The 140068-nt window shown below is 55.8% G+C and overlaps 4 protein-coding genes across 6 annotated transcripts; 2 read left to right on the top strand and 2 right to left on the bottom strand.

Moving 5' to 3' along the window:
* The first annotated feature begins 1324 nt into the window (after positions 1 to 1324).
* SLC6A19 (solute carrier family 6 member 19) lies at positions 1325 to 21022 on the top strand. The gene is made up of 12 exons (XM_032135870.2): positions 1325 to 1526; positions 8368 to 8508; positions 10190 to 10327; positions 11111 to 11292; positions 12157 to 12267; positions 12647 to 12759; positions 15211 to 15339; positions 15429 to 15585; positions 17864 to 18068; positions 18564 to 18723; positions 20228 to 20390; positions 20778 to 21022. Exons 1-12 carry the CDS (start codon positions 1325 to 1327, stop codon positions 20979 to 20981), a joined length of 1905 nt encoding a protein of 634 aa, XP_031991761.1. The 3' UTR covers positions 20982 to 21022.
* Positions 21023 to 24578: 3556 nt separating this feature from the next.
* On the top strand, positions 24579 to 42730 carry SLC6A18 (solute carrier family 6 member 18). The gene is made up of 12 exons (XM_032135890.2): positions 24579 to 24738; positions 30809 to 30949; positions 31340 to 31477; positions 32778 to 32959; positions 35213 to 35323; positions 36305 to 36417; positions 37388 to 37516; positions 39384 to 39540; positions 40229 to 40433; positions 40888 to 41047; positions 41282 to 41444; positions 42515 to 42730. Exons 1-12 carry the CDS (start codon positions 24579 to 24581, stop codon positions 42707 to 42709), a joined length of 1854 nt encoding a protein of 617 aa, XP_031991781.1. The 3' UTR covers positions 42710 to 42730.
* A 7043-nt stretch (positions 42731 to 49773) lies between these two features.
* On the bottom strand, positions 49774 to 84405 carry TERT (telomerase reverse transcriptase). Its single transcript, XM_032135213.2, has 16 exons — positions 84187 to 84405; positions 82732 to 84082; positions 76528 to 76723; positions 74227 to 74407; positions 73360 to 73539; positions 72713 to 72868; positions 67924 to 68019; positions 66985 to 67070; positions 64366 to 64479; positions 62306 to 62377; positions 60035 to 60223; positions 56146 to 56272; positions 55014 to 55075; positions 51839 to 51963; positions 50921 to 51058; positions 49774 to 50369 (listed from the first exon to the last, which is right to left on the bottom strand). Exons 1-16 carry the CDS (start codon positions 84403 to 84405, stop codon positions 50266 to 50268), a joined length of 3396 nt encoding a protein of 1131 aa, XP_031991104.1. The 3' UTR covers positions 49774 to 50265.
* A 27065-nt stretch (positions 84406 to 111470) lies between these two features.
* Positions 111471 to 134709, bottom strand: CLPTM1L (CLPTM1 like). Of its 3 annotated transcripts, none has more exons than XM_032135214.2 (17): positions 134280 to 134709; positions 133950 to 134050; positions 131300 to 131489; positions 128946 to 129091; positions 128035 to 128113; positions 125200 to 125317; positions 124444 to 124538; positions 122065 to 122149; positions 120485 to 120588; positions 119259 to 119324; positions 118281 to 118331; positions 117332 to 117414; positions 116714 to 116748; positions 115604 to 115659; positions 115476 to 115520; positions 114496 to 114611; positions 111471 to 112170 (listed from the first exon to the last, which is right to left on the bottom strand). In XM_032135214.2, exons 1-17 carry the CDS (start codon positions 134439 to 134441, stop codon positions 112086 to 112088), a joined length of 1617 nt encoding a protein of 538 aa, XP_031991105.1. In that variant the 5' UTR covers positions 134442 to 134709; the 3' UTR covers positions 111471 to 112085. The 3 variants fall into 3 exon arrangements, with proteins under 3 accessions (XP_031991105.1, XP_031991106.1, XP_031991107.1); XM_032135215.2 differs by having other exon boundaries at positions 128946 to 129088; positions 134280 to 134485; XM_032135216.2 differs by lacking the exon at positions 118281 to 118331 and having other exon boundaries at positions 134280 to 134484.
* Between the last annotated feature and the right edge of the window lie 5359 nt (positions 134710 to 140068).

The raw sequence follows: 140068 nt of genomic DNA on the forward strand, positions 1-140068 counted from the left end.
TGAGGTCTCCTGGATGGGAGAGACTTGACGGGAGGCCCAAGTGGGGGCCCAAACGGGCAGCGCCCGACAGAGGAGGGCCCCCCAACTCCCTGTGTGGAAAACCAGGAGAGAACCCTGCTCTGGCTTTGGAGACACAACCCGCGGGGAAGGATCCTCTCCCGAACTCCCTGCAAACATTCCTTCGGCCCCTCCTGGACCCTGAGGTCAGCCCTGTGGCTTCCCCACAAACATTCCTCCGGCCCCTCCTGGACCCCGTGGTCAGCCCTGCGGCTTCCCCGCATGGCCTCTCTGCTGGGGAGCAGGGACTCCCATCTCCCTCGCCGTCCCGTGCCCGGCACAGGACTGCCCCCCACAAAGTGCTCCACAGAAGGACAGAAACCCTGCAGTCACCGGGAAGGCGGGGATCTGGGGAGGCTGCAGGTTCCATGACGTGGGACCTCAGTGACCCCAGAGGGCCCTTGGGGACGAGGCTGCCCCAGAGGGTGGCTCTGGGTCCTGAATCTATGGCCGGGAGCTGGACTCTTCCTGCTCGATGTTCTCCAGCTCAGCCAGGGATGGGATCTGGGCGTCCAGGCTGGGGTTGGGCGGTGTGAACTGTTGATTATGAAGTTCATTACGAACCCCAGAATGAAACTGTGGCCCAGGGGGCACAGCCACGGGAACCCCGCTCTCAGGTCGATTCAGGCCACATCCCAAGCAGACATGGTTCCGTGGGGACTGGTGGGAAGCCGGACCCCCGAGCAGCCGTCTAGAGCCCAGAGCCCGGCTGGAGGGGCCCAGGGCCTCGATGTGCTTGGTGTGAGCAGACCAAGAGCTGCCCAGGGCCCCTGCTCCCGCTGAGCTCCCTCTCCCTGGACTGGGGTGAGGGCCGGGGGATGCCTGTGCTCCAGGGAGCTGTGGAGAGGCCCACCGGGCTTCCTGCAGATGGAGGTGTGCGGCAGCGGGGGGTGTTCCAAGACTGCGGCAGAGCCAGCGTCCTGTTTGTTTGCCTTGGTTCTTCCTCCCCGGGGGCGCTGGCGTTTGTGCACATTTGTGTGTGCGTTTGTGCAGGGGGAGGGGTGGCCAGCGCCCACGGAGCAGCCTCCGGTTGCCCGACGGCAGTGGGTGGCTCTGCTGGCCCCGGGGCCGGGCGTCTCTGCAGATAAGGCATTAACAGTCCCTCCGCGGACGCGCCCTGCAGATCTGCTGACGACTGGCTCCGTCCTGCCAGGTGCGTGGGGTGAGGTGCCAAAGGTTCTCTATAAAGTGCCCAGCTCCCGGCCCACGGCCACTCGCCCTCCAGCTTCTGCCCTGCCTGCTGTGTGCAGACCGTCCAGTGACCAGCATGGTGAGGCTCGTGCTGCCCAACCCCGGCCTGGACTCCCGGATCCCGTCCCTGGCTGAGCTGGAGACCATCGAGCAGGAGGAGGCCAGCTCTCGGCCCCAGTGGGATAACAAGGCGCAGTACATGCTCACCTGCGTGGGCTTCTGCGTGGGCCTTGGCAACGTGTGGCGCTTCCCCTACCTGTGTCAGAGCCATGGAGGAGGTAGGCTGGCCGGGCGGGGCTGCGGGCCAGGCTGTGGCCAGGGAAACACAGACACACGCAGAGGCCCCGGGCAGACGTCCTCCCTGGACCCTCCGCTCCCCAAGCACGGAGGGGAGAGGAGAAGCCACAGGGTGTGGGGGGAGCTGGGGCCCCCACGGGCCCCTGTGCCCGGTTCCTAGGCTGCTGGTGAGGAGATGGGCCTGGCCGGCACGGCCCCAGGACTTCGTGTGGGGCTCCAGGGGGGGCCCTGTGTTCCAGATTGGCAGTCCTAGAACGTTCTGGCCTGAGGGTGGGGCTGGGGGAAGGGTGCTTCTCCCGGTATAGCCCCTCCTTGGAGGACGCGGGGCCGAGCCCTCCTGGGCATCACATCTCATCCCAGCCCCACAGGCGGACACACCTGCCAGTGCAGGGAGCAGAGGAGGTAGCTGGGTTGGGGGCGGGTGACCCTAGAGGAGCAGAGTGGGTGGCCGGAGCCTGTGAACTCGGGCCTGGCTCTTGAGCCAGGTGCCTTCAGGCCTGGAGGCCGGGAGCCGCTGTGCCCACCCGACACACAAGCCTGACTGCTCCTCGTTCCTCTGGCTCCTGGGGCCCAGGTGGGCATGGCCGCTGCTGGCATGGAGGTGACATTTGTGTTCCTGTCCAGTGGCCCTGAGCATCTGCGAAGTGGCTCCCAGGCCTGGCAGGGGGCTGCACCTAGGACCCCACACTTGAGGTCAGCCTTGGGCTTGGTGAACCCCAAAGCTGCTGCCCTCATAAACCTGCTGCTTTCTCAGTGGAAGGTCCAGAAGGGCCGGGCACTCTCGGGAAACAGGCTTCCTGCTGCCCTGGGGCAGTTCACGGGGGGGGGCCGTGAGGGTCTCAGCCTCCGTTTAGAGGAGCCCACCCTCGGTGGGCCCTGTTCTTTCTCACCATGGAGAGCTGCTGTCTCACGCGGGCTTTGTGATGTGAAGGTTTTTAAAGAAAAACAGAAATGGGCTTTTCCTGAATCAGTTTCGCCTCCAGCGTTGTCAAGGAGTTGATCATTGCCTTGGGGGGGCGGGCGCTTCAGGAGCCTCCGGTCCAGCCTGCACTTTCCACTGGAGGCAGGGCGGGGGACCTCGGCCACTCCAATACTATAGTCCCTGACAGTCCCCAAGTCTCAGCTCACCAAAGCCTCAGGGACTTCCTGGCCACTGCCCTCACCCCCTCCCCCAGGGCCCTATCATGTGGAGAAGATCCCTGCGCTCACCCACACCTTGAGTTTGTTTAGCTTGGAGGAGAAACTGAGCCACAGGCACTGGGGACGGAGGGGCAGACACATGCCTCCTGGGAATAGGAGGGGTTGGGACTGCCTGAGCCTGCCTGGGAAGTTATTTGTCTTTGCACAGAAGGGCAAGTTCTAAGACGCGGGCTTGGGTGGGAATCTGATGGGGCTGCCAGCACCTCAGATAGTCCCGGCTCTGACACCAAGAGACCAGCCGCTGTGCATGGTGGAGCCTGGGAGCGAGCAGCTTTCAAGCAGCAGGTGCTGGCGCTGCACCCTGGGCCATGCTGGGGTGGGCAGGTGCGGGCAGCGGGCAGCGGGCAGCGGGCTCCGGGCAGGCAGGCCCAGGTGAGGAGGGCCGATCAGGGCTCTGGGATGTGCTGGGTCTCAGACGGTCCCACTCCTGGGGTGGACACCAGCAGGTCCTTCTCCCCAGACCCCAGACAAGCTGCCCCTGATCTGGCCCTTCGGCTGGGCCACCAGGTCACCTGCTAGACTCTGAGGGCCACTGTCACCTGGGCCCCCATCACCTGCGGCATCGCAGATGGCTCCACAGGGTTCTGGCAGTCCCTCCGGCCTGGAGGAACCCTGTGCCTTTTGGTCACGCTGTGGGGGCTGACTAGGACCCCCGCATACCAGACCACCAGCCTGAAAGCTGAAGCCCACATTGCAGCCAGAGGGACTCAGGCCAGGCGGGCAGGGCCCCGAGAATGGGAGACGGCTCTGCAGGCCCCCGGGTTTCCCAGCAGGGCACCCGTCTCCTGGTGAATCTAATCTGGGCTGTAGCTTTGCCACGAGGGAGCTTTCAGGGAGGCAGCTGAAAGGACCCGGGGACACAGGGTCCCCTCCTCTGGCTCCTGGGGGCCTCATGGGTACCAAAACAGTGGAGCAGGCAGCGTCCCGGGGAGGCTGCACCCACAGACAGCACACTCTCTCTCTATACATCTTAGTGAGGGCTCCAGCATGCATGCTGTGTCAGTGACACCAGATTTCCTAATGATGCGGGTCATCAAGACCAAATCGAGGGGAAGCAGGCAGCCGGGTCTTCCTGGTTCCCTCCTGGAAGCCTCCTGAGTGTTTGGGATCGTCCTTTGAGGTTAAAAACCATTTATGCGTGCCTCCGAGTCTCCTGTGTCTTAACACATTTTTCCCTCCTTGGAGAGCCTGTGCCAGGTGGGCAGGCTCAAGGGACCCTTTCCTGAGGAAGAGCATTTCCAAACTCAGCCGCCCCACTCACCTGAGCCACCTCAAGGGCGTGCTGCGCCTGGGCGTTCTCACCTGGGAAATGTGTGATGGCAGAGCCCCCCCAAGGGTGGTGTTAGGGGCAGGCGGCAGGTGTGCAGGAACAGCAACCGAAAGCCGTGAGGCGTGGTCAGCCAGGGCTCACCCCACTCACCCCCACCTGGGAGCACCACATCCTCACAGCGGGGCCCCACAGTGCCAGTGGCGCAGGCGGAGATGCATTCATGCCCACCTGTGTCTGTCCAGACACCTCGGTTGCCCCGTGTGTCCCCATCAGTGGCTGCTGACAGAGCCCACCCCACAGCTGGCCCCTCAGGGGCTGCCCCCCAGCTCCTCCGCATATGTCAGTGACGTGCACGTGAGCGAGGCGGTGTGCGGGAGCCTGAGGAGCCTCCCCTTCAAAGACCATGTGGCCCCAGCACAGCTGTTTCCAGCTGTTTCTTCTTTGCTGCTCAGTGCCTGGCCCTGGGGTCAGCTTTCCCCTTAGTCCATCTACAGCTAATTCTTAGCAAAAATCCATGCAACATTTACTTGGTGCCACAAACACCACCTGCCGGAGAGAGAAAAAAGGGGAAGCTTAGTCCCTGCGTGAGAACTGCAGCTCCCTCCTCCCACTCCTCCCTCTCCTGGTTTCCCACTTTTTCAAGGACAGACAGGAGGAACTGTTTCTGTGCCCAGTGTCTCTTTCCCTCTGGGTGCTTTCCATTTGGCCACGTCACCACTCCATTCTCTCGGTTACCTGCTTCCACCTGAGAGAGCCAACGTCTGCAGCGCCGCAGAGGGGCCTGGTTTCCAGGGACCTTCGCAACCATGTCCAGGCGCCCTGCACGGCCCCACCAAGCAGAACCACGCAGTGTCCCCTGGGCGCTGGCCGCCCCTTTCCTTCTCTCCTTCCTCTGCACCTCACCCCACACTAGGAAGAAGTCGCTGGGTTTAAAAGACAAATATTCATATTCTGGTGGCTTTAATTGTCAAGAATGCTTGGCTTTCCTTGAGTTTCTTGGGGCAGGGCAGCCTCCTTCGTTGGGAGCAAGGGAGGGCCTGGCTGCCTCCGGGCTGCGTTTGGGGTGGAGTGAGTGTGTGCCCCCCCACCCCGAATCCTCTCTGTTCACTGCTCGATGCTGAGCTTGAGCCCCAGGGATCGGGGATTTGAGGGTCTCCTGCCCTGAGGAACTTCCAGAAAGGAGAGCCACAAGGAGCAAGGGCAACAACTGAGACTCTCTGAAGAGGGGACACCCTGGTGGGGTTTTCAAGGATGAGTAGGAGTTTCTCAATGGAGATGGAGCGACAGGAAGACCCAAGAATTTAGGGTTAGGGCGTAGTGGAGGGAAGGGAGGGGTGGAGGGCACAGGGGATCATGCACTTGCTTTTTCCTGGTAGTTTTGTCTGGAAGAGTTTCAAATCAAGCTCTTGGGGAAAAAAATCGGAGGAGCAAATCTTTTCTTATTTTAACCTAATGAGCAGACCCCGCTGGGGTCTTGGGTGTCCCTGCAGGTGAGCCTGCAGCCCCCACCCCCTCCCGTGGGGACCCACTGGTGGGCGTCTCCTGCACCTGGCTACCATTCCCCTCTGCCTTTCATCTCACGATGAATCCAGCATCCCGCCAGCCCGCCCCACACACCTGGCTCTGCTTCTGCCACCTGCAGCTCCTGCTTCTGAAGGAATCTGTCCCTGGAGCCCCAGCTCAGAGAGAGGGGCCTGTGTGGGGATAGAGGCACTGGGCACCAGAGGGCCCTGTTCCACTCAACAGGCAGGCACCAAGTGGACGCAGAGGGAGGAGGAGAGAGAAGAGGCTTGGTGTTAAACTGGGAGAGGGAGGAGTGAGAAAGGCTGGCAGGGGCCAAGTGAGGAAGTCACAGCCGCCGGTACCCGGCTCCTCCCTCCCACCTCCACCTCTACCCACCCTCCCTCCTTCTCTCTCTCTTTCTCTCTCTCTCCATCACCCTGTCTCTATTTCTCTCCTTCTCTGTCCCTCTCTGTCTCTGTCTGTGTGTCTCTCTGTCTCGTTCTCTGTGTGTCCCCGTCTCCCTCTCTGTGTCATTGTCTCTGTGTGTGTCTCTGTCTCTCACACACGTGCAGTGCCATCCCCTGAGGACAGTAGTTTGGGGTCTGACATGGCCCTGCTGGCTGGGGAGACAGTGGCCGGGTCGGGGAAGGGAGGCACTGGGGATGGAATGGGGGAGCTCAGGGTTTAAGAGATTTGGTGGGAGAAGAACAAATGGAACATGTGTGTGCGGAAGGAGGGTGAGGGTGCCCGGCCTGGGGGGCGGGAGGATGATGGGGGCTTGGCTCTGCCGGTCGGGAGGGTGCAGGCGGGTGGGTCACCCATCCCTCCTGAGAGGCCCCAGGGACACGCAGCGTGAGGAGGGGCTGTCGCTGGGACCCCAGTGTCATGTGAGCATTCCCACAGCCCTCCCTCTCAGGGTCAGTCACCACGGGACAGAAAGGTGGCCCCCAGGAGACAGGACCCAGGTCGGGATCAGGCTCACAAGGGTTTGGGACCTGCACACCCCCAGGCCCTTCAGCCACAGCTGTGTTTGGAATTCTTGCGCTGTTGCAGCTGCTGACCTTGGTCCCAATGGCTGTCGGCTTCGCTGTGCTCACCCCGGCTGCAGCGTGGCCCTTCCGTCCAGCCTGGGGCAGGTGCGACGGGAGCTGCTTCCGCGTCCCCATAGCAGGGTGCTCGGGTTCAGGTAGGAGACGCACTGCGCGGTGTCAGGCCAGCCTCGGAAGCCGGGCTGAGTCGCCTGCACTCGTCTCTGCTGTTCCCTGACCCTCGTCCTTCTCCACCTTTGAGCGAAGGACCCACCGGTGTCCACGCTGCCCTGGCTGGATGGGAGCCCTGCCAAGGCTGTGTCCCTCCTCACCCTCTGCCGAGCACCTTGGGCACCATCATGATGCCCAGGAGTGGCTGCAGCTCATCCTGTGTGTAGCCTTGGGGCCTTGTGGCTGGGCTGGGAGGCCGTACGTCCACCCGCAGAAGGAGCGGTCAGGGCAGCCCGCTTGGCCGGGCGAGTAGAGTTCATGGGCACGGCCAGGCCCCTTCTCTGGGTGCTGGCTGTTGCTGAGCCCTGAGAGGAAGCTGACCTATGCTTTTCAGCTTTGGTTTTTTGAAAGAGACAGAATTTAAAGATGCGAGGAAATGTGAGTGTGAAATCCTTCTAAGCATCTGCGATTTTTCCTGAATCTCTCCTCCCGGTCCCAGGCTGACTCTGAGCCTCTGTGCCTGATGATCGCAGGAGCCACACGGCTTCCTCTCAGGATCAGCACATCCCTATCTTTTATCTATTTCAAACCAATTTTCAAACAAACAACTCTCCAGTCAGTGAAACACTAAAAGTGGCCCTCGGTTTAGACCATGAGCAAATCACCTGTCTCCTGGCTGTCAGCGCCTGGATAGTCCCACTTTGCTGCTATGGTTCTAGCCCAGACTGAATGACTACAATTTCACACAGATTAAATAGCATCATATTTCAAAGGTGATCTTACACTGTCCCACATTAGAGAATTAGCCCCAGGATGATGGCTGAAGGTGTCCTTTTAGGGCAAAGAGGTAGCAGTGCAGAGGTGGGTAGATCCTCCATAAGACAAAACCGTTGTCACAGCAGAAGCAGAAATGTCTCAACGTGGTTCTCATTTTTGCAATTTTTTATTGTTATTGAATACATATATGTAAAATTTGCCATTTTAATCATTTTTACATGTACAGTTCAGTGGTATTAAAGACCGCCATGTAACTAGCACCTGGGCTCACGTCCATCTTTAGAACTCTGTCTTAAGAACCAAAACGGTCCCCATTAAACCCTAACTCCCCACTGAGGCCACACACAATTGCCAGGAAACAGCCTCTCCCCACAGGCATGCCAAATCCACAGAACGTTCATTAAGCCAAGGAAGGACGCGGCAGGTGCAGCTGGCACAGGTGGGGCAGGGGTGGGCACGCTGCTGTTGGAAGCCCCTGGCTGGACAGGCAAAAGCAGCTCCTCCGTGGGACTCCTGGACTGCCAGGGGTGGTGGGGAGGTCGATTCCCAGGCAGCGGCTGTGGTTGCATGTTGGTCAGTGCTCGAGGGGCATGGACCACACCTCCCTTAACGACCGCAATGTCCCGAGGTCCCATAGGCGACTTCGGCCTGTGTGATGGTCAGGAACGTCCAGCTGCCCAGCAGTGCTTCTAGAACGTGGAGTCAGCTCTGGCCCTGATCCCATGGACTGGCTGCTCCATCTCAGCTCTGTTCCTACGTGGTGGGCCGGCCATATGGGGCTGCAAGGCTTGCTGTGAATGCCTGCTCCCGAGGGAGGCCTTCCTGCTCCCCCTGGAGCCGGCTGTCAGGCATGGCGGACTCCTCCCATTGCAGGAGCCTTCATGATCCCGTTCCTCATCCTGCTGGTCCTGGAGGGCATCCCCCTGCTGTACCTGGAGTTCGCCATCGGGCAGAGGCTGCGGCGGGGCAGCCTGGGCGTGTGGAGCTCCATCCACCCGGCCCTGAAGGGCATAGGTGAGTTCCTCGGAGCCACTCCACCCAGGCCCAGCGGTCACCTCTGCCGCGGAGCTGTTCCACCCGGGCCCAGGGTTCACCTTGCCGGCCTCAGTGCCCCTGCTCCTTCTTCCCTGTCTGTTTCTGGCGCAACAAAGGTCCCAGCTTCATCTCCTCCTGGAGGCCTTTGGAAACTCCCGGCCGCTCCTGGTCACCAGGAACCAGACAGGCCAGCAGAGGCCGCCGGAGTCCCTGGCAGCCCAGGGCCCAGGAGGGTCCAGACGCTGGACAGCAGAGTGACCACTCAAGCCCTGCCCACAGTGGCGCTCAGCGAGAGCCCAGGGCCCAGGAGGGGGCACCAGCCTCCTGTGTCCACTCCCCCACACCTAGTGAGGAGGTACCCCAGCACTGACATCCTGAGACATAGTCACTCATTTATAAGCTCTGGGGCCGAGGAGCAGACCCAGTGCAGCCTCACCAAGAGGACACGGCTCATTAAGGCCTCAGAATATGGGCAGACAGTGAAAGACGGAGGAGGAAAGGGCAGGGTCCACTCCAGAGAGGGGTCTGAGTCCAGGAGGCACCTGCCCTTCGGAAGCCTGCAGGCCTGGAGCAGAGCCCACACCCTCACCCCGGCCTCTCCCTGAGTCTCCAAGGCCTCCCTCCAGGCTCAGGGCAGTGCCCACGCCCTCTCGCTGAGTCTCCAAGGCCTCCCTCCTCCCTCTCTCTTCCTCTCTCTGTCTCTCCCTCTCTCTTCCTCTCTCTCTCTGTCTCTGTCACTCTCTCTTTCCCCTCCTATTCTCTCCCTTCCCCACTCTCTCTTCCTCCCCCCCCAGTCTCTGTCTTTTTTCTTTCCCCCTCCTATTCTCTCTGTCTCTTCCCCCTTCTCTCTCTTCCCCTATCTCCGTCTCTCCCTCTGTCTCTCTTCCCCATCTCACACTCACATATTCACAACACACATTTGGTTTTGAGTTTGAAACTTCAATAAAGCATGTACTACACAGCACACTTTCCATCCTGCCTAGCTGTCCCCAAATAATTGAGAACATTCCCCTCTGCAGTTTCTGTTGTCTCCCCTCTCATGAGTCCTCCACAGGGAAGGCTTTCCTGAAGCCCCCCCACCTGTCCTGGGCCATGGGGGCTTCCCGCTTTGGGGCAGGGCCAAGTGGGCAGTCCCCCCAGCCTGCAGGCAGCAACCAGGCTATTGGTACTTCAAAAGTTCTCTGCCAAGGCTGTGGCCTGGATGCACTTGCTGGAGGCTGCACTGGGCAGATGAGACCCATGCCTGGGGTGAGCCAGGCAGGCGTGTGCCAGGAAGGTGTGAGCCGGGAAGGCGTGTGCAGGGCAGGCGTGTGCAGGGCAGGCGTGAGCCAGGCAGGCGTGTGCCGGGAAGGCGTGTGCCGGGAAGGCGTGAGCTGGGAAGGCGTGTGCAAGGCAGGCGTGTGCCAGGCAGGCGTGTGCCAGGAAGGCGTGTGCCGGGAAGGTGTGAGCCGGGAAGGCGTGTGGAGGGCAGGCGTGTACAGGCTGCACCACGGCATCAGCTGCACGATCCCGGCCTGCACTGGGTCTGCCCCTCAGATTCTGGAGTAGCCCGTCCCGGCCATACCCTGTGCCAGCCCTGGGACCTCCTGCTCAGAGTGGGGACGGGCGGCCAGTGGAGGGCGTGCCTCGGCCCCAAGCCTCAGCAGCAGCCTCCCTACAGGCCTGGCCGCCATGCTCGTGTCCTTCGTGGTGGGACTGTATTACAACACCATCATCGCCTGGATCATGTGGTACTTCTTCAACTCCTTCCAGGAGCCTCTGCCCTGGAGCGAGTGCCCGCTCAACGAGAACCAGACAGGTGAGTCCTTGCAAGCAGTCCCGTCCGTCTCAGCTGTGGGGCTGCCGCGCCTCTCACAGCAGGCACGTGGCTTCACGAAACTCAGGTCAGGCGTGGCAGAAACCAGAGCCCCAAGGCAACAGTGTGTCAAAAAATGACAGCACGAGAGAAAAGGCCTTAGAAGTGGTGGCTCTCGTGTCGGGGGTGTGGTGGAGGATGAGGCCCTTGGGAGGAAAGTGTGGGAGCCCGGGGGGGCTGTGCCTGCTCTGAGGGCCCCCAGTCACCAGCCTGGAGCCTGGGGCTGCTGGGAGGCTGCTCCCTATTCTCCAGGAAGGGACGTGGTGTCAGGACTGCCGCCTCCCGCCCCATGCATCCCTGCGTTGCTCCACACAGGTGGGTCTGTCCTGCCCATGTGGGCCCTGCGCGCATTGCCCTCCCACCCCGGCCCTTCCAGAACCCTCTTGCCCAGGGAGGGAGCATAGGGGGCAGACCCTCTACGTGTGACATGCAGTCAGCTCACTGCGATTCACACGTGGCCCTGGGGCCTGAACGGCTTGGTCATCACTGGCTTCTGGTCCGACTAGCACAGCAGGGCCAGCGGGGCTTCCCTGCAAGCTACTGCTCTGTCAAGGCCGGCAAGATGGCCCCCGGGGTCATGTGTGCCTGTGTTCACATGCACGTGTGGGTATGTCACTGGTGTCAAGGCCTCTGGAGTGTGGCTGGCATTTCTTCCAGCTCAGGGCCTTCCATTCTCCTCCCTTGGGGGACCCGTACCGTGAGGTGTGTGAATGGCCCTCTCCCCAGGGTATGTGGACGAGTGTGCCAGGAGCTCCCCTGTGGACTACTTCTGGTACCGAGAGACGCTCAACACCTCCACGTCCATCAGCGACTCGGGCTCCATCCAGTGGTGGATGCTGCTGTGCCTGGCCTGCGCGTGGAGCGTCCTGTACATGTGCACCATCCGCGGCATTGAGACCACCGGGAAGGTACTGCCTGGGCCCGGCCAGGCTGCAGAGGGCGGGTGCGGGCAGCCCTGCCTCCGGCCGGCTGCACTCTAAAACCCAGCTCTGGGGGTCCCGGGCTCCGCCTTTCCTCAGACCCCACCAAGAGAGCTGCCTTTGCCCTTAGGCCCACTGGCCTGGGCGGGAGGGGCCCTGCCTGCCCCAGGTTTCCTGAAATGACCAGACTTGGGGCCCCAGGAACTTGGCGTTGGCCCACACGACACTTAGCGTTCTGTAGGAGTAATACAAACTGCCAGAAAGAGTTAGACGATGATGATGATAATGATGACAAAACAGGAAGGTGGAAATGGAAGAGTGAGGCTTGATCTTCCCCTACGTGGGAATCTTTGGTACGAGGTCCAGAGCGGCCAGCCCTTTCTCCTGGTGGGCCGGCAGCCTGGGAGGCCCTGCCCCGCTCCCCACTCGTCCCACATGCCCCACCCCCCGCAAGCCTGGCCCCCCTCCGCACCATCCCACATACCCGGCCGCCCACAGGCCCTGCCTCCCATCCCCACTGGTCCCACATGCCCGGCCCCCCGTCGTCCTGGGCCCTCTTCCCCAGATGCCCCAACCCCCGTAGGCCAGGCCCCCCTCCGCACCGTCCCACATACCCGGACTTTGCAGGCCTGGCCCCCCATCCCCATCCATTCCACATGCTCCGCCCCCCGCAGGCCCCGCCCCCCACGGCCCCTGCCCCCATCCCCACCCCTCCCACATGCCCTGTCCCCTCAACAGGCCTGGCCCCCTCCCCACCCTTCTGGCGGCCCCGCTTCCCCCATGCCCCGCCCCCACGTGCCCCGCCCCCCTGCCCGCCCGGCCCCCCCCATCCACGTGTCCCGCACCCCGCAGGCCGTGTACATCACCTCCACGCTGCCCTATGTCGTCCTGACCATCTTCCTCATCCGAGGCCTGACACTGAAGGGCGCCACCAAAGGCATCGTCTTCCTCTTCACGCCCAACGTGAGTCCCCGAGGCTGCCCTGGGCCCAGACCCCGGGAGAGGCCTGGCTGCCCTGTGCCCCCGCCAGCTTCAATACCAGCTCTCACCCACGGGGACAGGCAGCCTGCTGCTCGACCAGTCCCAGGCCTGAGGAGGTCAACGGGGCCAGCGAGGGCAAGGCCTGTCCCTGGGGCCTGGGACAGCTTCTGGGAGGGTGGCTTTGCCCTGTGAGCCAACGGAGCCCCCACAGGGAAGGCATAGCTGCCACCCCAGGGGGCCCTGGCTTGTCCTGACCACCCCGATAGCCTCAACCCTCCCCAGCCTCCCTGGGAGCACACCCCCCCAGGTCCCCATGGCCCCATCTGCACCGCGAGTGGCTGAGGGTCTCCATATGGCACAGGTCACGGAGCTGGCCAACCCGGTCACCTGGCTGGACGCGGGCGCACAGGTCTTCTTCTCCTTCTCCCTGGCCTTCGGGGGCCTCATCTCCTTCTCCAGCTACAATTCTGTGCAGTGAGTGCGGGCGTGGAGGGCCTCAGTTTCCCTCTCAGTCCTGGGGGGGATCTTGCTGGGAGGATAAAAGACAAGGTGGAAAGCGCTCTGTGGCTGTGTGGCCGGGGCCTTGCTGCCCCGATGGGCCCGTTCCCTCCTGCTATGGGTCCATGCGAGCTGAGTCTAGAGTGCAGCGTGTGGAGGAGGGGCAAGTCTCCCTGCGAGGAGGGCCAGGAGCCGGGCGCCTGCAGCTTTCCCCACACCAGTCCCTCCACGAGTCTGGTGCAGACCCCTCCTGTGCTCTCCCCAGTTCCCTGCTCCACACCCACATCACTCCCAGCCCACCCCTGGGCATCCCAGGCCCCCAGACATGTGGCGCCCCCGACGCCCTCCACGTCCCCTACCAAGGTCTGATCCTTCCACTGCCCCTTCCCCGCATACCCACTGTGCTTCTCAATGCCCGGGGAAGGGTGCATACCTTGGAGTCCCCAGCAGCGTCTGGGAGGAGCACAGCTGGTGTCAGTTAATTTCCACTCGCATTTATGAAGCACCTACTGTGTGCCCGACCTGGTGCATCAGGACCTGCCCTCAGTGACCTGTGGCTCTGCAGATTGACAAGAAAGTGCAGAAATTGTCCTCTGTGTGGTGACCAGAATTTCAGAGCAGAAGGGGCTGGGGGTGAGGGAGGACTCCTAGGGGTCAGGGTGGCCCTCCAGGCTGGGAAGGTGCGATTGGAGTCAGACACAGGGGACCCTCAGTGCAAGGGGGCAGGGCCTGGGTAGGGAGGGCGGGCCCTGGGTGTGAGGGGCGGGGCTGGGCAGGGAGGGCATAGCTGGGGCGTGGCTGGGGCTTGGCAGGTGTAGAGTCTCCAGGCAAGGAGGGCTGGGGTGCAGAGGGAGATGCACTTGGAGGCACCTGCAGGATGGGGTTGGGGGCAGAGAGGGGGTTGGAGGGACAGAAAGGACCCTGGAGTCATTGTGCGAGCACTGGGTGGAGCAGTGAAGCCCCACGAAGGCCTCAGAAGCTCCCCTGGGTGCTGAAGGCAGGTGCTAGGAGGACCTCTGGGCACTGCAGGCAGCTGGGGCAGGGCCGAAGCAGGATTGAGGACTCTGACTTTTTTGTGGAGTGGCTGAGGTGGAACTGAGGGTGAATTATTTTTATAAAGCTTTATTCAGATAACTTGAATACCACACAACTCCCCCATTTGGAGTGCCCAGTTCAATGGTCTTAAGTACATTCACAGAGTTGTGAAGCCAGCCATCAGCACTGTCCAGTTCTAGAAGGTTCCAATCAGCAAAAGCTCCAAGTATGTTAGCAGCCGCTCCCCAGTGCCCTGTCCTCCTGCCCCAGGCGAGCACTGATGCGCTCTCTGCCTCTGTGGCTGTGCCTGGTCCGGACATTTCCCGTGAATGGGGTGGCCACATTGCTACAGCCCTATGTCTGATCCTTGCATGGGGACACAACATCCTCAAGGCTCATCCCATCACAGCCAGCATCAGAGTGCCATTCCTGTTTAGGGCTGAGCAATATTTCATGGTGTGCGTGGGCTATGGTTTGTGCATCATCCATCTATGGCCACGTTTTGGCTATTGTGAGTCATGCTGACATGAGCCTGCGTGTACGCGTTTTTGTGAACGCATGCTTTCGTTCTTCTGGGTGTGCACCTAGGAGTGGAGTTGCCACGTCATGCGGGCCTCTGTGTGCAGTCCTTTGAAGAGCTGTCAGGCTGTTTTCCACAGTGGCTGCACCACTCATGTTCCCACCAGCGTGTAGGAAGCTCCAGTTTCCCCATGTCCTCACCAACACTTGTTATTGTCTGACTTTTGTTTCTGGCCATCCCAGCAGGGGTGTGGTGAGGTCTCACTGCAGTTTAACTGGCATTTCCCTGAGACTAACAGATTTGGCTTTTGATGGAAGCATCTGGAAGGATGGTGTCAGCATCAACCGAAATGGGAAGGGTGGAGTGAGCTGGCTGGGTTGGGTCAGGGAGGTCAGGGCTTGAGTTCAAGACACGCTGAACACAGGGTACCTGTAGGAGATGATGAGGTCTCAGCTGCCGAGCAGCTGGACAGGACGCCTAGGGTGGGGACTGGGGGAGAATGGATGTGATGTCTTTGGCCTGGAGCTGTCCCTAGAGGCTTGATGGAAGTTACTGCAGGCACAAGATGGGGAGGGAAGAGACCTGAGCTCTATAAACAGAGTGGTCTGGGGAGTCAGGAGCAGTCATAGCCCTGGGCAGCCCCTAAGCTGAGGCCAGGTCAGCAGGGGACCAGGCACTGCCCTGGGGGCACCTCTGCATCCCCTGAGCCTGCTCGGAGTGGGGCAGGGGCTCCGACTGCCTCCCTATGTCACTCAGTGGCTCAGCCTCTTACTCCTGGGGCTGGCGCTCTGGGCAGGACGCAGATGCTGCCCTGTGCTGTGTCCTGACCAGGACCTCATCGCCAGCCACCATGACACTGGTCTCGTCTGCAGCAACAACTGCGAGATGGACGCGGTGATCGTATCCATCATCAACGGCTTCACGTCGGTGTACGTGGCCATTGTGATCTACTCCATCATTGGGTTCCGCGCCACGCAGCGCTACGACGACTGCTTCAGCACGTGAGTGGCCGTCCCGCAATCCTGGTGCCTTGGGCTGCGCCTCCAGGAAGCCTCCCAGCCTCCCTGGACGGTCTCGATCTGACCTGCAGGAACATCCTGACCCTCATCAACGGGTTCGACCTGCCTGAAGGCAACGTGACCCAGGAGAACTTTGTGGAGATGCAGCGGCAGTGCAACGCCTCCAACCCTGCGGCCTACGCGCAGCTGGTGTTCCAGACCTGCGACATCAACTCCTTCCTCTCAGAGGTAGGTCTGTTCTGGAGCTCGAGGCAGGGAGAGGACACCCCTTGCTGGCACCTCAGAGTCCGGCCTCCCCTGGGCCCCTGGCCTGTGGAGGACGCAGATGCTGAGCTTCAGCCGGGAGGCCCAGCTCCCACTGTCTGCTCTGCCTGGTGTCCAGGGCTCTTCGGTCTGGGGCGCTGGTGTCTGCCAGTCCACGAGATTTCACTTCCGAGGTTCCTGTTACACTCAGAGGCATAGGCTCAGAGGCAGGAGCCGGGGAACACCATGGGCTGCCCCTCCATTCTCTCCCATCAGACACACAGAACACCCCCTGGGGCCATCTGTAATATGATGACTTCTATCAACATTGAAAGAGTTTTTGTAGCTGTTTTTGAACTTGTGAGGCCACCAGGACAGGTTTTATTTTGGACCGGTCGGCGAGGCTCAGCCACGCTGATACTGAGGATACTCCATGTAACAAGTGTTTTTGAATACTATTTCTATAGTTAACGAAGTTTAGATGCTGTTATAATTAAAGGTCAACATTTGCCGATTTTAATTATGCAGTGTTCTTTTGGGGAGCCACCCCATATTTTGTGGGCATGAGGCACTTCAGGGCCCAGTGCTGCTTCTCCAGTGGCCGCTGAGAGAAGAGCTGGGCAGAGCGAGTCATTTCCGCACCAGCTGGAGCCAGGCAGAGGGCTCCGCGGCCTCTCCCGACCCTGTTCCACCAACTGCAGGAGGCCTCCAAGTGCAGGATGTGCAGGCAGGAAGGACCCAACGGGGCCGTCTGGTTTCAATGTCTTTTTTATTTTATTATTTAATTAAAAAAAAATTTTTTTTTTGAGACAGAGTCTTGCTCTGTCGCCCAGGCTGGAGTGCAGTGGCACGATCTCAGCTCACTGCAAGCTCCGCCTCCTGGGTGCACGCCATTCTCCTGCCTCAGCCTCTCTACTAGCTGGGACTACAGGCGACCACCACCACGCCCGGATAATTTTTGTACTTTTAGTAGAGACAGGGTTTCACCATGCTGGCCAGGATGGTCTCGGTCTCCTGACGTCGTGATCCGCCCGCCTCGGCCTCCCAAAGTGCTGTGATTACAGGTGTGAGCCACTGCGCCCGGCCTAAATGTCTTTTTTAAAAGCAACTTTAGTGATGTATAATTATGCACCGTGAAATTCACCCATTTTCAGTGCCTTGCACAGCCACGTGCAGCACCCCCGTCCGTGCCCACAAGGTTTCCGTTTGCTGTTGCTCCCCACCCCTGGCATCCCCAGGCACCCCCTCTGCTGCTCTGCCCACCTGCCTTTTCTAGAAACGCCACAGAAAGAAATCCCATGTGCGTGATCTCATGGCAGGGCTGCCCTCGGCAGTGCCATTCCGAGAAGCACCAGAGTTGCTTCAGGTTGGCGCCTCCATCCTGGCGCCTCCTCCTGCCTCCTCCCACTTCCCACTCTGCACTAAAGAGCAGCATGCCTTGTATGCATGTGCTGCCACCTCCTTCTGACAATTTCCTTTTAAACTCTTCAGAGCCCTCCACAAGCCATGTCCTGCTGTGTAAGGGGTTCCACTCTTGCCTCTGGAACTCACATAGATGTGTTAAGCGGCCGTGGAGGACCCTGTCTTCGGATGGGTCCTTGAGTCCTGCCGTATCCAATCCCTGAGCCAGTTCCCTGCAGGGAGCCCCAGGGAGCTGGGCAGGTCCCTCGGCCTCATGGGTGGAGGTTTTTCTCCAGAGATTTCGCAGCTAGGACCGCTGATCACCAGGACCGTGATGGGCCAAGTCCTGGTTCTCGGTGATGGTCTGGGACCAGACACAGGAGCACGAGGTCAGCCCTGGGGCCTCCGGGTGGCGGCGCCTTGGTGGTTCTTACCCAAGAGGCTGTCTGTGGGCACAGCCTGCTCTAACCCGGCCATCGGCCACCTGACTTCCCAGAACGTCCAGGGCATGCGTTTATTAACAGGCGACTCGCGTAACACCTCGGGTACGTGGCTCAGCGCACCGGATCAGGGCTGTGCAGGCTGTGAGATCTCAGAAGCTCCCTGTGTTGGGAGAGCCCGTCTGTGGGCAGAATGGGGCTCTGAGTGCCGCTTGGTGATGGGATCCACGTGCTGGTCCTGATGCATAGTTCAGCTTTTGAAAATACACTTTGGGCCTAAAACACAAGATCTAGCTATTTCATGACAGCTCAGACCTGCCCGCCCCATGCTGCGTGGCTTGGTGATGCACGAGACCTCGGGCGGGGAGGAGAGGGAGCCCATGGAGGGCAGAGGCCCTGGTGACTGTGTGTCATCCGTGCAGGGCGTGGAGGGCACAGGCCTGGCCTTCATCATGTTCACCGAGGCCATCACCAAGATGCCGGTGTCCCCACTGTGGTCCGTGCTCTTCTTCATTATGCTCTTCTGCCTGGGGCTGTCATCTATGTTTGGGAACATGGAGGGCGTCGTTGTACCCCTGCAGGAACTCAAAATCATCCCCCCGAAGTGGCCCAAGGAGCTGCTCACAGGTACATGTGCAGTCGGGTGCAGTCCCCATGGCAATGGTGCCACCTGTGGAATGGCAGCCCCCAGGTGTGTGAGCAGCTCTCTCCCCGGCCGTGTGTGCAGCCCCCGGGTATGTGGGCAGCTCTGTCCCTGGCCGTGTGTGCAGCCCCCGGGTGTGTGAGCAGCTCTGTCCCCAGCCGTGTGTGCAGCCCCCGGGTGTGTGAGCAGCTCTGTCCCCAGCCGTGTGTGCAGCCCCCGGGTGTGTGAGCAGCTCTGTCCCCAGCCGTGTGTGCAGCCCCAGGGCGTGTGGGCAGCTCTGTCCCCTGGCCGTGTGTGTAGCTCCTGGATGTGTGAACAGCTCTGTCTCCCAGCTGTGCGTGCAGCCCCCAGGTATGTGGGCAGCTCTGTCCCCAGCCGTGTGTGCAACCCCCGGGTGTGTGAACAGCTCTGTCCCCCAGCCGTTCATGCAGCCCCCGGGTGTGTGGGTGTGTGAGCAGCTCTGTCCACCCGGCCTGCAGGCCTCATCTGCCTGGGGACATTCCTCATTGGCTTCATCTTCACACTGAACTCCGGCCAGTACTGGCTCTCCCTGCTGGACAGCTATGCCGGCTCCATTCCCCTGCTCATCATCGCCTTCTGCGAGATGTTCTCTGTGGTCTACGTGTACGGTGTGGACAGGTAGGGGCCACGGTGGGGACAGACGCCTCTAATGCAGAAAAGCCAGGTCACAGGGCATTCCTGTGAGTGAGGACCCGGGCCGTGTTCAGGGTACGGAGGGAGAGTCTATGACGCGGGGCCTCGGCCGGCCACAGAGGCTGGTGTAGGCCTGTCCTGGCAGGAGCGGAGGGCATCAGCAGGGCCCTGGCATGCCGCTAATGGGAGCTTTGTGTTGCTGAAAGCCGGGAAGCCTGGTGGAGCCCAGACCTTGGCAATGCCCACCCAGAGAGTCAGAGCTGCATGCTCGAGGCCACTGCAGGGCCCACCGCCGGGGATGCTCCTTGTGTGTGTGTGCAGGGGGAGGGGTGGAGGGTGGGGGGAGAGCTTTATTTCCCTGATGCTCCAGGCCTCTTTAGGGCAGAGAAGCTCCAGCAGTGTGGTAGAGCCTCAGACAGGGACTCTTGGTTGGAGCCACCACAACTTTAGAAATAATCAGACAAGGCCAGGCACGGTGGCTCACGCCTGTCATCCCAGCACTTTGGGAGGCCAAGGTGGGCAAATCACTTGAAGTCAGCAGTTTGAGACCAGCCTGGCCAAACGTGATGAAACCCTGTCTCTACTAATAATACAAAAATTAGCCAGGCATGGTGGTCCATGCCTGTAATCCCAGCTACTCGGGAGGCTGAGGCAGGAGAATCACTTGAACCTGGGAGGTGTAGGTTGCAGTGAGGGGAGATCGCACCACTGCACTCCAGCCTGGGTGACAAAGCGAGGCTCCATCTCAAAAAAGAAAAAAAAAAGAAGAGGAAGAAAAGAAATAATTGGACAGACTCAGTTAACATCGAGCAGGCACAGCCCTGCAGGCTCCTGGCTTGGGAAAACCCCAGCAGTGGGGTTTGCAGGACGCAAGGGCGGTAAGCCCTTGCCGGGTGTGAGGTGCATGCCTAACCATCTAAACGTGGAGCACGTGGGACCAGCTCCTCCTCACACGCTTCTGCGGGGACCACGGGTCCCCACCTGGACACTGCAGGCCTGGGACCGGCTTGGGTGTAACCCTCTCCCTGCCCCATCCTGATTTCTGCAGACGATAAACTCCTTTGTGCAGAAGAGGGATCAGCAGAGGATGGGAATTGAGCCATAGGGTGGGGAAGGTGTGGGGTTTTCCAACTTCAGGGTGCTGCTAAGGAAGGAGAGGCTGGGGGTGTCTGGTGGCGTTCCCTCCTCCAACACCGCATTCTGCACCGGTGACCACCTCAGATGTGGTGAGAGCGAGGCACCTCTGACCATGGGCAAGCTGTCAAGCACCGGCTGGTGGCATCATAGGGCAGAGACAGCTGCTGGCCGTGCCCACAGAGGGGTCTGCTTGAGGAGGCACCCATGGCCAGGAGGGAGGGATCAGGCCCTGGCGAGGGGAGGCCGGACACCTCGCAGCACGCCATCTGTTCGGGTAGCAGAACGCACAGAAAGCTTGGCGAGTTGAAGCCCAGCTGGTGGCAGCAGTGACAGCTGTCTCTGGCCTTGGCAGGTTCAATAAGGACATCGAGTTCATGATCGGCCACAAGCCCAACATCTTCTGGCAAGTCACGTGGCGCGTGGTCAGCCCCCTGCTCATGCTGTTCATCTTCGTCTTCTTCTTTGTGGTCCAGGTCAGCAAGGAGCTGACCTACAGCATCTGGGACCCTGGCTACGTAAGTGCCCCGGCAGTCGCCTGGGGTGGGGAGAGGAAGGGGGAAGGGGAAAGGGGGACACTCATCCACACACATGGCGCATGCACACACAATACACACACCCACATACGTGGGCACACACACTCACACTCAGGTGCAGTCCAGCCACCACCCCACGCATCGTGCTGGTTCCCCCCTCCCTGACACCAATGTGTCACGCCATCCCAGGAGGGGGGTGGGTGGGCTGGGAGTTGGGAGGTAGGGGAAAGGGAAAGCTGGAGGAGCCCCAGGCCACCCTGTCCGCCCCACAGGACGGGAGGTGAGAGTCATGGGGTGAGGGGCCTTTGCCCCAAAGTGAACCCCGCTGGCTCCCGAGATGCCTACTCACCCATGGGGCTCTCTCCCCAGGAGGAATTTCCCAAATCCCAGAAGATCTCCTACCCGAACTGGGTGTATGCGGTGGTGGTGATTGTGGCCGGAGTGCCCTGCCTCACCATCCCCGGTTATGCCATCTACAAGCTCATCAGGAACTGCTGCCAGAAGCCAGGGGACCGTCAGGGGCTGGTGAGCACACTGTCCACAGCCTCCATGAACGGGGACCTGAACTACTGAGAAGGCCCATCCCACGGCGTGCCACGCACTGGTGTCAGGGAAGGAGGAACCGGCAAGACCTGTGGGGTGGGGGCCGGGCTGCACCTGCATGTGTGTGAGCGTGAGTGTATGCTCATGTGTGTGAGTGTGTTTATTGTACACGCATGTGCCATGTATGCAGATATGTATTGTGTGTGCATGTACATGCATGGGCACTGTGTGAATGTGCACGTGTGCGCACACATATACGTGTGTGGGTGTGTGTATTGTATATGCATGTGCCATGTGTGCAGATGTGTGTCATGTTGTGCGTGTGCATGTACATGTATGGACATTGAGTGTGCAAGTGTGCATGCATATACATGTGTGTGCAATACTTGCTGCCCATGTGTGCATGCATGTATATATGGACATACATGCCTGTGTTGTGTGTGGTGTGCATATGTGTGAACACACATGTGTATACGTGCACATGTGCTCGTACAATGGTGTCCACATGCATGCATGCATGTATACCTGTGAGTGTATCTACATGCATGCAATTGCGTGTATGTGTGTTCTGTGTGTGTGTGCTTGCATGTATATATGCACATGTGTATATGTGCATGTATGCCTATGTGAGTGTGTATATGTGAGCATGTGTACATGTGTGTATACATGTGTGTTGTGTATATGTGTGTGTCTATACCTGTTTGTGTATATGTGTGTGGCGTGTGCTCGTGTATGTGCATATTCAGGCAGGTGTGCATTTGTGCATGCCTGTGTGTGTGTATGTGCGCATATGGACACGTGTGGATATGCGTGCGTACACATCAATGGGATGCATGCCTGCCACTCAGGGCCCAGCTACCCTCTGTGTTTGTTCTTGCCACAGTCACGGGGTGCATGTGCAGAGGGGAGCAGACCACTGGGGACGTGCTGCGCCCTGCACATGCCCAGGGGAAGCAGAAGCTGCAGCTGGGGTGGGGGGCAGCACCTCTATGCTTCATCTCTGTGGATGGCAGGAGACAAAAACACAGGTTACTATCTTGGCTCCTGGGAACGACACATGCTGCCCACCTCCACCCATCCCCTTCCCTTTGGTGTTGACCTTTGACCTGGGGGTTCCCAGGGCCCTGTAGCCCTCGACCGGGAGCAGCCTCTTGGAAGCCGGAGTGGGCAGTTGCTGGTGATTCTGAGAAAACTTGGCCACGTCTTCCGGGGCCCTGCCTCCAGTCGGCCCCTGCGGAGTCTCTGCGTTCTGGCCATCTCCCGGCTTAATGAATGCCAGCCATTTAATCATTGCCTCTGCCGCCACAAATAGATGAGCAGTTAAATAAAACTCAACTTGGCATAATTCAAGGCAAATACCACTCTGTGCATTTTCTTAAGAGGACATGAGCTGTGTGAATTTTTAGCCAGCCTTTGGAAAAGATGGGTTACAGGGTAACTCAACCCTGGCTGCCATCCTTGGGCACTCTGTGTGTCCAGGGCACCTTGGAGGACCATGCAGCCCCCAGAAGCCTCCAGCCCCTGCACCACTCAGTGAAGCCCAGCCTGGCGCCTGCCCTGCCCCCATCACGGGATGGGCCCCCATTGGGATTCGATGTTCCATCTCAGCCAAAGGCAGTCGGCACTTGGGACATCTGCTTCAACGGACAGGTCACCTCTGCTTTGCACGAAGAATCTGAACGCTTACATTAAACTGATGTTCTGAGAATTCCTATGGACAGGTCACCTCTGCTTTCCATGGAAGATTCTGGATGCTTACATTAAACTGATGTTCTGAGAATTCCTATGGACAGGTCACCTCTGCTTTCCATGGAAGATTCTGGATGCTTACATTAAACTGATGTTCTGAGAATTCCTACGGACAGGTCACCTCTGCTTTCCATGGAAGAATCTGGACACTTAACATTAAACTGATGTTCTGAGAATTCCTACAGGCAGGACTGAAAGCCTGGTGTGTGCCAGTGTGATGTTCCACCCACAGAAACCTGGTCACAATCTTCCCTTCCAGCACCCCATCCAGCAGTGACTGCACACACTGAGTCCTCCTACCAGCATCTTCCACCCCTGCTGACTGTCACTGGGCCCTGGGATGTACAAGACTCCACAGCAGCAGAAGTGGGAGGAAATATCACAGCCTCTGCCCTCGGCTGTGATGCCACCGAGGGGCTCGCTTGCTGATGGCTTCAACAGGGTCTCACCTCATCTTTTCCTGCTCTTGGACCCTCAATCGAGAAAATTCCCATCAGTGCCCCATTAATATGCTGCCCTGTGGCGTCCGCCCAGGAGGCCCTGCCAGGCGTGCACAGGTGTGCATTGGTGTACCCTGGCATGCATAGGTGTGCACTGGTGTGCCCTGGCATCCATTGGTGTACCCTGGTGTGCCTGCCATAGGACCCTGTGCGGGAGCTCCCATCCCATCTACATCTCCTGATTCATGCGTTGTTTCGTAGGTTTCAATGTCTCCGTAAATGTGGTAGAAATGCAGGTTCTATGGGCATATAGTGTACGTTTCTAAATAAATCCCTTCTATTTAATATTCTCACCCTGAAAGTTACTGTTGTCCAGACGTAGAGGGATGAGTGAGCCAGTGACCTCAGAGGGGATTGTGGGGATGGCAGGTCCAGCTCCTGCCTCCTCCTGGGGGTCTGGCTTTGGGGGCTTGCTCTGAAGAGACCATGGCCCAGGCCTGTGGCCTCGTGACGGGGACCAACCAGCTCTTCTCATCTTTCCTGACACTTCCTCTCACTCAAATAAGAACCTTCCAAAAATGTGTCCACCTGGGCCCCTGCCCTGGGACTCATGGATCTGGAGTTGTGGCCACATGGTTGAGGGGTGCAGTGTCCAGTGGAATGGGGCAATTGCGGGCCTGGGGGCCCTTGGCCTGTCCCTGGCGGGAGCATCTGCAAGGAGGAGCCCCAGAGTCCAGGGAGCACTGTGGGGAGCTCCTTAGAGCTGAACTCACCCGGTGTCAGCTCATCAACTCTCCACCCACGGACAGGGGTGCCCTGAGCACAGGAGAGGACTCAGCCCTCTGCCCCCACACACGGTGGGTGCCTGTCACCCTGTCCTGCCCAGCGGCCTGAGGGCAGCAGTGGGTGTGAGGGCAGCCCCCGGCCTCCCAAGAGCAGCCGAGAGGATCCCTGCGGGCATCCGGGCTTCGGGTGCAATCTGATCTGAGTTGTGTCTGACAGTGACAGAGTGACAATCTACAATTATCTCAAGATCAAAAGGTTAAATAAAACATAAGAAATTTAAAACAATTAAAATATGCCTCAGTCTTGGGACTCCTGGTGTCCGCAACAAACAAACTTCAGGCTGTCCTTGCAAACGGTCCTCATGGTGCTGGGGGTGGTGCCAGGCCCGGCGTTTGCCCGGAACACAGAGCGTGAGAGAAGGAGCAGAGGACGTGGGTGCCAGGGAAGGACCCCGGTGTCAGAGCCAGGGCCTGGGCCTGAGTTACCCATTAACGGCACTCCACTGGTTTTCCTTTAAAGAAATGAATAAATACAACTGCAGGGGGTGCTGCTTGTGGTTTCCAAATGCTGGCAGAGGCTGGAGACGGCTCTCTAGTGCTGGGTGTGGAGTGAGGCACCACCCTCGCCCTGAAGCCTGGGGCACTCAGTCACCATGGCTCATGCCCCAGAACCAGACCTGGCCGCCAGTGACCTCGGGGATGAGAGGCCCAAGTGGGACAACAAGGCCCAGTACCTCCTGAGCTGCATCGGGTTTGCCGTGGGGCTGGGGAACATTTGGCGGTTCCCGTACCTGTGCCAGACCTATGGAGGAGGTAAGCACCCGCCTGCGTCCCGGGGCAGACTCCTAAGCAGCGGAGGCCATCTGCACCCTGACCCACCAGGCGCCTGCCACGCATCCCCAGTGCTTGGGCAGAGTCACTCCTTCTGGAAACCAGGGTGCACCATTGCCCACGGCAGAGCCAGTCCCCTCAGGGCCCACCTGCGGTCTTCCGGGACCTCAGGGCAGCTTCACCACTGCCCACAGCAGGGAGGGTCCAGTCCCCTCGGGGTCCGCTGTGGTCTTCCAGGACCTCAGGGCAGCTTCCTGCCAGGCGTCAGGTTGAATGGGCCACCCTGCCTGACCCACACACTACAAGCAGTGAGCGCTCTTCCATTTGAATGTTGTCTGTTCTTTGAAGAACACGCAATCCGCTCTGGGTTTCCTCGCCACAGCCTTGGTGTGTCCAGACATGTGCTCAGGTGCCCTTCCCCGAGGTTCTTTGAAGGAATTTGGGGGCCCACCCCTCGCCTCCCTGGCTTTGGTTGTCTGGGAGAGCCCTGTAGGGGGTGCCGGGATGCTCAGAACTGTCTGGGTGACTTTACTGACCCTTGGACTCGCCACCCCCAGAAGTGCATTGGTGACTGAATAGGCTCCCACGCACCCCGAGCCTCCCCTCACCCTGTGCCTGCTTCTCTTCATGCAGGGGTCACACTCTGCTCACCATGTGGGGACATAGGAGACAGGGACAGGCATGAACCACCGCTCTCAGGGAGCCAACGTACAACATCACCCATCACCCAAGGACACCCAGGTCTTCCCCAGGCGCCACGGGCAGGGGCTTCCCAGGCCGCAGAGTCCTCCTCAGGCCAGGCCGGGCTGCTTGGTCAGCCTGTTCCCCGGGCCCTCAGCTCCTTCTCTGAGACCCCCGCACAACTATCCCTTGTTATAAGGTTACTCCTTTAAAGGGTTTTTCCTCCTGCTTAAGAAAAGATTCTCAACATGCAGAAAATGCTGGCAATGTGCACGAACGGAAAAAACAAAAAGAAACACCCATCACCGCCACTCTCACGGCACTGGGGTCTGTTTGAGGGTTTGGGGCTGGAGAGGGCGCGTTGGGCCTTGGATCTTCTCCTCATGAAAGAGTCCCCTTGAAGGCATTTCTGAAAGCACCAAAGCCCTAAAGCAGAGGGCAGAGGCGTCCCTAGCTCCCAGGGCCCTGGCTGTCCGCGCTGCGGCGTCCCTGGCTCCCGGGGCCCTCACTGCCTGTGCTGTGGCTCGGTCTGCTAAGAGTCACCAGAGCGTGCAAGGTTGTGGGGGCAGCAGGCTTCACGCAGAGCTGGAAATGCCGGCCAGTGCTTTACCCACCGACGCCTCGTTCGCCAACGCCTTGCCCACTGATGCCGTGCCCGCCGATGCCTTGCCCACCAAAACCCAGTTACCATTGCTAAGCGCCTGCAGTGTGCTGGAAGTGTCTGGCACTAGCCTCCCCTAAACTCAGCTGCTCCACGCTGGGGCAAGGCTGGGGAGGCCCCCACCTGCGGTGCTGCTGAGGAGGGAGACCAGCCCTGCCCACCAGCTGCGCGGGGACTTCAGGGCTGCTCCATTCATGAACGACTCTGCCATCAGTCTCCTGATGCAAGCCACAGGGTCGCACGTCATGAAACATCCGAGTTTATTTAACTCACGTGTTTCCTAAGGGCCCTGCCGTCAGCATTCTCACCCCACCCATGTGTGAACATGCCCTTCACTTTGTCTCACTGTGAGGATCACTCATTGATGATTTTGAAAACAAGATATAATTAAGAAGCAGGTACTGTGCAGCTTTTAAAATTTGCATATACCCATGACTACCAAAGGCGAATATTATTTGCTCTCCCATTCATAAATATTTAACTACATAAGTGTTCTCTTCAAAGCTAAGACTTGTAAAGCAACATTGTAACAGAATGTAGCAAAACGTTGCGGTAAAGATTTACAGTGATTTTATCACATCTATGACATTTCATGGCAGCTGCTTTATTACATATTCAGCGCCTTTAAATCAAAGGAACGTAGACTCGTAAATGCCAAGCGACGGGTTCAGGCCAGCTGCCCGGGACACTCTAACACTTGCTGTGGTTTAAGCTTTCATCCCAGGAAGCTTTTATGACTAAGCTGGTGGCCCTGGGCTGGCTGTGTCCACACAACTGAGGTCACTCATCAAGCACGCCCCCTCTGCACTACTTCCTGCCTCCAGTGTTCAACCGACTTCTGTATCTCGTAGGTGCTGCTGAGATCTGTGGATTCTTGCACCAAAAACCACACTGTATTAATTACTATGGCTTTTTTGTAAGTCTCGACGCCTAGTAGTAGAGCAAGGCCTTTTTTTTTTATTCTTTGAAATTTTGCCAGCTGCCACTTTTCCTCTGAGCTTTGCACCAGGTTGTCAATTTCCAGAAGAGATTCTTCGGTGCTCCCTCGGCCCTGCCCTGCTTTCTACACTGCCTGGGGGGAATTTCCACCTTGACGGCCTTCACCCCTTGGAGGCAGTGCCCAGACAGTGGGGGCCGGCACTGGAGCACCGTCTGCATCCTCCGGGCTGCCGGCTCGGTCTCCTTTCTGCCTTCCTGCAGGTCTCTCCATCATGACCCGGGGCGTGTCTCTGGTCGATTCTCAGCAATCCCTGGCTTTTGCCGCTGCTCTGAGCAGAGCCTGCTTCTCCTCTGCGTTTGCTCAGTGGCTGTACTGTGGCCTCTGCATCTCTCAGCCTCGGTGCAGTGGGGTGCAGGTTTCTCTCGATCCTGCGTGGACGATTGTAACAGCAGCCAGCCGTTCACAGCCACCTTTCCCGTCTTCAGCAGACACCACTGCGTCCTCCCTGCTCATTAATGACACTGCTAAACTTCAACTAATTGTTGAAACTAGGAGCTGCAGCCTGGGCAACATAGCGAAACCCTGTCTCCATAAAAAATATAAAAATTAGCTGGGTGTGCTGGCGACTACTTGTAGCCCTGGCTACCCAGGAGGCTGAGGTGGGAGGATGGCGTGAGCCTGGGAGGTCGAGGCTGCAGTGAGCCATGACCGTGCCACTGTACTCCAGCCTGGGTGACAGAGCAAGATGCTGTCTCAAAGTAGACACCCAAAAAGGAGTTGTGTAGACATTCTTCCCATGTGGAATCAACCTTTCTTTCTTCAAATTCGGAAAAAAATGCATGGACTGACTGTCTCTTCCCGCGCGTTCAACGTAAAGGCTGCCCAGTGAGACCCGTGCCCACGGAGGCCAGGGAAAGTGCCTTTCGTGCTGGGCTTGGGTTGGCCAACAGAGCCACCACCCCCAACCACAACACTCTGGTTGGTTTTTTATTTACATTTACGCCCACATGGCAGTCTAAATATGGCTTTAAATGCATCCGGTGTACCACAGAGTGGACGCTCCTACTTTGTGAAGGTCCTAGCTGTGGCCTCAATCTCGTATTCACAGAAAACCTTCTCATCTCCTCTCCCCTAAACACAGCAGATTCAGCTTCCCCAAATCAGTCACAGACAGAAGCTCACTTCTCCCCAAATCTTTCCCTTCGATGATCTCGTCAGGGTGGTCTCTGCCAAACTGACCTCAGCCTGGTCACCTGAGGCCCCAGCCCAGGCTCGATGGCCCTCCCCACAGAGCAGGGACCAATGGGGCCCAGGGCACCTGCTGGCCTGGAGTCTGCAGTGCTCCAGGGATCCCATATCTGGACAGTGGATCCCATATCTGGAACCCGGAGCCTGCTCACCGCAACGTGGTGCCCACACCACCCACATCTGTCCTCCACCCGGCCACTGTGTGCCTGAGGCCTGAGTGTGGCCACGAAGCCACTACTGTGGGAGGGGTGGCTGGTCACACACCGGCTGCGAGACCTCAGGTGCAGGCTGGAGGTCGGGGGGAGGAGGGGCTCCACGGTGCAGGCTGGGGGTGCTCCACGGTGCAGGCTGGGGGTGCTCCACGGTGCAGGCTGGGGGTGGGGGGAAGTGATGTTTTCACAGTGCAGGCTGAACAGGGGAAAGGTAAGAGGGGCTCTCATGGTTCAGGCTGGAGATGGGGGAGGGAAAAGGGGCTCTCACAGCACAGGCTGGAGGTGGGGGAAGAGAGGCTGGCTTGGGGGTGTCCCCCATTCACATGGGAGCCTGGCCCTGAGCAAAGCAGGTATGGTGATTCCCTGCCATGAGCTCCCTGGGGTGTCCTGGGTTTTGTTCCCCTTTGCTCCAGGCCCTGGCCATGGCTGTCTCCACCCTAGCAGGAGGCATCTTGGGGTGTCAGGTGCCTCCACCTGAGGCTGACCCCGTAGACCTCAGCTTCCCCTCTTCAATGCTTGTCTTTCTGCCGCTGTGTAAATGGCACGGATAAGAGCCGTCCCATTCCCACATGCTGGCCCTGGAGTCCTGTGCAGAAGCCAACAGGGGTGAGGGCTCACCTCCCGCTCCAGGGCCTCCCTGTCCCCGTGGCAGTCACAGAACATTCTCATGGTGACACAAACCCAGAGCAAGGCTGTGTTGATGACCTGAAAATGAGCTTCTAGAAGCTGGACCCTGCCTGGCAAAGTGGAGCTGACAGGAGACGCCAGGCGCGGAGACGCACGGCGGGGAAGAGTGCAGGCAGCTGGCACCCATGTAGGTCAGCGTCTTAGGGCAGAAGGCCTGAGGTCGGTGCCACCCCGGAGCCTGTCCCAGCACCTATGCATGCAGGTGGGGAGGAGTCAACAGCCCTGGGCACAGAAGTGGAGCCGCACAGAGACCCAAACTCGTGCACATATGGTGACTCGCTTGGGGAACAGTGCAGCTGCCGACGCTGTGAGGCCACCAGGAGGACTGAGACGCAGTGTGCAGACCCAGGGGCCTCCTCGGCAGCGTAGAGACACCCACGGAAGAGCCCGTGGAGGAGTCCGGGAGAGCCAGCATCCTCCCAGCAGGTCTTGTAGGCAGCAGCTGAACTTAGAGGTCAAATTGCAGGAATCGATCGTGCCCAGCTCTGCCGCTGGGGCCAGGAGGGTCTGTGGACTCCACGGGAAGCCAGCCCTGCTCGCATCCTCAGCACCAGGCCCTGGCACCTTGTCTGCCCCTTCCACTGCGGGTGCCCCAGGCAGAAGGCACGGCCATTCATCTCTACTGGGTGCTTCCACTGGCTCCAGGAAGTGGAGCCGGCCTGTTCCTCCTGCCCTGGGGCCCGTAGGGCCTTCATCCTGCCGTGCCTGTGGGCACCCCCATCATGGTGCTGGATGGAGGTACAGAGGCCCGAGATGCCAGGATGTGGGGGGACAGGTCCAGCCCTGATGCAGCTCTCAGAGTCTCGGTCTGAGACACCACTCTTCTGCGACGTCCCATGAGCAAAGATGGTTCCAGTTCCCAGGAGAGCCCGCCAGCCGCCCCGGGGTCCCCGTGGGAACAGAGCAGCCCGCCAGCCGCCCCGGGGTCCCCGTGGGAACAGAGCAGCCCTCAAGCCGCCCTGGGGTCCCTATGGGAACAGAGCAGCTCACGCCATCTGTTGCATGAAGCTCCAACAAGAGCAGCATGAAGCCGGGGAGCCAACAGGCGACCTCACACAAAAGCAGCCAGACCTCCTCTGGTGACTGGGGTGTTTGAGAAACATGCTCAGTCAACACTTTATTTCTGCAGACTCATGAATTTTCAGAAAATCACATTAATGAAAGGAGCTGTTTTCCCATAGGGAGGCTGATGGTGGAGGCTTTGAGTGATTCCGCCAGGCCCCTGCATGCCTCCTTCCCACAGAGGCTGAGTCCCCACTGCCGGTCACAGCAGCCCCCAGGAAAAGGCAGGTGCCGCAAACAATGCTGGTCCCTCAGCAAATGCAATACAGGGGTCATGCTTAGACCCCAAGTCCTAGTCCAGGGCCGGCTGCCTCCTTTCGGGCCCCCTGCTCCCCTCCAGGGCCCTGCTCTCTTGATCAGAGGTCTCAGCAACTGAGCCGAAATCAGAGGCAGGATTTGGCAACCCGACAGCACCCCGAGGGTGTCTCCGCCACCCAAGTGGTGCCCCCAACATTCAGGTCCCGTCTGCCCCTTGAAGACCACAGGTGGCTCCCCCGGCCCACGCCACAATCTCCACCAGCCCCCAACCCTGGGCAGGTGCTGACCACCTCGTCCTCACAGGGGCCTTCCTCATCCCCTACGTCATCGCACTGGTCTTTGAGGGGATCCCCATCTTCCATGTCGAGCTCGCCATCGGCCAGCGGCTGCGGAAGGGCAGTGTCGGCGTGTGGACGGCCATCTCCCCATATCTCAGTGGAGTAGGTAGGCTACCGTCCTCCTGTGCCCTGACTGAGGCTGCCGGGGACAGGGCCCTCCTGGATGAGAGGTGGGGCGGGGGCGGGTCCATGCCTGTGGTACGGAAGTGGCCAGGCCAGGCCAGCGGGCGGGATGGCAGGGAGCCCTTGGGTGTGTGTGAGAAGCAGCGGTGACTTGGGGAGAATCAGAAATGGAGACCGTGTGTGCCGGGACATCCCGGAAGGACCTGGAAGCTGGTGTTGCCATTTGCGTGTGAGGTGTGAGGGAGGCCTGGCTTTCAGCCACGCCCTTCAGCATGTGTTATTTTATGTTGTTATTTTGTTTTATTCTCACTGCTTCTGGGCAGAGGGAGCTGGGAGGAGCCCTGGGGCTGCCTGACATGGTCCCTGTCCACAGGGCTGGGCTGTGTCACGCTGTCCTTCCTGATCGGCCTGTACTACAACACCATCGTGGCGTGGGTGCTGTGGTACCTCCTCAACTCCTTCCAGCACCCGCTGCCCTGGAGCTCCTGCCCACTGGACCTCAACAGAACAGGTGAGCTGGGCGCCGGCTGCTGTGTGGGTCTGCACACGGCCAAGAGAGGCATGCGCTGCAGTGTGCCCGGCATCAGAGCAGCTGCGGGTGGCGGATGCTCACCGCAGGGGGAGGGCTGGGAACCGGTTGCTCTGTGTGCACATGCACGTGCCTCGGTCTCCCCAGGAGCATACGTGCAGTCCAGTTATTGTGACCTCCACGCTGTCCTGTGCTTCCCTGCCAGGTCTGGACCACCGAGGTCCCCTTGCAGCCATGTGCATGGCATGGTCATGAGAGGGCACTGCCGTTGTTAGATTTAAGACTTTAGGCCGGGCGCGGTGGCTCACGCCTGTCAACCCAGCACTTTGGGAGGCCAAGGTGGGCAGATCACTTGAGGTCAGGAGTTCAAGACCAGCCTGACCAATATGGTAAAACCCCGTCTCTACTCAAAATGCAAAAATCAGCCAGGCATGGTGGCGGGCACCTGTAATCCCAGCTAGCTGAGAGGCTGAGACAGAAGAATTGCTTGAACCCGGGAAGTGGAGGTTGCAGATAGCCAAGATCATACCACTGCACTCCAGACGGGGTGAAAGAGTGAGACTCTGTATCAAAAAACAATTGAACAAACAAACAAAAAACAGACTTTGGGTCCAGCCCTCAGCCAGGAGCTCCATCTGGGGAGATCCTCTAGACATGAATGACAGTTATATTTTCTTTTTTTTTTTTTCTTTTTTGGGACAGGGTCTCCCTCTATCGTGCAGGCTGGAGTGCAGTGGTGCGATCATGGCTCACTGCAGCCTCCAACTCCTGACTCAAGTGACTCTCCTACCTTCACTTCCCAAGTAGCTGGGACCACAGGCAAGTGCCTCCACACCCAGCTAATTTTTTGGACAATCTGCCCGCCTGGCCACAGCCTCACTTTCTCCCCAAGCACCAGCCAGTCACACACTTGACACATGCAGCCGCTCTCCATCCAGTGCTTCTGTGCCACCCTTGGGGGTCTGGGATGGTGGGTGGCAGGAGGAAGTGAGGGGACCAGCTTTACACGGTGACAGTGATGTCCAAGGGGCTGCAGGCTGCCCCGGCTCAGCAGGGCTCATAAACCTTAGCAAAGTGGAGCTTCCCTTTGAGGTTCACTCAGCCTGTTCATTTTCACAGCCACATCTGTTTCTCCATCTCAGCCCTGGGCCCAGAAAGAAGTGAAAGGGCACCTCAGCCCAAAAGGGCAGTGTTACAAGCAGCCCAGGGAAACTGAGCTCAAGAGCCACATGGTGAGGGTGCTACACTCCGTAGCCAGCCTGTGACAGGCCCCCGGTTTCAGGGTTCATGGAGGAGTGCCAGGGCAGCAGCGCCGTGAGCTACTTCTGGTACCGGCAGACACTGAACATCACAGCCGACATCAATGACAGTGGCTCCATCCAGTGGTGGCTGCTCATCTGCTTGGCAGCTTCCTGGGCAGTCGTGTACATGTGTGTCATCAGAGGCATTGAGACTACAGGGAAGGTGAGAGCTGGCAGGGCCTGATCCCCTCTCTTGCTTCCTCCAGCCCCCAAGACCCCTCCCCATTGACCTGTGTTCGCTTTGTGTCTACAAGCTCTTACAAGGTGCATAAACATTTAGGATTGCAATGTCTTCTTAGGGAATTGATCCCATTATCACTGCGAAGCAAGCTTTTTTATCCTGGTGATATTCTTGGCTCTGAAATTGAGTTTGTTTTAAAATAGCCACTCCGGATTTCTTTGGGCTATGTTAACACAGTGTATTTTTTCCATCCTTTTTCTTTTAAACTTTTTGTATCTTTATGTTGAAAGTGTTTTTCTTGTAGACAGCATACAATTGGATCTGGCTGTTTTAACCAATCTGACAATCTCTGCCTTTTATTTGGGGTGTTTAGAGCATTTACATTTAATGTGATTATTGATATGGTTGGGTTTAGCTCTGTCCTCAGATGTGTTTCCATGTGCCCCATCTGTTTTTTTAATTCTCGTTTCCCTCTTTCTCTAGGTATTTTTCAGGATCCCGCTCTAACTCCTTGGTTGGTTTAGCTTTAACTCTCTCTTGTTATTCTAGTAACTGCTTTAGAGGTTACAGTCTACATCTCTAGCCTGTCATGGTCTATCATTAAGTGATCTTGGGGCATTCTATGGTCATTTAAGAATGTCATTGCATTTGATCCCATTTCCCTTCCCAGGCTTTGCGCTATTGTTGTCATACATTTTACTTATAACATGTTATATAAACAGCAAATGCACTGTTATCAGTTTTGTTTTAAACAAGTGATTATCTTTCAAAGAGGCTTAAATAATGAGAAAAACTGTATTGATGTTCACCCATGTGGTTTCCATTGGGAGCAGCAGAAAAGACCAGTAGAACCTGAGCCTCCTACTTGCCTGGGCCCCTCAAGCAAGAAGAGTCCTCACCCTGTATTCTTGAGTGTGTGCTATCATCTCCAGTCTGTCATCACACATGTGTGGATTCTTTTCAAATGACAGCACTCAGTCCATGCACCCTGGACCGTGCCTCCTGACCTGTGGGCCTCAGACACAGGACCCCAGTACCCCATGCCCTGTGCAGTGTCTCAGGACCCCAGTACCCCATGCCCTGTGCAGTGTCTCAGGACCCCAGTGCCCCATGCCCTGTGCAGTGTCTCAGTGTGCTGAGGTTGCCATTCCTCTTACGTGGAGGGCAGGGGTCTTCATGCTTGAGAGGACTGGAATTACTGAATTAGACAAAGCAGCCAGCCAGAAATTCCAAATAGTCCTATTATAAAGGCCCTTAAAAATGCATCCCAAGCTGGACACAGTGGCTCACGCCTGTAATCCCAGCACTTTGGGAGGCTAAGGTAGGCGGATCACATGAAGTCAGGAGTTCAAGACCAGCTGTGCCAACATGGTGACACCCAATAAAAAAAAAATTAGCCAGCTGTGGTGTTGGGAGCCTGTAATTCCAGCTACTTGCAAGGCTGAGGCAGAAGAATTGCTTGAACCCAGAAGGCAAAGGTTGCAGTGAGCCGAAATTGGGCCATTGCACTCCAGCCTGGGCAAGAGAGTGAGACTCTGTCTCAAAAAAAAAAAAAAATGCATCCCAGGTGATTCTGCAGTCAGTCTGTATTGGAGGAACTGAGGAGAGGAGTATCCATCTGTAGATGCTTTTCCATGTGGACGCCTAGTGTGCAGACCCTTGTCCACAGCTGATGAGAAGTGGGAAACAGCTGTATGTGGGCAGAAGGGGAACAGGGTAGGTGAAGCCAGGTGGGGGCATGAGGATGGGAGGAAGAGGACTCTGGCCACACAGAAGGGCTGAGAACTTGAGAGTGGACAGGAGGGAGGCCGGAGAGGGGACCAAAGAAGGGAAAGGATATAGTCAGAAACGAGGGTGGCCAGGAGAGAGGCATGTGGAGGCGGTAGCTTGGGAGAGGGAGGCCAGGGAGGGGGTATGGCCCAGACCCCTCTTCAGGGCCCAGCCCCTTTGCTCAAAGGAGGCCTGAGTCTCCCAGATGGCCAGTGCTCCATGGGGCACAAACATGTAAACGAATGTGCATGTGACCGTCTCTGGTGAACCCCAAACCCTCCGAGCTTGCCCTGAGCCTGCCCCCCACCATCCCCCAAGGTGCACCCCCATCCGTCCTGGTCGATCCCGTACCAGAGGCGGCTACTCTGACCACAAGGGCGGTGTCTGGAGCCTGCCTGCTTCTCTAAGGCTTGTGGACGGACCAGAGGCCATTTCAAGTCTCATGACTCAACCTTTTCTTTTAAGGTGATTTACTTCACAGCTTTGTTCCCTTACCTGGTCCTGACCATCTTTCTCATCAGAGGGCTGACCCTGCCGGGGGCAACAAAAGGACTCATCTACTTGTTCACTCCCAACGTAAGTGGGTCTTGGATCAAAGTTCAGGGCCTCCAGCACACACATTTCAGGGCCGTGGCCAGCAGCTCCCTCCCTCACCTGGGAGCGTGAGAGGCCAGGAGCCGCTCCAGCAGCTGGGCTGCCTGGTGGTCAGGGGTGAGGTTGGCCCAGGATGGCACAGGAGGAGGAGGGCCTTAGGAAAGAGGTCAGGTTTGGAGTGGGCCTGGAGGAGGACTTCGATCTGGGGCAGGTGGACTTTGGCACCTGTGGGACACCAAGTGGACATGGATGTGAGGGGTCAGGGGAGGAGCAACAGGGTTCAGGGAGAGGCTGGCTGGGGACCAGATGTCCCTGCTCTGAGCCCGCCTCCACCAAGGGCCTTGTCCAGCTCCATGCACCCCACCAGGGAGCTACAGGAGCCAGAGCCTGCTCCAGGAGCCTGCACGGCTTCTAGAGCATTCCGTACTATCCCAGATCACAGCACTCCCTGCCTGGCGTCCCGAGACAGTTTCCAGGGTCTGGTGTGGGAGTGGGCACCTGGGCATGGGCACGTATGCCCGGAGTCCTAGCAGAAGACAGAGGACACCTTCCCAGGTCCCCCAGAAGCAGAAAAGCCAGGCTCCGTGCATGGCATCCCTGCCCTCAGGACTTCAAATCACCCAGAACTGCCAGGTTAGAGAGGTCACAGTAAACATGCCCACGCAGGAGCTGCTCAAACCCATCTCCAGCCCCGAAAACCCTGCCAGCTACGTTCTCACGTGGGCCTGACAGCCACCGGCTCATTCGGCCACGTCCCGGACAGGGGCCTGGCATTTGCCGTGTCCAGAGCTGCCACTCCACACCTGCACACCTGCATGGTCCTACCCTGTTCCTGGTGTCTGTACAGGTCACACTTGCTCACGAGTGTCCCCAAAGCCGCCTTGGGAACATTCTGGAACAGTCAGGGCCACCAGCTGGTGTGGTTTGCCTGCTGAGTGAGACGCTCTCCCTGACTCATTCCAGATGCACATTCTCCAGAACCCCCGGGTGTGGCTGGACGCAGCAACCCAGATATTCTTCTCTCTGTCCCTGGCCTTTGGAGGACACATCGCTTTTGCAAGTTACAACTCACCCAGGTAGGCAGCCAGGTTCAGCTGTCCAGCCAGAGAAGCTTTGGGGAGATGCCTTGAGCACTTCCTGATCTCAGGATCACACTATGGATCCAAGGGTGGCCTTGTGTGAACCTGAGATAAGAACCTCACGCCACGGCCTGGGGCCTCGCAGTAGCTCCCAGCACGTCCGGAGCTGGCTGCAGGAAGACAGCCTGGATAATCACACCCAGGAACCGGGGTGTAACTGGGCACGATACCAATCAAAATGCACATGACACATGGGGCCATAAAAGCCTCGATGGTCACCTGAAATAGACTCAAGGCCCATTGGTGGCGACGTGAGCAGGTACTGCTTTTATGATGTCCTAATATGCACAGAGCACTTCAAAGTGCAATTCCACGGATCATAAAATGCATAGCCCAGTGCACTGTGATGAACCTGAAACAAGCCTTATTTCCTGTGGCTGCCAGTATTTCTGCCCCCTTCAGAGGCAGGCAGTTTGCATGAGATGGGAGGGGCACGTTGGTCCCTAGGCAGCTCTGCCCGCTGGTGGCCTTTAGGGAAGGAAGTGCCAGCTGGGACGCCAGGGAAGCTTTAAATGTTTGTGATTGACATCTTACTTCCTTGAACTCACACTGGAGCTGTGCTGATGTGCGTTTCTCCTTTGGAGGTGATTTTCCAAAACATCTACATTTCAGATCCTCCATGAATGCCCTGCCTTTCAGCTTCCTGTGGGCCCAAAGGCCTTGGTCGGGGTGTGAACGGGTTTCAGACCCTTAGCAACCTTGAGCTGGGGCTGCTGGAGGAGACTGTGGGGAGGGGTCCGAGGCCATCCTGAGACTCCAGGACTGGCAGCAGCAGCCCCTGGGTCAGAGAAGGGGCACCCCAGGCAGGAGAGACGGTCAAGGAGGGAAGCCCCCTCCTCATTTCCTCCCCTGGGTGAGGCCCAGTTACCGCCTGCAAAGCCCGTGATGAGCGTGTGTTTGTGCCCAGGAATGACTGCCAGAAGGATGCAGTGGTCATCGCCCTGGTCAACAGCATGACCTCCCTGTACGCGTCCATCGCTGTCTTCTCCGTCCTGGGTTTCAAGGCAACCAATGACTACGAGCACTGCCTGGACAGGTGAGCACAGGTGCCACGCCGGGCTCTGTGGGGCACAGCCACCAGGCAGGTGCCCGTCACACCGAGAATCCCACGGCATGAGGAAGGGTGGCGTGGGCACATTTCATTTCTGTAAGGTGTGGAGTGAATGGTGTCCCCAGAAGGCCACTTCCACCCAAAACTTCAGAATGTGACCTGGTTGGAAAAAGGTCTTTGCAGATGTAATTAAGTAGGATTGGTCCCCCTGGAGTAGGGTAGGCCCTAAATCCAATAACCAGAGTCCTTATAAGACGAGTAGACAGACACAGAGGAGGAGGCTACGTGAAGACAGAGGCAGAGGTCGCAGCACTGTGGCCATGGCACCGGGACGCCTGAAGGTGCAGAAGCTGGAAGAGGCGGGAGGAGTCTCCTATGCAGGCTCAGGAGGGGCGTGGCCTGGCCACACTGGGATTTCAGATGTCACAGTTCTCCAGAATGGGAGAGGATGAATTCCTGTGGTTTTAAGGCACCATTGCTGGTCGTTTGCTGCGGTGGTCCCAGGACCTGATGCAGTTAGGTTGTCCCCTGCACAGGCAGCTGCCTCGTCAGACCCACAGCCTTCTTAGAGCACCCGACTTGCTTGTGAACTACCTTCAGGCAGGTCCTTGAGAACCCACTGGGCAGATAGCATGTCCCTGCAACATGGGGTGACTCTGACCCCACCAGGGTACATCTGGCAGCATATGGAGACATTTTTGATTGGCCACACTTGTGTGAGGGGTGTGCCTGGCATCCGGCGGGTGGAGGCCGCGGATGCTGCGCAGCACCCTACAGTGTCCAGGACAGCCCCACCCAGAGAGTGACCGGCCCTGAGTGTTCCAACCCCAGCCTCCCGTGCTTGGGAGCAGGGCAGCACGTCAGCACTGCACCCGATGGCACTTTTCAATAGGGACGTCACCAAGAAAACGCACACGAAAGTGGAAAACGGCATTCACAGGCCACAGAAAGGACAGTGGTTTACAGGATAAGCCGGGTCAGGGAGGGCAGTGATTTACAGGATTTACAGGATGAGCCGGGTCAAGAAGGCAGAGCTGGGCTTCGTTCAGCCCCAGCCGGGAACGTGCCTGGCGGGCAACTCCGATTTCTGCTCACTCTGAATGTCGCAAATAACCACAAAAGTGCACAAATATTGACTTGGGGTTACAAGCACATCTTAGTGAGCGGGTGGATAAGGACCAGCCACGTGCACAATGCCCTGCGCCCTGCAGCCCAGGCTGGCCTTGCATGCCACACGGGGCTGGAAGTGAGGGGAGGGAAGCCTCTCTCTTCAGGATTGTTCTAGGAACAGCTGGAGCCCCAAAAAGGTGTTTGCTGGTATAGATGTGCCCCGCCCTTGGCTGTCTGTGCTTGAACCTTAAGCCCCGAGGACAGAATGAGCCTTTGGCAGTGGAGACAGAAGGGCGGGCAGGTGGGCTGAAGTCCTCCCAGCAAACCTTCAGAAGCCCAGGTCCTTGTCTGCAGGGCAGCCCCTCACGGCGAATCAGGACCCACCTTCGAAGTGAGGAAGCTGCCACCACCCCCATCCCCTTTGCACTCACCGGGGAGTGCTCCCCTTCCAAGCCCAGGGGGGTAGAGAACAGCTTCTCCCCCAACCCGGCAGTGTGCATGGAGTAAACCGTGCCCCCACCAGTGCCGCCCTGTCACAGCACAGGCGTCCACACGATCCCAACAGGGGCAGGAGGCGTCCACACGATCCCAACAGGGCCAGGGGGCGTCCACACGATCCCAACAGGGGCAGGAGGGGCCCGGCCTCCCCAGGGATGCTGTTCTTCCCAGCACCAACCAAGGGTTTCTCTGGATGTGTTTGGGAACCAGGGCCATGAGCCCACAGTCCTCTCTGTCCCCACAGAAACATCCTCAGCCTCATCAACGAGTTTGACTTCCCAGAGCAGAGCATCTCCAGGGACGACTACCTGGCTGTCCTCATGCACCTGAACGCCACCTGGCCCAAGAGGGTGGCCCAGCTCCCCCTGAAGGCCTGCCTCCTGGAAGACTTTCTGGATAAGGTACCTGCACACCCCCTGGGGTAGCCAGGCGGGGCCATCCACAGGAGCACCAGGGCCACACTGGCTGTGCCCCACTGCCAAAGTCTACAAACAATTCCCACAGACCCAGGGCCAGGGCCTGTGAACCAAGGACCCTGGTCTGTCTTTGTCTCAGGTTGCCAGGCCTCCTGGAAACCCGAAGCCCCGGGGCAGCTGTGTCCAGCAGACACTGCACCCAGCAGTCTTGGGGGTTGGGCTGACCTGAGAGAGTGGGCATTGCTGGTGCCCAGACCCCAGGAGAGGGGGTGGCCAGCATGAGGGTCACAGTGCCAAGGCATGGCTGGAGTCCAGCCACACTCAGGGCCAGTGGATGCCCAGACCTGGGGGCACAAGCAGGGGTGCACATCCAGGAGGCAGGTGTGGGATGCATCTTAGGGTACCTGACTCAAGGCATAAAAGGCCCTGGGTTCTAGGCCCAGCTGCCTGCTATGGGTTATTAAAGGGGAAGGACCCTCCCCTGCAGAGTTGCGCTTGCAGCCTGGTCTCCCAGAAGGCATGGCCAGCCCTGAGCCACCTCAGCCCGACACCAGGAGGGGTGATGTGCACTCGTGTCCTCGGCCTGGGAGAGTGTGTGTCCTGCAGGCAGGCGTGTGTGTGTGGTGGAGGGTGTGTGTGCATGGCCCGAAGCCTGGGGCTCTGTGTATTGCAGAGTGCCTCGGGCCCAGGCCTGGCCTTCGTCGTCTTCACGGAGGCCGTCCTCCACATGCCAGGGGCTTCTGCGTGGGCCGTGCTCTTCTTCGGGATGCTGTTCACCTTGGGGCTATCAACCATGTTTGGGACCGTGGAGGCGGTCATCACACCCCTGCTGGACGTGGGGGTCCTGCCCAGATGGGTCCCCAAGGAGGCCCTGACTGGTGAGTGCACAGCTCGGCCGCCCTGGAGGACCCGTCCCCAGCATCTGGCCGTCCACTCCCACCTGCTGTCCAGACGCCCCTCTTGGATGGAGAGCGCAAGGGGCTAAGCCTGAGTTCCGGGAAAGGCTGAGCCAGGCTGCTCCTTGCTGACAGCCATCATGGGAGAGCCGAGGGTCGAGGGAGGGTCAGGGCTGCCCTTCCCCCACGGCCCCAGAGGCCACATCCCCCATCTGCAGCAGGAAAGCAGGTCCTTCCTGCTCCTTGAGCACAATACAGGAAAGAGACTGGGGAGGGCAGGGATGGAGGGTGGGAAGCCCAGAGAAGTCTCCAGCCCAGGTGCCCTGGCTCTCCCCGCTGTCCCAGGGCTGGTCTGCCTGGCTGGCTTCCTCCTGACCCTCCCCACACCTCCACCCCCCACCTCCTTACCCCCCACACCCCTCTCCCACTGCCCCAGGGCTGGTCTGCCTGCTCTGCTTCCTCTCCGCCACCTGCTTCACACTGCAGTCTGGGAACTACTGGCTGGAGATTTTCGACAGTTTTGCCGCTTCCCTGAACCTGCTCATGTTGGCCTTCCTCGAGGTTGTGGGTGTCGTTTATGTTTATGGAATGAAACGGTGAGCTGCTGCCCCACAGAGCACTCCTCTGGGACCCACCAGGGTGGGACGCGGAATGGCTGCCGGGCACAGGCACAAGCCGCAGCTGCCCAGACCGCTGAGAATGTTCTGCCCTGGGGAGCTGCTGAGGCACCAGAGGGTGCAGGCTGGAACCCGGTTAGGGTCCGGTCCTCGGCTTGCAGTGGGTGGACCTTCCACAGGCCATGTGGAGCCTGAGCCCAGCATCTGGTGCAGGTTCTGCGATGACATTGCGTGGATGACCGGGAGGCGGCCCAGCCCCTACTGGCGGCTGACCTGGAGGGTGGTCAGTCCCCTGCTGCTGCTGACCATCTTCGTGGCTTACATCACCCTCCTGTCCCGGAAGCCACTGAGCTACAAGGCCTGGAACCCCAAATACGTAGGTCCTTCCGGTGGGAACCTGGGGAGTCCTGGGGCCCCTCGGGCTCGGTCTGGCCCCCATGGTGCCATCCAGTGCCCAATGACCCATGCGGTACACATTCACGTCCTAGTGACAAGGTGGCGTGGTCACTTCTGCCTGGCAAACTGGGAAGCCGGGGATGTGAACAGGATGGCCCCTGAGTGCCCGCTGGGATCAGAAATGGCATCGGGGTGACCATGGGCAAGCGCCTGGTCAGTGGAGTGAGAAACTGAGCAGTGCCCAGAGCCCAGGGACCCCACACGGCCCTGGAGCTCCTTCTTGGGGATGTGGCTTCATCCTCCCCACCTGTGTCCTGCCCATGTGGCATAGGGACGGGCAGCTGGACAACTGCCCATTCCTGGTCTGTGACAAGAGATGTCGTGCACAGACCCCTACTGCCACCCAGTGGGTCAGTTTGGCTGGAGGCCGTTTCCATACAAGAGCCTCCGGAGGAGGGATTGAATTGCCAGCCACCCTCTGAAAACGCCTCAGGAGCTCTGAGCAGCGCCGGCCCCTGACATACCGCGTCCGAGTCCCCGCTGGTGGCCGCTCAAAACCTCACCATGCCACCCCGTCTCAGGAACGTGGACGCCACTCCTCCCCAAACGTGTCTCGGAAAGTCCCTCCTTAGCAGAACACCAAGGACAGGTGAAGGAGGAGTGACCGTGTATTTTTGAAGAATTTCCATGGTACCTGCAGCTGGGTGGGTGGTGCCACCCAGTGTATAGGGGAGAAAGCTGGGGACACAGCCTCCAACGATGCCCAGTGGGTTGAGGCCATGTAGCCCCTGTGGTTCCAGAACACGACACCTAGGCCTGCCTGGGAGAGTCCCCAGCCCCAGGAGAAGCTCAGCCCAGGTCCTCAAACTCCTGGCCCAGGGGAGCGGTGGTGTGCGGCCACAAGTCCTGGCCACTGCTCTGGCCGCGCCTTTTCCATTCCCACCCAAGTCCGGGTGGGCAGGTGGCTCTTGCCCCTTGATTGAGGAGCAGGGGGGTCAGCCTCACGGCCCAGGGTGGCTGGCGCCAGCTAGTGAGCCCGTGGTCCCGCAGGAGCTGTTCCCCTCGCGTCAGGAGAAGCTTTACCCGGGCTGGGTGCGCGCCGCCTGCGTGCTGCTGTCCTTGCTGCCCGTGCTGTGGGTCCCGGTGGCCGCGCTTGCTCAGCTGCTCACCCGGCGGAGGCAGACGTGGAGGGACAGGGACACGCGCCCAGACACGGACACGCGCCCGGACACGGACATGCGCTGAAGCCGCCCGGAGCGGGCCGGGGGCGGGACCTGCATGGGCGGGTCTGTGGGTGGGCGGGGCCCCGCCCCCGCCCATAGGGCCGACCCCAATACACCAGTGACTCGACCTTGATGCGGCTGTGTACGCGCGGTTACTGCTTTCCCGACGCCCGGGCAGGGCTGCAGACCTAGCCCCCAGCGCTGCTGCTTGGGGCCCGCCCCTAGGGAGGTCTCGCAGGGCCCCGGCATCCCTGCTGAGCCCGCGGCCTGGGTGTCCGGCAGCGGCTGGGGTCCCTGCGCTTGACCGGGCTGGCTCAGGGATCTTCGCAGGTGCGGGGCTCCCCAGTCTCACAGACTGAACCTAGCCTGGCTGGTCTCTGGGGAAGAGCGGCCGCCCGGGTGGCTCAGGGGGGCCGCCTGCACCCCGGTTCCAGGTTCCAGGCGGGCTGTCCCCCTACAGCTCGCAGGCGGCAGGGGTACCCAGGGCAGATGCTTCCTCCTGCCTGGGAGCGGGGCCGTGGGGTCTGGAGTCTGCAGTCTGGCTGACCCTTCCTGACATTTCTGAGAAACACTGTAGGTTGCCACTTTTATTTTCCCAAACTGTCAAATTGTATTAAGGAGGTACCAAAAGGCCCCTGCTGTCCCGGGGCAGAGGGGCGACAGGCAGGAGCTCGCTCACGTGGGGCAGTCACCCGCGCCCCAGGCGCCAAGCGCACTGTGCAGCCCCGTCCAGCCCGCCCTGCTCCAGAGTACCCCGGCTCCACGGGCCACGCGCCTGCTTCCCTCCTCCCTCTCCCTCTGTTCCCTCCTCCCTCTTTCCTCCCCATCCTTTTTCCTCTCCTCCTTCCCCCGCAACAGCACCACGGAGCCAGGGATCAGGTCTCTGACTCGCCACACGGAGGGAGGCCCCACAGGTCCTGGCTTCCTGCCGCCGGGAGGGGCCCTGTGAAGACCCAAGACACCTGCTCCCGCTTTTGAAAAGGGCGCCAAGCCAGGCAGCACTGTCCGTGGTGCTGAAAAATCCCACCATCAAGGCGCGGCCGCGGTTCTAAGCGTCCGTTACACGCATTCTTGTCGGGAACCGTCCTTGCCCACGGCCAGCCCAGAGTAAACAAAAGCACGTGCACCGCCACCCACCTGTAGATAAACTGAGTGCTAAACATGCAGTTAACGCTGGTGCACCCTACCCAAGCGCATCCTGAGCCCACAGCGGGGGGAGCCGCCCACCCAAGCGCATCCTGAGCCCACAGCGGGGGGAGCTGCCCACCCAAGCGCATCCTGAGCCCACGGCAGGGGAAGCTGCCCACCTAAGCGTGTCCCGAGCCCACGGCAGGGGAAGCTGCCCACCTAAGCGTGTCCCGAGCCCACGGCAAGGGGGGAGCTTCCCACCTAAGCGTGTCTCGAGCCCACAGCGGGGTAGCCGCGCACCTAAGCGTGTCCTGAAGCCAGGCAGTGGGAAGCCGCCCACCTAAGCATGTCCTGAAGCCAGGCAGTGGGGAGCCGCCCACCTAAGTATGTCCTGAACCCAGGCAGGGGGGAGTTGCCCACCTAAGCGTGTCCTGAGCCCACGGCAGGGGAAGCTGCCCACCTAAGAGTGTCCCTAGCCCACGGCAGGGGAAGCTGCCCACCTAAGCGTGTCCCGAGCCAACAGGGGGGAGTTGCACTTTGTCCCTCTGTCCTGCAGTCGTGATGTCCCCCACACCCGTGGTAAGGCAGGGGGACTTGAGGATGAACATGTCACAAAGGGAGTCCGTCCACTGTGAGATGGGGCTGCTGCAGAGGACAGTCTGGCATCCCCAGTTCAGCCTCACAATCTTGTCGCAACTCCATGCCTCGGGCCTAGTAGCCAGCCTCTTCCATTGTAACTGACACAAACAAACTCAAACCAAATGGCCTTCACCAGCTCTCAGAACTGGCCAAGTTCGGGGTGGGCTTCTGGCCCTACTGGACCCAGGAGTTCGAGGATCCACGGGACTATCTCCCCTCACTGTTCAGCTTTTTAAAGTAGGGCATCTCCATGACCGTTCCAAAATCCTTTTGGTTCATGATCTGGGTGAGATGCTCCCCCTTCAGAGTCTAGACATCAAATTGCAGGGAACAGTGATTGCAGAGCCTGGAGGGTGGGGTGGCGGGAGGGATGGTTCCCCAAAGGAAAGCCTCCAGAAGCCAAAGCAACAGCTGTGTTCCATGGTGTTACCAACCCACAGACGCAAAAGGTGAAGTAACCTGCTCAGAAGCCAACACTGCCAAGGGGCGTGTGTCCCAAAGGCAGCTCTTGGGACACCTTCCCCAACTCACCATAGGGCCTGCAAGTCCTGTCGTTGACCCAGACAAGAAAAACAGCCAGCTGTTGGCAGCAGTGGTGCTGACAAGCCACTCAGACCGAGGTTACATTTTGCGTCAATACCATACTTAGAAAATAACTAGGATGTGAGCAGGTGCCCCCTGCTCCCATCCTGGATCAGACTTTTGGGTGTAGCACATCCTAACGAGCGCTGGGGCTCTGCCCAGCACTCTGAATAGGAGGAGCTGGAAGCAGCATCATCTGTAGCCCCACCCTGAAGCTTCAGAGTCCTTGTCCAGCTGCCGAAAAGGGAAGGGGTGGGGGGGGCGGGACAGAGAGGACACAGCGGACGCTCAGCCCTCCAGAAAATGCCATGCCACCCATGTGCCTGATGTAGCCATGGATAAAAATGGGTAGAAAGGAGGAGGGACAGAGGTGGCCCAATAGGTGATGATGGGTGGACAGATGGACGCCCCAAAGGGAGGCAGAGGTGGTCTGTCCCATCACATTGCCAAGGTTGTTCAGGGACGGGGGCTGAGGCCTCATGGGCTGCAGAGGTACCCGAGCACCATCGAGGGAAGGGGAGACCAGGGCCAGGCGGTGAGAGCAGAACTGGATGGACTGACCCTGCATGGCCACGCCCCATACTCAACACCTTCAACTTGTCCCTCACCCTTGGGAAAAACACTCCAGGGGCAGGTGTCTCAGACTGGCCAGTGTCGGGACAGGAGTAAAATGCTCCTATCACCTGACCAGAAGTGGCTGGAGCAGAGGAGCTGTAGCTCCACCGAGCCCTCCCCTTCCAGGAGCAGCCGTGTTGAACTGGAAATAAAGCCAGCTGCAAATGAGGCCAGCCGGCCCCGGAGATGGACACAGCTCCCGTGACTGTGGCGGTCATATGAGGACAGACTGTCCTGTGAGCTGGTTCCTGGCAGAGGGTGAACCCAGGGCTGCTTTGCCAGGCACAGAGGAGTCAGGGAGCACTTGATGGGAAAATGAGGTTCAGGGCCCAGTTTTCAAAAGCCGGATGGGGCTCATCCTCAGGGGAGAGCCTGAGGTCACCAAGAACCAGGGAAGAATGCACGAAGGACATAAGTGCAGAAGGAGAAGTGAGGTGGGAGGTCATGGAGGGCACAGTCAGCACTGGAGCTGCCCCAGGACTTGCCCACCCGGCTCCAGGGGAAGCAGCCTCTTCCAGCAAGGGTGGGCCCGGACCTGACAGAGAGGACCCCACTGCCACGGCCAGGGAGCGTGAGTCTCCCATCCACACTGGGGGCCGGGGATGCACAACTCCAGGTGGCGAGCCCAGGGCTTCGTGCCGTGTCAGAGGAGAAAGCCAGTCAGGCTCCCTCCCGCAAGACTTGGTTCTTTCATGCCTGCATGAGGCTGAGGTGAGGCCCAGGCCTGTCGTGATGCTTGCTCTCTGGGGCCGCAGAAGTGGGACCATGGAACCTGTGCATCCAGATGGCACCGCGGAGAACTGTCTGACCCTCCCGCAGGCCACAGCGGAATGCGCAACACCAGGCTCCACAAACCTGGGTGACCTGCACTCGCTGGGGGCCCTGGTCAAAGCTGGATCCAGGGTGAAGAGGCTCCATCCCTGCCCATCAGTGTGAGGACCCCGCCAGCAGCCTTGGCCATTGGAGCTGGATGGGCACAGGAGCTCTGCTGCCCCAGCACGCACATTTCATCATGACCTCAGGTGACCAGTACGCAGGGAGGCTAGAAGCCCCACTGTCTCTGTTCCTCTCTCCCTCTTGGCAGCAACTCCACCTGAGCTGTCCCCACACGATCCCCAGGGGTGGGCTAAGAGTCTCATTCTGAGAACTGTCTCTGTATTCATTTTCCTGTACTGGTATTCCATTTGCTGCTGTAACAAATCACTGGAGCTTAGTGGCTTAACACAAATGCATTACCTTACAGCTCTGGAGGCCGGAAAGCTGAAATGGGTCCCACTGGTCTGAAATCGAGGCGTGGGCAGGGCTGTGTGCCCTCAGGACGGGGAGGATTGCTTTTCCAGCATGGAGCGGCTGCCCCCATTCCTTGGCTGGGGGCCCCCTCCTCCATCTCAAAGCCAGCAGTGGCCAGTGGTCCTTCTCACGTCCCCTCTCTGACTCTCCCCTGCCTCCCTCTCTCACTTCTAGGGACCCTTGTGGTCGTATCAGGCCCACCAGATAATCCAGGATGACCTTAAGTTTGGCTGACTGGCAGCCGTGATTCCACCTGCAGCCTCCACCAGCCTCTGCCATGCGGGTGACACATTCACAGGTTCCAGGAGAAGGACGTGGGCATCTTTGGGGAGGGGCTGTAATTGTGCCTGCCACAAGTGCCTGGGGCTTCTGAAACCCACCAAAGTTTGGCAAGCCCCCTGCACAGCATCCTTCCCAGGCGAGCACCTGGCACCAACATCGAGGGTTACAGCGGGTGCAGGACCAGCAGGAGCGTGGGGCTGAGGCAGGAAAATAACTACTCCCTTTCAGGGGTACTGGCTGGTGTCACCCACAGCCTCCACCCTTGCCTGCTTCTCCTCCCTTTCTGCTTTGAACTCACTCGCTCCATACACGCTTGTCTGTGGAAGGAAGCTGCTTGAGATGAAGTTCAGGCCTAAGGAAGTCCAGAGAGCTGAGGTTTTCCTTTCCCTTTAAAACTTTATTGTTCTTCTTCTCCTTCTCCTTCTTTCTTTCTCTCTTTTTTTTTTTTTTTTTTGAGACAGGGTCTCTGTCGCCCATCGCTGGAGTGCGATGGTACAATCACAGCTCACTGCAGCCACGACCTCCCGGGCTCAAGCTATCCCCCCATTCAGCCTCCCAAGCAGCTGGGGCTATAGATGCTGGACACCACGCCCAGCTAACTTTCTGCATTTTTTGTAGAGATGGGGTCTCCCTATGTTACCCATGCTGGTCTCAAACTCCTGGCCTCAGACAATCCTTCTGCCTCGGCTTCCCAAACTACTCGGATGACAGGTGTGAGCCACCGGGCCTGACCTTACATAGTGGTTTTTAAAAGTGCCAGGCAAGGGCAGTGGCTGACACCTGTAACCCCAGCACTCTGGGAAGCTGAGGCAGGAGGATCACTTGAGCCTGGGGGTTTGTGGCTACAGTTAGCCATGATTGTGCCACTGCACTGACAACCTGGGTGACAGAGTAGACTCCATCTCTAATAATAATAATAATAATAATTAATAAAAAGAGACCAATCAAAAAGTAGGTGCTTAGTGAGTTAAGCCATATCAAAGCAAATACCTTTTTTAAGGATCTGATACTTTAGCAAAAGATGTAAGTACTGAGTAAAATTTCAACAAGAAACACCTGGAGAAACAGGATTCTGGAGCTTTGTGGAAGGTGATAACTGAACAGGGGCCTGACCTGTTGGTCTGTGATTCAAACCCAGGTGTGCCTGAGCAGTGGCCTCTGCTCCCAGGAGTCCCGGCCCTGTTCTGTCCAACCTTCCACTGAGGTCGTCCGCCCACGGCGCCTGGGGCCGCTCCCTTCCGGTTTGCAGGGCAAAGGCGCCCCCAGGCCGGCTGCCAAGAGCCCCTCCTTCCTCACAGCTCCTATACGGGGGCTCCGGGCGCCAGCATGCATTTACGACAGTCTGTGGACTTGGGCCCACCATAAACACATTAGGTTCGGTCACTCAGACATTGTCTGAAGTAGCAGCAATAAATGAGGCCATATCCAGCGGCCATAAGCCCCCACCCCGACACCAGGCACATCTGGGCTGCACTCAAAGCAGAGCCCTGTCCAAGGTGCACTCAGTAGGACCCGGCCATACCATGGGGCCCCACCAGGGACCTGCTGGAAGGCTCCGGGGCCGCTCACGCCGGGCCCTCGGTGTCGTGTGGCCCAAGCCAACTTCTGAGGAGGGGCTGTTTCTTCACCCCAAGATCGCGTCCCTCTAAGCCGCCCCTCCTGTTCTCTGCAATCCTTCCAGTTCCTTCTGCCCGAGGAAGGACGTGTGTCCAGCTCCACTGCGTGCCTGGCGCCCGCCCTGGGAGATAAGTCTGGATGAGACTGGGAGATAAGAGGATGAGAGACCATCACCAGCCCCACCTGGACGCCTCCTGTGTCTACACCCTCCACCGCCCCACCCCACCCCCCTTCAGAGATCAGAATCCTGGTCCACACCCTCCACCGCCCCACCCCACCCCCCTTCAGAGATCAGAATCCTGGTCTACTCTGAAGAGAATAGCCAGAGGGGGAATGTGACTTTCAACCTGAGTTGGGGGGCTGAGGAGGAGGGATCCTGGATTTCATACAGGATGGTGTCATGCCCTGCCCCCCACCTCCATGAACACTGATGGCCCGGAGGGTGTGCACCGGGGAAGCACATCCGGATCCACGGCTGCAGGTGGGAGGCAGGGGAGGAGGGGGCCCAGCCAGGCTTCCCCATCTTCCCTGCCACCCAGACCAGCCCCCCCCATCATCCCTGCCACCCCGGCTGGGCCCCCCTCACCTGTCACCCCAGCTGAGGCCCCCATCATCCCTGCCACCCCGGCTGGCCCCTCCATCATCCCCGCCGCCCAAGCTGGGTCCCCAGCATCCCTGCCGCCCTTTGGACCTGGACTTACTGTTCCCTCTTCCAGGGTGGGGGCTCCCACTGTCTACCCCCCACCCTCCTTCCCCTCCTGCCTCACAGCATCAGAAACCTCCCAGGCCCAGCCAGGCCATGGGACTGCACTGACCACCACCCCGTTCACTCATACGCTTCTGTAAACGCATGCAGTGGTGTCTATGCAGTGCACATTAGGATTCAAACATGAGACTTTTTTCAAAACTGAAAAACTCAAATATTCAGTATTTTACTCCCACAGCCCCCACAGTGTGACCCACAGGGACCCCCGTCCGGGTGCAGGGTCCTCGCCTGTGTACAGGGCACACCTTTGGTCCAAATTCCCAGAGCTCCCAGGGTCCTTCTCAGGGTCTCCACCTGGATGGTGGGGGTGGAGGGCAGAGGAGGGCAGGGAGAGGGGTGGACAATGGCAAGTCTGGGGAGGGACTATTCCCGTATAGGGAGTGGAAGCCGGGCTCCTGGCAAGGAAAAGCTGGCCCTGGGGTGGAGCCTAGCGCCAGCCTTTGGGGAAGTGAGGACGGCAGGTGTGCAGGACACTCAGGCCTCAGCCGGACACTCGGCCATCAGCCAGACATGCAGGCCTCAGCCAGACACTCACTCAGGCCTCAGACTCCCAGCGGTGTGGGCCTGGGTGTGGGCCGCCCCTCCCTCCCTGGGACGTAGAGCCCAGCGTGACAGGGCTGCTGGTGTCCACTCTCGGCCCTGCTGTAGGCGGGCGGCCATCAGTCCAGGATGGTCTTGAAGTCTGAGGGCAGTGCCGGGTTGGCTGCGGCCTCCAGGGCAGCCAGCGTCGTCCCCGGGAGCTTCCGGCTCAGCTGCGTCTGGGCTGCGGGGCCAAAATCAGACTCTGTTCCAGAAAAGGCCAGAGGTGGCATCCTCTAGCCCTCCTGGGACGTGTGGGCGGCCGGGCAGGCAGGGCCTGCACCTCGTGGCCCTGGCTGGTGGGAACCTCAGTGAAGGAACAGACACCCCTCCACCGGGGCGAGCAGGCAGGCAGCCCGGTGACGCTGGAGCGGCGGGGTGGGGAGAGAACTTAAAGACCCCAGGAGCTCAGGACCCCATGGGGGTATCAGGGCAGCAGCCAGGGCAGAGGCTGTGAGAGGACACAGGTCAGGGGTCAGAAGGCTCCCAAGGGTGGGGAGGCATCGCCCCTGGGATGGGAAGCAGGGGTTCAGGAAGTCGTGGACCCTGCCAGGCTCTGTGGCCTGGGGACATCAGCGTTTAATCACTTAGGGCTGCCAGTGTGGCTCCAGGCCTCCATGGTCAGGCCCCGGGCGTCTGCACTTCAGCAGCATCTGAGGCTGCTCGCCCCGCACAGGGCGTTCGAGGATGACCCCTGGGCAGGCGGGGCCCGTACTGGCCTCCACCCACACTTGCCTGTCCTGAGTGACCCCAGGAGTGGCACGTAGGTGACGCGGTGTCGAGTCAGCTTGAGCAGGAAGGCTTGGTGGCACAGCCACTGCACGGCCTCGGAGGGCAGAGGGCCAGCAGCACCCTTGGCCCCTAGAGACATCCCTGGGGGAAAACAGAGGCTGAGGAGTCACAGGCCCAGCCCAGCTCCCCTCCCGGGAGACACCGGAAAGCTGCCCACACCCGACGGTCTGCGGGGCGGCTCCATCTCCGGCCGCCCCAACCCAACCACCGCAGGAGTCACGACTGAAATGTTTTCTTCGGCTTCTCCAAGTGAAATTTCCACAACACCGAAAGAACAGAAAGTAAAAGCTGTTAAGCTCAGGACCGAAGGTTCGACATGGCTTGAATTTCAGACGGATCAGAAACCTCCCTGACACTGGACAGAGTGTCCGAGGCAGAGGACAGTGACCGGGAAGCAGAGGACAGCCCGGGGCTGTGCGGTGGTGATACACGGCCTCTGCTCCTCAGAGGGGTGGGGTGGCCTGGGCCCGGCCTCCTCCTAAGCCCCTGGCCTGGGTTTGCACAGGGGCCCTAAGTGCCATGGACGGGAGACAGCCCAATCCCACCATAGGGCAAACAGGAGAGGCCAGGCCCCCCGAATCCCACCATGGGGCAAACAGGAGAGACCAGGCCCCCCAGCACTTCCCCAGGCAGAGCAAGGTGGGAAGGACGGCAGCTCTCAGGCAGCTCCTGTCCCTTCTATCAGGTGCTCTGCTCACCCCACAAGAGGGCGGGCAGACGGGCCACTCGGTGGTTGGGTTAAACCACTTCACGACGCGAAGAGGGGTGAGAATTTCCTAAGCCCAGATTCACTCAGTCTCCTGAAGCACTCACACCAGCAGGCAGGCACTGCTGCCCCTGAGGCCAGGCACCTGCGCATACCTGCGTTCTTGGCTTTCAGGATGGAGTAGCAGAGGGAGGCCGTGTCAGAGATGACGCGCAGGAAAAATGTGGGGTTCTTCCAAACTTGCTGATGAAATGGGAGCTGCAGCACACACGCGTGGAACCTGAGAGGATGGCGGACAGCGTCAAGAAGAAAGGCCTCCTAAGCAGACAGTGCTCATGGGTGTGGGCATGGGCCCGCCAGTGCGTGGGTGCATGCATGAATACACATGCATGGGTTTCCTTGTGGGCACAGGTGCACACACACGGATGCATGCATGCCTGTGTGTGTGTGCTCGTGTATGCAAGTACCTGCGTGTCCGTGTGCGTGCACAGGTACACTGTGCGTTTCTATGCACCATCTGTATGAACACACATGTGGAGACTGAAGCAGCTCCATGCTGGATGCTAACCCACCATGCTGGCTTCTAATTAGCCTGTTCGGGGAAGGCCTCTAAGGTTTCCAGTTTATCCGTTGTTCCTTGTGTACCAGCAGGTACTTACAGTAAATCCTGCCCTTCATCAAACAACCTTGATGTCATCGTACATCAACGTCCTGCGCATCCCTTCTGAGCCACCTGCCCCTGTGGTGCATAAACCCTGGGTCTGGGGTGATGGTGCGAGGACCCATCATCTCATCTTACTGACACTGAGACACCGACTTGGCTTCTGTGCGCAGGTTAAGTCCCTACTAAATGTTTCTTTCCAAGAAACTGCATTTGTCAGTCTTTTTTGTTGTTGTTGAGACGGGCTCTCACTCTGTCACCCAGGCTGCAGTACAATGGTGCAATCTCAGCTTACTGCAACCTCCACCTCCTGGGCTCAAGCGATCCTCCCACGTACTGGAACTACAGGCGCACACCACCATACTCAGCTAATTTTTGTTTTTATTTTTCATAGAGATGGGGTTCTACTATGTTGCTCAGGCTGGTCTTAAACTCCTGGGCTCAAGGGAAACTCTCGCCTCAGCCTCCCAAACTGCTGGGGCTACAGGTGTGAGCCACTGCGCCAGCCCTGTCGGCCTCCTTCTTTGGCCTCTTAGCTTCCTGGGACTTTGGGGCAGGTGTGCATGGACCTGGCCACCGTGAAACAGCACATGTGCACATGTGCTCATATGTGCGTGTGATCAGGGCACCCGTGTACGTGGTATCACCCACTGCCTAAGACCCCCGTGTACCTGGTCTCACCCACTGCCTAAGCCCCTTCTGGAATGACCTGAGATCACACCAGTCAAGCCAGCACTCCAGTTTCAGCCTCTCAATAACTCTGCTGAGGTGGGATGTCTTTTCCCCATTTAGCAACGAGGGAAGCCAGGCCCAGAATGTTTTTTAAACAAACAAATAAGCCTAAGGTCCCAGGATTGCCACAGGGCCACGCTCCTGACCCAGGAGGGAAATACCTAGCATGGGTGAGGGGCTCGCTTCCAAAGGGAGAAACACCTGCTAGAGGTCGGGGTGTCCGCCCCCAGCCAGTGTGGAGGCGCGGCCAGCACGGGCCAGGAAGGCTGAGCCCCAGCGGATTTGAATCAGACCCCACCCCCAGCGCCACGTGGACCACCACAGCCTTGCCCACTGCAGCCTGGCTGCCATGAAATTGGGGCCCAGCTCTCCATTCTCCCACTCCTGCCTCGAGGGAAGGGGATTCCTGGGCCCTCCACGTGTCTGGCTCTGTGTTTGGAAACGGCCCGTGGCCCATCGCACCTCGGCCTCCTCAGGGCTACCCAATCAAGCAACTACCCAAGGGCCCCCACACAGGTGGGGAAACTCAGCCGCCCTGCCCTGAGCCCAGGCCCTCTACGGGAGCTCCTCAGAGCCAGGGACCCTGGTGGGGAAATGAGGACAAGGCTGACCTGAATATGGGAGGAGCAGGTGGCAGGTCACGTGGCCCATGCCTGGGAAAACTCTGACCTCATCATGGCCCAAGGAGGCCCCAAGCACGCCAGCTGGACCCTGGGGTCAACCACAGTGTCAGACACCTCCAGTCCTCAGTGGCACCTGTATCCAGCACACTCCAAGGGTTTCCAGAAAGGAGTCAAGCAGCTTGCACGAGGGCCCAGGCACGTGTCAGGGAGATGCAAACGAGGGACGATTTGAGGCAGAGAGAGAAGGCAGAGAGGAGGGCGGTCTGAGCCGGATGCACCCTGGAACTGAGAAAGCCTGGTCCCAAGCCTCTGGAGCCGGCGCAAAGGCGGTAACACAGAGCTGGGGCTCTGCCCTCGCTGCCAGAGCATGAAGGCGCAAGCACTCGGGTTAAAAACCATTTTCGTGGTGCGACCTTGTAATGGAAAAGTCTCCCGTGAGCCCTTGCTGGGTTTCCACAATAGACAACGACCTCATTTCACATCAGGTGTGCACGGTAATCCGCGCAGCCCTGGCCCTGGGTAACACAAATGCTCACACTCATTCCCAGCCCTCGTGGGGCGAGGGCTTCGGCCTACTGGCACTCGGCTCCCAGTGGCTTGGAGACCTGTTCAGGTGGAGGCCTGGCCTGTGGTGCCCGACTGCCCTTTGGTACAGCCCAGAGGCTTGTGCCACCACCTGCCCTCACTCCAGGCAGAAGCTGGCCCTGTGGCCTCCACAGATTGGCCCTTCCCTCTGTGATAAAGTTGTCGATTCTTGGCAGGGGGGCCCCCTGACCAGCCAGGACAGGGAACGTTCTAGGAGCACAGCCACGCCCAGAGCACAGGTGCCGGCTGGGCTGCGTGGGGAGCCACAGCTCTGCTGCACCTTCCCAGGAGCGGGGCCAGTGACCCTCATCTGCACCCACCTCGGCCCTCTTTGCTCTCTAGACCCCAAATCCTCCCGGCATCTGATCTCCCACCTACTGTTCAGACACCTTCCCAGCCTCCTCTGCTAAGACTCCCCATAAACATCCCTTTACCCCATGCCCCTCCTGCCCTGGGATGGCCTCCATGACGTCCCACGGCCAGTGCACAGGCACAGCAGGGACACCTGGGGCCACACCGGCTCCTACCACTACCCAGAGATGGAGAACAGGTGCTCTGCACAGAGCCACGTGAACACAGAACTGTGCAGAGGCAGCAGCACCACCGAAAACCTAAGACATTCCTTGCCCCTAAAACCCAGGAGTTCCAAGGTGAAGCCCTGGGTCAGAGGCGAGCAGAGTGCGGAGGGTCCCTGGAGGCTGGGCCTGCACCCCCTTGGTGGCGGCTCACCTGTACGCCTGCAGCAGGAGGATCTTGTAGATGTTGGTGCACACCGTCTGGAGGCTGTTCACCTAGAGTCACCAAGAAAGAGTGAGAAACGGCAGAAACCTCTCTGGGATTTTAAGTTTTTACTTTTTGCCTTATCATCCATTCAGATAGAACAAGAAAGAGGAACATTTTGACAAGAAACTATCCCTCTTCCCAGTGAAATCTGGCCTGGCCCTCACCCAGCAGCTGTGAACCACCCTGGGGGAGTCAGGACTCTGTGTTGTCTGCCTGCCCGAGGCTCAGCCAAGACAGGAAGGAACCAGGACAGGGAGTGGACGCGGATGCCCACGGGAGAGGGGGAGTGGACAGAGATGCCCGGACCACAGGAGGGGAGGATCAGATCCCACAGGAGAAGGATGGACACAGATCCCACAGGAGAGGGGAGGACAGATCCCACAGATGCCCACAGGAGAGGGGGAGTGGATGCAGATGCCCACAGGAGAGGGGGAGTGGATGCAGATGCCCACAGGAGAGGGGGAGTGGACAGAGATGCCCACAGGAGAGGGGGAGTGGACAGAGATGCCCACAGGAGAGGGGGAGTGGACGCAGATGCCCACAGGAGAGGGGGAGTGGACACAGATGCCCACAGGAGAGGGGGAGTGGACATGGACGCCCACAGGAGAGAGGGAGTGGATGCAGATGCCCAGATGAGACAATGCCCTCAGGGCTGCAGCTTCAGAGCATCAGCCCACCAAGGCCCGGGACCCCATCTCACCCCATAAGGAGGGGCACTGGTGCTGAGGACCTAGCGGGGTGAACACAGGAGCCCTCAATACGTTATGTGCACGCATGCTACTCACACTGCACACCCACGCCCATGCACCTCACGTGAATGCCCACACGACTGCACGAACACACATGCATGTCAGGTATGCATCTGCATGTGCACATTCACACTTGTGCCCTTGCACACCTGTGCACACACTGCCATGCCTTCATGTACACACATGCACAAATGTATGTGCTCACGTGCATATGCCCACATGTGCACTCTTACGTGCAGCCAGTCACTGTCAGTCTTGCACACACACACACATGCTTGCGCACATGCCTCCCGACCTCCGAACTCTGTGCTGACCATCAGCCTGCTCACCTGCAAATCCAGAAACAGGCTGTGACACTTCAGCCGCAAGACCCCAAAGAGTTTGCGACGCATGTTCCTCCCAGCCTTGAAGCCGCGGTTGAAGGTGAGACTGGCTCTGATGGAGGTCCGGGCGTAGCTGAGACACAGGGGGGACGTCAGACACATATGCCTGCCCCACACCCAGCCTCCTCCTGCAAAGCTTGCTCCAAAGCCCCTCCTGCCTTCCTCCCACTTCCTTGTCCTACCTGGGGCATGCGCTGCAGCCCGAGGGGGCTGGGTGCTCACTCCATGGACTCAAAATGCTACACGCCATCCGGACCCTGCACAACCAAACTCCACCAGGACCTGGCTAGTGATGTTGAGTGTATCCAAACCTCACATGGTCGTGTGTGTGCACTCATCATCTGCCCTGATGAGATCTGCACATAACTCGGCCAAAAACACATAATAAACCGTGGAGCCCTGGCTCCCAGGCGTCCCTCGAGTGGGCACGGGTGTGACTCAGGTTTTTTTGTGGAAGAACACCGAGTCGGGCGTGGGGAATCTCACTGTGTTTGAATCTCAGGGATGGAAGAGCCAGGTGGCGCCAGCTAAACAGGGCTCCAGTGAGTGCACGTGGCACACACGGTGTCTCCGGAGGGGCAGGACGGAGGCATCCCATCGATGTCCTCCAGGGCCTCACCACCACTCACTGCCCATGTACATCCATGTCCAAAGATGAACACACATGACATCCACGGCACGCTCCTGGGGTGTGTTCTTTTACATCCAGCTTTGAACACTGCTACATTGAAATAAACATTTTGTGCCATTAAACATTCTTCAAAAATTCTTTGAAAACTTGTTTAAAGGCAGAGTAAGTTTTGCGATGCATAATATCTGCTGAGCTCTGTATTTGAGCAGGTTCGTGACTTGCTGTGGCAAGTCCCCCTGCCTGGAACGCTGGAAATGGTAAATAAGACCCGTGATAATGTCTGGTCACTTCAGAAGTGCAATTACTGGGAAGACACAGGACATTGTAAGGACTTCCATGCAAACGAGCTGCTTTCCAGAAAAGTCTTTCCATCTTGCCTCACCCTGATGCCGGCTCTTGGCAAGCCCAGAAAAGGAGCCAGCATGAGGGACGGGGACAGGTCTCGCTGTCAGTTTCACATGCGTTTCTTTGAGGGATGGGTCTGTCAGTTTCATGTGCATTTATTTGATGCTGCTGGTAGGACCTTCCCAAGTGTGCATCAGACGTCCATTTCTTCTTTCACAGCCATCCCCAACACGACCTTGGGCTCCGGCTCGCCCTGAGCCTGTGTGTCTGACTTGTGTGGGGTCCTTGGGCAAAGCGAGGTCCCCAGAGCAGGAGGCCAGGCTGTAATCACGCATGCCCCTTGCCAGCTGGGTGACCGACGGCAGCTGCTCCCCTGGAGCCTTTCCTCCTCTACCTCTCAGATGGTTAGGAGAACAAAGTGAGAGGATGAATGTGCAGGACCTCACAGGGCGCCTCAAATAAATCATGTGCAAAAACGCTCCAGGGAATGGCCATTTTCACTGTGGCTCAGGCAAGCTGAGTTTCTCTGCAGTGAAAGCAATGCCCGTTGCCTCACTGGTTTCATCCGCCTCCCTGTGTGTCCTTCCCCAACACCAAACCAGGGAATGTTCACCTCCCTTCCCTTTGAGTCTTTTGTTTCTGTTGCTGGTGTTGTTTGCATGTATCTCCTCTTCTACCTAGAATCTGCTCTGGTATATGTTGTAAAGACACAACTTATTTGCTTCCAGTCAGTTTTCTCAGAAAAAAAAATTAAACACACACTCTCTTTTCCATCAGCTGTGCCACATGCCACATTAACACACGTTTCTGAGAGACAGGGCTTCTGTTTTATTCTATTGTTCTGTCCATCAGTTCTCACCACATTCTGCCATCTGAGCTGTGGTTTGGGAGACTAAAATCTGCACAAGAAAATTCCCATCTTACCACTCTTCCTTTTTCGCTTTTCTTAATCATTTTGCCTGTTTTCTTCTCCCAGATGCCCTTCAAGCCTTTGCTGTATGCTTCAGACACAGAGGATGTGAGTTCATCCTGAGTATGGCGAACCACTGCCTCCGCTGCTGAGCTTTTAGAGCCACCTCTGCAAGCAGGCACTCTGACCAAGTGGCCTTTAGGAGCACAGAATATTCTGGCATTGAACCCACATCTGATGACCTGATGCCCACCCATCCTGCACTAGCCTCTGTGGCTTTGCAATGTGTTTAGAGAGAACCCATTTTCCTGATTTGTTTGTCTGTCCTTTGTCCTTCAATAACATTCACTGATGCCGTGCCAGAGGTTGGAACCAGGGGTGCCTGTCCTAAAAAATACATTTCATGGGGAGCAAAATAAGCAGTGGACAGTTCACAGCTGACTGGTATGGCCAGCGCTGCAGAGGTGCCTGGGAGAGGTGAAGAGGTGCTGGGAGCCCAGGAAATCTGGAAATCACCCAGACAAAGCTAGTGGAGGCCAGGACCAGGTGAGGCTGTGAGAGGCAAGCAGGGACTGTGGGGAGCACAGGGGACCGGCATCCTTGTGGGGAGGGAGCTGCAACAGGGACATGCTGGGCACCATGCACAAGGGTGTCTGCACCTGCCACTCCCCCATCATGAGGGCATCCACACCTGCCGCTCCCCCATGAAGCAAACCCCAGGGAGCATTCTGGAATGAGGCCAAGTCCAGATCCGGACTGTTCAACTCAAAATGACAGGACCCCAGTTTAAACCACTGGTTTAACAACCATCCACCACTTATTTCTCTTCCCATGAAGCTGTGCCTTTTAGAGGAAGGCACCCCCAGTTCCAGCCTCTAGCACAGCACCAATGAATATTATTGAAGGACAGAATAAAAAAACACCTGTCCACTATGGTTTTGGAATGCTGATACTTTTTACTTTTTTTTTTTTTTTTTTAAGATGAAGTCTTGCTCTGTTGTCCAGGCTGGAGTGCAGTGGTGTGATCTCGGCTCACTGCAACCTCTGCCTCCTGGGTTCATATGCTTCTCCTGCCTCAGCCTCCCGCATAGCTGGGACTACAGGCGTGCGCCACCAGCCCAGGCTAATTTTTGTATTTTTTAAGTAGAAATGGAGTTTCACTATGTTGGCTAGGTTGGCCTCAAACTCCTGGCCTCAAGTGATCCACCCACCTCGGCCTCCCAAAGTGCTGGGATTACAGGTGTGAGCCACCTCACCCTGCCTAGAATGTTGATACTTTTTACTCATACAAGAAACAGCACAGATTTCTGCATCTGTGTCCATCTTCAATCCATTTGTGTCTGAGCCTGAGATGGGGCCTTGAGCTCTCGGGCTCAGGGGAAACGAGACCCCAGAATTTTGTAGAGACCCCCCCCCACACCACAGCCCTGTCCCCTGATGGGTCACACGTGATCATGAACTCATGGCATCCTGTAGACTGTGGACGAGCCTCGGAGTGTGGGCCTCACAGTGGAGAGACTCACGCCCAAAAGGGCCCTGAAGTCTCTGGGTTCAGAGAGACTCATGCCCAGCAGAGCCCCAGGGTCTCAGGTTCAGAGGGACTCACGCCCAGCAGGGCCCCGGCATTTCAGGTTTGGAGAGACTCACGCCCAGCAGGGCCCGGGTGTCTTGGGTTTGGATCCAGACTGCTTTCTGAAGACACCTCAGTGCTCCCGGGTCTCCTTTTACCAAAATAGCACAGAAAACTGCTCCCCTTGTGAGTACCCACACTCCCACAGAAAGACGCATTTCTGTTCAGCCCTGGATGGGACGAGGGGCACCCTGTGGCCTCTGACCCTTTGGGATTGGCAGTCGCCTGCCCCACATGGAAGCAGGGGTGGACAGGATGGCCCTGCAGCAGCATCTGCCCTGGCCAGGCACAGGCTCCACTTCCGGCCAGGTGCGCTCACCTGGAGTAGTCACTCTGCACCTCCAGGGTCCGGGTGTCCAGCAGCAGGCCACACCAGGGGAACAGGCCGTGGGCCGGCAGCTGAACAAAAGCCGTGCCGCCCAGGGCCGCGTCTTCTACGGGGAAGTTCACCACTGTCTTCCGCAAGTTCACCACGCAGCCATACTCAGGGACACCTCGGACCAGGGTCCTAAGGCAGAGGGGCAATGTCAACCCCAGGATGCGGGGCTGTCACCCAGGAGGTGCCCTGACACCCTTGTTAAATGCTTTGGAAAACCCCAGAGAAGTGGTGATTTGGAGCAGGGTGCTGGGCCTGGCAGGAGCTCTGAGGAGCCTGGACCCAGCCCTGCTCCAGACTTCGGGGTGCTTGCCCTGTCTCCTGGGCAGGACAGGTAGGTGAGCGTGCAAGAACCTGGCCTGGACCCGGGACACCCAGGACTCAGACGGGAGGTGCAGCCCCAGTGGCCTCTGTGATGGTCCATCTCATGTGTCCCCATGGCAAGACCATGATCCCGTTATAAAGACTCATCTGTGGTCCGGGGCAGACTAAAATCTGGACAAGAAATTGCCACCATCCCACCTTCTTTTAAGACGTTTCTCAACGACTTTGCCTGTTTTCTCCTAGATGCCCTGAAGGCATCTGCTGTGCTTTAGTCACAGGGGAGGGTTCTGAGTTCACACTCAGGTGTGGGACCCAGCTGGGCTGTGAGCTGGGCAACACCAATCATCAGCTTCATGTCAAAGAGGTTCCCTCACCCAGTCATAGCCTCAGCTTCACGTCAAGGAGGTTCCCTCACCGAGTCATGAGCCTCAGCTTCACATCAAGGAGGTTCCCTCACTGAGTCATGAGCCTGAACTTCACATCAAGGAGGTTCCCTCACTGAGTCATGAGCCTGAACTTCACATCAAGGAGGTTCCCTCACTGAGTCATGAGCCTCGCCCACCCAGCTCAGGGAGCTCCCCTGTGCCCGGCAGTGTCTGCTCCGGCCTGGGCATCCCCTTCCCTTCCTGCGGCCTCTGCTCTGGCCCCGAGCGTCCCCCTGCCCTTCCTGTGGCCTGGCCCTGGGACCTCGGCCGGCTGCTCAGCTCCCCTGGTGCATTCCCAGCTCCCTGCGGCCACCCCTTCCTGTTACATGGCTGCCGACTCATCTCCTGAGACAGAGTTCTGCCCCCGGTGGGACCCCAACATACACTCTGAGCCACTTCCCTGGCCAGCACCCTCAGGAACTTGCCACACAGAAGCAGTGTTCCCCGTCTGCTCCGTTCCCTCAGCAGCCTCAGGCCTCCTGAGCCCTCAGTTGCCTGGGACCTGGGCTCATCCTGAGAGAATCTTAGTGGATTTAAATGTGTGCGTCCTGCTGTGATTTAAATGTGCACGGCCTGCTGTGCCCTGGGCTGCGGCAGGAGGAAAGCCGGGCGTGCCCCCAGCCCAGGGCGGTCCTGGAGGGCGGACTTGGAGGGTGGACCTGGAGGGCGGACTTGGAGGGCGGGTCCAAATGGGTTTTCACAAACACAGCCCAGCAAAGCACCCGAAACCACCCATGGCGGCCACATTTTCTGAGGGTTCCGTTTACAGCTTTAAAGGTTTCTCATCCCTCGTCAAATCGCACTTTAAAGCAAGCCCACGGGCTCTGTGGGGCGCCCTTAAGGGGGGCCACATTCGACAATCCCCTGTGCTGAGGCCAGGTTCCCTGTGCCTGATTTTAGTTCGAGCCACAAAAATCAATTCTGAGACCTACTCCTCGCCATCTCTGTGGTTCAAGACAGCACCACTCAGCAAATCCAAATTCTCCCGCCGATCCCAAACAACCCCTGGCGGGAACGTGACGGTAGCGAATGCTGTGGGTCAGCTCACTCGGCAGCTGCTGCTCTCCGCAGGCTCCGGTGCACCCTGGGGAGGAGGCTGCCGCCTCGGCCCTACAGGCCCTGTGCACAGCTCCTGGGGGTCTCACTGGGGCCCCAGGAGCCGCCACACTTGACTTTCCAAAGAGCAGCAGGAGCTGGGTCACCGCCTGCACTCACCATGTGAGTAACCTGGGCGCCTCTCTGCAGGACCAGGGCCCGCACGGCTCCCACTCTCTCCCGAAGGTGCCCCTGTGCCCCCAGGCCTGGGCGCACGGCCAAGCGCCTCCGCTCTTGCACACCCAGCACCGGCAGAGAGAGAGGACTCAGCGGAGACAACGCTGCGGTGCCGGGGCAGGACACGGGGGGCTCAACCCTGCGAAGCCCACAGGCCGTGGAGGTCCCCACAGACACACGGCACGGGCCTCACCTGAGGAAGGCTTTTGCGTGGGTGAGGTGAGGTGTCACCAACAAGAAATCATCCACCAAACGCAGGAGCAGCCTAAAATAAAGGAAAATACACATGCAAGGTTAACTTTACACTTTTTACCTAGTATCTGTCTACAAGGGACTGAATGTCAAACAATTTACACAGGCAAAAATAAGTAACGTTTTCCAAAGTGGTTAAATCAAAAACTTAAATTTCTTTCCAACAGACGTGCTCTCTACAGTTAACTGCTACAGCAATTCCTCATTCATTATAAGTACTCAGTGTTTAGCACCGGCTTGTGCAATTCTGAGCCAGCTGAAGATGAACAAAGGCCATCAGGTGCGGCCCCAATTCTCAGACTCTTAGGGAAAAATAACTGAAGACAGTAAGAATGCTGGGGCCGGGAACCTCGCCCCTTCTGAGCCATGTGGTGCCCTTTACCAGCATGGCAGCTGGTTATCAGCCGAGCATCATCCGAGACCCAGATCCTGTCCACAGGAAGCTGGGCATGGTGCACTGTGTGACCCTCAGGCCCAAGCCTGGCGCCCTGCGGCCATGGACCACAGGTATCCTGTCCCAGAGGGCTGACCAGTGTGCCGCCAGCTCGAGGACACTTCCCTCCAAGTCCCAGAGCAACCTGTGTGTACAAGAAATCTTTGTTTCTGTTACATAAACTTATTTCAATCTAGAACTTGAACCTTAATGAAGAAGAACCTTGATCCTGTACATGCTATAATTGGAGCTAGAGTTTCAAAAGATGCACAGGAAAAGCCGGAGACTTCGAGAGAAACGGCCATGTGGCCTGCAGGCTTCCTGACGCATCCTTCACTAACTGTCTGCTTGTTCAGTGATACTATTTTCAAAAAAAGTAACTGCTGTCCACATCCTCTCCAGCACCAGAACACTTTTACACTGTTGGTGGGACTGTAAACTAGTTCAACCATTGTGGAAGACAGTGTGGCGATTCCTCAGGGATCTAGAACCAGAAATACCATTTGACCCAGCCATCCCATTACTGGGTATATACCCAAAGGATTATAAATCATGTTGCTATAAAGATACATGCACAAGTATGTTTACTGTGGCACTATTCACAATAGCAAAGACTTGGAACCAACCCAAATGTCCATCAGTGATAGACTGGATAAAGAAAATGTGGCACATATACACCATGGAATACTATGCCGCCATAAAAAAGGATGAGTTCATGTCCTTTGTAGGGACATGGATGAAGCTGGAAACCATCACTCTGAGCAAACTATTACAAGGAAAGAAAACCAAACACTGCACATTCTCACTCACAGGTGGGAAATGAACAACGAGAACACTTGGACACGGCGGGGAACATCACACACCGGGGCCTGTCATGGGGTGGAGGGAGGGGAGAGGGACAGCATTAGGAGAAATATCTAATGTAAATGACGAGTTAGTGGGTGCAGCAAACCAACATGGCACATGTATACATATGTAATAAACCTGCACGTTGTGCACATGTACCCTAGAACTTAAAGTATTAAAAAAAAAAGTAACTGCTGTCAACAAAAGTCAGCTGAATTGAACCACATTAGGTTGGCACAATATTTAGGTGTGTGTGTCCTTGGGTGTAGACCCCATGCAAGTGGGATGGGCAATGGGCTGAAGAGGCGCCCAGTCCAGGCCACCTGTCGAGGGCCTGCCAGGAGATGTGGGGCCTCAGGCTGCACCAGCCCCATCTCCCCGAGGACCCTAAAGGAACCCGGGTGGATGTGATGGAAGCTGGTGTGCTTCCTCGGTGTTGAATTCACATGCTCATCATGCAGGGCAGCGGCCTTCCTGCCTGCTGAGCCCTGAGGCCTCTGGACATGACTGCTGGACAGAGCCTGCATGGAGCCCACAGTCCACAGTCTGTGCAACCCCTCCCGTGCAGCTTCATACCCAGGAGGGGCTGCAACCGTGTCTGGTTCCTCAAGACAGAACAGTCATGGTATCCAGAGCACCAGGAATATTAACACTGAACGCGTCAAAAATAAATCAACCCCCACCCAAGCCCCCCCCCCCTCCCGGGGAAGAGGAGGCCTCACCCGTCCCGCCGAATCCCCGCAAACAGCTTGTTCTCCATGTCGCCATAGCACAGGCTGCAGAGCAGCGTGGACAGGATGGAGCCCTGCGGGATCCCCTGGCACTGGACGTAGGACCTGGGGTGGGAAGACACAGGTGAGAGATGGGCAGGGCATGTGCTGGACATGTGTACACTCAGAGCCACACACAGACACAGACCCTCATACACACCACCGATATGTCTACCATTCAGCCGGCAAACACCTCAGAAACATACCAGACGAGACCTCTGAGCAAACAATCCCTGCTCCCCACTCTCACCGTGAACTGGGGCGGCTTAAACAGACCCAGCCACAGGTGTGACCACATCCTTGCTCTGAATCATCAAGGCTTTCTTTCATTAAGGTTTCTTAAATCTTAGAGTTTATTCACAGAACCAGACACTTGACCCAGAATGAATGCTTCACCGGACTCCTTTTTTTTTTTCAAAGAATTTACCCACAGGGAAAGACTCATGGCCCTACACGTAGCAGCTGTGTGCCAACAGATACAACCTTGCCCCTAGTTTCACCACGACCAACGAGATGCAGAAACTCTCCAAACAAACAAGGATGCCAAGGGTGCGTTTTCAGACAAACAGTGAGAGCAGAATAGTCCCTTGGAACCTGAAGGTGCACGCAGAAGGCATGGCTGCCACGCGACCCTCAGCTATCCCCAGAGCCCATAGGACGCCACTCCTGTTGCTAAGAGACACTTGCAGCCCTACTGCAAAGACAAGACCTGTTATTTTCGGGAAGCACTGTAGGTGGTCACCTTAAAAAGAGGCTTTCTGGCCGGGCGTGGTGGCTCACACCTGTAATCCCAGCACTTTGGGAGGCCGAGGTGGGTGGATCACCTGAGGTCAGGAGTTCGAGACCAGCCTGGCCAACACGGCAAAACCCCCTCTCTACTAAAAATTAGCCAGGTGTGGTGGTGGGTGCCTGTAATCTCAGCTGCTCGGGAGGCTGAGGCAGAAGAATTGCTGGAACCTGGGAGGTGGAGGTTGCAGTGAGTTGAGATCGCGCCCCCGCACTCAAGCCCGAGCAGACAACAGTGAGATTCTGTCTCAAAAAAAAAAAAGAAAGAAAGAAAGAAAGAAAGAAAAAAAGAGGCTTTTCTTGCTGGTGCAGATATCACTGATGGGCAAGAGGACTGCGCTTTTTGCACAGAAGCACACGCACCAACTCTAGGACTCCCGCCAGCCCAGCAATTCAATGCAAGCAGATACGCCCCTGTGAGCACACAGGATGGGAAACTCTCTCTGTTTTTAGTTTCTGGGGCAACAGGTTTTGAAGATGTTTTTATTCAGAGGCCAAACTGGACCACGATGGGGACTAGAGCTTCGGGCCTGTCTGTGTCCTCGGGACAGGACAGACACAGTCCCCTCCTGTCTGTCAGGGCATGAGGACACAGTCATCGCCTCACATTCCGCAAAGCCCTGCCACACGCGGATGGCACGTGACTTGATCCATCTTAATAAAATTCGTGGCCAGGAAGGAGGCCCGTGGTGGCTTCTCTGGGGAGGTGACTTTGTCAGCGGCTTCTGTGGGCCTGGGGGCTGCTTACACACATGTGCACACGTGTCCCTCGGTCAAAATTCACTCTGCTGCCATATGCAATTTGTGTTTTTCCAGGATATGTGTACTACTTAATATTTCTAATTATACTTTAATAAATATTATAATTGCTTATAATATTAGTGATTACTTATAATGCAATAATTAATAGTTATATTTTTAAATAAAAGCTTCCGAAGCTGTGCACAGTCCTGTATCTGCTGGAGACGATCCCAGAGAGAGGCCTCCACATTCCACCTGACTGCGGATGACCTTGAGTGTGCACGAATTTCCTCCGTGCTACCACTCTCCCCAGGCACACGCAGGGTCGCAGGCAGACGCCTGCCGGCAGGTGTGTGGTTTTACTTAAAATCCAGAGGACGTGATGTGGCACCGGGCACCGTGGCTCTACCGCCGTGAGTGTGGCTCACCCAGTGGCTGTGTGACAGCAGCTCTCCCAGGCCGCCTGCCCCATGGCCAGCACAGGCCCCCTGAGACGAGCAAACTACACGGTCAACCCCCCACTTTCCAGATGGGAAATTCAGTCACAGAGAGAAGAGCCCGCGCCCTCGCGGGGGTCACGCGACAGGGACGGGAAGTGAGAATCAGATAAAATCCTCTTGTATCGGGAGGGAGAGGTAAAAGCGTGTGAGGGCCGGGTGCCCAGCGTCAGTAGTAACTTGGAGCTGCCAAGCTGCAGGCTCAAACGCTCAGCCACACACCCGACCCAGACACACCCCCCGCCCCCGTCCTCCACACAGGAGCGAGTCCACGCCCCTCTTGCCGTTTCCAGGCCTCACGCGGCATCTGCTCTGCTCCGGCTGCGGCAAGCCGAGCCACGTTCCCGGGCCCTCGGGAGCCTGCAGCCCAGGAGCCGGAGGGGGCAGGGGCCAGAAAAGGAGACTCTGGTGGCCCCGGGGAGGACAGCAGTGGGGAAGGGGCAGGACAGAGGTGAGCAGAAGCCCTGCCAGCCCGCCCACCCTCCCGCAGGGCAATGGCACCTGGCCACCCACCCTCAGGGCAATGGCACCTGGCCACCCGACTCACTTGCCCCTGATGCGCACAGCGTGGTGGCACACGAAGCGTAGGAAGACGTCGAAGAGGCCACTGCTGGCCTCATTCAGGGAGAAGCTCTGGGAAAGCAGACGGGAGACACGTGGGAGTGAGCCGGTGGGCGCCGAGACAGGCAGGACCACATGGCCAAGACCCCCCGTCCCTTTTGGGGTCAGTGTTTGTGATGAAGTGCGGGGCTGGAATGCAGGGCCATCGTGGGCTGGCCGGGCCAAGTCTCTGCAGACACACACGGGCTTAGGCAGAGCGTGTGACATCGAACATCTCCTCTGGGCCACCTGGGTGTCCAGCTGGGCTCACACCTGCACAGCCCACCGTGGCCCAGATGGCACACGTGATCCAGGAGTTGCTGCCCAGCTACCAGGCACAGGGTCTGGGTCCCAGGAGCCCATGCCACCCCCACCCCCACCCTGGGAGCCAAGGAAACTCGCCCAGAGGTCTCTGAGCCTCACTCAGTGGACACGACTATCCCCTAAAGTGGAGCAAGTGCACAACAGGCATCTTCAAAGAGCCACAGGGGCCACGGGAACAGACCCAGCACTGAGGGGCCAGCTCGGCGGGACGCGGCTCAAACACGGCCTGTCCTCCTAAAGGAGGGGGACACCTTTCCTTTGGCCTCAAGATCAAAATTGACAGAGAAGACGTTTAGCAAATCATGAACAAAGCCACTATGGAGCTGGAGAGAGGCCGTGCGGTCAAATGTGAGCAGGTGCCCGAATGCAGCAGCTGTCACAGCCTGGCATGGCCCAGCTCAGATTCCACCAAGGCACACAGCTCATCATGCCCCCACCACAGCTCATTCCCCCCCACTGCCCCCCAGGGCCAACAGTCTGTCTGGTGATGAGCCCACTGATGCCCCAGGGGAGGACCCACTGCTGGGAGTCCGTGCCCAACCCTGTGGCGCAGTGCCCAGACCTGCTCGATGACGACGGCATCCCTCAGCGGGCTGGTCTCCTGCAGGTGAGCCACGAACTGTCGCATGTACGGCTGGAGGTCTGTCAAGGTAGAGACCTGCCGGCAGAGGAGAGGGCATGAGCCACAAATGTGGCCTGCCCTGGCCAGAGCTGGACACTTGTTTCTTCCAACCAGGACGTGTGGACCTGCGGCCAAGCCCGGTGGCGGGATGAAGCCCAGGGAGCGCCTGAGGAGCTTCTGTTTGGGAAAGGGGGGCCGGGGGGCTGGGGACACAAAGTAGCTACAGACACACCTGGGACTCCAACTGCAGCCACCACCCATCAGACCCCCATGACCGACCGCCATCCACAGTCACCACATCAGACCCCACGACCAACCGCCATCCACAGTCACCACCCATCAGACCCCCATGACCGACAGCCATCCATAGTCACCACATCAGACCCCACGACCGACCGCCATCCACAGTCACCACAATGGACCCCACGACTGCCATCCACAGTCACCACACACCAGACCCCACAACCTCCATCCACAGTCACCACAACAGACCCCACGACTGACTGCCATCCACGGTCACCACATCAGACCCCACGACCTCCATCCACAGTCACTACACATCAGAACCCACGACCTCCATCCACAGTCACCACAAATCAGACCCCCATGACCTCCATCCACAGTCACCACACATCAGACCCCACGACCTCCATCCACAGTCACTACACATCAGACCCCATGACCTCCATCCACAGTCACCATATCAGACCCCGATGACCGACCTCCATCCAGAGTCACGTGGCACAAGTGGCGCTCGAGCTCCCGGGCCTCTCCAGCCCAATGCTGGGGGGATTGCAGGGATGCAGGTGCAGCCGCAGCACAGGCAGGAGAAGAGTCTGGAGATGCGGGAGAGAGACCGGCACCCCCACCTCCTGTTCTGCAGACTCCCCCAGGACACTTGCCATTTACCACAGGACCCGCCAAGCTCCTGAGTCCCCAAGATAGGATGTGACCAGGCACGCGACACACACTAACACAGACACAGGAGACCTTGAGCTTGTGAGGCATCAAAAGAGGCGCACGGTGACTTTGTGCTTTAGCATGTTCCCCAGTCCCCAGGAGCTGGTGGCAGGGCCATGGGCTAAAACCACATCGAGTACGATTCAACCCTGAGAACCAACCTGGAAGGCAGTAACAGGAAGGTACATGGGGCCTGCACCCTTCCCAACCCAGGAGCAGGCAACATGCCCACAAATAGCCCATGGGTCTGAGGTTGGCAGAAAGCATCACAGAAATCCATAATTATTCTAGACTCAATACAGAAAAGCCAATATTTCAAAACTGATGAGATGCTGCTGAAGCAGGTCTTTAGTGCAGGGTCCCCAGCCATTGTGGTACCAGGGACTGGTTTCGTGAAAGACGATTTTTCCACAGGACAGCAGTGGGGAAGGGGATGGTTTTGGGAGGAAACGGTTCCACCTCAGATCATCAGGCATTAGATTCCTATAAGGAGCCCAGAATCTAGACCCCTCTCACGCACAGTTCTCAGTAGGGTGTGTGCGCCTCTGAGCACCGCATGCCACTGCTGATCTGAGAGGGGGTGGGGCTGAGGCGGGAACGCTGGCTCACCACACCCCACCTAGCCTCCCGCTGTGCGCCTGGTTCCTAACAGGCCCCAGACCCATGCCACTCCATGGCCAGGGGCCTGGGGAACCCTGCTTTAGAGGGAAAACTGCAACTTCAGATGCTTGTTTAGAAAAGAAAGTTCAAACGTCCATAATCAAAGCTTTTCCTTCAAGGAGCCGGAAAAAGAACAATAAACAAAGCCTAAAGGAAATGGAAGGAGGCCATCGATAAACAGCAGACACCAATTACGCAGGAAACAGCCGGGAAATCAGCACACGTGAAACTCTTCTGTGAAGAGAGTCACGAAACAGAAAGACCCCTAGCGAGGCCTGGAGAAGGAAAATGGAGGTTGTCAGCACCAAGGCTGGAGGCAGCTATCGCTGCAGATCTCATGGAAGCTGCAGGAAGCGAGTCTCAGCCGGGCGCGGCAGCTCACACCTGTCATCCCAGCACTTTGGTAGGCTGAGATGGGCAGATCACCTGAGGTCAGGAGTTCGAGACCAGCCTGGCCAACATGGAGAACCCTCGTTTCTACTATAGTTACAAAAATTAGTCAGCATGGTGGTGGGCACCTATAATCCCAGCTACTTGGGAGGCTGAGGCAAGAGAATTGCTTGAACTCAGGAAGCGGAGGTTGCAGTGAGCCGAGATCACACCAATCCACTCCAGCCTGGGCAACAGAGTGAGACTCCGTTACAAAAGAAAAAGAAAAAAAGAAAGAGAGAAAGTCTCCACCTCACAGGGGAATTCCAAGGACGGAGCCCAGCCAGGGCCACATCCAGGCCAATGATCACAGGGAGGCCTGGAAGCCCTGCCCACCGGCCACACACCACAGCAGGCACCGCATGACCCAGGAGTGGAAGGAACAGAATGGAGAGCCCGGCGGGGAGGCCCCCACACAGCTGACATAAGATAAACCCGCCCATAATTCAAAGGAAGGTGTGGTCTCCTCAATAAAACTGTCGGAGCAACTGCAGACCCACTCCAGGAAGAAAGCTCGCCTGAACTCTGTGCTACCCCCCGCGTAAAAACCAATTCCACAGATCCCCACTTACCCCACAGATAAAAACCAATTCCACAGATCCCCACCTACCCCACACATGAAAACCAATTCCACAGATCCCCACCTACCCCACGCATAAAAACCAATTCCACAGATCCCCACTTACCCCACAGATAAAAACCAATTCCACAGATCCCCACTTACCCCACACATGAAAACCAATTCCACCGATCCCCACCTACCCCACACATGAAAATCAATTCCACAGATCCCCACCTAGGTTTGAAAACTGACACAGTAAAGGCTGTTCTAAAAGGAGACGCAGAAGCAACATCACCACGACCTCAAGCTAAACAGAGTTCCTGAAGAGAACACAAACAGCTTTGGCCACAAACAGCTGATAAAGTGGACTGCGTTAGTGGACTGCATTAGAAGTACATACAATCTTCCAATCCTCAAAAGGCTTGACTTGGGAGCACAAAAGCAAGACACACACGGCACAGAGATTCACAGTGCACGCATCTGATGCCAGACTTGCACCAGAACACACAAAGAGCTCCTGCGAGCTGATGATGGGAGGCGGGTGCCCCGTACAGAGTGGGGCAGGACGGACAGGCACCTCCCGCAAGAGCCCCGGGGCGGCCAGAACGGGAATAGTGTGGGCACATGGGCATCAAGAGAGCCCCCTGCACAATCCCACCAGGCGGCTTCGACACCATCAGGCCAGCGGCCACCAGAAGCATCGCCCTCGCAAGCGGCCAGCCGGGGTGTCACCGTCACTCCCCTGGAAAACTCCCACAACATCCCTAAAGCACGCCTGTGACCCAGCAACCCCACCCCTGGAATTCACCCAGAGGCGAGGGCCTCTGACCCCTGGGACGCTCCCAGAACCCAGCAGGCTCACAGCAGGCGCAGCCGTGCAGTCCGCACCCAGGAGCCTCCACGGAGGCAGGAAGGATACATCCACGTGGCGTGTTCCACAGCGGATGCCATACACGGACAGAAGGCGTGGCTGAGGCGTTCGGCACAGCTGAGGCTCGGACCCCAAAACCCACCTCCTGCCTGATCACACTCATGTGGAGACCGGGAGAGGGAGACCACGGAGGTTGAGGTCGGAACCAGGGTCACAGTGGGGGTGGCAGCTTCCGCTGCGGCGTGGGGGGGAGTCTCCTGGGCTCTGGTGACTTTCTACACCCGGGCGCAGGTGGTGGCCATCAGGTTTCCACGAAGGTAAAATTCTGCTGAATCATACATGAGATTTGCAAATAGCTGCGACAGCCTCAAGAAGTCAGAGAAAGAGGTCCTTGCGGGTTTCCACATGTGCCTCTCCCCAGACCGAAGCTCCAGGGACACTTCCTCACCTCTGCACCCCGGCCTGGCACGACTTTGGGGGCTTACCACTGCAGCGTGCTCATGACCACTGGGTGGGAACCCAAGCCCAGGGCGCTTTCACCCCTGCCGAGCCCCAAGGCCCCCGGCCGCTCTGGGAGGGGTGCGTCCCAGGGAGCGAGGCCTGAATCAGCCTTCCTGTCTCTCATGGAGCCGGCACGGGCCAGGCTGGGGTCCTGGGGGTGCCAGGGGTCCAGGAAGGTACCACCAGCGTCCCCACTCTCCTCTCAAACCCGGCTTGCAGTCCCCAATGCCCAGCCCTGTGACAGGACAGGGGCACCCATGCTGGAAGGGAGGACCCTGAATCTGGAGCTCACCAAACCAGCACCCGAGGGCGTGAGGACAATGGTGTGGACCGTGCCCAGAAGAGAAACGAGTAAGGCCAAGGGGCCGCACACACCCACGCCATGGACACGCATATGTCACAGACACATGCACACACACACCACAAATGTGCACATCACAGAAATGCAGCACAGACATGCATGTGTCACAGACACACACACACGCACACCACAGGCACACACACCAGAGACACACCACGGACACACGTGCCACACACACACACACAAATATGCACGCCACACACACATGCACCACAGACACACGTGCCACACGCACATATCACAGACACACACGCATATCACAGACGTGTAAATCATGGAAGTACCTCCATCACAGAAACACATCACAGACACGACTGCATCCTAGACGCATTCATATCTCAGAGACACACATCCTGGACATGACCGTATCGCACATGAGCCTTACGTGGCTCTTGAAGGCCTTGCGGACGTGCCCATGGGCGGCCTTCTGGACCACAGCATACCGACGCACGCAGTACGTGTTCTGGGGTTTGATGATGCTGGCGATGACCTCCGTGAGCCTGTCCTGGGGGATGGTGTCATACGCACCCGTCACATCTACCTGCGTGAGTGGAGGCGAGGAGGCTGACAGTGGCCACCCAGCAACTCAGACATCACCTCTGCCCTCAGGGCCTGGCCTGGCAGCGTCCCCCGCTCTCTCTCTGACCCCCACCCCTCCAGACCCCAAGGGCAGGGTGGGCTGTGTCCTCTCTGAGCCTCAGGACAGGAGGCCCCTGGCTCAGGACTGGGGTGCGAGACACCTGGGCCTGGTGGCTGAGCTGGTGCGGTTCCTTCTCTGACGGGAACTGGAATCCAGTGGGACCCTCCCTGGGAATAGGAGCCTGGGCAGTCAGGGTGCACAGTCGGGCCCATGTGCTGCAGCAAAGGCTGAAGGTCTCCACCCCAGGGGCCGGGTGTGTCCCCAACAGTGACAGGGTCACCTGCACTCCCTGCGGTCCACCCAGGAGTACCTCTTCCACCCAACATGAGGTGCCAATCAGGCAGCCACTCCCAAGGTCCAGCAGGGCTGCTCACGGGGGCCCCGGCACCCACCTTGACGAAGTACAGCTCAGGTGGCGGGTCCTGGGCCCGCACGCGCAGCACGAAGGTGCGCCAGGCCTTGTGGATGTCATCTAGGCCCAGCACAGAGGCACCCAGGAGGCCGGGGCGCCGCGCCCGCTCGTAGTTGAGCACGCTGAACAGTGCCTTCACCCGCGAGCTGAGACGCTTGGCCTGGCGGGGACAGCACGGGAGACAGTCAGCAAAGTGGACCCGGCCAAGCGCCCCGCCCCACCATAGGGACCCAGGGGAGAAGCAGCCCCACCCCAGTGTCCCCAGCCCCCCAGCCCCGGGACCTAGACCCCCTCCCAGCTTCCCCAGACCCTGTTTGAAACGTGCTCCTGGCTGCATGTGTGTTGCACACGGGATCCTCATGCCACACCTCTGTCCACCTCACCCCACACTCCCCTCAGATGACGGGGTCACTGCAGCCACCGCAGCCACAGGCGTGGGGTGCAGGAGCGGTGGGGCGAGGCCCCAGGATCCTCAGAGCCCGGTGGGCTCCTGGCAGCCGTGGCCTGGTCCCCGGGCCCCACACGGAAGCACACGGTGCCTGAACACCACAGCAGGACACGGATCCGGGACCTCGGGCTCTGCTGTGTCCAGGCCCAGGCCCGGCTGCTTCTTGTGGTCCTCAGAGCCTGTCCCTGCCCCAGGACCTCCCCCAACACCCCCACGCTGCTTTTCTGGAGGCACCGGCACCTCGGCCGCCTCACCATGCCCACAAATGGGTTGGAACCGTGCCGTGGCCCTGGCTGTGTCCTGTGGCCCCTCCTCCGGGCCCTTCATCTAAGCTGATACCAAATGTGGGGCGCGAATGCACTTCTGTTTAAAAAGGAAACGAAACCAAAGCACAGCCACCCTCTTTTCTCTGCGGAACGTTCTGGCTCCCACGACGTAGTCCATGTTCACGATCGGCCGGAGGCCGTCAGGCTTGGGGATGAAGCGGAGTCTGGACGCCAGCAGGGCGGGCCTGGCTTCCCGGTGCTGCCTGACCTCTGCTTCCGACAGCTCCCGCAGCTGCACCCTCTTCAAGTGCTGTCTGCAAACAGAGAGCCCCTCAGGAGCCTCGCTCAGCCAGGCAACAGACTGGGGGGAAGCTCACGGGAAGCCACAACCCCCATCGACTCAGTGAGGGCTCAGGGCACCCACGGCAGCACACGCTGAAGGCCTTGCCCAGGGCCACGTCCACCCATGCCAGCCAGATGCCTCCGAGAGCCCCTCTACTTGCAGGGCACCTGAGCACCTGGACACCTGGTCCTATATTCAACCCTGGGGACGCCCAGTCCGGTGGTCAACCACCAGGGTGACTGTCCCACCGTCAGCACCAGGGAGCCTGGTCCCATGATCAACCCCCCAGATTGCCTGTCTGGTGGCCGCCACCCAGGATGGGGTACAAGGCTGCATCTGGGGCCCCATGAACCCATGCTCCCTCCACACAGGATGCCTGTCCCTCTGGTACAGCCGCTGGAGTAGCCCAAGGCTGGCCCCAGGCAGGACCCCCAGGCAGAAAGAGCTGCATCCCTTCAGATGGAGAGGGTGGGAGAGGCTGCTTAGGGAAGCTCAGCCAAGGAGCAGAATCAGCTCCTGTGAGCCCACCAGTTTCCTGACACCTCTGCCCTTTGGCCTTTTCCCCCAAAACCACCCATGGGGGCATGGGGGGCTGGAGCGGCCACACCTGGACCTGGGCATCTGTGGCTGATGGCCTGGCGCTCCATGGCCACTGGGGCCGCGGGTGCTCCAGAGCTGGTGCCCTGACCCCAGGCCGCAGGCCCAGCTGAGTGCAGAAAAGGCACAGTACCCTGTCCAGGGAGGAGGGGCCTCCGAGGCCCCTCAGGCAGAACAACAGTCCCAGTAGTGACAAGGAGCATCTTGGGGACCACCACGTCCGTCTGCTCCTTCCGGCCACCCCAGTTAAATTCTTTCCAAAATACTGGTCAAATGACCATGTTGGGTAGCACACCATTAAATACGTGTAATGTCTAAGTAGGGTGCATTGTGTATTAACTCGTTCCCGCAGGGAAAGCCCTGACCCTCCCCCAGATGCAGGAGGAAACGGCCCCAGCACCACGTCGGGGTCCCCAGCCCAGAGGCTGTGTTACCTCTGATGAGGTCTGCTGCCAGCTCCCTCTGCAGACATCCTGATTTGGGGCATGGGGTGTGACAAGGCCCCCCAGGGACTCGAGTGTGCAGAGGAGCTGGGGAAGCCCTGACCTTGTGACTAAAGCCCTCCACAGTCAGCCTGGGCGGGACACGGAGAAGCTAATACTACGGCCTGGGCTCAGGCTGGCGTCTCCCAGACCAGCACTCCAGTCCCTCACTGATGCAAATCCAGCTTGAATCTGCCACAATCCTTCACACTCTTATCAGCTGAACAGTGCAGACAAAATCTCACAGCCATTCAAATGCAGCCACCTAGAAGTCAGCTCATGGTGGACCTCTCCTATCCCCAGGTGCTCCCTGCAGTGAGTCGCCAAGTGGGTGGGATTTTATCCTCTCATGACCTGAATCCAACAGATTAAAGATTCATACAGAACAGCATGAATTAAAAGAGAATCGGGGGCTGGGCACAGTGGCTTAGCCTGTCAATCCAGCACTTTGGGAGGCCAAGGTGGGTGGATCACCTCAGGTCAGGAGTTCGAGACCAGCCTGGCCAACATGGTGAAACCCTGTCTCTACTAAAAGTACAAAAACTAGACATGCGTGGTGGCAGGTGCCTGTAATCCCAGCTACTTAGGAGGCTGAGGCTGGAGAATCGCTTAAACCTGGGAGGTGCAGGTTGCAGTGAGCCAAGATTACACCACCGCACTCCAGCCTAGGCAACAGTGAGACTCCATCTCAAAAAAAAAAAAAAAAAAAAAAACCAAGAGGGAGAATCAGACCTACATCCCGAGGAGGGGCAAGCAGGCTAGTGGTAGTGTTTCCATCCAATATAAATCCCTTCTGCTTTACAAACTCTAGAGACCACTTGGCACAAACTCCTGATTTTACAGGTAAAATAACGTGAGCTCCAGGCAGTCAGAGCCTTGCACAGAATCCACTTGGACCAGGCCTGTGACAGGGCCCCTGGCTCCCAGCCCAGAGCTGCACAGCCAGGGAAGCACTGGCAAGTGGAGACAGGCACACACTGAGAAGCAAAGAACTGGCGTGGGGATACACTACCTGATTCCAATGCTTTGCAACTTGCTCCAGACACTCTTACGGTAGAAAAAGAGCCTGTTCTTCTGAAACGTGGTCTCCGTGACATAAAAGAAAGACCTGAGCAGCTCGACCACGTACACGCTCATCAGCCAGTACAGGAACTTGGCCAGGATCTCCTCCCGCAGACGGTGCTCCGCGGCCGGAACACAGCCAACCCCTGAAACGAGAAGGACGCTGCACAACCAGGTCGCCAAGGGCCTGGCGACCTCACCCCGGACCTGCACCATCCAGACACCGCACATCCAGATCACAGCAGGGCCTGGCGACGTCACCCCGGACCTACACCATCCGGACACTGCACGTCCAGATCACCGAGGGCCTGGCAACCTACCCCAGACCTGCACCATCTGGACACTGCACATCCAGATCACCAAGGGCCTGGTGACCTCACCCCGGACCTGCACCATCCAGACACTGCACATCCAGCTCACCGAGGGCCTGGCGACCCTGGTCACCACCCCAGACCTGCACCATCCAGTACGACAGCCATGGCCACGGGAAGCCCAGCAGGTCCAGGCCGAGATGGCCACGCACGGGACCTCCACACGGGATCCCGCAGACAAAGCTCAAAAAACATCAAATGTCCTGTGAGTGACGCTCCCACCAATGACACCCTAAAATGATGAGGTGTGGACACGCTGGGCTTCAGTAAAATCTGTTATTATGTTAATTTCACCTTTTCTTTTTTACTTTTTTAATGTGGCTACTAGAATTTTTTTTTTTTTTTTTTTTTTTTTTTGAGACAGAGTCTCACTCTGTTGCCAGGCTGGAGTGCAGTGGTGCAATGTCAGCTCACTGCAACTTCCAACTCCCTGGTTCAAGCGATTCTCCTGCCTCAGCCTCCCAGGTAGCTGGGATTACAGGCACCCGCCACCACGCCCAGCTAATTTTTGTGTTTTTAGTACAGATGAGGTTTCACCATGTTGGCCAAGATGGTCTCGACCTCCTGACCTCGTGATCCACCCGCCTCGGTCTCCCAAAGTGCGGGGATTACAGGCATGAGCCACCGCGCCCAGCCTAGAAATTTTAAAATTATCCACGTGGCTCACGTCATGCTCCTGTTGGGCGACAACGGCTCGGGGCCTCATCCTTTGTCCTGGTTCCCAAGCAGAAGGGAGGAAGCAGACACTCCCCTGCCAGGCAGCACCGTCAGAGCTGGCGCCACACCGCGGGCTTGCGCGATTTCAAACTCGACACCACGGAGCCACCAGATCCCCACATGCCGGGGTTTTCCAGGCTGAACCCAGGCCGAGCGGACGTTGCTGTCACTCACTGGCTAAGGAACGCTGGCCACGTGGTGCTCCAGACACTCACAGGCCAAGATGACCGCCCTCTTTGTGGTCTCCACATCTTCATCTGTGCATCATAAGCAGAGGTCCCCGGACGTCGCTAGATGCCATGGAGGCCAGCACAGGTAAAGCTGGGGTTTACCAGCAATAACAACACAGAAGAACCATGCAAAGGACAAGGAAGGGGACCCCAGACGGCGGGCCTGAGACAGAAGACAGATGGGAAACAAAGAGGAAAAGCAGGGCGGGGGCAAAGCTAAAGAAACACTGAACACGGAAAACAATATTAATAATGCTTAGCTTGTGGGGGTGTCAAGATGCCTGAGATAGAACTAAGTCAGCAGGGAAAACAGCACACAGGCTGGGGGTGGTGACCAGAGTTAAAATACGCTAAGGGTCTTATTGCTCAGGACAAGGCTAGCAATGTTTCAGACTTCATTGTAAAAGATCAGGGTACGCCGGGCACGGTGGCTCACACCTGTAATCCCAGCACTGTGGGAGGCCAAGGCGGGCAGATCACTTGAGGTCAGGTGTTTGAGACCAGCCTGGCCAACATGGTGAAACCCAATCTCTACTAAAAATACAAAAATTAGCCAGGCGTGGTGGCGGGCGCCTGTAATCCCAGCTACTCATGAGGTTGAGGAATGAGAACTGCTTGAACCCAGGAGGCAGAGGTTGCAGTGAGCCAAGATTGCACCATTGCACTCCAGCCTGGGTGACAGAGTGAGATTCTGTCTCAATAAACAAAAGCAAACAACGACAACAAAAAGATCAGGGGGTAACACTAAGCAAAAGGAAATAAAAGCAAATGCCCAGTGACCAGGAGGCAACGACAGGATCAACACACGCTCGGCAGGACACGCACACGGCAGCCCAAGAGGTGGTGAGAAGCAAGGGAAAGACGACACGCAACAGGCAAAAGGAGAATCAGAGTGCACCAGACGGGTCTCTAGTGACAAAAAAACGAAAACACGTCAGGTTATCCAGTTAAACAACGACTGTCAGACTGGATTGGAAATTCACCTACATGCTGTTAATAGGACATACCTACACTACAAGAATATAAAGTGTTGAAAATTAGGCCAGGCGCGGTGGCTCACGCCTGTAATTCAGCACTTTGGGAAGCCGAGGTAGGTGGATCCCTTGAGTCCAAGAGTTTGAGACCAGCCTGGGCAACACAGCAAGACCCTGTCTCCAGAAAAAATTTAAAAATTAGCCAGGTGTAGAGGTGCGTGTCTGTAGTTCCAGCTACTCAGGAGGCTGAGGTGAGAGGATGGCTCAGGCCAGAAGGTAAAGGTTACACTGACCTGTGATCACACCACTGCACTCACCCTGGGTGACAGAGCAAGACTCTGTCTCAAAAAAAAGAAAAAAAAAAAAAAATATATATATATATATAAAAATTAAAGGCAGAAAACAGACATAGCAAGAAAATACTAATCAAAAGAAGCCCAGTGTGGCAGCACTAAGAGCAATTTAAAAAAAGAATTACTAGATTACTAGAGACATAGAAATCTACAAAAGATTCACGCATCAGGAAGATAAAAATTCTACCATGTGCATGCACCTAATAATGCCTCACATAAATGCTACCAAACGAGAAGAAATGAACAGACCCATCCCCCAGGTGAGGGGCTGTGGCCTCCTTCTTGGAATTTCATGCATCTAGAAGGAGACAGAAGCTTTGCACAGGACCTTAATAAGCTGGATATCGTGAACGTGCCCACTATTGACAGGATGTCAAATTTACAATGGACAGTTCTGGAAACCATCCACACACTAGATCACAAAGCAAGCCTCCACAAACTTCAAATAATTGGTATTATACAGACCACTACACAACTGAGTTAGAAATCATAACAAAATGATAACTTAAAATACTCGACATATCTTGATACTCTACATATCTTGAACATAAACAATGTTCAAATAACTCACTGCTCAAAGAAATCACAGAATAAGCTAAAGAATACTTAAAAGTGACTGATATCAAAATGATTTCACATCGAAACACAGGGTGCACAAAGAAAAAAATCACAGAATAAGAATACTTAAAAGAAGTATTAACACTTTTAAGTATTTTAAGAACACTTAAAAGTGGCTGATGTTGAAATTACTTCACATCAAACCACAGGGTGCAGCTAAAGCAGCACTTAGAGGGAAAGGCATAACTAAACTAAGAAGCTAGAAAAGGAATGAAAGAATAAACCAAAAGAAAGCATACAATGGAAAGATAGAAATGTCAGAGGTAAATCAGTGAAATTCAAAACTAAGACCCAAGAGAGAAGTCTGACGAAGGCTGGCGGAGACACTGGCCCTCCACCTGGGTCTCAGAGCAGGAGACAGAGGGGGACACCCCAACCTGTAGCTGGATGTCAATCCATGTGAAGGGGCGACTGGAGGCAGAGCCCAGCCTAAGCAATGAGCGGCAGGTACCCAGAATAAGGTGACAAGTGTTGCCACCCACCCAAGGGGGCCAACCAGAGGGGCAGCTTGGGAGAAAACAGGACAAGTGAGGGGGCTGGGGTGCCTTGCTTTCCTTCAGGCCACAGAGAACCCTTTCTGGGATGTCTCCAGCAACACTTGGCAGCAGACACAGGCAGCCCAGAGTCCAGCCTCGGCATGGGACAAGCTGGGAGAGGAGTATTGGCAGCATGCGTGTGGGCACGTGGTGGGCAAGCCAGGCCCAACAGAGGCAAGCGGACCTGAAGCTGTGGCTGCAGTGCCTGGCAGGCGGGAGGCGAGAGCCTGCAGTCCCGTGTCCCTGTAGCAAAATGGAATGGGGAGGTGACCAAGAAGAGCCGAGCATCAGAAAAGATAGGCTTGGGGACCAGCACTGTGCCTGCACCATCTACCCAGGCAATGGGCAACCGGCGCAGCTGTGGCTATAGAAAGAGCAAATATTCAGGAGCAAGCTCAAGTGAGCAAAAGCAAGGACACCCCGGGCCACACCTCACTCACTCTGCATATGACAAGGACACCCAGGGACAGCGCCTCACTCACCCTACACGTGACAGGGACACCCGGGGACCACGCCTCACTCACCCTACACATGACAGGAACACCCAGGGACAGTGCCTCACTCACTTTACACGTGACAGGGACACCTGGGGACAGCGCCTCACTCACTCTGCATATGACAGGGACACCCGGGGACAGCGCCTCACTCACCCTGCACATGAGAGGGACACCCGGGGACCGTGCCTCACTCACCCTGCACGTGACAGGGACACCCGGGGACAGCACCTCACACTCACTCTGCATATGACAGGGACACCCAGGGGCCGCGCCTCACTCACCCTGCACGTGACAGGGACACCCAGGGACCATGCCTGAGTCCCTGCACAAGCCAGGGGCAGATTGTGACCTCATCTGAAATCAGAGAATAGCAATAATGACAGGCAGAGTCCTGATCAGAGAACTCAAACTCTCCTCGACGAAGGAAGCTGGAGCACAAAAAGCAAAAATGGGTTGCATGACGCTTATCTGACTCGGCGTGGTCCACCTGAGCCGCAGCAGGTGTGAGGCAGCTGCTGTTCGACGGGTAGGGACTTCCAGTCACACAAGACGCCGCATTTCAAGCAACCTGCTGTAAACACGGCCGAGTTAGAAATTCCGCACTGTACACAGAAAACCGTGTTAGGACTGCCAATCTCATGTTATATGACTTTTGCCACCATAAAAAGAAAAAAAAGAAAAAAAAAGAGCCCCGGGAAGGTCACCCTCCTTGTCTGCATGGCCGGAAGTCTCACATGTCTTGGGAGTTTTTGGGGAGGGTCGTGAAATCGGGACTCCTTCTAGCTGCCACTGTAGGGCCTGGGAAGCACTAGGAGCCAAAAGGGGGCTGGCGCGGAGGTGCCTCAACATCAAATCCAGAAAAACAGGGTGGGGACATGGCAGACCCAGCAGCACCAACCCCTGAACACCCACAAACACTGTCCCTTCCTGAGCAGGTGGAGCCATCTGCTGTCCTCTGCTCCCACATGGCCCTCTTCATACCTAAAGATGGGACCAGGATCTGTGCTGGAGGATGGTCTTACCTCCCTCCCTCTACCCTGTCCTGGCACAGTCAACGAACGCTTTTTTTTTTTTAAAGACAGAGTTTCACTCTTGTCGCCCAGGCTGGAGTGCAATGGCACAACCTCAGCTCACTGCAACCTCCGCCTCCCGGGTTCAAGTGATTCTCCTGCCTCAGCCTCCCAAGTAGCTGGGATTACAGGCACGCGCCACCATGCCCAGCTAATTTTTGTATTTTTAGTACAGATAGGGTTTCACCATGTTGGTCAGGCCGGTCTCAAACTCCTGACCTCAGGTGATCCACCTGCCTCAGCTTCCCAAAGTGCTGGGATTACAGGCGTGAGCCACCGCACCTGGCCGTCAACACGCAATTAAATCTTAAACACAAACCTGCATATTGGCTGACCACGTGCACCTGCAAAACCCTTACCTCCCACCCCCAGGAAGACGGGGTTCTCCTCCCCACCTCTCATTCCCACCCTTGAAATTGCGAAGAGGAGTATAGGTAACCTGCAGGCACCCTCGCCAGAGCGTCTGTGCTTCCAGACACTTCTGCCCATTGCCGGCAACCCGGCTCCACTGCCGCGCCCAGCCTCCTCTGTTCACTGCTCTGGCCTCAGCGCCTGGAAACTGCGTGTCCATCAAAACGTGAAGGTGAACCTCGTAAGTTTATGCAAACTGGACAGGAGGGAGAGCAGAGGCAGAGATCACCGTGTCCACTCGACGTCCTGAGCGAGAAGCCACGTGTGCCCACGTGACGATGGAGACCGGAGGACCAGGGCTCTGCCTGCCCCCTTTTCTGAGCCCCTACTGCATTCAGCTCTGGGGCCTGGGCCCTCGACGGCCACCACCTCCTCACCTGGGCTCCTGCGCAGCCAAGCGCAGTCCCGCACGCTCATCTTCCACGTCAGCTCCTGCAGCGAGAGCTTGGCATGCTTCCCCAGAGAGATGAACTTCTTGGTGTTCCTGAGGAAGCGGCGTTCGTTGTGCCTGGAGCCCCAGAGGCCTGGGGGCACCAGCCGGCGCAGGCAAGCCCGCACGAAGCCGTACACCTGCCAGGGGCTGCTGTGCTGGCGGAGCAGCTGCACCAGGCGACGGGGGTCTGTGTCCTCCTCGGGGGCCGCCACAGAGCCCTGGGGCTTCTCCCGGGCACAGACACCGGCTGCTGGGGTGACCGCAGCCCGCAGTGGGCAGTGAGTCTTGAGGAGCACCCCGTAGGGGCACTGCGCGTGGTTCCCAAGCAGCTCCAGAAACAGGGGCCGCATTTGCCAGTAGCGCTGGGGCAGGCGGGGCAACCTGCGGGGAGTCCCTGGCATCCAGGGCCTGGAACCCAGAAAGATGGTCTCCACGAGCCTCCGAGCACCTGTCAGGCTGGGCCTCAGGGAGCTGAGTAGGAAGGAGGGCCGCAGCTGCTCCTTGTCGCCTGAGGAGTAGAGGAAGTGCTTGGTCTCGGCGTACACCGGGGGACAAGGCGTGTCCCAGGGACGTGGTGGCCGCGATGTGGATGGGGGGCCCGCGTGGTGCTGGCGGCCCACGGATGGGTGGGAGTGGCGCGTGCCAGACAGCGCACCCTCCAAAGAGGTGGCTTCTTCGGCGGGTCTGGCAGGTGACACCACACAGAAACCACGGTCACTCGGTCCACACGTCCTGTCCGGGTGGGCCCAGGACCCCTGCCCAACGGGCGTCCCCTCTGGCTCAGGGGCAGCCCCACGCCTGGGCCTCTTGGGCAACGGCAGACTTCGGCTGGCACTGCCCCCGCGCCTCCTCGCACCCGGGGCTGGCAGGCTCAGGGGGACCCTGGCCTGCCTGACGCTATGGTTCCAGGCCCGTTCGCATCCCAGACGCCTTCGGGTTCCACTCGCGTGTGGCGGGGGCCGGGCCTGAGTGGCAGCGCCGAGCTCGTACAGCGGCGGCCCGCACACCTGGTAGGCGCAGCTGGGAGCCACCAGCACAAACAGCGCGCAGCGTGCCAGCAGGTGAACTAGCACGTCGTCGCCCACGCGGCGCAGCAGCAACCCCCACGCCCCGCTCCCGCGCAGTGCGTCGGTCACCGTGTTGGGCAGGTAGCTGCGCACGCTGGTGGTGAAGGCCTCGGGGGGACCGCCGCGGGCCCCGTCCAGCAGCGCGAAGCCGAAGGCCAGCACGTTCCGCGCGCCGCGCTCGCACAGCCTCTGCAGCACCCGAGCCACCAGCTCCTTCAGGCAGGACACCTGCGGGGGAAGCGCCCTGAGTCCCCTGCGCTGCTCTCCGCATGTCGCTGGTTCCCCCCGGCCGCCCTCAACCCCAGCCGGACGCGGACCCCGGGGAGGCCCACCTGGCGGAAGGAGGGGGCGGCAGGGGGCGGCCGTGCGTCCCAGGGCACGCACACCAGGCACTGGGCCACTAGCGCGCGAAAAGCCGCCGGGTCTCCGCGCTGCACCAGCCGCCAGCCCTGGGGCCCCAGGCGCCGCACGAACGTGGCCAGCGGCAGCACCTCGCGGTAGTGGCTGCGCAGCAGGGAGCGCACGGCTCGGCAGCGGGGAGCGCGCGGCATCGCGGGGGTGGCCGGGGCCAGGGCCTCCCACGTGCGCAGCAGGACGCAGCGCTGCCTGCAACCCGCGCCGCGAGGAGAGGGCGGGGCCGCGGAAAGGAAGGGGAAGGGCTGGGAGGGCCCGCAGGGGGCTGGGCCGGGGACCCGGGAGGGGTCGAGACGGGGGCGGGGTCCGCGCGGAGGAGGCGGAGCTGCAAGGTGAAGGGGCAGGACGGGAGCCCGGGTCCCTAGTCCCTCCGCCACTTGGGAAGCGCGGTCCTGGGCGTCTGCGCCCGCGAATCCACTGGGAGCCCGGCCTGGCCCCGACCGCGCAGCTGCTCCGGGCGGACCCGGGGGTCTGGGCCGCGCTTCCCCACCCGCGCGCCGCTCCCGCTCCCAGGGTGCAGGGACCCCAGCGAGGGCCCCAGCGGAGAGGGGTCGAATCGGCCTAGGCTGTGGGGTAACCCGAGGGAGGGGCCGTGATGTGGGGGCCCTGGGAACAGGTGCGTGCGGCGACCCTTTCGCCGCTGGCCTGATCTGGAGACCCAGGGCTGCCCCCAGGTCCGGACGCGGGGCGTCGGGCTCTGGGCACCGCGAATGCCGGGCGTAAAGGAGAGGACGGAGGCTCGTAGACGCGGCTGGGGAGGAACCCGAGGACCCAGCGCTCCCTGGACGGGCACGCGGGGCCTCCCGGAGCGCCTCCCTGCAACGCTTTCCCGCGACTTGGGCTCCTTGACACAGGCCCGTCATTTCTCTTTGCAGGTTCTCAGGCGGCGAGGGGTCCCCACCATGAGCAAACCACCCCAAATCTGTTAATCACCCACCGGGACGGTCCCGTCGAGAAAGGGTGGGAAATGGAGCCGGGCGCTCTTGCTGGCCGCGCACCGGGCGCCTCACACCCGCCACAACGGCCTTGACCCTGGGCCCCGGCGCTCTATCCGGCAGATGAGGCCAACCTCTGGTCACATCGCGCCCTCACAGGGAGGAGGGCAGCCTCGGGGTCCAGGCACCTGGCTCCAAGCATTGGACTGCAGAGCTAGGAGGCCCGACTTCCAGCCCAGCAGTAGAAGCCACACGGCCACTGGGCCCCTCCAGATCTGGGGCCCCGGCACAACCGCAGGACAGCTGAGGACTTCCCAGGAATCCAGACTCTGGGTTGCTCAAGTTTGGATCTAAGGGGCGAGAAACTTCTGGGTCTCCCGAGGCCTTGCAGGGATGCTGTAGCTGAGGTCGGCAAACACTGAAATGCTAACAAATGCAACCTTAAATGTAACCTTTCCTACCTTCAGAAGCTGGCGGAGGAAATTGCTTTATTTATGGAGCTAGCATTTGAACAGGCCTCGCACCCTCCCTGGGCCGTCACACTCGCTGGAGGTTAGCCTCGTCTTGTAAATACTTAGGATTACAGGTCGCTCTTCTAGAAATCCCCTTAGTGAACCCTAAGCCTTTTTAAAGGGCTGTGTTTGTGAATTGTCTCTGCCACTAGGGCAAAGGGGCGGTTTGGAAAATTTGTTCCAGCAAAAGTTAAGTTGTAGCTTACTCTGGTTCTCTGCAGAGAAGCCAACATAGAAAACATAATTTTAAAAGAGGGAATAGAAGAAATGAAGGCAGAAGATTACACTGGAGTAATTAACACCATGTGCATGGTGAGGAAACGCCTCCCAGCACTCAGTGAAGATCGCTGATACCCAGAAGACACCCCAGTATTATGGGTGCAGTTAGTCTGTCTTTGAAAAGCTGATGATGTCCTAGTCATCACAGTGTAAAACATCAAGAATGTTCTAACAACAACAAAAAAATTCTATCATTGGCTTAAAACACCACAACACTTGAGTGGGGTGAGCTTCCTACCTCAGACCCAGATGTTTCTAAACAGAGTAAATTCTGAGCTGGGCATGATAGCTCACACCTGTAATCCCAGCACTTTGGGAGGTGGAGGCGGGTGGATCATCTGAGATCAGGAGTTCGGGACCAGCGTGGCCAACATGGTGAACCCCCCCCCCACCCCCGTCTCTACTAAAAATACAAAAAATTAGCTGGGCATGGTGGCGCGTGCCTGTAATCCCAGCCAAATGGGAGGCCAAAGCAGGAGAATCACTTGAACCTGGGAGGCAGAGGCTGCAGTAAGCCAAGATCACGCCATCGCACTCCCTCCAGCCTGAGCAACAAGAGTGAAACTCCCGTCTCAAAACAAAACAAACAAGCAAACAAATGAAGCAGTGGATTCTGTACCAGCAGTGAAAAATAGCAAAGTATCATTCCTTCCTCCACAGGAGTGAAACTCCTCTGCCCCTGGTGGGGGGGGGGGGGGGGCGGGGGGAGAAGGGGTTCAATCCCAGTAGAGTGGGAGGGATGGACTTTAATTTCTACATGTTTCAGCACACACTGAGACATTGAGATTCAGGACGGTGTCCACACTCGCGCCCTGATTCTACATCAGGTTTCTACTGGCAGATGGCAACCCCACTGGGACCTGAGGCCTGCAGCCTCCCAGCGGCTGGCAGGGTGGGGGCATCGCAGCCCGTGCAGTGGGTCCCATGGCGTAACAGGTGGTCACAGAAACTGTGAATATGTCGAGACGGTGTATCCCCAGTCTACGAAGAATTGCAGAAAATATCAAAGGAGGGTAACTCCTGAGTAAAGGGGAAATTGAACTCCATGAACTCCTTACCAGTGGGTGTGACTTGAGCCCAGGGAAGTTTTAAAATGGTTAAATAGGCCAGGTGCAGTGGCTCATGCCTGTAATCCCAGCACTTTGGGAGGCTGAGGTCAGGAGTTTGAGATCAGCCTGACCAACATGGTGAAAGCCCATCTCTACTAAAAATACAAAATTAGCCGGGTGTGGTGGTGCACGCCTGAAATCCCAGCTACTTGGGAGGCTGAGGCACGAGAATTGCTTGAACCCAGGAGACGGAGGTTGCAGTGAGCCGAGATCATGCCACTGCACTCCAGCCTGGGCAACAAGAGCATAACTCTGTCTCAAAAAGTAAGTAAATAAAATAAAATAGCTAAATAAAATCACTCGTGCCTGCCCTGCCCTTGCCTGGAGGCGCTTCAGCCCTGTCCTTGGATGTTTCTGTAAACTTTTGTTTTGAAATAATCCTAGATTCACAGTGCATGGTTTCCTGTTGCTTCTGCAAATCCCCACACACTTTGTGCTAGAAGGGCAACGCGGGTGCCCTCCTATGGCACGGAGGCCAGAGGTCCATGATGGGCCCTGGTGGGCTAAGGGCCACCTGTGCCTTCCTGCTGCAGGCTCCGTGGAGAGTCCCTTCCCCGCTTTTTCCAGCTTCTGGAGGCGCTTGCAGGCCTGGGCTCGAGGCCCCTCCTCCCTTTTCAGCCTCGGACTGACTCTGCCTCCATTGTCCCGAGGCTGCACCCCTCTGACCCTCCTGCCTGCCTCCTCCCAGAACCCCTGGATTACTTTTCAGGCCTGCAGGTAATCCCAAAGGATCCCGGACCTCAGGGTCCTCACGGTGATCACACCTGCAAAGGCCCTGGGGCCGGGCAGGTTCTGTCCACAGGTCTAGGGGAATCAGGACGCGGGCATCTCTAGAGCATTATCCTGCCCAGGACACTCGGGCATGGCAAAGATGGCACAGCCTCTGGGTTCCCCCATCCCCACTCCCCTATGGTTAGTCTCCCATAACTGAGCCAATACTGTCAGAACCAGGAAACTGGCTTTAGTAAAAGGTGCGTGCAGTAGCCCCCCGCTGCTGTCCCCACTGTCCCTAAACCCCTAACCACTCCCCTGCCCTGGGGTGAAATTCTCTCTTTTTGAGCATGTTGCGTATGTGGAGTCCTAGCCCACGGATGTGGCAGTTTTGACTCGGTGTAATTCCCTTGAGATGCCTGCAGGCTTTATAAACGGCGTGTTCCTCTTCACTGCTGAGGAACTGTCCACGGTGCAGACGGACCCGTTTGTTTAAACAGTTTGTTAAAGGACATTTTAGCAGGGATTTCCCCGCTTTGTAGCTATTAAAATAAAACAGCGGGGGTCGGTCATGGACAGGAGTTTGTACATGATGTGCATAGTCGCATGAATTCCCAGGGCTGTGGGATAAATGTCCAGGGGTGCGATTGCTGGGTCTTTTGGCAAGAGGATGCTTAGTGCTTGTGGAAACTGCCACTCTGTGTTCCAGAGGGAGGGGGGCAGGAAAGTGCTGGGCAGAGAAGGGCGGGTCCCTGGCAAGGGCTCCATCCCCGGGCCTGTGCCCACGGACCTAGGTGAGGACAGGCACTCATACCTTCACACCCAAATGTCACATTTCCCAAGAGCACCCTGGCCCACCACGCCTATAAAAACCCCGAGACCCTAGCGGGCAGAGACACACGCAGCTGGACGTGGAAAGGAGCACAGAAACAGAAGAACACACCGGCAGGCCCCGGCAGATGACAGGAGAGGGGGAGCGCCTGGAAATGGAGGTCAGCGTGCAGCCGGACGCCAGGAACCTGCATCGGGGGCCACGAGCCAGGTTCAGGCTCAGAGGAGCCAGTCTGGGAGGCGCAGAATCTCCTCCCTTCAACGCGTGTGAGTGTTGGGGAAGGAGACAGACACCCCATGTAAGGAGGAACCGTGCGAGCTACGTTGCTGAGACAAGACACCGTGGGACAGGTGAGACGGCAGCGCTGGAACATGGCCCACCCAGGGTTTAGGAAGCTGCTGGAGAAGCTGAGGCCTGGAGAAGCTGAGGCCTGGAGGCAGAGGGTGTGGAGACAGGGCTGGCCTCCGTGTGGCACCCCAGGATGAGTCTCCAGGGCAGATGGCGCCCTCAGGAAGCAGCAACCAGGCCCTAGAATCTGGGGGACTGCCTGCCAGGGCACCCTCAGGGTCCTGTCTCCCAGGGTCTACTAGTCTAAAGGAACAGATTGTTCCAGCCGCTGTTGTCACCCCAGCCTGGTGGCTGAAAGCAGCCTCATCTCTCCTGGATTCTAATACATCAGGGGTGTGGGCCGGGCTCTGGTACAAACACCAAAGAATGGTGTTTGTATTGAGTTTTGTCATGGCTTGTCACGCCTGAAGAAGTTGCTGGAATCGTTCAATCCTTAGGGGTGAAGATGAATAACGATGGAAGTAACGGTCTCCATCAATAGAGGCGTATAATTTACATGGCCATTTCATGCACACGACTTCATTACCCTTGACCCACCCAGGGAAGCGGGCAGGCAAGGGTCATGTTCGTTTCCACAGGTTCAGGGCTCCGTGACTTCCTGGGTCAGTGCGGGTGGCCCCAGGAAGCTGGTGTGGGGTCCTGAGTCACACACAGCGTGGCCGTCCAATGCGGCAGCTCCCAGGGAGGACAGTCAGTGGTCCTGCTGTCGGCCTCCCAGGCTGGGGACTCTCTCCCTGGTGGCTTTGCCGCGCTCATAGTCCTGCCGCCCGGTCCTCTCCTCGTGTACTTTCCCTTGCACCCTAAGCCACCTTATGAAAGCCAATAAAAAGTACTTAGGGTGAAAAATCCCTCTGAACATGGTTATTAAATCCTTGGACCTTGGCAAACATAGCTCAGTTCCTGTTTTACGCCTTTGGATTTCTGCACTCCTGAATGTTATTTGATGAAATTTAAGAAAATACTAAGATAAAATTATCCATTCGGATGTTGAAAGGTTGAATTTATTCATGGAATTAAGTCTTTCAATCCCGCCGTCGCTGTCCGCCCCCAGCCGCATCCCGGTTTGTTATTAAGCCAGGGTCAGACTCCTCTCTCCAGGGCGGGGGTCTGTGGAACTCTTTGCAAGAGGGTCCTCAGCAGGGGCTCGGAGAAGCTCCGTGGGGTCACTCTGTCCTGATCAGCAGCCACGAGGGCAAGAGAGGAAGAGAGAAAAGAGGGAAATGACCGCAGAGCTGGGCATCTGGTTTTCCCTTGAGAAGGTGCCTCCATGACTTTCTGTTTTAAAGAAGGCACCTAACTCAAGCTTCCTTCAGGATATACCTCGGTCACTGCTTCAGACGAAGAAAAGGTTTAAGCCATACTTCCAGGTGCCTTGACTCCTTTCCCTCTGGCACGCGCCCGGGTGAGCGCCATAGCTGCTGGCCTGGGTTTGAGCGGAGGCTTCTGACTCCTTGCATTCCTGCCGGCTGCCTTTTCCAGGTGGCATCCAGAGCAATCTTTGAAAAGCATAAATAAGGGCACTTCATGCGCTGCTCACCAACCGAGGCAGCCTTCTCATCGCCCCTTCCCACCCTAGCTTTCCTGCCCTCGGGTCATCAGGCCTCTGCCTTGCACCTGGGTCTTGGCCAGGGACCCTTGAAGATCTGAAGTGGCTCAGGTCCACAGAGCCACCTGCTTCCTACCTGGTATTCTAATTCTTCTGGAGGAAATCACCAACATTTTTGGTTTCAGGATTCATACAGATTAAGTTTAACCAAACATGAACATGCAATCAAAAATCTCCAAGCATACAAGAAAAAAAAGCACCATGAATGAGAGGTGGAAGAAACAAGACGAACACAAAAACACAGTGTAATCAGATACACCAATTCTGCAGCTCAATTTTAGAGATCTCTGTAATTATTGGTAATTAATAAAGATTACCTTTCACCATTATTAGCCGTTGTTTTAGGGTTTATAGAATGCCTCTTTAACTTCTCCCAGCCTGTCTTTAGTTAAAATTAAGTCACTTACAGAGAGTATAAGCGTCTAACAACAGTAACTTCCACCACTCCCTCCTCACATTTCTGTCATTGTGGCCATAACTTTTACTTCTTCAGAAGCTAGAAACCCCACAATACATTGTTCTTATTTTAGATTAAGTGGTTAATTACCTTTTATAATTGTTTTAATTTTTAATTTCTAATATAGTAGAGTATATATTTATAGGGTACATAAAAATTAAAATTTTAATTTTCTTTTGTTTTTGTTTTGAGACGGAGTCTTGCTCTGTCACCCAGGCTGGAGTGCAGTGACATGATCTCAGCTCACTGCAACCTCCACTTCCCAGGTTCAAGCAATTCTCCTGTCTCAGCCTCTTGAGTAGTTGGGACTACAGGCATGTGCCACCACTCCTGGCTAATTTTTGTATCTTTAGTAGAGACAGGGTTTCATCATGGTGGCCAGGCTGATTTCAAACTCCTGACCTCAAGTGATCCACCCGCCTTGGCCTCCCAAAATGCTGGGATTACAGGCATGAGCCACCATGCCTTGCCATTAAAATTTTAATTTTTAATATAGTAGGGTTTATATTTATAGCGTACATGAGATATTTTGATACAGGCATACGATGTGTAATAATCACATCAGGGTAAATGGGGTATCTATCACCTTCAAGCATTTATCCTTTCTTTGTGTTACAAACAATCCAATTATACTCTTTTAGTTATTTTAAAACATACAATAAATTATTGTTGACTCTAGTCACCCTGTCCCCCACCCCTCTAGAACCACCATTCTACTCTATTTCCATGTCAATTGTTTTAATTTTTAGCTACCACAAATAAGGGACAACATGAAAAGTTTGTCTTTCTGTGCCTGGCTTATTTCACTTAACACACTGACCAGTGCCACCCATATGCTGTTGCAAATGACAGGATCTCATTCTTTTTTATGGCTGAATAGTACTCCACTGTGCACGTACACCACATTTTCTTTTTCCATTCATCTGTTGATGGACACTTAGGTTGCTTCCAAACCTTGGCTGCTATGAACAGTGCTGCAGTAAATGTGAGAATGGAGATAGCTTGTTGATACACTGATTTCCTTTTTTGGGGTATATACCTAGCAATGGGACTGCTGTATGGTAGCTCTATTTTTAGTTTTTTGAGGAACTTTCAAACTGTTCTCCACAGTGGTACCAATTTCCATTCCCACCAACAGTGTCCAAGGGTTTCCTTTTCTCCACATCCTCACTGGCATTTGTTATTGCCTGCCTTTTGACTAAAAGCCATTTTAACTGGGGTGAGATGATATCTCATAGTCGTTCTGATTTGCATTTCTCTGATGATCAGTGATGCTGAGCACATCTTCAGATGCCTGTTTGCCATTTGTTTGACTTATTTTGAGAAATGTCTACCCAGATCTTTTGCTTATTTTTAAAAATCAGCTTATTAGATGTTTTTCCTATAGAGTAGTTTGAGCTCCTTATATATACTGGTTGTTAATTCCTTGTTAGATGAATAGTTTGCAAATATTTTCTCCCATTCTGTGGGTTGTCTTTTCTCTTTGTTGATTGTTTCCTTTGCTGGGCAGAAGCTTTTTAACTTGGTGTGATCCCGTTTGTCTGTTTTTGCTTTGGTTGCCTGTGCCTGCAGGGAATTACTCAAGAAGTCTTTGCCCACTCCAATGTCCTGGAGAGTTTCTCCAGTGTTTTCTTTTCGTAGTTGCAATGTTTGAGGTCTTAGATTTAAGTCTTTAATCATTTTGATTTGCTTTTGTATATGGTGAGAGATAGAGTTCTAGTATTGTTATTTTGCACATGGATATCCAGTCCCTCCAGCACCATTTATTGAAGAGATTATCTTTTCCCTAAAGTATGTTCTTGGCACCTTTGTCAAAAACGAGTTCACTGTAGCTGCATGAATTTGTTTCTGGATTCTCTATTCTGTTCCTCTGGTCCATGTGTTGTCTGTTTTTACACCAGTACCATGTGGTTTTTGTTACTGTAGCTTTGTAGTATAATTTGAAGTCAGGTAACGTGATGCTTCCAGTTTTGTTCTTTTTGCTCAGGATAGCTTTGGCTGTTCTGGGTCTTTTGTGATTCTATACAAATCTTAGAATTGTTTCTTCTATTTCTGTGAAGAACATCATTAGTATTTTAATAGGGATTGCATTGAATTTGTAAATTGCTTTGGGTAGTATGGACATTTTAACAGTATTTATTCTTCCAATCCATGAACATGGAATATCTTTTCTTTTTTTGTGTGTGTGTCCTCTTCAATTTCTTTTATCAATGTTTTATAGTTTTCATTGTAGAGATCTTTCACTTCTTTGGTTAATTCCTAGCTGTTTAATTTTATTTGTAGCTATCATAAATAGCCTTGCTTTTTTGATTTCTTTTTCAGATTGTTTGCTGTTGGAATATAGAAATACTACTGGTTTTTGTACATTGATTTGTATCCTGCTGTACCAAATTTCAATTCTAATAGTTTTTTAGTGGTGTCTTAAGTCTTTTCCAGATGTAAGATCACATCATCTGCAAACGGGATAATTTGACTTCTTCCTTTCCAGTTTGGATGCTTTTTATTTCTTTCTCTTATCTGATTGCTCTAGCTAGGACTTCTAGTACTATGTTGAATCACAGTGGTGAAAGTGGGCATCCTTGTCGTTTTCCAGATCTTAGAGGAAAGGCTTTCAGTTTCTCCTTATGATACTACCTGGGTCTGTCATATAGGGCTTTTATTATGTTGAAGTATGTTTCTTCTTCTTCCTCTTTCCCTTCCCCTTCCCCTTCCACTTCTCCTCCACCTCCTCCTTCTCCTCCTCCCTTCTCCCTCCCTTCTCCCTTCTCCTTCTCCTTCTTCTTATTCAATGGGGTCTTGTTCTGTTGTCCAGGCTGGAGTACAGTGACATGTTCATGGCTCACTGCAGCCTCGACCTCCCAGGCTCAAGTGATTCTCCCACCTCAGCCTCCAGAGTAGCTGGGACTACAGGCATGTGCCATCATGCCTGGCTAATTTTTTTAAAAAAGTTTTTTGTAGACCAGGTCTCATTTTGTTGCCCAGGCTAGTCTCAAACTCCTGGACTCAAGCAGTCATCCCACCTTGGCCTCCCAGAGTGCTGGGATCGCAGGTGTGAGCCACTGTGCCTGGCCTGTATGTTTCCTGTATACCTGGTTTTTTGAGGGTTTTTATCATGAAGGGTGCTGAATTTTATCAAATGCTTTTTCTGCATGAAGTGAAATAATCATATAGTTTTTGTCCTTCATTCTGTTAGGATGATGTATCACATTGATTGATTTGCATATGTTGAACCATCCTTCCATCCCTGGAATAAATCCCACTTGGTCACAATGAATGATCTTTCAAACCTGTTGTTTAATTTGGTTTGCTAGTGTTTTGTTGAGGATTTTTGTATCAGTATTCATCAGGGATATTGGCCTGCAGTTTTCTTTTCTTTCTGTTTTTTTGTTTGTTTGTTTTTGATGTGTTTTTGTCTGGTTTTGGAATCAGGGTAACTGGTCATGTAGAATGAGTTTGGAAGTATTCTTTCCTCTATTTTTCAGAATAATTTGAGTAGGATTGGAATTCATTCTTCTTTAAATGATTGGTAAAATCCAGCAGGGAAGCCGTTGGGTCCTGGGCTTCTGTTTGCTGGGAGACTTTTTATTATGGCTTTAATCCCATTATTGTTATTGGTCTCTTTGGGCTTTGGATTTCTTCATGGTTCAATCTTGGTAGGTTGTATGCATCTAGGAATTTACCTATTTCTTCTAGTTTTTTCAATTTATTAGTGTACAGTTGCTCATAGTAGCCTCTAGTGAACCTTTGAATTTCTGTGGTATCAGTTGTAATGTCTCTTTTTTCATCTCTGACTTTATTTGTTTAGGTCTTCTTTCCTTTTTTCTTAGTCTGGGCAAAGGTTTTTCAATTTTATTTATCTTTTCAAAAAACCAACTTTTATTTTTGTTGATCTTTTGTATTATTATCTTTGTTTCAGTTTCATTTATTTCTGCTCTGATCTTTATTATTTCGTTTCTTTTACCAGTTTTAGGTTTAGTTTGCTCCTCTTTTCTAGTTCTTTAAGGTGCATCATTAGGTTGTATTTTTAAGTTTTGTACTTTTTTTCTTTTTTCTTGAGACAGGGTTTCACTCTTATTACCCAGGCTGGAGTCCAATGGCGCGATCTCGGCTCACTGCAACCTCCACCTCCTGAGTTCAAGCGGTTATCCTGCCTCAGCCTCCCGAGTAGCTGGGATTACAAGCATGTGCCACCACGCCTAGCTAACTTTGTATTTTTAGTAGCGACGGGGTTTCTCCATGTTGGTCAGGCTGGTCTCGAACTCCTGACCTCAGGTGATCTGCCTGCCTTGGCCTCCCAAAGTGCTGGGATTACAGGCATAAGCTACTGCGCCTGGCTTTTCTACTTTTTTGATGTAGCTGCTTATAGCTATAAACTTCCTTCTTAGTACTGCTTTTGCTGTATACCATGGGTTTTGGGATATTATGTTTCCGTTATCATTTGCTTAAATAAATTTTTCAATTTCCTTTTTAATTTCTTCACTGACTCACTGGTCATTCAGGAGTATATTGTTTAATTTTCATGTGTTTGTATAGTTTTCAAAATTCCTCTTGTTGTTGATTTCTGGTTTTATTCCACTGTGGCCAGAGAAGATGCTTTATATTATTTCAATTTTTTTGAATTTTTTTTTTTTGAGACAGGTTCTCATTCTGTCACCAAGGCTGGCCTGCGGTGTTGCAATCATGGCTCACTGTAGCCTTGAACTCTTGGGCTCAAGTGATCCTCCCACTTCAGCCTCCTAAGTAGCTGGGACTACAGGCACACACCACTATGCCTGGCTAATTAAAAAAAAAAATTTGTGGAGACAGGGTCTCACTGTTTTGCCCAGGCTGGTCTCAAACTCCTGTACTCAAGAGATCCTCCCACCTCAGCCTCCCAAAGTGCTGGGATTACAAGCACAAGCCATCATGCCTGGCTCAATTTTTTTGAATTTTTAATGGCTTGTTCTGTGGCCTAATATATGGTCTATCCTTGAGAATGATCCATGTGCTGAGGAAAAAATGCGTATTCTGCAACTACTGGATGAAATATCTTGTAAATATCAATTAGGTACATTTGTTCTATATTATAGATTAAGTCCAATTTTTTGGTTGATTTTCTGTCTGGATGATCTGTCCAATGCTAAAAGTGGGGTGTTGAAGTCTCCAGCTATTATTGTATGGGGATCTATCTCTCTCTTCAGTTCTAATAATATTTGCTTTATATATCTGGGTGTCCCAGTGTTGGGTGCATATAAATTCCCAAGTGTTATATCTTTTTGCTTTATTATTATATACTTTGTCTCTTTTTATACTTTTTGTCTTGAAATCTATTTTATCTGATATAAGTATAGCTATTCCTGTTCTTTTTTGGTTCCATTTGCATAGAATATTTTTCCATCCTTTTATTTTCAGTCTATGTGTACCTTTATAGGTGAAGTATATTCTTGTAGGCAACAGATTATTGAGTCTTGTTTTTTTCATCCATTCAGCCACCCTATGTCTTTTGATTGGAGAGTTTAGTCCATTTACACTCAGCGTTATTATCGATAAGTCAGGAATTACTCCTGCTATTTTGTTGTTTGTTTTCTGGTTGTTTTGTGGTCTTCTCTTCTTCTTTCTTTGCTTCCTGTGTTCCTTTTAGTGAAGGTGATTTCTTCTGGTGGTATGATTTAATTTATTGGTTTTTATTTTTGGTGTATCTGTTATATGTTTTTTGATTTGAAGTTACCGTGAGACTTACATGTGCCATGAGATTTGCAAAGGTGCCCAGACAAAAGTTCTTTTTTCATATATATATATATATGTATGTATTTTGTTTGTTTGTTTTTGAGATGGAGTTTCACTCTGTCACCCAGGCTGGAGTGCACTGGTACAATCTTGGCTCACCGCAACCTCTGCCTCCCAGTTCAAGCGATTCTCCTGCCTTAGCCTCCTGAGTACCTGGGATTACAGGCATGTGTCACCACACCCAGCTAATTTTTACGTTTTTGGTAGAGACGGGGTTTCACTATATTGGCCAGGCTGGTCTCGAACTCCTGACCTCAAGAGATCCACCCACCTTGGCCTCCCAAAGTGCTGGGATTACAGGTGTGAGCCACCAAGCCTGGCCTAAAATATTTTTTGAAATATACTTTCAGTGGGTAAAAAAAATCTTAATGTAGCATTTTTTTTCCTTTTGGTTTTAAAAAATGTCTTTTATCTTGTGTTGTTTCCTACAAGAAATCTGTATTGTTTTCATTGTTTCTTGGTCTGTCATTAATCTCTTTTCCTCTGATACTCTTAAGATATTCTCTTTGTTGCTGGTTTTCAGCAATTTGACTGTGATATAACTTTTAATTTCTTCCTGTTTCTTGTGCTTTGTTTTGTTGAGCTTCTTGGATCTGTGGTTTCATGTTTTTCCTCATATTTGAAAAACTTGTAGACATTATTTCTCAAAGTGTTTTCCCCCTGCCTGTGTTTCTACAGGGCCTCTGCTGACACATAGGTAAGGCCAATGGAACTTCTGCTGAAGCCCACTGATGCCCTTTTTTCATTTATTTATCTTTTTTTCCTGTGTTTCACTTCACATAGTTTTTGTTGCTGTGTGTTCAAATCCACTAATCTTTTCTTCTGCAATGCCTCATCTTCCATTGATCTAATCCAATGTATTTTTCTTCTCAGACATTACACTTTTTATCTGTAGACGTTTGACAAGGATCTTTTGCTATCTTCTATGTCTCTGCTTAACATCTTAATCTTTCCTCTAGCTACTTGAACACGTGGAATAAAGGTTAATAACGGGTTTAATGTCCTTTTCTACTAATTCTGTCATGTCTGTCGTTCCCGGGTCAGCTCTGGGTGGTTTTCTCCCCATTGCAGGAATTGTTTCCTTGCTTCCTCGCATGCCTGGTAATATGGATGCACACAGTGTGAGTTTCATCTTGTTTGGTGATGTGTATTTTTGTGCTCCTAAAAATATTGTTTAGTTTTTTCCTGGGAAAGTTACATTCCTTGGAAAAACTCGATCCTTCTGAATCCTGTGCTTGGGCTCCAGTAAGTGGGACCAGGGCAGGGGCTGATCCATGAGGAAGGTTTTTCTCCACTACTGAGGCCAGACTCTTCTGAATACACCGGTCAGTACCCTGTGAATTGAGCTTTTCTAACTCACAAGGTATTGACTGGAGTACTCCGAAGAGTCATCATGCCAAGATAATTGACATCTGGGCTGGGCGTGGTGGCTCACGCCTGTAGTCCCATCACTTTGGGAGGCTGAGGTAGGTTGGTCAGGATCACTTGAGCCCAGGAGTTTGAGATCAGCCTGGGCAACATGGTGCAACTCTGTCTCTACAAAAAATATAAAAATTAGCCACATGTGGTGGCATGTGCCCATGGTCCCAGCTACTTGGGAGGCTGAGGTGAGAGGATCACCTGTGCCTGGGGAGGTCATAGCTGCAGTGAGCCAAGGTCGCACCCCTGTACTCCAGCCTTGGTGACAGTGAGACCCGGTCTCTGAGGCCAGGATCTACTGAGTACTCCAGTCAATACCTGGTGAATTAGGGCTGCGTGCGGTGGCCCATGCCTGTAATCCCAGCACTTTGGGAGGCCGAGATGGGTGGATCACTTGTGGCCAGGAGTTTGAGACCAGCCTGGCCAACATGGTGAAACCGTGTCTCTATCAAAAATACAAAAATTAGCCATTTTTTGTCCAGAAGTGAAAGTTCCTAGAACAAGGCTGAAGACTAATGAGCTCATTAACCAGCTCTAAAGGTACGAAATGAAATATGAAAATAGACCAATGAATGTACAAAGAAACAAGTAATGGATCTGAGCAGAAATTAGTGAAGGAGAAAACAAAATATCAAGAATCAGCAAAGCTAAACATTTACTCTTCTAGGAAAGACTAATAATGAAAATGACAAAAACAGGTCATTCAAGAAAAAGAAAGATACAAGTAACTATGTGAGTGACTCAGGACAGGCGAGCCCCAAAGTGGGGCTTAGCAGGTGAGGGTTCGCGGCTTCCCTCAAGGATGAGCCGGGGGCAGTGTTACTGGTGGAGGGTGTCCAGGTTCTTGGTGTTTTGAACTAAGAATTGGACAAAATCCACAAAGCAATGAAAAAAAAAAAAAGCACAGATTAAAACAAAAGTACACTCCACAGAGTGGGAGTGAACTCAAGCAAGTGGCTCAAGAGCCCAGCTACAGACTTTTGGGGGTTTAAGTACCCTCCAGAGGCTTCCCATTGGTTACTTGGTGTATGCCCTATGTAAATGAAGTAGTGACCCACGGCTGGTTGGCTTGGTTGTGGGAAGTGACCAATCAGAGGCTGAAGTGAAGTTACAGCATTATACTCCTATGCAAATGAAGACTTGGCCCACAACCAGTCTGATTGGTTGCAGGAGGGGACTCATCAGAGGTACTTTCAATTTTTCATCTGCCACTCAGAAAAAAGGGGGAGGGGTTGCAAAGGGAGTAGCCTCTGGTCCTTTGGTTACTTGGGCATGGAAAGTGGGGTTTTCCTTTTGATTTAGTTCTAGGAAGCCAGTGTGAATCAGCCTTAGGTTCCCCGCCTCCAGACCCTATTCTCCTGCCTCAGTAGGGTGGAAGGAAACAGCTGTATGGAAGCAGCAGGGTTACAGGTCAGACAGTGTGACAGCCCCAGGACTGCTCCTGTGGGGCAGGGCTCCCGAAGTCAGTGCGCCCAGGGCAGGGCTCCCCACAGGCGGTGTGACAGCCCCGGGGCTGCTCCTGCCAGGCAGGGCTCCTCATAGGTGGTGTGCTGAGAGCAGCAGCTCAGGGCATGTCTGTAGTCAGGTCTGTACCCGCTTTTAATTACATGTAGATTAAGGGGTAGTTTATGCAGAAATTTCTAAGGAAGGGGTAGTAACCGTTGGGTAGAGGGGTCATTGCCATGGAAGGGGGTGGTAACGCCTGGGGGTTGCCACGGCAATGGTAAACCCTGGCGGGCGTGTCTTATGGAAAGCAGCTTCCTCCCTGGCCCTGTTTCAGCTAATCCTCAATTGGGTCTGGGGTCCAAGTCCCACCTCTGATCTCATAAGAAGTTGTTACGGATTGTACTGTGTCCTCCCCAAAATCTACGTGTTAAAGTCCTAACCCCCAGGACTTCCGAATGTGCCCTTATTTGGACATAGGATCTTTGCACTTGTGATTAGTTAAGATGGGGTCATTAGGGTGGCCCTAAGACAGTGACTGGTGTCCTTATAAGAAGGAGAAATCTGGACACAGAGACAGACAGGCATCAAGGGAAGATGATGTGAGGACACAGGGGGAAGACGGCCATGTGCAAACCAAGGAGAGGCTGACACAGAGCATCCCTCGCAGCCTCAGAGGGAGCCCGTCCTGCCCACGCCTGATCTGGGACTGTGGCCTCCAGAACTGAGTTGGCCAGTGTCTGCTATTGAAGCTGCCAGCCGCAGTGCTTTGCTGTGGCCGCCCCCACAAGCTCACACAGGGGTGGAGAAGCAGACGTTGCCACAGGTGTCACGTAAATCAAGACAGTGCTATGCCAACGTCATGCCAAGGCAGTTGATATTTGGGCCGTGTGCAGTGGTGCACACCTGTAGTCCTAGCACCTCGGGAGGCCGAGGTGGGTGGTGGATTGCTTGAGCCCAGGAGTTCGAGATTAGCCTAAGCAACATGGCAAGACCCCATTGCTACGAAAAAATACAAAAATTAGCTGGGCATGGTGGCTCAGGCCTGTAATCCCAGCAATTTGGGGAGCTGAGGCGGACAGATCAATTGAGGTCAGGAGTTCAAGACCAACCTGGCCAATATGGTGAAACCACCTCTACTAAAAATACAAAAATTAGCCGGGTGTGCCTGTAGTCCCAGCTACTCAGGAGGCTGAGGTGGGAGGTTCACCTGTGCCCAGGGAGGTTGAGACTGCAGTGAGCCGAGATTACACCACTGCACTCCAGCCTGGACAACAGAGTTAGACCTTGTCTCAAAAAAAAAAAAAAAAAAGACGGTTGTCATTTTAGGTCAAACGGACAAATTCTTTAAACAAAATGTAATAAAACATCAAGGGGAAATAGCAAATCTCCATGGTATTATTATCACAGAAGTTACAGAAATTAAAACAGTAGTAAAAAAAAAATCCCACAAAGGAAACCACAGACTTAGGCGGTTTCATCAGTTGCATCTACAAGTGCCTTAGGGGATGATTTTAGACAACAGACAAGAGGAAATGGTCTCAGCCTCACTGTCTGTGGCCACGGCAGCTTCAGTGAGCCAGCCCTGCACAGTCGGCTCTGCAAGGTGTGATTGGAGGGAACAGGAAACAGAAAACACAAACGGAAGCCACCCAGATGGTCGGTGAGGATACAAAAAGGTTTTCAACGCCACTAGTCAGCAGGGAAATGCACATTTAAACCTCAAAAAACTCCACTACACACCCACCAGAGTGGCTAAAATTAAAGACAGCAGCATTGTGTGCTGGAGAAGGGGTGATGCCATGGGGCTCACATGCCACGGTGCACAGCCAGAGTGGCACAGCCTCCTTAGAAAACGGGTGACATGTACTGGAGCTCAGCACACATGCACCACGACAGCCATGTCCCCCCCTGGGTCTGTGCCCAAAGGCAGGCACAGCCACGTGCACGATTTGATCCGTAATGGCCCCGGTTCACGCCATGGAATGCCACACGGAAGAAAGTCACGATGGGCGCCGCTTGCAACAACACAGATGGACGCCAGCCAGAGCCCAGCCCGAGAACCCGGGTACCAGAGCTCCCAGCGTGACTGTTCATGTGTGGGACTTGGACCCAGTGACCCATGGGCTGGGTTCACCCACCTGGTTTCCACTGAGAGGGCCCCGTGGGGCCGGGGTCCGTCTGTAGCCTGACTCGGGTGCTTGGTGCTGGAGTCTGGAAGCATGCAGGGCTTGTTGAGTTGCACAGGGTGCATCTGCCACGACACTGTGTGGAAACTGTGTAGCAACAAGTTTTTAAAAAGTGCCTGCTGGCCAGGTGCAGTAACTCATGCCTGTAATCCCAGCACGTTGGGAGGCCGAGGCGGGCAGATCACCTGAGGTCAGCAGTTCAATACCAGCCTGGCCAACATAGTGAGACCCCATCTCTACTAAAAATACAAAAATGAGCCGGGCGTGGTGGCAGATGTCTGTAACTCCAGCTACTCGAGAGGCTGAGGCATGAGAATCACTTGAACCTGGGCGGCAGAGGTTGCAGTGCCAGCCTAGGTGACAGAGCGAGACTCCATCTCAAAAAAAAAAAAGTGTCTGCCTCTCAGTGCACCAGCTGAGTCCAGCCAGCAGGACAGAAGCCACTGGGACATCACAACTGAAGGTTCAACAAGGGAAATGGCAGGATGAGGGGGAGGTGGGCATGTCCCCCCAGACATCCCGGTCCAGCCCCAGAACTGCGGATGTGACCCCACGCGCTGGAGAGGACTCAGTGGCCACCATCGCACTTGGATCTTGGATGGGAGATGATGCTGGGTAATCGTCTGGGACTGATGGAACCACGGAGGGTCGGGGTGAGAATCAGGGATATGACCACGGAGGCAAAGGTTAGGGTGAGGCGAAGAAGGCACCACGAGTCCGGGAATGCAAGGAGCACAGCTCTCGAGCTGGTGAGCACGAGGAACAGAGCACCTGGAGCCTCTGGAGGGCACGGCCTGCCCACACCCCAGCGGCCGCCCAGGGAGGTCTGGTCTGGACTTGTGGTCTCCAGAACTGTCAGAGAACAAATATGCTGCTTGAAGCATGGAAGCTGTAGGGACTGTGGCCATGGCTGGAGGACACTCAGGCGGTGGCTTTTCCGGGACCAGCGTCTCTGCAGAGGCTGCTGCTCTGAAAGCACGGTGGGCCACAGGGCGCCACGCCCCCTTGGGTCCTGTGCCTGCTTCAGGAAAGGGGTAAGCAGTGTGGTATATGCCAAGACCTCCTCCTGGTTTCCCTCCTCCGCATGGATCACTCCTCGAACACAGCCCCCGCTTTGTCAGGGTTCTGTAGCCTCACCTATCGCGGGCTGCACCCCATCCTTCCTCCAGACCCCTGGTCTGCGGGGTCACTGGGGCCGAGGCCAACAGACTGATCTCAACACCAAACACCCGACAGCCACCAAACTGGCTTCGATAGGGCTGTGTGGCAGGTACTTCACAGGGGGACGTGTTCTCATTTTCCTGGGCTTTCTAATAAACTCTGGTCTAAAGAAAATGTCTTCTATAAAACGAGTGGCCAGTGCCAAGGGGTAGAGACAGAAGCTCCTTCTGGACACAGGCTGCTCCAGTAGAGCCCGTCCTGCCCAGGTCCGGAGCCCACCAGCTGCGATCAGGACACTACAGTTCTACCGTGGGGGACCCCGGGCCCTCGCCATGTCAGTCCTCTGTTTCAGCTTCGAGGGCTTTGACACATTCTAAAATCGACAGGTACTTAGAGCATTTCTAAGTCCCACCTCATGATCAATCATAAGACAGGGCCTTGATAGTATGAAGAAATATCAGTGAAATCCAAGAGAAAACAACTAAACTCATCGGGATGAATGATGGATAAACCCTTTAAGCACGTTTCAAGTCGCCCAGCTGGAGCCTCTGTTGGGCAGTGAAGCTTCAGGATTGCCATGAGATGGATCTGCATGGGGCTCAGTCCTCTCTTGAAACACTGCCCGTTTGCAGGAGCGCCGGCCCACAGGGCAGAAGTCAAGACTGTCAGAGCAAGCGCTGGTTCTGAAGCTGGAAGGACTTTCAAGGCCTCTTTCCCCAAACTCATTTTTTTTTTTTAAATCTCTGCTCATCTTAAAAAATGGAGAGGCAGGCGCCCCAGCAACCTCTCAGGAGTAACTGACACACGTGACTTGCGGTGTCTTCAAAGGAACAATCTGCAACTTGCTACTGTTTAAACAGAGCAAGACTAACAGTCGCCAGCAGCTGGTTCACGCATAACGCCCTTTGCAGGTGAAAGAAAACGGCACTGGAGGGTCGACTGCAGAAGCAGACGCAGTGCACGGTGGACATCTGCCCCTTTTGGGGGCCCTGCCATGGTGCTTCCTGAAAACTCAGGTTAAGCTGACTCTGCTGTCAGGCTGATGAGGCTCCTGCACCCACCTTTGCTCAGCACGCCAGCCCAAATGGAAGAGCAGGTGCTATGGCAGAAATGAGTTCTTGTAGCAACTATTTTTGATACTGAAACTGAAAAGCGAGAGCAGCAAAGCTGTCCACAGAGCTCCTGACAGTTAGGCCCGGCTTTGGCTGCTGATGCAAGTGCCGAATGATGCTATTTCTGCGGCAGCCGGCCGCAGGAGCTGACCCACCGCGGGATGTGCCCCAGGAGGCAGAAGAAACCCTGGGAACTGCACCTGACCTTGCCAGCATCTCCCAGGCAAAGCCAGGCACTTTGAGTTCATCGGTGGAGTTGGGCGATACTCCTTTCCCGTCTGTGTGCTTAGCTGCTGCCAACAGGACGTGCTGGGTGAAGCCTTACAGAACACAGCCAGTTGTGTGTTTTATAAAGCAAGGCTTCCCTCCCCCAAAGACAAATAAAACCACAGGTGTGGAAGGGACACCCTCCACCGCACCCCGCCCTAGTAATCTGACACCGCAGGCAAAGGCACGGCCTGTGTGGGTAAGGTACATTGTAAACGTTTAAAACTTCCTGTTCCCTGATGCCTCAACTTCCCCGCAGACCGACGCACCTGTGATGGACAGGGCCCTGTGACCTCGTGACCTTCATACACACCAATGAAGCCCCTCACGCCTCCTGCTGTCTTTCCCCCACCGCTGACTTGCCCGCGGGTCCCCACCAGCTGCCCTGCCTCTGGAGCCGCCTCCTGTGTGCCCCCCCAGGCCCCTTGAGGTGCTGTGCGTCCCCTCTGGAACCAGCAGTTCACCCGCTCTCCCAGCCACCCTTTCAGATCCCACTTACAACACACGACTAAGCAATACAGTACAGGCCGTGTATTCCTATTTGTTTTCCTGTGCCAGCTCATCTGGTATCTTCGTATTTTAATGGATAAAACTAAAAGATGACAACTTGAAGCCCCAGTGCATTCCTCTCAAATCGAGTGAAGTTTACAACACCTTAATTATAAAAGATTTACCTGATCTGAAAGAAAGCAGAGTGTACAGAAACTTCACTTTCAGGCCTCTGAGCCCAAGCCAAGCCATCGCATCCTCTGTGATTGGCACATATCCATCCAGATGGCCTGAAGTAACTGAAGATCCACAAAAGAAGTGAAAATAGCCTTAACTGATGACATTCCACCATTGTGATTTGTTTCTGCCCCACCCTAACTGATCAATGTACTTTGTAATCTCTCCCACCCTTAAGAAGGTACTTTGTAATTCTCCCTACCCTTGAGAATGTACTTTGCGAGATCCACCCCCTGCCCCCAAAACATTGCTCCTAACTCCACTGCCTATCCCAAAACCTGTAAGAACTAATGATAATCCACCACCCTTTGCTGACTCTTTTCGGACTCAGCCCGCCTGCACCCAGGTGAAATAAACAGCCATGTTGCTCACACAAAGCCTGTCTGGTGGTCTCTTCACACGGACACGCACGAAATTTGGTGCCGTGACTCGGATCGGGGGACCTCCCTTGGGAGATCAATCTCCCGTCCTCCTGCTCTTTGCTCCGTGAGAAAGATCCACCTACGACCTCAGGTCCTCAGACCCACCAGCCCAAGCAACATCTCACCAATTTCAAATCCAGTAAGCGGCCTCTTTTTACTTTCTTCTCCAACCTCCCTCACTATCCCTCAACCTCTTTCTCTTTCAATCTTGGTGCCACACTTCAATCTCTCCCTTCTCTTAATTTCAATTCCCTTCATTTTCTGGTAGAGACAAAGGAGACACGTTTTATCCGTGGACCCAAAACTCCGGTGCTGGTCACTGACTGGGAAGGCAGACTTCCCTTGGTGTTTAATCATTGCAGGGACGCCTCTCTGATTGTTCACCCACGTTTCAGAGGTGTCAGACCACGCAGGGACGCCTGCCTTGGTCTTTCACCCTTAGCGGCAAGTCCTGCTTTTCTGGGGAAGGGACAAGTACCCCAACCCCTTCTCTCCGTGTCTCTACCCCTTCTCTGCTTTCCTGGGGCAGGGGCAAGTACCCCTCAACCCCTTCTCCTTCACCCTTAGTGGCAAGTCCCGCTTTTCTAGGGGGCAAGGACCCCCAATCCCTTACTTCCGCACCCCGACCTCTTATCTCTGTGCCCCAATCCCTTATTTCCACGCCCCGACCCCTTTCCCGCTTTTCTGGAGGGTAAGAACCCCCGAACCCCTTCCGTGTCTCTACGCTCTCTTCTCTCTGAGTTTGCCTCCTTCACCATGGGCAACCTTCCACCCTCCATTCCTCCTTCTTCTCCCTTAGCCTGTGTTCTCAAGAACTTAAAACCTCTTCAACTCACACCTGACCTAAAACCTAAACGCCTTATTTTCTTCTGCAACACCGCTTGGCCCCAATACAAACTTGACAATGGCTCTAAATGGCCAGAAAATGGCACTTTCGATTTCTCCATCCTACAAGACCTCAATAATTTTTGTCGAAAAATGGGCAAATGGTCTGAGGTGCCTTACATCCAGGCATTTTTCACACTTAGTTCCCTCCCTAGTCTCTGTTCCCAATGTGATTCCTCCCAGATCCTCCTTCTTTCCCTCCTGCCTGTCCCCTCAGTCCCAACCCCAAGCATCGCTGAGTCTTTCTAATCCTCCTTTTCTACAGACCTATCTGACCCCTCCCCTCCTCGCCAGGCCAAGCTAGGTCAGCCTCTGCTCCTCCACCCTATAATCCTTTTATCACCTCCCCTCCTCACACCCGGTCTGGCTTACAGTTTCGTTCCGTGACTAGCCCTCCCCCACCTGCCCAGCAATTTATTCTTAAAAAGGTGGCTGGAGCCAAAGGCATAGTCAAGGTTAATGCTCCTTTTTCTTTATCCCAAATCAGATAGCGTTTAGGCTCTTTTTCATCAAATATAAAAATCCAGCCCAGTTCATGGCTTGTTTGGCAGCAACCCTGAGACGCTTTACAGCCGTAGACCCTAAAAGGTCAAAAGGCCATCTTATTCTCAATATACATTTTATTACCCAATCTGCTCCCGACATTAAATAAAACTCCAAAAGTTAGAATCTGGCCCTCAAACCCCACAACAGGACTTAATTAACTTCACCTTCAAGGTGTACGATAATAGAAAAAAGCTTCAATTCATTGCCTCCACTGTGAGACAAACCCCAGCCACATCTCCAGCACACAAGAACTTCCAAACGCCTGAACCACAGCAGCCAGGCTTTCCTCCAGAACCTCCTCCCCAAGGAACTTGCTACACGTGCTGGAAATCTGGCCACCAGGCCAAGGAATGCCCGCAGCCCGGGATTCCTCCTAAGCCGGGTCCCATCTGTGCAGGACCTGGAAATCGGACTGTTCAACTCACCTGGCAGCCACTCCCAGAGCCCCTGGAACTCTGGCCCAAGGCTGACTCCTTCCCAGATCTTCTCGGCTTAGTGGCTGAAGACTGACACTGCCTGATCGCCTCGGAAGCCCCCTAAACCATCACAGACACCGAGCTTCGGGTAACTCTCACAGTGGAAGGTAAGCCCATCCCCTTCTTAATCAATATGGAGGCCACCCACTCCACATTACCTTCTTTTCAAGGGCCTGTTTCCCTTGCCTCTGTAACTGTTGTGGGTATTGATGGCCAGGCTTCTAAACCTCTTAAAACTCCCCAACTCTGGTGCCAACTTAGACAATACTCTTTTAAGCACTCCTTTTTAGTTATCCCCACCTGCCCAGTTCCCTTATTAGGCCGAAACACTTTAACTAAATTATCTGCTTCCCTGCCTATTCCTGGACTACAGCCACATCTCACTGCCGCCCTTCTCCCCAACCCAAAGCCTCCTTCGCGTCTTCCTCTCATATCCCCCCACCTTAACCCACATGTATGGGACATCTCTACTCCTTCCCTGGCAACCAATCACATGCCCATTACCATCCCATTAAAACCTAATCACCCTTACCCCACTCAACGCCCATATCCCATCCCACAGCACGCTTTAAAACGATTAAAGCCCGTTATCACTTGTCTGCTACAGCATGGCCTTTTGAAGCCTATAAACTCTCCTTACCATTCCCCCATTTTACTTGTCCTAAAACCAGACAAGGCTTACAAGTTAGTTCAGAATCTGCACCTTATCAACCAAATTGTCTTGCCTATCCACCCCGTGGTGCCAAACCCATATACTCTCCTATCCTCAATACCTCCCTCTACTACCCATTATTCTGTTCTGGATCTCAAACATGCTTTCTTTACTATTCCTTTGCACCCTTCATCCCAGCCCCTCTTTGCCTTCACTTAGACTGATCCTGACACCCATTAGGCTCAGCAAATTACCTGGGCTGTACTGCCGCAAGGCTTCACAGACAGCCCCCATTACTTCAGTCAAGCCCAAATTTCATCCTCATCTGTTACCTATCTCAGCATAATTCTCATAAAAACACACGTGCTCTCCCTGCTGATCGTGCCCGATTAATCTCCCAAACCTCAATCCCTCACAAAACAACAACTCCTTTCCTTCCTAGGCATGGTTAGTGCGGTCAGAATTCTTACACAAGAGCCAGGACCGCACCCCGTAGCCTTTCTGTCCAAACAACTTGACCTTACTGTTTTAGCCTAGCCCTCATGTCTGTGTGCAGTGGCTGCCGCTGCTTTAATACTTTTAGAGGCCCTAAAAATCACAAACTATGCTCAACTTAGTCTCTACATTTCTCATAACTTCCAAAACCTATTTTCTTCCTCATACCTGACGCATATACTTTCTGCTCCCCGGCTCCTTCAGCTGTACTCACTCTTTGTTAAGTCTCACAATTACCATTGTTCCTGGCCCGGACTTCAATCTGGCCTCCACATTATTCCTGATACCACACCTGACCCCCATGACTGTATCTCTCTGATTCACCTGACATTCACCCCATTTCCCCATATTTCCTTCTTTCCTGTTCCTCACCCTGATCACGCTTGATTTATTGATGGCAGTTCCACCAGGCCTAATCGCCACACACCAGCAAAGGCAGGCTATGCTCTAGTACAAGCCACTAGCCCGCCTCTTAGAACCTCTCATTTCCTTTGCATCATGGAAATCCTCAAGGAGATAACTTCTCAGTGTTCCATCTGCTATTCTACTACTCCTCAGGGATTATTCAGGCCCCCTCCCTTCCCTACACATCAAGCTCAGGGATTTGCCCCCACCCAGGACTGGCAAATTAGCTTTACTCAACATGCCCTGAGTTAGATAACTAAAATACCTTAGTCTAGGTAGACACTTTCACTGGATAGGTACAGGCCTTTCCTACAGGGTCTGAGAAGGCCACCGCAGTCATTTCTTCCCGTCTGTCAGACATAATTCCTCAGTTTAGCCTTCCCACCTCTATACAGTCTGATAGCAGGCCAGCCTTTATTAGTCAAATCAGCCAAGCAGTTTTTCAGGCTCTTAGTATTCGGTGAAACCTTTATATCCCTTATGGTCCTCCGTCTTCAGGAAAAGTAGAACGGACTAAAGGTCTTTTAAAAACACACCTCACCAAGCTCAGCCACCAACTTAAAAAGGACTGGACAATACTTTTACCACTTTCGCTTCTCAGAATTCAGGCCTGTCCTCGAAATGCTACAAGGTACAGCCCATTTGAGCTCCTTTTATTAGGCCCCAGTCTCATTCCAGACACCGGACCAACTTAGACTGTGCCCTAAAAAAACTTGTCATCCCTACTATTTTCTGTCTAGTCATACTCCTATTCACCGTTCTCAACTACTCATACATGCCCTGCTCTTGTTTACACTGCCGGTTTACACTGTTTCTCCAAGCCAGCACAGCTGATATCTCCTGGTGCTATCCCCAAACTGCCACTCGTAACTCTTGAAGTAAATAATCTTTGCTGGCAGGACTATGCTGAATCTCCTTAGGCACTCTCTAATCAGATGTCCTGAGTCGTCCCAATTCTTAGAGCTTTTATACCTGTTTTTCTCCTTCTCTTATTCCATTTTTCAATTCATACAAAACCGTATCCAGGCCATCACCAATCATTCTATACAACAAATGTTTCTTCTAACATCCCCACAATATCATCCCTTACCACAAGACCTCCCTTCAGCTTAATCTCTCCCACTCTAAGTTCCCACACCGCCCCTAATCCCACTTGAAGCAGCCCTGAGAAACATCGCCCATTCTCTCTCCATACCACCCCCCAAAAATTTTCGCCACCCCAACACTTCAACGCTATTTTATTTTTCTTATTAATATAAGAAGGCAGGAATGTCAGGCCTCTGAGCCCAAGCCAAGCCATCGCATCCCCTGTGACTTGCACGTATCCATCCAGATGGCCTGAAGTAACTGAAGATCCACAAAAGAAGTAAAAATAGCCTTAACTGATGACATTCCACCATTGTGATTTGTTTCTGCCCCACCCTAACTGATCAATGTACTTTGTAATCTCCCCCATCCTTAAGAAGGTTCTTTGTAACTCTCCCTACCCCTGAGAATGTACTTTGCGAGATCCACCCCCCTGCCCCCAAAACATTGCTCCAACTCCACCGCCTATCCCAAAGCCTGTAAGAACTAATGATAATCCACCACCCTTTGCTGACTCTTTTCGGACTCAGCCCGCCTGCACCCAGGTGAAATAAACAGCCACGTTGCTCACACAAAGCCTGTTTGGTGGTCTCTTCACACGGACGCGCATGAAATTCACTGTCATCTGCGAACGGCCTGAGAGCATCTGGATTTGGTTCTCAGCCTGAATGAGCATCCTGGAATGGTGTGTCTCGTCCATTTACGTGGAGACACAGGAACAGGCCTCCTGCAGGCTTGGGGCTCTGAGCAGGGCTCCTGAAGCCCCTCAGCCACGAGGAAGCCAGGCCCATGAGAGGGGAGCCTGTTCCAGAAACACACGAGGATGAAAGCTATGTTATCCGCAAAGGAGACTTAGAGCAAGGAAATGACCAGGAATAAAAAAAAATTATATATTTAGAGGCCAGGTGTGGTGGCTCATGCCTGTACTCCCAGCACTTCAAAAGGCCGAGGCAGGCAATCACTTGAGGTCAGGAGTTCGAGACCAGCCTGGACAACATGGCAAAACCACATCTCTACTAAAAACATTAATACAAAAAAGCTGGATGTGGTGGCACACACTTGTAGTCGCAGCTACTCAGGAGGCTGAGGCAAGAGGATCAATCGCATGAACGTGGGAGGTGGAGGCTGCTGTGAGCGGAGAACAACAAACCCCACAAAAACTAACTTCAACAAACATTAAACTTCACTACACACCGAGTCCAGCAGTTCTCCACCCATCTTTCTATTCCATTTCTCCCTCTCTGCCTCAACCTAGGGCAACATAGGCTTGACCTGATGGGTCATGGCACTGTACAATAATTTAGTCTTAAAAAACTGAGATGCTACGTATTTAAGAACACTCATGACTCAAAGGCTTGGGAAGGGCTCTTTAAATTTGCTCTTTTAATGCATAAATAAATCCATATCATGTATTACTTTCTGGAAAAGGGTTAAACTCAAGTATCTGGAATACTTTCATTATACCAGGTCAAGAAAAATGCCACAGCCAGAAAAATTTATTTTAAAATAGAAACATACATTAAGCTTTAAAACAACCAACTCTCAAACAAAAGAGGAAAGAGCCTTTGATCCCAGAGTCCATGCGGAATGAATTCCATATGTGTTTGAAATTCACATAAGGAGCACTTAGAAAACCACCTGAAACGGAAATCCGACGGCCCCCTTGCCTGCGAGGGCTCCTGCCCCTGCCAGCCTGAGGACATGGCCGAACCCTGGACACTCGTGTGCCGGCAGCCACTACAGTTCAAGGTGACTGGCAGCACCCAGCTCTGTGATCAAGACAGATGTTCACACGTGGGGGCATTGTAAGCGCTACCAGCTCCAAATCTGACGTGACGGGAACTTGGGAGATGTCTGAGAAATGTCCGAAGGGATTTTGGCAACACAGAAAATGCAATGTCTAGGAATTCCACCAAATGCTTCCAAAAATACTCATTGACAATTCAAGTTGCACTTGGCCGGCGGCAGCCCAGGGCCTTCAGTCCGTGTGGGGCGCCCGCGTGGCTTTCTCCTGGTAGGACTCCCCGAACTCGTTCACTCTGCGTTTATCCACAGGATAAAGCCTGCAACAACATAAATGAGCACATCAGCAAAGCCCACTGCAGGGGCTATTTTTCTAAGAGGAGGACTTGGCATCCTTGATTTATTTTCCAGTGAGCTGCCACAGTGAGCAAATTAACTAAAAAGTCAAATCCTCAGAAGTTTTACTGCCGAGGGCTGAGGAGGGATTTCTGAGTTGTGTTTTGTTCTGCATGGCCAGGCCAGTGCGCTGCTCTCAAGGAAAGGGAAGCTTGGCCGAAGGGACGACCCGGAGGCTGCACTGGCTGCCACGGCCGAAGGGAGGACTCAGAGGCTGCACTGGCTGCCTTCTGGGAACTGTGGAATCACAGACTCAAGTGGTCAGAACAGGAACCGCCGTGTTCAGGGACCGCGTCTCATCAGCTGTGAACACTTGGCAGGACACTGCCATCGCCTTTGATCCTGAGCGCCCCAGAGGCCTTGCCAACATCACCCCTACGTATGGATGAGGAAGCTGTGGTGTGAGGGGCAGCTCTACATGGCCGCGAACAGAAGTACAGCGTATCAGCTTAGAAACGGACCTGCTGCCCACCAAGGGCCCTGTGATCCTGGCCAAACGCCGTTTGCAGGTCTGGAGCTAGAAACACACAGAGCCTGAGTATAGCAGTTTCAGGCACACCCCGGGCCACCTGCGAGGACTTGGGAGCCACTTGAAGGGCTCACAGTTGAGACGGGACCCCGAAGAGTGACAACCACACCAGGCGCAGCAGCATCCAGGGCTCCGTGGCTTGGACAACCTCAAGCTCTGCAGGGGGCAGGAGGCCAACTGGGGGATCTGAGAATGGTGAACGGGGGACAGGAACCAAGCCCCGTGTGATTGAGTGTTGCTTATAGGGAAATAGCCCTTCCTGCTGAGACACAAGCTGGAGCTCCAGTGCAGGGGCTGCATGAGACAGCAACAGGGTGGGTGGGCAGCCGGCGGCCAGGCCTGGAGAGCTAGGCAAGGGCGGCCATGAGCCACTGTGTGGATGTGCCAACTGCACCCAAACAAAGAGGTAAAACAGGCAGAACAATGCCAGCCTCACGCTGGCTGGGACAGAGGCTCTGAAACACCTGGTGAGGCTGAGTGTGGAGACAGGGCGGGAATGGGAGCACTGCGCTCCCCAAGGACCGTCACCCCGGACCTAGGCAGGACCCACCAGGACGGCCTGGGGGAAGAGGAACCCTCTCCTGCACTAGTAAGATGGCCCCAGGCCCTGAGGGGGGCCATGGCCTAGGAAGGGCGCAGGGAAGTGTCACAGCCATGGTATGTGAGTGGTGGCCTCCTGGTCGGGGGTAGGGGGGGGAGAAATGTGAAGAGGCACCTCGAGGGCCAGAGAAAGGACACAGCCAGGAGGCTCTGAGACACTTGGCAGCAGGCCTTAGGGGTGACACACACTCCTTCCACCCCTGGACAAGGCCCTGGGGCCGGGACTGGAGGTGAGGGCAGTGCTTGCAGTGGTCCAGATACAACCCTCCCGAGGGGAGCCCCAGATCCCTGGCTCCTACCCTGGCACACCAGAGCTGGAGGGAGCGTTTGCTGACTGAGAGGGCAGATATCAGCCCTGGAGGGAAGCGGGAGGCCCAGGGTGGGGCCTGAGCTTCTGCATTTAGAAAATTCCGAGGCCCAGGGTGGGGCCTGAGCTTCTGCATTTAGAAATGCTGACAGAGAGGGCAGATGTAAGCCTGGAAGGGAAGCGGGAGACCCGGGGTGGGGCCTGAGCCTCTGCGCTTAGAAAATTCCACAAAGCCTTTTCCTTAGCCGTCAGCCTTCAACCTGAAGGCCAAGCTGGGAGGTCAACACAACGTAGTCTTCAGAGGCCCGGGTGGCTGGTTTCAGGGGTGTGGCCAACGTTGAGGTGAGCGAGCTCTCCAGTGACATTCTGCCCTGCAGGGACACACAGCCCAAGAGTGGCCCAGAGCCTGTTCCCGACGCTGGAGACCTGGGCCCTGAGACTGCCGGCTGGACACTTCAAGGCTAGCGCCAAGTATGGATTAGCCGTGCTACGGTCTCTGTTCTGCTCAATAGCAATGACTGTGAATAGGTAAATAGCTTCAGGAGAGAAATTTGCTTTCAGTGGCTAATCAATAATTCACACAGAAATGAGCATTTCTAAAGCACAATGAGGAGACAGAACTGGAACAGTTTCTTGCCAGGACATATCATGGGTAACCGGAACCCAAGTTTAGGCAAGACAGGAAAAACCACCACCTGCAAATTATCTTTTCCCTCAAATGGGTAAACAGGCGCAGGGTGCTGTCATTCCGTTTAGCAGCAGCGCCACGCCGCTGAGATGGACCAAGAGCTGAGCGTGCACAGCTGCACTCACCACCGCTGGTACAGGTAGACCAGAAACACCACGTCGTCCCGGAAGCAGGCCAGCCGGTGAGACGTGGGCATGGTGATGATGAAGGCAAAGACGTCATCAATGAAGGTGTTGAAAGCCTGCAGGGCCAGACAGGAGGAGGGTGAACCCCAGTTGCTGGGGCTGGAATCCTACTGTTTTTGGTAACCTAACCAAGCAAACAGCTTTCGGCAGATACTTGGAACTAACTAACTGGAACTCCTCACGGCAACAATGAAAAGAGCAGAAAGCTGGCAAGTGGAGACACGGCGCTCTGTTCCCTCACGGGCTCCCCACAGCCGCTGGCACCCGACACACTGCGGGTCTCGCCCAGGCTCCCACATCAGGGAACCCAAAGAGAACGGCCTGAAACCAGAGCCAAGGTTAGAGCCGCCCGAGACAGAGCCAAGGGGAGAGCCAAGGTTAGAGCCGCCCGAGCATTGCCCTTTCCTCTGGGAGCTTGTAATTGACTTCAGAAAAGTGCAAATCATGTCCCATTAACTCAGCTCCGCCTGCAGTGCTGAGGCACTTCTAATCCCACACGGAGCCAAGAGGGCCTCCGCAGCTCTGCCGGCAGGGAATGGCCACGGCCCATGGGGGTTCCATTCCTGCCTGGGAGGCCTGAATCCATTGTCCCCAGGCACCGGTTACCGGGCCACAGGGGGTCTGTGTCTTGACACATGTACTAAGAAGAAACATAAACACTAAAAAAAAAAAAAAAAGAAAAAAAAGAAAAAAAGACCAAATCTGTGACAAGTGAGAGAACCACCCCAGTCTTTCAGGGTCTGAAGTTACTCTACAGCTCTTCGCTTTTTTTTAAAGGAGCCTCCTTAATATTTTTCAATGAAAGGGACAGCTGCAGACGCACTCTGGGCAGAGATGGCCCCGGTAATGCTATTGGCTGGAAGACACCCTTGCTCACGCTCTGCTCAGAGAAGGGACTCCTCACCAGCTGTCACACTCACCTTGTAGGTAAAGGCCTTCCAGGGCAGATGTGCCACTGACTTCAACTGAAACAGGAGAGACAGGCACAGGTCAGCTGTGGGCAGCATAGGAGATGGGGCCAGGCTGTGGGCAGCACACACCGCCTTACCTTGTAGTTCACAAAGAGCTGGGGCAGCATGAAGAGGAAACCGAAGGCATAGACCCCTGCAGAAAGACAGACAGCACTCACGAGGTGCAGAGGGCCGGGCTGCCACGTCTACGCACAGACAGCACTCACGAGGTGCGGAGGGCCGGGCTGCCACGTCTATGCATAGTGGGTAGAAAACAAGGTCGGCTATCCAGACAACTTCAGAATCCGTCATGGCGTGAAGCAGCTTTCTGGCTGGTAAGTTTATCAAGTCTATGACAACTTTGGAGAGCAAAGCTCTTTTATTTATTAATCAGTGTAACTGCTGCCCACGGGGTCAAGTGAGTGAGCACTGGAGCACCCTGGGGCTATGAGGACACGGCCTCCTGACCCACAAGGTCCTGCCCCAGGGGTCAGGTGTGGGACTCCCACCAGGGAGGACGGCAGTGCGGGACCCACCTGCTCTGCATCAGACAGGCCCTTGCCCTTAATGCTCACGGGACCACTTCCCAAAGAGACCACAAAGCTGCGATCGGGGCTGGTCTGGTGGGGCCAGGGGATGGACACAGCAGCCCATGCAGCTGAAGGTGCCACCTGGGGCAGGCGGACCTCCCAGGACATGTGGCCCTGAGCACAGGGCCCTGCAGGATCCCCACAGTGCATCGGCAGGAGGGGGCGCGCCGTGCACCGGAGCCTGGTGCTTCCATTTGCTCTAAGGAACCAGACGTGGATGGTGTTGTTTTAATGCTTAGGTTTACTTGTTTCCATGAAGAAAACAGACAACAGTCGTGCAACCACACAACGCCGTTTCCATCAGTGATGGACACATATACCAGGCGGCTGCACCACACAGCCTGGCATGGAGGGGCTGCCACGTCTGGTGTAAGCACTCCCTGGCGCTTGTACAAGGACCTGTTTCTCAGAACCAGTCACTGTTGTGAAGCCACGCAGGGCTTTATCTGCTCACAGCCTGGGGGGAGCCCTGGGCACCACACAGGCGCCTGAACAGGGTGGGGAGGGATTAGCCTCAAATCACAGGGGGGCCTGCCACACTGGGTTACGATGCAAGAACAATTAAATTGGTGCCTGCTGTAAACACTATTACTGAAGCAGGGAAGCACATGGACTCACCATTGACGAAGCTGTTGATTAACCAGGAGTACCAGCTGAAACGGAAAAAGAGAAGTCCCATTTCTCGCATAGCTTAATATCTGTATTAAATTGACGAAAAATAATTCTTTCATTAAAAATCCTCTGAAAACACCCAGTGCTCTCACGGCAGCTCGGCAGGCAAGTGCAGCAGTGCTGAGCCTGGTTCTCAAGCTGGAGACAGCGCTGAGCACCCCTGCCCGGGCAGCAAAAGCCGGGGGCTCCAGGACCCCTCTGAGCTCAGGGCCAGCACCCCACCTGGGCAGCAGAGGCCGGGGACTCTGAGACCCCTCTGAGCTCAGGGCCAGCACCCCACCTGGGCAGCAGAGGCCGGAGGCTCCGGGACCCCTCTCAGCTCAGGCCCAAGCCTCCCATGAAGCCTGGTGGCCGGAGTCAGTCCTCTCAGCTACACCTTACCAGGGGGGACACTGAGGCCCAGAGCCCACCGTGTGCAGCTGCAGGGGCAGGACCCCTCCCAGGCGCTCGCCCAAGTGCCCCAGCCCCGAGTCTGCCCTCCAGTTGCACCCTGCTCTAGCTCAGTCATCCAAATGGCTTTCTGAGGGGAAAGACGCAGCAGGTGAAGCATGTGCGGCCTCCTACCTCTTGTATTTGATATTCAGGAGTGAATAGACAGCACCCCCAACACAGAGAGGGTACAGCAGGTATGACAAGTACTTCATGGCCTGCAGGGAACAAAGATGGCTTCCAGTTAGAGGCCCAAACGCCAAGCCTCTGTAAACACACTGCATGGAGCTCACCCCGACAGGGACAGACAGAACGAGCTACGGCACTCAGGGTGGCAGGGCTGCTCTGCAGGGGGTGGCGTGAGGGGCACAGGCAGGGCACCGCACACGCCAGAGCCGGGGTGTAACTACAGGCGCTAGTTAACAATAATAGATCAATTCTGGTGGGTCAAAACCAACCAACCCACAACAGATCAATAAACATAATGGAAAGAAACCTGAAAAAACTGCCCACTAAGTAATGTAGTTACATCGCCAGCTGTATCTATTCTGATTTCAGCTTTACAACTCCATGAAAGTTAGATATAAGCTGGTGAATATTAAACCACACTAAAATCATTCCTGTGCAGAAATGTTCTATTAACTTGAACTGAGAATTCCAGCTCCCCCAACAGCAATGGGGAAAGGTGACGCCCTGTGCTGCTGGGGCCCTTCCTCCAGGCCACTGTGCAGCCGCAGCCGTTATGGCCTTGGTGACAGGAAGTGTGTTCCCAGCAACCACAGCAGACACCATGGCCTGCGTCAGCTGCCCGGCGAACGTGACTTACAAACGATGAAAATGTCCCTACTATACGGTGACACAGGTAGGCTGTGCCTGTAAGGACTGGGAAATGAGTCTCTGCGAGCCCCCGCCCTTCCCAGTAAGAAAGTTGGGTTTTATGTGTTCGCTCTTGGGATCCCTGCTCAAGGCGGGCTGACCCGTACTCCAAGGAGACTTCCACACTGACCAATGACAGTAAGAGCCCCGTCTTCGAGGGTGTTGGATTTGCCTGGCATGCACGTGCCCTGAATCACACGTGACTTACCTGAGTATCGTACTCCTCGGTTTTCCTCTCAGATTCGCTGTAAGTGCCAAACTGTTGTGAAATTCAACACAGTGATATTAACAGACTCAGGGAGGATCTGAGCACAGCTGAGCTGTGACTAAGGGGCGTCACAAATGGCTGCAGAGCTGACCCAGGCCTCGCTACAGAGGGCGCTCAGGTCCCTACCGGGCGAGGAGAGGACAGGGATCCGCACGGATCCTTCCCGCCTCACCCTGGCCCTGGGTCCCACAAGCCCGAGCGGGGGCAACGCGGCCTCACTGCTGTTCCTCGCTCAGGCGGCTCAGTTTTCAGTGCCACTGCTTCAGTGAGAACACTGCAGAGTGCACAGGTACAGCCAACACCACTCTGAACCAGCTGGCCACGAGCCACAGGGCAAGGTGGAACACAGTGGCTGTGCTGCATCTGCTGGGCTTCTTGCCTCCCACAGCCCACAGCAAGGAAAATCTCAGCCTGTGACTGCTGAGGGCCCCACCTCAATCAAGGTCCATCTGTGGGCACTGAGATTCAACTCCAGCTTTGCCCCAGCCCTCATCTGCCTAGGGACCTTATGAGCGCCCAGGCACTGGGGCAGCCACCGGCTCAGGGCAGGGGCTCACTCACTTGAGGACTGCCAAGACTGTACGGACCCCACTCAGCACCAGCCTCGGGAGCGCCTTCTGGGCAAGGTGCCAAAACGAAGCACCCGCGCTGGCCAGCCAGCATCCTGTCTCCCAGAGGCCAGCTCAGGCCCAGAAGTGCTGCCGTCTACACTGAAGAGGGTCAGAACTAGGTATATGACTGGGGAATCCTCAGGTGAAGAGAGTGGCTGCGATCAGAAACCAGTGCTGCCTCCACCACGGAGGCTCCCCTGACAGGCGCGCAGTGACTCATCTGCAGATGGCCCCCTTACTCTGCGCAGGCTGCAAAACCACACTCTTCAGAGAGGCTTGGGGTTCAGCCACTACAACTAAATCCTACCTGAAATTCGGGCATCAGGCCTCTCCAAAGAATAGTCATCTTCAATGCCTTCTTCACTTTCCACAGCTGAGGGGAGAAATCAGGAAATAGTGCCTTTAATATTCCAAGGCCAGGAGCCCCCGAATGAATGACCCAGACAGTAATGGGAAGGACCCGCTGCCCACGGCCCCGCCGCCCACGGCCCCGCCCAGCCCACTGTCCTCTTCCTGTCCCTCCCACAGCTCAGGCCAGAGCGATGGGGGCCGGACCTGGGTCTCTAACCCACACCCGGCAGGTGTACCTGGTCAGGTGGGCTGCACAGCCACCGCCCAGTGGACAACAAAACCAGCATGCGAGTGCGGTTCTTTACACCACCCTGCCTGCACCCAAATTAGCCCCCACCTCCTTCTGCCTGGCACTCAGGCAGCCCTGGAGCCTGTTTTGGGACCACTCTGAGAGCCGCCACCTCCTGGCTGCATCCTTGGAAGGCATCACCCACGGAGCTCAGGACTGGTGCCCGAGCCGGTCATGGCACTATGACTTGTACCTATGGAGGGCCCCTGTCTGTGGTGCTCCAGCGTCATTTAATCCAGCTCCTCCTCTACAGGCATGACGGCCGCACAGGCCCCCACCCACAGGTGGGCCACCAACTGCGGGGCCCTCAGACTCTGGCTCCCACTGGGGTGGCACAGACCTCAGGGAGGAGCTAGGCAGATGTCTGGGCCTTCTCACCCTGAAGGCCATAGCCCCCCTCAAGTTTTGCTCCCAAGCTGGCCCTGCCCCACGAGGTTCCCTTTTGGCTGGCTTTTCTGAGCTCTCGAACAACCAGGGCTGGACCACAGGGCACCGAGTGATTTCCATCACTGCCTACCTGGCCGCTGTGCTCAGATTTCTAGCCACAGCACGAGCCTCTCAAGGACCCACGGTTTACACCTCTGCTTTGCACATGGTGGGATTTCTCAAGCACGTGAAAACACTCTGGTTGGTGGACGGGGCCTCAGGACTCTCTGCCTGGTGGACGGGGCCTCATGAGCTGATACCACCCGAACACCCATTTCCCTGCTCTCCACTTGCTCAAAGCCTTTACCCCCGCTGCCTGCCATCCCACAGCTTCCAGAACACTGAGGCCGTCAGGAACAAGCACGCAGGCTTCCACAGAAGGTCTCATGTCCCGGGGCTGAAAGCCTTTCCTGAGTGCACGGAGGCCCGTGGACCTCAGACAGTTCGGGTCACTGCCTGGGACTCACCTCAATGGCAGCTCCAACGCCTGCCGGGACCAGCACCAGCAGGCTCGTCTGCTCGTCCAGCAGGAACAGGAAGATGACCACGGTGCTGAAGCAGCGCCAGAGCACTGGGGACAGGATGGTTGGGCTGGGAGGGGGTGCAGGGCAGACCCCACCTGTGCCCCCCAAGTCACACACATACCCCCAGTCCCCCATCCCAACCTACCACACCCAAGAAGCTTCAGATACTCCCCAGTCCACGTCACCCCGTTTAAAAAGAACAATGAAGCATTCAGCAGCTAGGAAAGTGTTTTGAAGGCTGCTGAACTGAACAGTTGGCCCCACACCAGCTCCACAAACACGTGTCTGAGCCACACTTGCAAACGAGCATGGAACGTGGGCAGAGGTCGGATGACGGGGCCAGCACAGCTTTGCTTCCGGGCAGGTCTTATGCCAGTTCTGTGATAAGCGCGTGGCTTTTCAAGTCTGGATTTGTTTCCTCCCCAGCTGTACCTTAAGAACTACTCTAGCTTATTCAACACGTCTTCCTCCTCCCGCAAGCCCCCAGGGCAGGCAGGGGAACCAGATCTATGGAGCCACAGGACAAACAGTGGTCATGGCCACAGCCGCTGTCTGCTGGCCACCCCAACCCGGGACGCTGGGAAAGGCATTAGGGTTAGGAGACAACAACACAGAACATGGCAGGGCCCCCAAGCAGCCAGGGCCACCTGCTTGGGCGTCTTTTCCATGTGAGAAAAACAACTTGTTTGGGTCTGATACTGGAGCCAAATGCTCCTCACTCCTAACCAACAGGACACACCCACTCCTCGTCCTCACACCCGTCAACCCCTCGCCCCTGTCCGGACCGCCGCTCCCCACCTCACTGTGACAACCTCCACCCCTGCAAGGTCAGGAGGACCCCTCACTCACTTGGACCCCTTAACCACGGCAGGCACCCTTGGCTAGGAACACTGGTCCCAGATTTTGGCAGGCCTCCTGCCTGGGCTGCTGGCCTCAGGGGTCCCTGACCACCCTACCTAACAGCTGCACACTGCCTGTCACTGCTGGGCACAGCACCATGGGCCTACCACTGTCCTATCTAACAGCTGTGCACCGCCCACCAATGCCAGGCACAGCACCACGGGCCTATCAACTGCCATCACCTGGCAGGCCCCACACGCCCAGGCCTGTGCTGGTCGGGGAAGAAACACCAGCGGGAGGACAGGGTGAGGGAACCAAGACAGGAGATGTGAGGCCCCAGCCCTGCTCAGCGCCCACGAGCAGCTGGGAAGGCTCGAGAGGTCCATGCATCTCACTCTCCACAGTCCAGGCCCAGACCCCATGCACACCAGAGTCTGCAGCCAGGCCCTGAGCTGTGTAGCCTCTGGAGGCCCTGAGCCTCGCAGCCTCCGAAAGTCCCACCACAAATGCCGCAATGGCTCCCTGGGCTTTACGGTGCCTGGTCTCAGAGGCTTCTCAAGAGCCAAGCACACACCCGGGGCTGTGTCTGCAGCCAGCAGTGAGGCAGGCAGCCCTTTACCGCACACTCCAGTGAGCTCCCCCAAGGCAGAGCATCTAAGCAGGGCCACGCTCGGGGCGCCTACCTGCCTTGGTGGACATGCCGATCATGCTCTTCTTCTTCTTCCAGAAACTGATGTCATTTTTAAAGGCCAGGAAATCAAAGAGAAGCTAGAGAGAACACACACGACAGCAACTCACATCTCCTGCTGTTTCTATCTCCTGTGAGACAGAGATAGAGGTCTTGTGTGTGACCCTGAGACTGCAGGTGTGCTCAGCCTCAGGACACATCAGGATAGACGTCTACACTCGGGACCCACGCCTCTACGCGTCTGGCCTGCCATGTCAGAACCTAGAGTGCCCAGGCGGGCTTTGCAGGGGCACTTCTGAAATAATATGTATCTTTGACTTGAATTGCTGGAAAGGCCCACAGGCAATTGGAGGCTCTGGATTCCCCTGGATCGTGGGCCTGGCTGGGTGCCCCTGCTCTCGGGTTGTGCCCACTCAGGGCAGCCTCATCTCTCAACTGTGCTAAAAACGCAAGGGCTGGGCATGGTGGCCCATGCCTGTGGTCCCAGCTACTGCAAGGCCAAGGCTGGAGGACCGCCTAAGCCCAGGGGTTTGAGACCAGCCTGGGCAACATAGTGAGACCTATCTCAAAAAAAACTTACAAAAACCTAACCATGCATGAGCTCATCCTCAGAGACACTGACCTTTTAATAAAAATTGTTTAATTCTCTAGTACGGCTTTGGAAAGTTTTAGCTTGACTGGCAGCCAAACTCCCAGGCATTCAGAACCAGTGCCGGCCGCATTCTTGGGTACCGCCTAACCACAGGCCAGCCTAACAGCCACAAGGATGGCTCTCCTCTAGCAGCTCAGCTCCACGGACGACAATAAGAGCACAGCAGCCTTGCTTTACCCATGGTTTCCCGTCCGTGGATTCGGTTACCCATGGAGCAGTGCGATGAGGCAGATATTCTGAGAGTGAGACCACACCCACGTAACTTTATCACAGTGTCCTGTCCTGTTTCTGTTACCAGTTATTGTGGGTAATCTCTTACTATGCTTAATTTATAAACTGAACTTTATCATAACCATTGTATAATACATATATTTACAGAAGAAACCAGTCTTTCTAGGTTTTGGTTTCAGACATCCAATGAGGGTCTTTGAACATACCCCTGAGGATAAGGGGGAACTACTGTATACATACCGGATGAGGATAAGAGGGGACTACTGTATACATACTGGAAGAGGATAAGGGGGGACTACTGTATACACACCAGATGAGGATAAGGGGGGCTACTGTATACATACCGGATGAGGATAAGGGAGGACTACTGTATACACACCAGATGAGGATAAGGGAGGACTACTGTATACACACCGGATGAGGATAAGGGGGACTACTGTATACACACCAGATGAGGATAAGGGGGGACTACTGTATACACACCGGATGAAGATAAGGGGGGACTACTGTATACACACCAGATGAGGATAAGGGAGGACTACTGTATACACACAGGATGAGGATAAGGGGGGACTACTGTATACACACCAGATGAGGATAAGGGAGGACTACTGTATACACACCGGATGAAGATAAGGGGGACTACTGTATACACACCAGATGAGGATAAGGGAGGACTACTGTATACACACCGGATGAGGATAAGGGGGGACTACTGTATACACACCGGATGAGGATAAGGGGGGACTACTGTATACACACCAGATGAGGATAAGGGAGGACTACTGTATACACACCGGATGAGGATAAGGGGGGACTACTGTCTACACACAGGATGAGGATAAGGGGGGACTACTGTATACACACCGGATGAGGATGGGGGGAATACTGTATACACACCAGATGAGGATAAAGGGGACTACTGTATACACACCGGATGAAGATAAGGGGGGACTACTGTATACACACCGGATGAGGATAAGCGGGGACTACTGTATACACATCGGGTAAGGGGGAACTACTGTATACACACAGGACTGACTCTACATTTAAAATCAGTGTGTTAGAATGTATACAAGAGAAGTACTTTCTGCCAGAAGCTGCCCAGCTCCACCCCTGGCTCTGCATGGGGTCGGGGCCTGGGCAGGGGAGAGTGAGATGCCTGCACCTATTCATCTCATTGGTGTGGACACTGCTCAGAGTACCCTGGATCCTTTTCAAAACCACCCCCAAAGCCAGCACAGCCCAAGTCTCCAAGGCTGTGGACGGAGCTCTATGGTCCCTCCCTTTTCAGAACGGGGAGAAATCACCCACTGGGACAATGGTCGCCAGGTGTCAGGCATGCTGGCTGCTGAGTGATGGGAGTGGACGCTTGAGGGCTACAGGGCTGGAAGGCGCCCACAAACCCCAGGTCCAGAGACCCTGCAGGAGGCCCGGGGCCCAGGGAGTCCCCCCAGTGCCTGCGGCAAGCCCCCCTGGCAGACGACTCACATGGAATGCTGCGACAAAGAAGGTCAGCGCCAGGAAGTACAAGTTGGTATCTACAAAAATTCCTTTCACCTCATCAGCATCTTTCTCTGAAAACCCTGTCAAGGAAAAAAAACATACAATATAAAACAGGCAATGTCAATCTTACCTAACATTACAAATACAGTTTTCAATATAAAAATTTAGGCCGGGCGCAGTGGCTCATGCCTGTAATCCCAGCACTTTGGGAGTCTCAGGCAGGCAGATCACTTGAAGTCAGGAGTTCAAGACCAGCCTGGTGAACACGGTGAAACTCCATCTCTACTAAAAATACAAAAATTAGCCGGGCGTGGTGGCGCGCCCCTATAATCCTAGCTAGTGGGGGCGCTGAGGAACGAGAGTCGCTTGAATCCAGGGGGCGGAGGCTGCAATAAGCAGAGATTGCGCCACTGCACTCCAGCCTGGGCAACAGAGCGAGACTCTGTCTCAAAAAAAAAAAAACAAAAAACACAAATAAAATCTCGTCAATAGTTAAGGTTCATTTGACCAAAATCATGGCATTTCACATATTATGTTCTTAATAAAGCCAATTTCCAGACAATCAACCAGGTCATCTCCAAGGAGAAGTGAGGCAGGTGTTGCTGAGCCTCCGACTCAACATCTGTGCAAGGATCTGCAGCAGGAGGCGCAGAGGCCCTGGCCTGTGTCAGGATTCACACTCGGACGCCTGAGGGGCTCCAGGGCAGCCTCACCCAGACGCCGGCCGTGTGTGGCACGTACCGAACTGCTGCAGGGAGTACACGGCGTCCTGCATGTGGATCCAGAAGCGCAGCCGCCCGAGCGAGACCTTGTCGTAGGACACGGTGAGGGGCAGCTCGGTAGTGGAGCGGTTTATGACCTGATGAAGAAAGCCACACTGAGGGCCCTGCCCTCATACCCTTGCGCCCAGCTGACTGGCAGCCCTCGCCAACCCTGCCATCCCCCTTCCCATCCCTGTGTGGCCCCAGGTCAGCCATGACTGGGCCCAGCAAGCGTCCCCCGGTCCCTCCTTCTGTCACCACAGGCCTCAGGCCCCAGCGTGCTGCGTCCCAGCACAGGGAGGTTCCCACCCCCACCAGGACCCCGTGAGCTCAGCAGTGCTAGCAGTGCCTGGTCTGTTTTGCTGCACGTGCCCCTTCAATTTCAAGCCGCACACGTCCTGGTGCCCCGGAGGTGGTGCTTGCCACCCATCTGCTAGGAATCCATGGCGCAGCATACAGCACTGAGCTTGGCCTGCAGAGCCCCGGCCTGTCCTAAGAGTTGGAGACCACGGGACAAGCACAGCCCTGCAGCACATGGGCAAAGTGCCCTCAGGGCCTAAAGCACAGAGCAGGGGGTGGCCATGGGGACAACAGAAAGCTTCTGGAACACAAATCTAGCACGGGCAGCAGGGTGGATGTGTAGGCCTCAGAACCATGAGCTTAGTCCTGCAGCCTGCCGGGGCCTCACACACACAGGCTTCGGGCCACGTCCCAGGGTGCTGAGGTAGGAGGGTGAGGAACGGGTTCATGAGGGCGAGCCCACACCCTACAGCACGTGGGCAGTGACCACACCCGGTGAGCGCCACCCTCCACGTGTTGGAACATCCAGTGAGGGCTGTGCTCTAACCCACTGGCCCTGCCTCACACCCTGACCCGCCACCCTCCAGGTGCTGGAACATCCAGCGAGGGCTGTGCTCTAATCCACCTGCCCTGCCATGGGAGGCACTGCTGGTGTCAGGGTGTGGTGGAATCAGAGCCACAACCAGCAGGTGCCAGGTTGTCCTGAGAGCAGCTGTCAGGGCGCCCCACGCAGCCAAGTGGCATCAGTGCACGTGGACGGCGGCCTCCAGGCACCCCTCGAGCTGCCAAGCGTGTCTGAAGGGTGTCACTGCCTCCTCCATCTGGCAGTGCTGGGCCCAGCCACAGAAGGCGCTGACTTCCTGCACCTGCTGCATCCCAGCTGCCTGCTTCCTCTCTCAAGACAGCAACTCTCAAATCTGGCCCCAAGTGAGACACAGCAACAGCGACACGAGAGAGACTGTGATTCGGGGGAAAAGCTGCTGTCGGCACACGTGTCTCCATAACTACTGGAGCGCAGGCCACCACTGGCACAGCTGCGCCGCAAAGCCTGCTCTGGGCCTCTAACGAGACAGATCTGCAGACAGACACACAGGGCAGCCTTCTGCAGCTGCCTGCCCCTGTCCACTGTCTCCTGAATGCCTGCAAGGAGTCAGCACCATGAGGCTTCACAAGAGGTGACCACGAGGTGGTGCCACAGCTCACACAGCTCTGTATGGGGCATTTTAGCAGAACTTGCTGTCCTGAGGTTTGTCAGCAGCACACCAGCAAACTCCCGCAAACAGAGAAAGAGGTTGGAATTGCAGGGGCTGACAGAGAAACTATTCAGGGAGAGGCTGGAGCGCCAGACCTGCTCGCCAGCCACTGCCTGTGCAGCCCCCAGCCTGCAGGTTGTATAGGAGCAATCAGTGACCCCAGAAGTGAAGGAGGCAGTATGTTAGGGACCTCGAGGGGTCTGAGGGAACAGCTGTACAGAGGGCCTGTTCTGAGAGCTGCAGTCAGCAGGAGGCAGCAGGGCCTGGGCAGAGATCAAAGCAGCCAGGTGCCCGCTTCTCCGTTTCGCAGCTGCACCCCCTGCCAGCAAGCTCTCTGCTCTCCCCAGGACTCAGTTTCCTCATCAACAAAAAAGGGGAAAGGGCCCGCCTCAGAGATGCCGAAAGCCTTAAGTGGAAGTGGCCGGCTCCTAGTGGGTGGTCCGGAGTGACAGCGATGGCTCGCAGGGAGGCAGGGCGGCGATCCTGCAGGGCCCCAGCTGAGCGTTCACCTCTGAACCCCAAATAACCTCATCCGTGAAACAACGCCACAGCTCCCAGCAACACGATTATAGAAAGGTTCACAAAGTGCTTAGCACAGTGCCTCATGTGCAATAAGAGACATTAAATATTAACCGCTTCTGTGAGTCTCAATACTGGCCAAAGGTTGGCCACATTTCATCTCCTCTCAAAACAACCCTGGGAGAGCAGGCGCTGTTACTGCCGGTAACCACATGGCGCCAGAGCCCAGAGAGCAGCCATTTCTATTCACACAGGCCTTCCGCCTTGCCAGGGGCCACCCCGGGGGCTCCAGCTCCGAGGAAGGACTGTCACCTGCTCCTCTGGCTACCTGTGCAGGACCAGCCCTGGTGGGGAAAGCAGGAGTTTGCTCAGGACACTGTGAATTAATCTACATGGCACACCAGGAGCTCACATGCAGACGCTGTTTCACACGGTGCTCATGCACCTGCCCTCTAAGCGCTGCCCTCTACGTGCTGCATAAACAATCTTTCAGGGGCCTTTTACCAGTGTCAATCCAGAGGCTCAGCAGGACTCCACGGCCAGCCAACAGCAAACCCAGCGCACCACCAGGGCCCTCCCATCACAGCCCTCGCACACTCGAAGGCAGTGCTTCCCAGCATGGGTAAAAGCTCTGTGTCAAATGTCAGCAATGGACCGGTCCATTAGGGTGCGGGGGCTGTGGGGCCAGTCTTGGGGTCAGTGTCTCGCCAGCTGCACAACCAGTGGGCAGAGGCGTCACTCACCATCAGGTCCTTCACGCGGTTGCTGAGCTGGTCGATGAACAGGATGGGCAGGTAATGCACGGTCTTCCCCAGCTGGATCCTGGGATTAAAGCACAACTTTCCAAAGTCAGCACCAAGGCTTTTACCTTTCAATGAATCAACACATCCAGACACGGGGTTTACCCCAGAGAAGTGCCCCCAGCACCACCCTCAACTGCTTCTCAGTCACAATGACCCCAGTGCACAGCCTCCCCAGACGGAAGCAGAGAGCCTGACAACATATGTACGTTTGTGAGACCCACAGGTGGGAAAATGCCTCCACGGCCACTAGGAGCGGGGGAACTACAGGGACACGGCTGTACAGTGGAGCCCAGGGCCCTCTGCGTACTGACACGGAGCAATCCCAGGACGTGGCCGCTACACTTGGAAGGGCGAGTCACCTGCAGCCACCTGGGAGGCGGAGCTGTGGCGCGGGAGTTGGGGGGGGATCCCCAACACATGGGAGACATGAGGTGAGCTCAGGTGGCCAAACACGTGAATTCCAATAATTGTATTTAACTGATGGCAAGTGATACTAAAGTAATAATCTAAAGATTAACTTTTAAGTAAATCTAAACGAGCCAAGTTAAAAAATCACAAGGGGAGCAAAGCAACCCGTTCCCGTCAGCGCCTTCCATTTTCTCTCCATGGAAGCCTTTGCCAGCCAGGAGCAAACGGCAGGATGCTCCAGCTTGAATTCCTTTCTCCCCCTTCCAGCCCTGTGGTAGCAGCACAACCTCAACGAGGAAGTGGGAAAGAGCTGGGAGGCCCAGGCAGCAAGTGCCTCGCCACAGAGGGGACTCCAGGGTGCAGGAGTGGCCCGCTGGCGAGCTCTGGACAGCCAGGGTCCCAGCACCCTCCCCCCGGCGCTCCAGCTCTGGGGCCCCACTTACATCTTCATGTACCGATGCACATCGGCAGGCAGGGAGGACCCGTCAAAGACAAAGTTGTCTGCCATCACGTTCAGTGCCAGCCGCGGTCGCCAGTGGGACACTGGCTCATCCAGGGCGCTCGTCGGCTTCTTCTCCGCCTCGATCTGCTGTTAAGTGAGGAAAACAGAGGCCAATGCTGGGACAGAAAACCATGCCCGGGACAGCAGGGTCAGCACCTTAACCTGTCAACAGAATGGCCACACAGACGGGCAAAACTGTGCCCAGGACAGCAGGGTCAGCACCCTAACCTGTGAACAGATGGCCACACAGATGGAAAAACCACACCCAGACAGCAGTGTTGGCACCCTAACTTGTGAACAGACAGCCACGCACGGGTACAACTGGGGAGAGCCCAGCAGAGAGGGCACAGCGGCCCCACAGCTGCCAATTCCCCGACTCTCGCCAAACACCCCCCCATCCTTATCTCCATGGAAGCCAGGGGGTGCTGCTTTGCAACATGCGGTCACAGACTTTACCAATTCCTTTTTTGGGGTCCTCAAACTAAGTGGGCCCACTCAGAAGTTGAGAGGGTGAGAGCCCCCTGACCCTGGCAGAAGACTGCAAGTCCAGAGCTCACACAGCCCTGTGGCTATAAGGAGAGAGAGGGAGACAGCTTCTAAAACCAAGCGTGTGGGGCTGCCTAAAGGAGGAGACACACTGAGGATTATGCATGGCTCTTAAATGAAGTTAAACTTGTAAGGGACACTGACTGACAGGGAAATCTTAGCTCGTTTCAGATCTGATACCTCCTAGGAAACACTATTGCCTCACCCCCTTCCTACCTAAAGATACAGTTTAGCAATAATTTACATTACAAACGGTTTTCCACACCTCCTCACATTTGCTACCTGCAAGGGAGGCTCCTTGCGCTACCTGCCACATACCCATCACCCCACCCACTTTTCAGGACACTGGTGAGGAGGGATGTGGCCCCAGATGAGGGAGACACGGAGAGGGGCAGGTGAGGGATGTTCCTAAGGAGACACAGATGCAAACTGAGGAGAGGCAGGAGCAGGTGTTAGCAGGGCTTTCAAAACCACATCAACTCTGAGACACCTCTCTTTCTCTCTGTCTGGAACAATTTCACAGCCTCTTCCTGGAAAGCTGCCATCTGTCTTGTTTTGTAAATTTTTCTGAGGCAGAGTCTCCCTCTGTCTCCCAGGCTGGAATGCAGTGGCATCATCTCACCTCACCGGTTCAAACGATTCTCCTCCCTCAGCCTCCCGAGTAGCTGGGATTACAGGCGCGTGCCACCACGTCCAGCTAATTTTTGTATTTTTAGTAGAGACAGGGTTTCACCATGTTGGCCAGGCTAGTCTCGAACTCCTGACTTCAGGTGATCCACCTGCCTCGGCCTCCCAAAGTGCTGGGATTACAGGCATGAGCCACCGTGCCCGGCCTTGTTTTGTAAATTTTTTTTTTTTTTTTTTTTGAGACGGAGTCTCGCTCTGTCACCCAGGCTGGAGTGCAGTGGCGCAATCTTGGCTCACTGCAAGCTCCGCCTCCTGGGTTCACGCCATTCTCCTGCCTCAGCCTCTCCGAGTAGCTGGGACTACAGGCGCCCGCCACCACGCCCGGCTAATTTTTTTCTGTATTTTTAGTAGAGATGGAGGTTTCATCGTGATCTCGATCTCCTGACCTCGTGATCCGCCCGCCTCGGCCTCCCAAAGTGCTGGGATTACAAGCATGAGCCACCGCGCCCGGCCGGCCTTGTTTTGTAAATTATCTCACCTTCTACTCAACACAAAGGTGGGTGTCAGAATTCCCTTGCTTTATCCTTGGCCTGTGTTCATGATCACTCAAGTGACTTCCAGTTTTCATTTGCGCATACACCTTTCTACAGATGTACAAACTACAACTTGTACCTCTACCTTTTCCATAATCTCCAGTTACACTCTTAGAATAAACATCTAGGAATAGTCCAGTCTTACACAGAATGCAGAATGAGCCCCGCTCTCATCCCCAGAGCTCCTGGTGAGAAGCTGCAGGCCAGTTCTACAGGACCAGCGCTCCATCCCACCAGGTGCAGTAGATGCCCCCAGAGACTGAGAGGGCCCACTCCCTGAGGGACTCTGCATAAAGAATGCCAGCGATCACTTCAACTGTCCCTAATTCTAGATAAAACTTGTGTGCAAAGTCATGGATATGATTCAGCTGAAAGTCAGAAATGCACGCCAGTAACATTCCAATGGCTTTTGGCTTTACTCCCAACAAAGTCACTGGAGCCCTAGACATCGCCCGCCTGTGTGGAGAAAGACATGTCCATTCTGACGGGGAGGCACAGCCTGTTGTCAGTAACCCATGAAGACCCTCACCTGTGTATCAGACTCCCCAGTGAGCAGGTTGATTTCTTCCGGCTTGGGGACCATGTAGGTGGTCAGAGGACTGACCAGGTGCACCTGCTTCCCGTCGTGCCACGGCAGGACCCCAGCGTGATGGAGGAAGATGTAGGCATACAGCGTCCCGTTGTTTCTCGTTTTCTTTGGTACAGAAACATTAACTGTCCTGAAACAGAACAATCATTTCCACTACATACATATTATATTCTGTCTCTAGAAACTATTCAAATACCTTTATAAAGCTGTTTCAATAAACTAAGTTTAGCTCAGAAGTACTAAAAATGAAACCCACCTGCCCGGGGCTTTACGAGTCCTGGTGGCGGGGGGGGGGGGGTCCTGAGAACTCGGCACAGGTGTGGGCGCTACAACTGAAAGCAAAACGGCCCGCACTTCCTGCCTCCATCTCAGGAGACTGAGAGGTCAATGACCCACCTGAGGCCACAGGGCTGAAGCAGCCACATGGAAAGCAGCTTCTGGGCCTGGCCAGGATACCAGCTGACCACACACACTGAATCACCCAACTCTGAAGCGACAGAAGGGAAGGGCAGCAGCTGCGAGGGCTCCAGGTGCCTTGGCCCACACTACTAGAGTCTCAGAAATTTACTGTGGGTAGTTTTTCTGGGTGTTGTAGTTTTAAGGATAAAAAAGATGATCAGCCACAAAGGACTGACTTTCAAGCCTGTCTGCCCTGACTGTGCGGCATCCAGCATGAGCTGAGGAAAGGCCCGGTGAGCTGCTACAACTGTAGGCCTCGGACCAAGCGCCTGGCTCTTCACCCGCACACCAGGGCCCAACGTCCATACTACAGCCCCATGGAAAAACCTCACATTCCACCTGTTTATGGTTACATGAGTTCTTCTTCCTCTTTAAAAGTCTCTTTTTTGAGACAAGGTTTCGCTGTCACCAGGCTGAAAGTGCAGGGTGCAATCATAGCTCACTGCATCCTCAACCTCCTGGGCTCAAGTGACCTCCCGCCTCGGTCTCCTGAGTAGCTGGGACTACAGGTGGGCATGCCACCATGCCTAGCTAACTTTGAAAACTGTTGTAGAGATAGGGTTTTGTCACATTGCCTAGGCTGGTCTCGAACTGCTGGGCTCAAGTGATCCTCCCGCCTTGGCCTCCCAAATTGCTGGGATTACAGGCATGAGTCACTGTGCCCGGCCTCTCCTTAAAAATCTTACAGTTGGCCAGGTGCGGCGGCTCACACCTGTAATCCCAGCACTTTGGGAGGCCGAGGCGCGCGGATCACAAGGTCAGGAATTTGAGACCAACCCAGCCAACATGGTGAAACCCCATCTCTACTAAAACTAAAAAAATTTGCCAGGCGTGGTGGCCGGCGCCTGTAGTCTCAGCTACTTTGGAGGCTAAGGCAGGAGAATCGCTTGAACCCGGGAGCCGGAGGTTGCAGTGAGCAGAGATTGTGCCACTGCACTCCAGCCTGGCAACAGAGCAAGACTCCATCTCAAAAAAAAAAAAAAAAAAAAAATCTTACAGCCAAAGTTATAATGAAAAACACAAAGGCATCTATGGCTCCTCACTACCCAGGGAAGAGTACGTCTCCACCAGGACATCTTAAGTGTCTCTCTTCAGGCAGGGGGTGCAGGGCTGTGTATCTCTGGTGGAATGTGCACTTGGAGACACTTGAGTGGGAGCTGTGTTAGAGTGCTCATTCTCCCCACTTCCTCCAAGCTGACACTGTGCCAGGTCAAATGGAAAACCTCACTAGCTGTTCTTGGTAACTGGTACAGGGCCCGGCATGGAAGAGGCAGTATTCATGTCTGGGAAATTAAACCCAATGCAGATGAATCCTGAGCATTTTTGAAAGGTGTGGGCAGCTACAACCGACTGGTGACCAAGCCAGCACTTCTGGCCTCTCTTTCATGGAGGCAGAGAGAGGGCAGTAACTGGCTTGAAGTCACAGGCCCAAAGAGGCCAGGCAGAAACCGGCTTGCCAGTGCCTCCAGCTACCCACAGGGACTGGCCGCCTAGAGGGCGTGGAGTCCAGCATGAGTCTCAAACTTTCATTATTCTCTCCTCAGACACCTCCCAGGCAATGAAGGGAAGTGGTCGACTTGTGAGAAGCAAATCATATTTAAAATTATACTCATTCAATTAAAAAAAAAAAGGCCACGTCAGATGTAATTTTTAAGGTACTCTACATATTTGGACATTGTTCTATTCTAACGTCACACGTCACTTATTTATGATTTTCTACAAAATTACTTCCTCCATCCTCATCCCTTTTCCCTCACAAGTAACTTAAGCGAACTACTTCCACCAGGAAAAGACAGGTTGGCCCCGGTAGAGAAACTGCAGAGCTGTCTGCTCTCCACTGGTTCACCAAGCGTGGCCCCTGCTCCTTCGGAGCCTCCCCCTGCAGGACATCCCACTGCCATCAGACTCTGCTGAGAGCTACTTCCTAAACGACATTCATCACCTGTCACCTTCCAGGCTGAATGTTTACAGGACACGCATAGGCCTCCAGTTACGATATTCTACCACTTCAAGACATTCAGTAATACTAGTTTTCTAAGATAAACATGTTATGTACAGAAAGCTAACTTTTAAACAATCTGAACATGAGTAATGTTTTCCCTTTCACTGGCATTTTGTCCTACGCCCATACCTTTCAAATTTGGACTCCACATCAAAGTCTTCCACATTCAAGACCAGGTCGATGTTGTTCTCAGCACCCAGGTGGGACCTCGTCGTGGTGTACACGCTCAGCTAGAAAGGAGGGGGCGTCGCGAGTCAGCTCGGCCAGGCCCTCGCAGGACGCACTCACATCCCACGGCCAGCCGGAGGGCGGAAGACCTGGCCGCTGGGGGACCAGGAAAGGTTCCATCTCGACTCGCACGGCCACAGCTCCGAACTGAGACGGGACGGCGGCGTCTGGGGCCTGGAGGAGAGGCCCCCCACCCCAACCCGCCCGGCCCCCGGCCCCGCGGACGCTCACCTGCAGCTTGGGCCGCCGCGCCAGGTAGGGCTGGATGCAGTTAGCGTCGCCGGAGCACGGGCGGGTGTAGACGATGCCGTACATGACCCAGCAGGTGTGCACCACGTAGACCACGAACACGCCCACCACCAGGCTGGTGAAGGAGCTGCGGCCGCTCCACATGGCGGCCCCGCGCCCCGCGCCCGGCGTCCCCGGCCCGCCCGCCTCTCAGCCGCGGGCCCCGCCCGCCCGGCGCCCAGCCCGCCGCTCCGGGCTCCGCCGCTCACTGGAGAGCCGCCGCGCGCCGCCGCCGCCACCGCCGCGGGGGAACGAATGCGCCGCGCGCCGCAGACCGCCGGCCGCCCCGCATGCTCCGGCCCCGCTCCGACCTGGCGCCGCGGGATTCGCCGGCCCCGCGCGCCGCTTCCGGGCCCCGCCGCCTGCCGGAAGTGGACGCGCCGCGCGGCTCCCTGGGAAGCGGAGTCTCGGCCGCCGCCGCGCACGCGCGTCCGGGATGCGGCGCATGTGTGACGTTACCCGCCCGCGCCGCCCTCTTGGCGTGCCTCTCAGGGACCCAGGCGCTCAGCTGTTGGGGCCGCGGAGGGCGTTCGCGGGGCGCCGGGGAAGGCTAGGGCCTCGGGGTCCTCGGGGCGCCGCCCCCAACCTACGACGCCTGCCAGACCACCAAGTGGGGGCCATGTCGACGTGTGGGGAGCCTGGTGGAAGGTGGTACTGGAATTCCGGCACTGGGCCTGCAACCCTTTTAGTCCACAGTTGTCAAAATCTAAAGGGAAGAAAAACGAAGTGCTCAGAACCCTCACAGAAGCCGGGCACCTCATCCCATGTGTGGGTTTTTTCCCCAGCGCTTTTGAAGAAAAAATTCAAATTCCCAGGCTGAAGTGGCTCCTCACAGCCTTGAACCTGACCCCCAGCTTCCCGCTAAAGCCGAGCGTGCCCAGCACGGCGAGGTCAGCAAAGGCCCCTCGGAGGGCGGCTGGGGGAGGTCAGTGGGAGGCCCTCGGGCAGCCGGTGGATGGGCCGGCGACCTCCCCGACTCCATCAGAAGCGCTCAGTCTGTGCCCTTCAGTTACTGGAGCAGCTCCCGTCCTTTGGCCAGTTCTCTGGAAGGCCGTTTCCTTGTCTTTGTCTGCCACACGTGCACCACAATCGAAAAACCTTGTTCGACATTTCTAGAAAGAGTAGATGCTACTGAAGACCCAATAGATTGCTGAGGGTTTTCAGAGCAGGGACAATTGCATCAGGGTGCTGGGCTCTGGGAAGAACTCAGAGGACTTGGCTGACTGGCCGATGGGACAGTGATTGGTGCCGAGACTGGGCCCGAGAAGGAGGCCTGCCTGGAGCAGGCACCCGAGGCCGCGTACAGGGGCGGTCCTGGGCCACCAACCCCTGGAAGCTGGGCCAGGAGCTTCGGAGCCGTCCGAGGCTTTTTTCGCCCCTCTCACTCGCATTCACCTAGTTACCCTCCCCACAGAGTCTTCTCACGGCGCGGTGTTCGTCTACCATTGCAATGGTGTCTGACTACACCCAGTGCCTCTATCCTTCCCCCCTCAGTCTGTTCTCGCTTCTTGGCAAACCTGTCCTTGGAAAGCCCTCTGCTGACTCCTGTTACCCTGATCAAATGCATCCTCCTCAGCAGGCTCGTGAGCCCTTTGCAGGGTGGTCCAAGAGGCATCACACCCTGCTCTCCAGCCACTCTTGGGTGCCCCTACAGGGCCAGGCGTCCCACACCGGCAGCGGGTGCTGGTCCTGCCACAGTCTGTGCAACATGTGAATGAAGGCTGTAGACCTGTGGTCTGCCGGAGGCAAATTCCAACTCCAGCTGTCAAACATAAGGGGACCGGCAGGCTATCCAGGGTGGACGTCTCACGGCATCCAGAGGCAGGGACCTAGTCACGCCTCGGGAAGGAGCTGCAAACCCAGGAGCTCTGGGGTGTGGCTTCATCTCCTTCCCTTCCTACCACCCTACCCCCATCTCTCTGTGTTCTTCAGATGCCTCATTTTCCTGTCAGGCACCTGGCCAGCTCTAGGAGCTGGAATCAGGTTGGTGCCTCCTTGGTCAGTGTCCACCCCTAGTGTCATCCACAGTGGCCAACGGAAGGGGTGGCCGGTGGTACAGGACATTTGCCATCTTGGGGAAGATCACGGAGACAGGAAGGGCCTCTCCAGCTGAACAGATGAGAGGTTCTGCAGTGGTCTGGACACATTTGCACACTCATGGCCGTCCCCCTGCCCTGTTGAGAGACCAGATGAGGAAAGGGAGCCCTGCATCTGTCGCCTTCCGACTCTGACCGACTGAGGCTGGGCTGCCGGCGAGCCACGCCAGCATGTGACAGCACTTGAAAGAAAGTCCCTGGAAAGAATGTGGATCATTGCAGAACTCCCTGGAGAAAGCGCCAGAGGAGGACCCCATTCAGCACCCCACAGAACTCCTCAAACTCCTGCGTCCACACTCCCCCAGTGTGGTGGCTGCTTCTATCTCCCCAGGCTTAGCTGGCCTGGGTCTTGAAGGCCTCTCCTCTTGCTGTCCCCACTCAGCGCCCTCTCTGCCACTGCACAGCTGGATGCAGTGAAGGCCAGGCGGCTGTGGCTGCTTGGGCAACAGGGGCTGCTTGACCCTATTCCACTGGCCTTGTCGGCCTCACTCCCGTGGAGAGCCAAGGTTACCCACGTCTCTGAAGCTAAGGCTTTCTTTCTAGGCCTGGGGGAGTCACATCTTGCATTCGTACTCACTGAGCTCCACGTCTATGGTTAGAGAATTTATCAACGTTTTAAAATGCTTTTATCAATTCCATCATTTGAGGGCCCTCTGGCAAGGAACCTGTTAGTACATGGAGTGCCTGGAATGTTCCAGAAAGCTAACATGAAGGACATTGCTGTCCTTATACATTGAGGACTCCAACGGCCACTTAGGATGACAGGAAATGCAGGCTCCAAGAGATTTGGTTCCTTTGTGAGGCCCTCGGGCAGTGGTCAGACACGAAGGAAATAGGAATGGCACCCCCAAACCACACCTCTCCCTACGAGGCCACAGCTGCCCATGCAGCCTTGAGAGAGGGATGGAGGGAGAGAGGAGGGCATCTGAATGTGGACACACCCTACTGTGAGGGCTGTGGGGGGTCCTGAGACTGGAGCCTGCCCCCAGGCTCAGCTCAGCTCGGGGACCTCGTGCCCAGGCTTTCCTGGGGAGGAAGGTGGTGTATCTCCTGCCTCTGTGTATTCGTTCACACTTTGGGTTTCTCTCTCTTTGGGTTTCGTGTTCTAACATCTGCAGGATTTTTTTTTTTTTTGAGACGGAGTCTCGTTCTGTCGCCCAGGCTAGAGTGGAGTGGTGCGATCTCAGCTTGCTGCAAGCTCTGCCTCCTGGGTTCACGCCATTCTTGTGCCTCAGCCTCCCGAGTAACTGGGACCACAGGCGCCCGCCACCACGCCCGGCTAATTTTTTGTATTTTTAGTAGAGACGGGGTTTCACCGTGTTAACCAGGATGGTCTCGATCTCCTGACCTTGTGATCCACCTGCCTTGGCCTCCCAAAGTGCTGGGATTACAGGCGTGAGCCACCGTGCCTGGCACATCTTCAGGATTTATGGATGAAGGGCCACAAACCCACATTTGGTCTCATTCAACAGATGTTGTGTCCGCAGGGCGAGGTGGGACTCTGTCACTGCTCACGCTACCTGCCCCTGGGGTCGTAGTTCTAGGAAAGCAAGTCTCAGACTGAGTTTTGATCCGGATTAAATTCTGTCCCAGGTGCAAATATTTATAGGCAAGCAGGGACAAGAGCCCTCAGGCAAAGCTGGGTATCCTGCGATGGGTGCCTCTGGGAGTTAGCAGATAACAAGGCCTTTTCCTGGAGGCAAAGCAGAAGCATTCTGTGGCAGACCAGCCAGCTTTCTAGCAGGTCAGGGGCAGGGACATCTAGGCCCAAGGTGTGACCCCTGTGCCCAGCTTCTGGCTCTCCTCTTGCAAGGACACGCTCTTACAGGACTTCCTAGCCCACCCAAGAACATTTTTCCATCATCAAAAAGTTATTGATAAGATTTCTCCATCATTGAAAAGATTGATAAGTGCCACCATGTGCATGAGCAGCCCTCCAGGTGCTGGCTTGTGGGCCGGTGTTTGAGAATCTTGCCAGTTGAATGTGGGCATCTGCTGAGGGTTCCCCAAAGGCTAACCGTTCGTGCCAGAGGGAGGCCGTGGCTCATTCCTAGGGCCCTGGGTGAGACGGGCTCATGCACACACAGGTATTGATGGCATGGGCTGTAACGAGCTGAGTGCCTGCTGCCATTTCCTAGTGGGGGGGATTCTGGTGAAAGAGGGGAGGCTGCTACTCTCCAGGGCCACAGGGAGCCCAAGACGCCATCTCCTGGTGTCAGCAGCAGCAAATCCGTATGAGTCTGCAGCAACTTAGCTTTTGCCTCCTCAGGAAATAATTCATCCAGGGGGCATAAGGCAGAGTGAGAGACTGAGGTAAGTTTCAGAGCAAGAGTGAAAGTTTATTTAAAAAGTTTTAGAGCAGGAATGAAAGGAAGTAAAGTACACTTGGAGGAGGGCCAGGTGGGCATCTTGAGAGAGGAAGTACACAGTTTTGACCTTTGACTTGGGGTTTATATGTTGGCATGCTTCTGGGGGGCTGCGTCCCTTCTCCCCTGATTCTTCCCTTGGGGTGGGCTGTCCGCATGTGCAGTGGCCTGCCAGCACTTGGGAGGGCCACGTGCACAGTGTGCTTACTGGAGTTGTGAGGTGCCCTCTTGAGGCAGTGTGCCCTTACCAGTTCCCAGGGGAAGGTCACATGCTGGTTAAACTTTGCCACTTTGCCTCGTAGTGCACATGCTTGACCTCACTCACCAACTCCTGAGATTTTTTTTATTTTTTAATTTAAGTTCTAGGGTACATGTGCACAACGTGCAGGTTTGTTACATAGGTATGCATGTGCCATGTTGGTTTGCTGCATCCATTAACTCGTCATTTACATTAGGTATTTCTCCTAATGCTATCCCTCCCACCCCACAACAGGCCCCGGTGTGTGATGTTCCCCGCCCTGTGTCCAAGTGTTCTCATTGTTCAATTCCCACCTGTGCCAACTCCTGAGCTCATCACCAGCTTCAGGTGTTTTCTATCTATTGGGAGGCTGCCTTTCCCTGGCACCAGCTGCAGCCAATAATTATTTTAGACAGTTTAACAACTGCTTGACCATCACCTGATGATCACCTGACACTTCTGTTGGGGTGCGGGCCCCTCTCCTGTCCTGCTCATGTGGGGTTCAGTCTGCCCAACCTTTCCCCAAGGGCTTGTCTTTACTTCATTTGTGGTAAGCCCCAAGCAGAATGGACTCTTGTTATGATCCCAGGAACTGCTCACGGCCATCTCTGTGGATGAACACCTAGTGGCTGCTCTAAATACATGCTGTGAAAGTTGTCAGAATCAAAATGGAGTCACTAATGTTACGAAAGCCCTGACAAAGAGTAGTGGGGAAGGCCATGAAGAGAGGACACTTATGCTTGCATGCCTGATACCAGAAAGGACTACAAAAACCACAACCCGGCACAGAGGTCATCGCACCCTTACACAAAAAATATTTCTGCAAGGACAACTGCCCAGCAATTGCCTGTCCAACCTCAGACTGGAATCACCTTTGTTATTGATGTTTGTAGCCAAGGATAATTATCTCAAAACCATTGTGATCCTGCTCATTTTTCCTTTAAAGACCTTCGTCTTCCTTGACCTCCCTGAATAGGCATATGGTTTACTATGGTGCGTGTACTCTCCTTGTAATGTTCTGTTCTCAAGCTA

Source organism: Hylobates moloch, unplaced genomic scaffold, assembly GCF_009828535.3.
Source record: "Hylobates moloch isolate HMO894 unplaced genomic scaffold, HMol_V3 SCAFFOLD_17, whole genome shotgun sequence".
In the NCBI taxonomy this organism is placed as follows: domain Eukaryota; kingdom Metazoa; phylum Chordata; class Mammalia; order Primates; family Hylobatidae; genus Hylobates; species Hylobates moloch.

Bases quoted from the DNA above. Each gene is read 5' to 3' on its own strand.
- TERT (XM_032135213.2), bottom strand. From the start codon at position 84,405: ATGCCGCGCGCTCCCCGCTGCCGAGCCGTGCGCTCCCTGCTGCGCAGC. The intron at 62,378-64,365 runs GTGAGGCCTCCT...CCTTTATTTTAG, and splicing joins GCGGGGATTCGGCGGGACGG to GCTGCTCCTGCGTTTGGTGG. The intron at 55,076-56,145 runs GTGAGCAGGCTG...TGGTGACTCTAG, and splicing joins GCCTGTTTCTGGATTTGCAG to GTGAACAGCCTCCAGACGGT.
- CLPTM1L (XM_032135214.2), bottom strand. From the start codon at position 134,441: ATGTGGAGCGGCCGCAGCTCCTTCACCAGCCTGGTGGTGGGCGTGTTC. The intron at 125,318-128,034 runs GTGAGTGACGCC...TTTCTTCATCAG, and splicing joins ACCGCGTGAAGGACCTGATG to GTCATAAACCGCTCCACTAC. The intron at 118,332-119,258 runs GTAGGATTTAGT...ATTTCACAACAG, and splicing joins GCCTGATGCCCGAATTTCAG to TTTGGCACTTACAGCGAATC.
- SLC6A18 (XM_032135890.2), top strand. From the start codon at position 24,579: ATGGCTCATGCCCCAGAACCAGACCTGGCCGCCAGTGACCTCGGGGAT. The intron at 37,517-39,383 runs GTGAGCACAGGT...CTGTCCCCACAG, and splicing joins TACGAGCACTGCCTGGACAG to AAACATCCTCAGCCTCATCA. The intron at 40,434-40,887 runs GTGAGTGCACAG...CCACTGCCCCAG, and splicing joins CCCCAAGGAGGCCCTGACTG to GGCTGGTCTGCCTGCTCTGC.
- SLC6A19 (XM_032135870.2), top strand. From the start codon at position 1,325: ATGGTGAGGCTCGTGCTGCCCAACCCCGGCCTGGACTCCCGGATCCCG. The intron at 12,268-12,646 runs GTGAGTCCCCGA...CATATGGCACAG, and splicing joins TCTTCCTCTTCACGCCCAAC to GTCACGGAGCTGGCCAACCC. The intron at 18,069-18,563 runs GTACATGTGCAG...CCCGGCCTGCAG, and splicing joins GCCCAAGGAGCTGCTCACAG to GCCTCATCTGCCTGGGGACA.